This window comes from Liolophura sinensis, chromosome 7, assembly GCF_032854445.1.
Source record: "Liolophura sinensis isolate JHLJ2023 chromosome 7, CUHK_Ljap_v2, whole genome shotgun sequence".
NCBI lineage: Eukaryota > Metazoa > Mollusca > Polyplacophora > Chitonida > Chitonidae > Liolophura > Liolophura sinensis.
Window position 1 is genome coordinate 49,032,961 of NC_088301.1, and position 110,714 is coordinate 49,143,674.

The 110,714-nt window shown below is 36.5% G+C and overlaps 7 protein-coding genes across 12 annotated transcripts; 4 read left to right on the forward strand and 3 right to left on the reverse strand.

Annotated features, from left to right (window-relative positions):
- Positions 1-12,109: 12,109 nt before the first annotated feature.
- Positions 12,110-42,080, reverse strand: LOC135470402 (inositol-pentakisphosphate 2-kinase-like). 3 transcript variants are annotated; one of them, XM_064749323.1, is made up of 14 exons: positions 42,005-42,080; positions 35,199-35,276; positions 33,801-33,896; positions 32,118-32,184; positions 31,323-31,447; positions 28,024-28,119; positions 27,471-27,529; positions 27,176-27,248; positions 26,751-26,860; positions 25,944-26,101; positions 25,130-25,271; positions 24,736-24,835; positions 19,037-19,110; positions 12,110-13,360 (listed from the first exon to the last, which is right to left on the reverse strand). In XM_064749323.1, exons 1-14 carry the CDS (start codon positions 42,077-42,079, stop codon positions 13,150-13,152), a joined length of 1,464 nt encoding a protein of 487 aa, XP_064605393.1. In that variant the 5' UTR covers position 42,080; the 3' UTR covers positions 12,110-13,149. The 3 variants fall into 3 exon arrangements, with proteins under 3 accessions (XP_064605393.1, XP_064605392.1, XP_064605391.1); XM_064749322.1 differs by having other exon boundaries at positions 24,736-24,832; positions 25,944-26,104; XM_064749321.1 differs by having other exon boundaries at positions 25,944-26,104.
- A 6,853-nt stretch (positions 42,081-48,933) lies between these two features.
- On the forward strand, positions 48,934-53,016 carry LOC135471749 (uncharacterized). Of its 2 annotated transcripts, XM_064751076.1 has the most exons (3): positions 48,934-49,008; positions 49,754-49,847; positions 51,161-53,016. In XM_064751076.1, exons 2-3 carry the CDS (start codon positions 49,804-49,806, stop codon positions 52,791-52,793), a joined length of 1,677 nt encoding a protein of 558 aa, XP_064607146.1. In that variant the 5' UTR covers positions 48,934-49,008; positions 49,754-49,803; the 3' UTR covers positions 52,794-53,016. The 2 variants fall into 2 exon arrangements, with proteins under 2 accessions (XP_064607146.1, XP_064607147.1); XM_064751077.1 differs by lacking the exons at positions 48,934-49,008; positions 49,754-49,847 and adding an exon at positions 50,875-50,953.
- Positions 53,017-58,093: 5,077 nt separating this feature from the next.
- On the reverse strand, positions 58,094-60,704 carry LOC135471745 (piercer of microtubule wall 1 protein-like). 2 transcript variants are annotated; one of them, XM_064751071.1, is made up of 5 exons: positions 60,574-60,704; positions 59,680-59,716; positions 59,164-59,247; positions 58,772-58,905; positions 58,094-58,491 (listed from the first exon to the last, which is right to left on the reverse strand). In XM_064751071.1, the coding sequence occupies exons 1-5, from the start codon at positions 60,610-60,612 to the stop codon at positions 58,423-58,425; spliced, it is 363 nt and encodes a 120-aa protein (XP_064607141.1). In that variant the 5' UTR covers positions 60,613-60,704; the 3' UTR covers positions 58,094-58,422. The 2 variants fall into 2 exon arrangements, with proteins under 2 accessions (XP_064607141.1, XP_064607142.1); XM_064751072.1 differs by lacking the exon at positions 59,164-59,247 and having other exon boundaries at positions 59,620-59,716.
- Positions 60,705-61,021: 317 nt separating this feature from the next.
- LOC135470995 (transmembrane protein 116-like) lies at positions 61,022-74,440 on the forward strand. The gene is made up of 14 exons (XM_064750045.1): positions 61,022-61,092; positions 62,421-62,464; positions 66,730-66,793; positions 67,139-67,224; positions 67,262-67,292; positions 68,237-68,335; positions 69,176-69,219; positions 69,410-69,529; positions 70,328-70,367; positions 70,846-70,932; positions 71,782-71,833; positions 72,400-72,492; positions 73,009-73,088; positions 74,102-74,440. Exons 1-14 carry the CDS (start codon positions 61,054-61,056, stop codon positions 74,237-74,239), a joined length of 1,017 nt encoding a protein of 338 aa, XP_064606115.1. The 5' UTR covers positions 61,022-61,053; the 3' UTR covers positions 74,240-74,440.
- A 5,840-nt stretch (positions 74,441-80,280) lies between these two features.
- LOC135471687 (transforming growth factor-beta-induced protein ig-h3-like) lies at positions 80,281-85,784 on the forward strand. 2 transcript variants are annotated; one of them, XM_064751003.1, is made up of 7 exons: positions 80,281-80,368; positions 81,473-81,682; positions 82,240-82,451; positions 82,994-83,183; positions 83,851-83,952; positions 84,169-84,282; positions 85,191-85,784. In XM_064751003.1, the coding sequence occupies exons 1-7, from the start codon at positions 80,329-80,331 to the stop codon at positions 85,292-85,294; spliced, it is 972 nt and encodes a 323-aa protein (XP_064607073.1). In that variant the 5' UTR covers positions 80,281-80,328; the 3' UTR covers positions 85,295-85,784. The 2 variants fall into 2 exon arrangements, with proteins under 2 accessions (XP_064607073.1, XP_064607072.1); XM_064751002.1 differs by lacking the exon at positions 80,281-80,368 and having other exon boundaries at positions 81,406-81,682.
- Positions 85,785-87,677: 1,893 nt separating this feature from the next.
- LOC135470290 (nicolin-1-like) lies at positions 87,678-95,440 on the reverse strand. Its single transcript, XM_064749140.1, has 7 exons — positions 95,312-95,440; positions 94,222-94,306; positions 91,451-91,554; positions 90,827-90,940; positions 89,842-89,913; positions 89,419-89,523; positions 87,678-88,658 (listed from the first exon to the last, which is right to left on the reverse strand). Exons 1-7 carry the CDS (start codon positions 95,438-95,440, stop codon positions 88,617-88,619), a joined length of 651 nt encoding a protein of 216 aa, XP_064605210.1. The 3' UTR covers positions 87,678-88,616.
- A 1,205-nt stretch (positions 95,441-96,645) lies between these two features.
- Positions 96,646-107,229, forward strand: LOC135469699 (F-actin-capping protein subunit alpha-like). The gene is made up of 9 exons (XM_064748254.1): positions 96,646-96,720; positions 100,533-100,596; positions 101,366-101,417; positions 102,157-102,220; positions 102,888-102,958; positions 103,320-103,620; positions 104,088-104,159; positions 104,759-104,821; positions 105,071-107,229. The coding sequence occupies exons 1-9, from the start codon at positions 96,688-96,690 to the stop codon at positions 105,209-105,211; spliced, it is 861 nt and encodes a 286-aa protein (XP_064604324.1). The 5' UTR covers positions 96,646-96,687; the 3' UTR covers positions 105,212-107,229.
- The last annotated feature ends 3,485 nt before the right edge of the window (positions 107,230-110,714 follow it).

A 110,714-nucleotide genomic window follows, 5' to 3' on the forward strand; every position in this document is an offset into this window, starting at 1 on the left:
AACTTAAAGTCTTTGCAAAAGAGTTTGGGACTGACACAATACGAAACATGAACATCTTGGCCAAGGAGTTTGAGATTGTTTGTGTAAGGCATCCCACAACTACTGTGGCAGAAAAAAAAAACTTCACTTAATACTTAACTCGTTTGGGGAAAGAGGGTAATGGACATCCAGTTCTCAGTAAACGTGTACCGTGTAGTGAAATGGACATGCACTTTACCCTCACCGTCACAATGTCATCGGTGCTTCGCTTTAGTGAAGAGATGAAGGGATACGACCTCTGCATGTGTAACCAGAACATTTACACTACGAAGTGGGTACACTGATCTTATGGGCTGCTGATGAAACTATACATTTTAATGTCATAAAAGTTTAAGACTCGCTTGTTTGTACCTTGCGTTCATCTGCTTAACAAATTGATCATGCGTTCAACTGTATGAAAAATGTGTCCGCTACTGCATTGTGGAGTTATATTTTTATTTAAAGGCAGATATCTTTGAAGCGTTACTTCAGATCTGTGTCCATGTAGGCCTTATACATGGAGTAAATCGACCTAAATATCTAGGTCTACTACATAATGCAAAGCCTTGGCGCGTAAAAGCATGGTATGTAATCACGTTACCAAGGCTAGACAACCAATTACCAATCTGGCGAAGAGGGCCTACAGTTTAGTGACAGTATTGTGCAGGACGATTATGTCAGAGCATGTATGGAACTTGGTCGACGAATTCCATTTACAGGCCTACTCCCCATTTGCCGGTGACACAATGGTATTTGTGCAGGGTTTGAGAAACATGGGCGACAGGCGAAAATTAGAGAACAATACACGAAAATGCTATCTGCAACAAGCCACAACCTGACATGGATGAGTATAATGTAATCATGCTTGCGCTGGCCCATTGTGTTATGCCGTGTGCGTGCATGAAAACGTGCAGTATACAATGATCATACATGCACCTTGGCGTTTATTGTTTGTCATGGTGAACTGTAATTAGTAGATGTATAGGTCTATGTTTGTATACGTCTGACCATAAAATAGGCATGAACTGTGAAATATATGCATCTAGGCCTCGTGTAGAGTGGTAGGCTTCAATGTACAGAGCTGAGCTAAACATGTAAAAAGCATGCATGCTCGAAGTCACATATGTACTTGGGCTCCGTGAGTCTTTTCATATTTTATCTTAACCACATATACATGTATTCACCTTGATGTTTTTTTTGTTTGTTTTTTTTTTTTTAATTCAAGGCACCTGTTTGGTTGTGAACATCTTCACGGTTCATAGGAAAGGGGCATCTACAGTGGGCGCTAATGCAAGGTGGAGACATCTTGGCCAAACCTATATAGGCCTAGCCCCTAGCTGTTTTCTATATTTATTAGACAGTTTTCAGTAAAAAAAATGAAGATAGACTTATATATACTGGGGAATTATGTATGCCATTTATACATGACCGTACATAAATAACATATGGTCTGTATTCAGTTAATTTTTTGACATGCACCTCACCCGGGACAACTTGAATGAATAGGCCTATTCCGTACAGTTGAGTTATATTAGGCAGGCATTACATGTATATATACAATGAAATATCTAAGAAATTAAGCATATAATTAATCATTTAAAGATACTAAGACCAACTCTAGAAAATTTTGTCAAAAGCTTATGTTTCGTCAGCCGATAATACAGTTCGATGCACTGAAACGAATTGAAGCTTTCTCTATTGTCTGCTTTATTCCATATATTAAATATATTTGCCTTCTTGCCAGTAATACTTTTCTGTGCATGCATTGACTGAATCTATGAGTTCATTGCAGATATTCCGCTGACGAGAACTCGAGGTTGCGCGGAGTTTCGAAGTTTTACATTCATGTGATAGGGCCATTTAATTTAGTCCGCTGTATACATACGCACATCTTGGCTAAATTAACTATCAAGACGCCTGCATTTGTCCACTTTCACAAAAAGTCTTAATCAATTTCTCGTATAGCCTTATGGGGTGTTGACGTACAGGCAACATATGATTTCCGAAGGAAGTAGGCGTACAACAAAGTACATTTATAAAGTGTTGTGAATGTGGCCCCAGCTGATTCGGAAGCCAAAAAAAAAATGATTCGCAACCTGGGTAGCTATGATACTGGTCAGCTTTCATCTCCATTACATGTGCAAGAAGAAACTCGAAAATTTCTATTAATGTATAGGCCTACTGTCAGCCACAGAAATATTCACATTTACAGCAGAAGCAAAGAAGCAAGTGAAAATTTAAAACTTTCGGCGGCGTTGGGATGGGCCAGGGATCCCGGATAAGTTTCTGTCGCATCACACTACGTGTGTATGACGGATCACACGGAATTATGCAGTACCTGTATAGGGCCTCATACGTGTATTTAATTCCTCTGAACTGGGCTGATTGAAATAATAGCCTGTTTATGTAAATGAGGACTAATGTACAATCTTTCATATTATTTGTTAAATATGTGACAGTCTTCATCGAGGAAGCCTTAACCCATTCGGACCAAGAAAGAAATCACGAAACCACGAAGGCTTCTATAAAATACAGTTTACATGAAATTTTATGTTTGTCCAACCTAACGTGAAATTTGTCCATGCATTATAATTAAAGAAAAATTATATATATATATATATATATATATATATATATATATATATATATATACGCAAGGGTTATTTTCTCCTATTCATGGCATGAGTAGATTTATGAACACGTTTTAATTAGTGTACAGGCCTATTACGTGAAAGAAGAAGTATGCCCCACATGTAGGCCGATTCTCTTATAGGTAGGTAAACGTCATCTCTCGTTTAACGGCCCTTATACATTTTGTAGTTATAAGCCTATGAAACATACAGGACACGTACGGTTTCAGATAAACATATGCCCGTGTTTACACGGTACGTAGTGAAACGCGAATGCTTTGAAAATACTGAAAAAAATGAAAATACTTTTATTGGCTGGCATCTCGCTATGCAGAACCAGAAATTTTACCAACATATAGCCTATATGGCCCATGCATTTTCTGGAGGTTTCGGCTATCTGCGCATGATTTCTGGCCTGCATTTCCTGCTTTCTATACGTCACAGAGCACAATAGCCTGAGGGTATGAGGCCGCGCGCGTTCACCCGATTATAAAAAGTAGATCATGTATGTCGAACCGACCTGCTCTTCTCGGATGTTTACGTCAATGTGTAGAGGGGAATTCCTATATTCAGAAGTACTCTAAAAATAGATATGACGTCAACATGTACAGTGCAAGGCATAAATGACCCTATGCCCTGCCTGGTCGTATACACGAGATGGGGATTATACCAGAGCCGATTAAATGTGGATTTTTTTGTTGTTGTGCTTGACATTGTTCCACAAGAAAAGACTGACGATTAGATGTTTTTCACAGGTTAATCATCGGTCAAATCAATAAATTGACATTTATTAAAGGCCACAAGACGTACCGCAGGCTTATTGGCAATTGATTGCGCAGTAAACATATGTACAATTTGTATCCATGGATATATGATGTTAGTCTGATCAAAGCGTTTGAGAGGAGTTCAATATTCCCATAAGACAGTGCTCCAGAATGTGTGACACCATGCTGTGGGTAATACTCCTGGTGTGACACCATGCCGTGGGTATTACTCTTGATGTGACACCACGCTCTGGGTAATACTCCTGGTATCATACCACATATTATGCTGTGGGTACTCCTGGTATCACCCCATACTACTCTGCGTATTACTCCTGGTGTGACCCAATACCACTGTGGGTATTACTCCTGGTGTGACACCATGCTGTGGGTAATACTCCCGTTACCATCCCCCTTAACACTGTGCGTATTACTCCTGGTGTGACCCGATACCACTGTGAGTAGTACTCCTGGTGTGACACCATGCTGTGGGTAATACTTCTGGTATCACCCCTTACCACTGTGCGTATTACTCCAGGTTTGTCCCGATATCACTGTGGGTATTACTTCTAGTATCACCCTCATACCACTGTGGTTTTTACTCCTGGTATAACCCCATGGTGTGACACCATACTGTGGGTATTACTCTTGGTGTAACCACGTACTACTATTGTTCCTGGTATGACCCCATACATGTAGTGCACTGTGTAATGTGGCATTTATCCATGCATCGAACATTCTTGTACCAACTGTTAACCAAAATTGACATTCCAGGTAAATAATAGTAAGGAGTTACTCCTTGTCTGATGTTGTTACACAATGTTATTTGGGTGTTAGTATTTTTCAGATTCTTATGTTTGTGAGTGTTATTTCTGGCATGACCCCAGATCACTGTGGGTACTACTCCTGGTAAGCCTTAAGCCTTACTACTTTGGGTATTATTAAGATATAACCCCATGCTGCAGCTGGTGTCACTCCTGTTATATACTCTTACAGGTTTTACCTCAGGAAAATGATCAGTAGATACATATTTCTCTTCAGGTACACATATTCCTTACCAGTAGCTTTTCTCTGGAATGCACCAGCTGCATGTACATGTATGTATATTGTTACAACGCCAAGTTAGTCCATTGCCCTCATCTCAGTCGGTTAGCGCACTAGCGCAGCGTAATGACCCAGAAGCCTCTCACCAATGCGGTCCCTGTGAGTTCAAGTCCATCTCATGCTGGCTTCCTCTCTGGCCATAAGTGAGAACGTCTGCCAGCAACCTGTGGATGGTCGTGGGTTTCCCCCGGGCTCTGCCCGGTTTCCTCCCACCATAATGCTGACCGCCGTTGTATAAGTGAAATATTCTTGAGTACGGCGTAAAACACCAATCAAATAAAGAAAATAAACATTGCCCTCATTGGCCTGGGTTACTCAAGGCTCAGTCCCACAACCTAACAGTGGGTGTAACACAATAACTAACCATGGCCAAGGTGGTTGGCGCGTCAGCATGGTGTAATGACCCAGGAGCCTCTCATCAATGCAGTCCTTGCGAGTTCAAGTACAGCTCATGCTGGCTTCCTATCTGGCCGCATGCGGGAAGGTCTTCCAGCAACCTGCAGATGGTCACATGTTTCCCCTCTGCTTTGCCCAGTTTCCTCCCACCACCATGCAGGCCACTGTTGTATAAGTGAAATATTCTTGAGTATGCTATAGAACACCAATCAAATAAATCAATAACTAACCCTTGGCTGGATGTTAAAAAATGTTAACCAAGGAAAGATTTCACAGGCTCAATGCTGTAAAATAAGGCAAGGCGTTGAGAATAATGAAAACCCTCTTTATGAAACTTATGCATCATGCCTTATGTAGCCCAAAATATTATGTTCTGATATATAATATGTACATCTACATTATAGATGTAAATATTCTAAAAAATAGCAGATTTCAAAAATACCTTTCCTGTTACTGAAAATAGAAATAAAATAGCAAAAATAGATTTGTTTTTCAGAATGCTATTTTTTCACCAGTTTTGAACATTTTCAATATTTTTTTCTTCAAGTGCATAGTTAACTATTTAAACTACTAATTCTCCGACACATTTTTAATATCCATCTTACATGTTTCTGAGTGATAACTTAAAGCTAAAATTTTTTTGAAATTCTTTTACTAATATCTTTAAAGATATCAAATACTTGTGAGATCCTTTCTTAGCTTAAGTTTTCAGTTACATGTGTGACAAATTTCACAGCAATATGTTGAAAAATAAAAGTACTGCACAACACACAGCTGTATCAAAAACAGAAAGGGAGAAAATGACAAAATGTGGAGTCTCATATGTGACAAAAATTCATCATTAATCCATTTGCCAAATTAATTTTTATCAAGAATTGTTTCACCTTTAGTCATTGCTTTGGTTGGACATTAGTAGTACTCTTTGTCAAATTTAAGGTATTTAAAATTTAAATTTAGTTTGGGCTGTGATTTCATGAACATAAGATTGCACTGGAGTTTCTTCATGTTATTACTTGAGGCATTCATTACTTAGCTTCCATAGCTTATGAATTGAGAACTGCCATCAATCTATCCAGTCATATATCCTCATCCAATGCCTTCAAATTGGGACATTTCTTCGTTCTGCACTGCATTTCTGCATATTACGTAATTCTCATTCTCAGAGGAATGAGTATTCATAATGGCATTTCCATGGAAACACAGAATTAGTTTTTTTAAGGAAAAGGGAAAGGTAAGAAATTAAGAATCAAAATGTGTCCTCAAAACAAAACAAAACTGTAGGAGTATCCTGAAACATAAACCTCATTTTACTAGGGGCAATTACACTGGATTAGTCCAATGTCACTAAGTATAGTGTGAGATATCTCCATTCTAGTACCCTGATGATTATCCTATGGCAAGCTCATGCCAATATGGACTTATCATAGACCCTGTTCTGCAAAGAGCATTTCCTCTAAACCACAGTTTTGACTGTAGCCCTTTGAATGACCCCATTCTGCACAGTCCCTGAGTAATTTACCTTGCACAGACCACTGTAGGCGTTATTCAAGCACTGTTCCAGTATCACAGGTGTGAGTCAAGCACTTTTCCAGTATTTCAGGTGTTAGTCAAGCACTGTTCCAATATCACAGGTGTTACTCAGACACTGTACCAAATATTGCAGGTGTGTACCAAACACTGTTCCAACATCAAAGTTTTTACTCAAGCACAGCTTCCATAACCATATAGTTCTGGGTCTTTGACGTCTATTAATTGTGCAATCAACATCGCTTTTAGTATTTACACGTACCATTGAAATACCTTGAGCTAATTTGACAAGAGGTCGAATTTCACTGGTTACCTGTAACCATTTGACAGAAATCACAGTCATCATTGCTCTAATTGTCTACGAACTGCCTGACTGCAAATACCTGTACATACTAATAGAGTACAAGTCTTACAAAGATCCCACATGAGCTCATTGTGTCTAAAACACGTCATTCCCTTCTGTTGGTTCACCACAAGAGATATTGAGAGAAAAGTCTGTATTAACAGAGAACAAAATAATAACCCCAAGATGCAGTTATTAGAGTCTGAAAATATCTCGCAATAATAACCCAAGTTGTGGTGTAAAAAGTAGGTAAACTTTATTGGTAAGACGAGGAATGACCTCTACTGGCATGTGACACAGTTTATCTGGGCAAGGTGAAATTATAGCAATGATCTTGTCAATATACACAGATAGGACTAACATGACAACACTGGGTGAAACTGGTCACATAACACCATCTTGGCACTGACAAAGCACATCTGACTCATAACGCACACTCATACCTGTTGAAATAAACAAAACAATGAGATGTCATACCCCAACAAAAGTCTCTAATGACAGCAACTGGATGAAATGTGTAACAAACTAAAGAAAACAATCCGTTTTGCGATCAACAAAGGCCAACCTATAAACAAGTTGAAAGTGTGTGACTTAATGTCCACTTGGCCTTAAATAACTTCCTGTCTCAGTGAAAAAAACGGTATGACAAGTATCTGTTGATGTTCAGGTGATCGGTTTGGTTGTGCCATATGTTACAGGGAGCAGTCTTAAATAACATGGATCAGTATTGTAAAAGAATTCTTTTTTTTTTTTCCATAACCAATTTAAGTCGCTGACTACACACAGTACAAAAAACAAAGGTGACTTACATAAAAATCAAATGTAAATGACCTAAAATTTGCCCCCAATTTTTTTTTTTTTTTTTTAAGAGGCAAAATAAATGTCACCAAAGTAACTTCCAGTGCTGAAACTTCTATTTACTGAGTAGGGCAATGTTCTACCTTCCAAACAAATCTTAAATGACATTTTTAAGTCTAAGATCAGTAGGCTGAACATTCAGAATCAGGAAAAATGAGCCACTTTGGACAAAGGCAAAATTTTAGGTCATTAACAGTAAATTAAAAAACATACAATAAATAACCACAAATAACAAGTAAATGTAAAATGCGTACTAGTACACGAGTGGGAGCAAAAATACTTGCTACGTACACCTTTAGATATATATTCAGAACTAGAATTGTATTACTAGATCTAGTTATATGCATTGAAGTCAGATTCCAGCTGTTTCTTGTTTCTCTTTTAAATTTCATTGGATTCAAGTGTACCTACATAAGAAAAGATAGTCAGCAGTTAGTTTGCCAATGAGTGAGCATCTATCAGGCAAGTAGTGCAGACTGCCCCACATGAACTATCTTAATGATTTTGTAGGGCAGTAGGCAAACTAGTTCAGTGACAAGGATGTAATTTACATAAATATCCATTTGTACTTACCAATGTACATGACTTAGTCATTAACTCAAGAACCTAAATAAGATCTAACCAGCTATACACATTTGCATCACTGCATTGAGAAAATAGCCACTGTACGCATGAGGAAATAAAATGCAGCTAGGCATAAAAACTTGTAACCATCACAAATAACACAAAAGAAAGTTCATAACTCAGTTTACAATGACATAGGCAACATGTAATGTCAATTAAGTTACCCTCTAATAATGTAAAAATTCATGTGTGTAACGAGACAACTGTGGATGGCAATTCTTGTAGTATGGATGAGTAGAAAATTAATATTTCTCATACAAATATCACACTAACCAAGGATTTTTGATCAGTATACCACTAAGTTGGGGGTTAATAAAAAAAATAATTAACCCAAGACAATATTAAACAAAGTCTGTAAGTATTGTAACACCTAAGTCCACATTCGTGACACAACCAAATAGGTAAAAAGATATGTTTCTTACAAATACTGGTACAATGCAAACATAAAATGCTCATTAATAATTTCTGGTTAAATCTGTATTAAGAGAATGCAAAAACAGGGGTTACCCATGTACAACTAGCAACAATTTCCAGAGGAAAATATTCCAGCTTCACACAGCCACACAAAGTCCAAAAAAGCTGGGAAAAGAATGTCTTGTACAATTCCTGAATTTTCAACTTTATAGAATTAAGAGTGAAGTTTAACTGACAGAAAAATCTGCATCCATACTAAGATGGAAAGCAATAGATCACTCAAAATTTCTCAGATGGATTCAAATGATTTGATGAAACTACTGAACACTTATCACAGAAGTTTATATATTTCCTAGGTTAAATCTAGGTGGACCTTGCCATGTGGAACAGGTCATCATATGCCCTGAAAAGAAAGGGAAAAGTTAATCAACTGTGTTCATCTTTTGTCCTTTTCCTTTGGTGTCAAGTTTCATCTGGCTTATGAGAAATCAGAACTAAAAAACTAACAAAAAAAGTCACACAGGTAAAAATATTCTGATCAGCAGATAAATATGGCAGCAAGGTCAATAAAGATCATAAATGCACCTGTAAGATAACGACACGATGAATGAATATACATGTGTAAATATCTGCATTTTATCTACCTCTATGTTTCTTACAAAAATGCATTCGATCAGTCTTTTTTCTTGCACCCATATTCTTCTGTCCGCAAGTTTGTCCATATTCAGCTGAATTACATGAAGACATGGAGAAAAGTCAAATCTTTGTCATGTACATAGAACAATGTTGTAACAAACAGATCTGCATTTACATGTATTTCTTATGTCATATTTTCTATCTACTCCATAGTTCAGCTCTTACAGGATCAGATAAACTAAGACCAATGTTAATATATGGTAAGATTATTTAAGGTGGCTACATCAGACATTTAAGGTGGCTGCATTTAGTAGTCATGCAGTACATTGGTGACCACTAGTCTGACACACTCACAGACCTCAAGGATTTAATATAATGTACTAATATACATGAAAGTTGCTTGGCATTAATTCTCATGCTATAAACTTTATACTGGACTAGCAAGTTGGGGCAGGGATTGAGTTTTCCAACACATATTCGCAGATTAAGCAATTAAACCAAGCAGCCTCTCAGTAGAACATTATGCAGCACAACACAAAAAGGAATACATGATAAAACAAGTAAAAAAAAAAAAAAATGAAAGTGCAAGGAAATGCATAAAATCCTATTAGGCCACAGAGATCTTGTAGACCAACCATAATTAGCCTGCCTTTTTTCTTTCTTTCTCTTCTTTAGTGAATTTTGTGAAGTACACATAAAGTTCTGGTATTTAATATAATAATTATCTGGGGCCAGTTTCACAATTTTTTCATTTATTTCACTTGTTTTAGACCATACTGAAGAATATTTGAGTTATACCACAGCGACCAGTGTTGTGGTGGGATGAAACTCACAAGCATCCACAGTTTGCTGGCAGACCTTCTCACTACGATCGCAGAGTAAACCAGCATGAGCCAGCTTGAATTCACAATAATCAGAATGGTGAGAGGCTCCTGGGTCATTTTGCTGTGCTAGCATGTTGACCACTAGGTCCCCAGTTTACAAGCTGTCACAATGTTATGCCAAACACATTTACCAAGGAGAAGTATCTCTTCACTGTATGTTATGAAAGTTATGCCAGGCGCAATTTGTGACTGCTTCGTAATACAGACCATTGATGAGTGTTGAAACAACTAGTGCCTACTCCACATAACAAACACGTAAGTTACTATTGCCTGAAACTATATTTCAAAGTCATTTACTGCATTTAAAATATACACATACTGTACTACTGTACTTGTGCTTTTCAACCATTTCACAAAAAAAAAAGAAATATAGCTGAACTGGCATTTATGTATATACATGTGCACATACATGTCTTAAAGACAGCAATGTCAGTTGTTTTTTCATACAGTTAGCATCTTCCAGCTTGTGTGAATATTTCTATCACTGCTCTCTATTAAACTGGTGTAATAATTTGGAACCAGCTACTGGCATCCTTAAACAGTAAGCACACTTTTATGTATATTTCGAAACTGCTTCTTATTGATACTAGTAAAAATTCCCACAACATGATGTCATGACTCTCCTGCGGCAGCATCTTGTCTAACACCTTGTATCAATATCAACATGGTCTGGTACACGGGTACCAACATTACTCGAATATGGCTGCCTACCGAGTTGATGTTCCAGTTTAACAGCATATCCTAGGAATACAGATTGCAGAAATTAGTGTCACAAACATATGAATATTTACTTGTATGAAACAGGGATGTTCTTCTGGCCCACAGACCTAACAATGCCAAAATAAGATCTTCATAAACAGTCATGCACAAAGAAGTATTCAAATTTACTTACAAAAACTTTATACCTATATACCTATACATATTCATGTAAATAAACATATTAAATAGAAAACTATTAATCATTAACAGACATAAAAACCATATATGAGAGGTATATCAAATTAGTTTACAGAACTAAAACTGGAACTGCCCCTGTTCAGGGAATTAACAGGAAAAAACTATAACATGAAATCATTATTTCTGTATATTAAAGCCATTGTGGGTAGATGACAAGATGCTCACAGGTTATGTACAGGGCTTAACATATGCAAATTGTGATTAACCCATCATACATGTACATAGGGTAATAATTGCTTGAAGAGCTTGTTGTACATGTATGTAAACAAAATATTTTTGCCATTTCATGACCATATACTGTAAGTCATGATATCAATTTCTCATAAATATAAACAGCACTTCAAAAACTGTGATATTATCATGGGTAAAACTGTTTGACTTGGTTAACAATAAGGACTTACCCATGGTGAATGGTTAACCATAAGGACTTACAAACAGTTTCAAATTCAGTTATTTATCTTTGAGTTGGAGTATTCCTTTATCACAGCAATTATAGTTATGCTGGAAATGGAAAAAATATTCATTTTTGTCATAAACTGTATATACCAACAGGTTAAAATTACTTAAGAGCCTTTACAGTTACAAATCTGTCCAAAGGCGACTAAATTTCATACACAAATTGTCAATAGTAAAATGATTATTACTAAACAGACATTGTCTTAGCAGTGTTATTCTATACCCAATATACCTAGTAAAGGTTACAAGAGGATAACATATACATGTGTGTTTATCCTTAATATCCATGATGAATGCCTTATATTAAGCCCTGTAAATGGTCCTATGAACTATAATCAAATTAATTATTATTAATAACAAATTATTAAATGATGTCATACAATAAATAATACAAAATATAGCACAGACTGTGTACATTACATATGTACATACATACACACACACACACACACATATATATATATATACATACAAACACATACATACAGATCCAGTAGGGAGATGATATGCCATGGCTTATGCCAGGAAACAAGTTGTATTTCAACCCATACTAGAATCAATTTTTACTGCGATTTTTAAATCCAGTCTGAAGACTTGACATCTATGAAAGTTACATTGTAGATGACTATCTAGCTTGGGCTAAAATCTAACTGCCTATAGATCGATCTAGTGTGTGAATGAAGAGGGCATATGTACCCTGATCACTCATACTAGGTATCATGGTTAGTATCAACACACATTTCAATATTAGGTCACTTAACTGACCCAGATAGACACATTCACAGCATATGTTGACTTTCCTCCCCCCATACATACCACTACACACTAGCAAGTATTTTAATATGGTGTCAGTTCCAAGTTCATCCCCTATCTCATAATCACAGTGTCGTATGTTGCATCAGGCTACCAGCAAACTGCAGCATGTTTTATGTTCACTGCAAAGAATTCAGAGCATTGCTGGCCAGCCAATATGGAGTTGGACACATCAGCCTTAAGGTTCAGCCATGCAAACAACTTTATAAGTAAGTATAAAAGTCTCCAATCAAAATAAAGATCACAGATTCAACTTGACATGTAAACAATAACATATTACACAATCCAGTAATTTGATTTATACACTCAGCTGACTGTACTTGTTGTCTTGAACATTTAGCTGAAACCATCTCAATGCAAAAGATATCTTTTTTTTTTCAGTTTATGTTTAGATTCAAATCTGCCACAGATTTTTCCTTTTTCATTTTCCTTGTGTGTTTTCTATTCTAATTCATTTGGCATAGTTTTATCTACATGCAGACCAACAAATGACTTGTGGCGAGATCAGTATGCGAGTTATAAATATCTGCCAGAGTAACAGTTTCACCAACAATCTTGAAATTTGCTTCCAGGAAACACTCATTAAGCTCTCTGTAGGGGATTATAGGTTTCAATGGAAGCCCTTGGATCAAAACATTTTAATTCTTGTTTTCACAATAACGGCCATTCCCTTCTTGATCGTTGTCAGTGTTGAGAACCAAGAACTTGGGGACGTTTGCTGAACGCAATCAGCTCTGCTCAGACTGCTGCTCTCTTTCCATCATGAGGGCTTTCCTATAAGCCTCCATTATATCTAGGTCCTGCTGAAAGTACTTTGGGATTTTATCAAAAGGTTTGGGGTCTAAGTCTATGGTGCCCACAGAGAACTTGTACAGCTGTCCATCCAAGTCCACCAAGGTCTGATCAGGGTTGTTTGCCACGTACCAAGAGTCACATTCACTGGAATGATAACAAGGTAGAACATGTGTAAATACAATGTGAAGCTCCCAGTTTGATGAAAAAGATTATTCCTCCATATATACATATCCAAGTGTACAGAATTAACCTAATGACACATCTGTAATACATTTTACAAACCAGTATCTATTGTTAGGAATTACACACTCGGGTTTTAGCAAAGATTCTAGTTCTCAAAAGATGTCTTAAACTACTGAAAATCCACTTTCTAAATGCAGTATAACAAACTGACACATTTTACTATTAACAGTGCTTTAGACCAAAATTAAAAGAGCTACACAGTGTTTGTACAACACGTTCCACACAACATTTTTAGTGATTCCACTATTATATTTACAAGTCTATGTGGATAAACTAGTCTTTTTTAGGCAGCAACAAAAGGTTATTTTTCCCTTTTAATATCTAACTTCTGTTTTGAACTTTCCATGCTTTGAAATCTTTTATGAGTGTCCTAACAGTTCCCCTTAGTCCTTTAAAGGAAAAGCTATTTATATGTTTCTGTACCTGTAAGATTTTATAAGAAGGGTGTGGTGAGAAGTCCACATTTGGTGATTGGCGATATTATTTGGCATATGATATCAGAGGAACAACTTCATGCCTGGCTGCATGTCCTACAACTGAAGTTAACCAACTTGGGTTTGAATCATATAATGACCATGGTAACCAAATACTGTTCAATTATTAGGTTAACAGAAGGTGTATATTCCCTGACACACCAGGCCTCCTGCACTCCACAATACTGATACATACAGTAGGATACCGTTTTATTTCACAATCTCTGTTTCAGAGGTGAAATTAATTGCCGGTTCCCATGCAGTCAGTAAAAATTCATAGAGGACCTACATGTAGCGGATCACTTTACCAATAATGCGTGGCTCTGGGAAACTCTAGAAGAGGCCTACAGGCTTAATATGATGAAACAGCAGCTTGGACCAGAGTCCACTTATACCAGCATGTCATCATACACATGTACACTATTAACACAGCACAAAATGTGGGTACCCTATAATGCAGCCAATTACCTCGTAGACACGTAAAACATTGCGCCCTGACCTCCAAAACAGCAACTTTTATGGTCAAAATAAATATATCTATACATAATTGTTCAGTGAGGTCTAGTTACTTTTAGCAGAACACAATGAACACACTGGAAGGAATGATATATTCAACAATGTTTCTAGTCTGATGTTGTAATTTACTGACGAGAACATACACCTACATCTACAACATATACATATATTTCCAACACTTGTACATATCTGTCCTATCTACATGTAAACTTATCAAATAAATACATATTGTCCAACCTGTTTTTCTAGTCTTTTAATGTATGCATTGCGCTAATGGAAAAGGTGGAGATGGGAAACTGAAAAAGTCACACATAAGCACAAGTCAATTTCATACGTTCTGATCACAATGGAGATAAAGTAATGAATATAATTAAACTTGGATTAGTTTTTCAGAGCAAACAAAAATGTTACTGTTTGCATAACTGGAATATAAATGTACGCCCTAGTGAAACCAAGGAAATATTGTGTGGGAATGGATGTAAGCTTACATTATTTTGAAGGACACACTGAAATTCTACTTATACCTAATACAAACATATATGCCTGTGGCCAACCTGGAGTGATTTAAATTAAATCCAGACTAAGTGTACATGTGCAATGTACATGTAATACATTACAGCCCTTAGCACAACATTCCCCACATACACCCACAGCCTGTATACCCCTCTTCAAAAGAGCCACAATAGACAGAATTTACTTTTGTCAAACAGGCGGCACACCCTCTACATGCGGACTATATCAAATTAGGTCAGTCGTCAGCAGTTTTATTGGCAAACAGCCATCTTCATGACAAAGTCTATTGATTTTGCTGTACAGGAATCAAAGCCTGCTAGAACACCTGCTCTAGGCAAAAACGACTATGCAGCAAGTACACAAGCAGTGGAAAATATTGACTTCTTTCTATTCAACATGAATACCATTACCGTAAAGACACCTACAAAATATGACATAGATTTCACATGGATAACATGAATGTGAATGTTCCACCTGATATGTAATAGAACTCAACTGCAGATGATTTTGCTTAAGGTATGAACAAAGAGGAACACTGAGCATTTAAGGTGTAGGCAAGCGGATTAATATAAAGAAGTTAGAGCCAGGGAAGGCGAAAGATAAGCTACAAAAAATCTGATCAATAATCAAAAAAAAAAAAAAAAAATTTTACAAACAAATGTTTTATACAAAATAACTACATCTTTCATCCCATGAAACGAATATTCTTAAAAGTTAAACCTCCTGAAAATTTTCCTCCTAAAATAGATTTATTTTGGTAAGTCCTCTTTTTACACCAATAGAATGTTGCAAAACACTGCATTGTTGGCATTTTAAAGCACATAAGTGTTTAAATAGTGAAGATAGATATATTTACCAACACACAGAGATTTCAAATTAAAACCATATATTCTAAAGATCATGAACTTAATTAGTTATTATTATTAGCTGATTACGTAACAACCTCTTACACAGATATTAAACAGCAAATTAAAAATTGTCGCCAAGGTGTAGGGATGTTTATTCCATTTCAATACAAAGTAACATCTTTTGTATTAATATTAACACAAATAATTTGCCAGAGGTCTACTTTGGAATCAGTTTCATCATTGTTGGAAATAAAGCTGTTCTACCACAAAGGTTGCTGATGAAAGAGCCTAGCTGATACGATGATACCACACAGAAGCTTCTGGAACAGGACTATTCAATACCCAGCAATTACTGGCAACAACACCAGCCATAATTTCATCAGCCACCTTGAACACAAGGTTCAGTCGCATGTATTTGCCGTGTTCGAGTGACACAAGGTCCAGAGTCACACACTGTACACTTTTTAATGCAATAATACTACACATGTAAGATATAAGATTATATAAAGCAATGCCAACATATCCAACATAAACCAAACCCTCACAACCCTGGAAGTGTAAACTTTAATATTTTAATGTTGCACATCACTGAATCGCAAGAGTTACGAGCTAATAAGCTTTTCAAATACACTCACAGGAAAACTAAAATAACCCTCATGCATGTGAAAGTGTATATATAGTTAGTGAGAGCAAAACTTCGGAAAGGTTGGGAAACAGTAGGTACAATTATATTTATTCTATTATGTTTATTTATTCTAGTACATGTTTTCTGTTTTATACCCCCTGGCTCTTGCCCTCCACCACTGACACCTCTTTAACCCCCTCACCCATTTTACATGTAAGTCTAACCTGTATATATGAACAGTTACAACACATTAGTTCACTGTTTGTTTCTTGATGTTTGCATACTTTACCACAAAACTTGACCGCAATAATATATAAGTACTCTGGCACCCAGGATACGCCCCTCACCTCAACCCAATACCCCTCCCACTTAGATACCTTTCCCCAAAAGGGCCTTCACAGGTAAACTCATCCCAATGCAATCTAAACAGGATGTTCAACGTTCTTCACGTCACATCACGAAAGTACCCACTGTAAAACTGACCCAGTTTTAGAGGTTGTAGGGTAATAACATGACAGGTGTTTTGTCAGAGGCTAATGGCCCGAGATAAAATGTGTCACTCGCATGACCTTTGGAAAGCACAAGCAGAACTGTGAAATTCTGCTGACTGAAAACTCCAGCTGACAGGTACACTTAATCAGCTGACAGGTTACACAATAAACACTGTCAACTATCACTGTCGCCCATATATAACTATATGGGGGGAATGTATCAACAATTCCTACAAAATGTCAAACCACAGCCCCATTTTCCATGATCCTATCACAGTTGTCCTGATTAAAAAGAGTAAAACCCCAAAAACCAGAGATTTCTTCCAAAATCTAACACCATAAATTCAGGATAAAAAGATACAAAACTGACACTGTTTCTTTCAACTTCTAGTATGCATGAAAATTAATTTTAAAAATGTTAAAAACCATTTCCAATGTTAGTCTATATATTTAATTTTGATGTGTTACTTTTTTTTAACCAATCAGAGAATTTCCCCTGCTTTAAAGTTGAGGAGTGAAACTTGCTTTGAATGTAACATGCCAATTACCAATGGCACCAAATTCCTTACAACTTTCACACATAAAAGTGGCAAATATGTATGTAATTTATGACTACAAAATTAAATTCATACTGATTAAAATTGGCTAACTTCAGCATTCATATAAAAAAAAGACTGTCTACCTATAAAACTGTTTCCTTCAAAATATTTCCTTCCCATAGTAATCAGGCAAAATTAATCTTCAACCTTTTCAACCATTAGACTTTTTTCAGTGGAATTTATGCATACAATTATTATGAAAATGATGCTAAAATTTTGGTGTGTTGTTATAGCTGCAGGCTTCCAAAAACTGTGCATAATATTTCTCTACACCCCATAGTTCTCTCAGAATGTTTCAAAATATTGGTTGCAAAGGTGGTTCAAAAGGTTGAAGAATTAGGATATATGATGCAAGAACATTACATGGTAAATCCAATAACATTTAGTCGAAGGTCATGTACTGCCTTGCCACACTAAATTCCCTGTGTTGATCCTTGAAACAAATTATGCACTGATATGTAAGAGAAAAAGATTATAACCATTATCAGCATTCTTCTTTTTAGACTTTGATGTAGACAACAATACCACTTTCTTGTGCCATGTTCAAGTCTTTAATTCAAACTGCCTTAGGTCAGGTTTAAAGCAGAGGGTTATTTAACAAGCCTTCAATACAGGTAAGAATGCATCTGGACAAAGCAATCCTACCTGAGGCTAAAATTATTCCCCTGCTTTAATAATAGGTCCACAGCGACCGTAAGCTGTGTAAAACCTCTTATGATGACAATATATGTTGCTTATCTAGCAGTTACTATGCAACACTGGCACATATATAAAAATGATTAAAGCATGTTAAAAGGTTTAATTCTCAAATACATAGTAAATTCCTTTCAATTTACCTGCACATTATAAATATAACTGAAATCAAAATGTGGAATTTATTACTTATTCTGACAGTCGGTATTATAAAAATTTTGTAAGCATTGATATATCCTTAGTTTATATCAAATGAAAGCCCTCATTTGTTACATACAGTCAATCTGTCAGTTTCAACCAGGGATGTTTACAGAAATGCAACTAAACAGGAGAATGTTAATCTTCTAAATTATGTTTATGGGTGTGATTATTGCAAAAATAATGATATTCTGTTGGTAGTTTTATGTAAGCTTGACTACTGCCATGTTTAAAGTTAGGTAAAGTAGCCATATCAGTGCTCTAAAGGTGAGCTGTTTTGCACTGATACAACTCTATGTTGTCATAATGATGTATTATACAAATATATGACAGTTTCCAAAGTGGGGAAATTAATGGACTTGGCACTGGAGGTTAAGACATCTTGACAGAAATTTGGTTCCCTGTACCTGAACTCTTTCCTGGAAATGTGTCCGAGAAGTACCATAGGTACCAGTCTGAGAAAGTATGCTGCCAAAAATAAAAAACTTAATTCTTGAAATAAATACCAACAAAGTTACATGGATTGTTGTAACATTATGATCACAACAAAATCTATATTGCCCCTTAATAGTGTATTAGTTGTCATGAATTGAACTTTGAAAATCTCCCAACAATTCATACCTTGCATCAATAGGCTGTAATGATATCATTATGGAACAGTCTTGGACCGTCATTGACACCAGGAATTCTTTTATCTGTAACAAAAAAACAAAAAAAGGAGACAAAACCCACATCCTCACACACCCTTATGGCTTTTATAACATCACCATCACATTCTGATTTAATTTGTTGAGAAACATTAACACAGGTTTAGAAATAAAACGATTAACATTTAATCTTACACACAACTTAGAACCTGAATTGTTATATATAATTCATAACAGAACACTAGTGTTTCCTAGAGTGTAAACGATTTCTGTATGCCACACAAATTAATCTAATCTGGGATTAAGAGACTGAGGGATATGAAACTCTATTGCTCTCGCTCAGTCAGGTTTGAGAATCATACTTTTGCTTCGCTTGATCACGCGGCAATCTGAGACTTCATGAGATTAACTCACCAGCCACAAAACTTTTAAGAAGACATGGCTTAATCTTTCAAGAACGGTCAAAATACGCCTAAAGTCAAGATTCCGGAAAAGGTTACTGAGGTCAGTATAGTACATGTCTGCTTACGTATTAGTTCAACTATCATGAATTAAACGGAAAATTATTTCTGCATTTCGGCTGTTGTAAAGACTAGAGTTAAATTTATGTGTAATTTTTTAACATCAATCCATTCATGCTTCGCTGAATGAGGTTGGCCAAATATGGAGGAGGCCCTTTTCAGATGTAGTTCATGTAATAAATGCATGTGACACACAAACGTGCATTCAACCCTTACCATGTTTATCTGTATTAAAGGAATCTAAAAACCATGTTCTAGCACTTGAACTCTAGTGGAATAGTGGTATAAGCAACCAGCTACGGTCCCGACATGCTGCCTGATGGAAGCTCTACTCCAGAGCATTTCACAAGTTAAGTAAAGCCTTCCAAAAAAAGTACAAATCGCAAAGTGACTATAATGATAAATGTCCAATTTGCCCTTTTCTTTTTTTCGTATGCAAAATGAACACCTCCCCATTTAAGTTTAACCAATGAAAAATCCCTAAAAGCATGACACTGTGGGGGGGGAAATGGGGTCAGAATGCATGTGGCATTCAACATATAAATATAATTCTAGTTCTTATAACTCCCTTCATTTCTTGTGGTATGATCAAGATTGTTGTCAAAATGGTGTCTTCTCAAAAATCGGCATCATCTGGCCGAGGGGTCGTTTTTTCAGTTTTATTCAAAGAAACATTAGTCCACCCCAAGCCTGAACAATGTTCACTTTTAATCAACATGATTTAGAAAAAGTAATAGTAAATATTTGTTTGTGTTACGTAAATTTGCTGCAATTTTTCTGTTGTTGAAAACATCTAAAAATAGAATTTTCAAATTTTTCTTTGTGTTTTTAGTTTTCACCCTAGGGCTTTAAAGTTTACACAAGTGAAAAAAAACTGCTACGGAAATCAAACTTAAAAATTGCAATGCTGTCGGGTCTGTTCATCTAATCAACTGATCAAGACGACTTGTCCAAAATTCAGTCACCATGCTAAAATGAGTGACTAAAATCTCATACATTACAGATTGTAAGTGCCATGCAAACAATTTCACGTCTATGAGTCATGTTCTTTATCCTCAAAAAAAAAGGAAAACAAAGCACATTTTATTTACATTGAATTGTCATTTTTGGACATGTTTTTTTTTTCAATACTTCCTTTGTTATAATTTTTGTTTTCTGTTAAAATGTGAACAGCAGTAAGAAGTCTGCTGTTTTGTTATAATTTCTAATTCCAGAGTGCAGTCCTGCACAGGCAGATGTACAGTAATAGAACTATTTAAATTCTGGATATCTATTTCAGCCACCAGACACAATAAATATTGCTGGTGGTGTCTTCAATTTTTTTAGTGTTTATTGCATTTATTTACAACATTATGGCATATAAAATGAAAATCGACCAGTAAAGTTAAATTAAATTGCATAACATTGTGAAGTTCATAGCGCAGAAAATTTATTAACTGTCAGCAGGTGTATGGCTGGTGAAGCTTGGTTCCATCTGATGTTAATAGAATATTTAGATTTGGTAGGCTATACTTACGTATATATTTAAGGGAAGGGAATGAAAATGTGCCATTCAGCTCCAATTGAAGTACTGTTGATTTTCATGCGAGCTTATGCAGAATTTGTACACATTAGATTTGAGCCTAAATGCTGATTTAACATTTTAGCCCTCTCTGTTATTGTAAACTGTCTTTACAAAGCGTTTGTCTTCTTTTGTAGAGTTGAATACTTATGCCTCGAAAATCCAGAATTAAGAAGCCAATTGGCCATCATCAACCAGACAACTTGTACCCTGACCAAACTGAATTCAACTCAGATGTCAGATGTGTGTGGTATCAAGGGAGAGGCTTCTTGTTTAAAACAATGTCGAAGCCATTCTCTAATTTAGTGAAATGGCCATAACTCTTCAGACATCTAAATGGAATGAAGAACCCATTCTGAGTGACATGGACTTTTTAATGTGCTATCTTCTTTCTGCATGATCAGAACCGGATCTGACGCTCACTTTTAAAAACTGTGAAAAGAATCGTCGTAAGTAAAATATTCTTCCACGCAACAAAACATATCGTTCAAAAAACATGCAGATACCTGCAGCAAGGTTTTTATAATTATGAACACGAATCAAGACAGAAAAATACAATAACTGATAGCAAATAAGCAATGCAAGGACCAAAGGCCTTCGACCAGTACCAAACACGTAAACAGTTCTTAAAATTTATTTGATAGCTGTTTTATGCCGTACTCAAGAATATTGCATTTACATGCCAGCATTAAGGTGCATGAAAACAGGGTTTAAAATTTTATGACATAGTCTTTGTATGGAGTTCTTGAGATATATACATGTAATTAAAAATTAAGGTAGGTCTGGGAAGGTCTGGGAAGGTCTGGCGGCAACCTGTGGATGGTTGTGGGTCCCCCCACCCCGGGGGATACCTATGTTTATAAGTGACAGCAGGGGCAGCTGGGATACATTGAGAATGTCTTCCTCATGTTTGGCTTTTATGAAAAAAAGTGCCAGCGTCAAGGTCAAAAGATGATAATAAAACATGAAAGCCACATATAAAGTTTTGTAAGTGTCTTTTTAAGTATGACTTTTATAAGTATGCACAAGAAAATTCCATCATTACACTCCATGGTAAGCAGCCGTACACACAACTCATTTATGATGGGACATAACACCATTTATTTCTACTCCGTCAGGTCTCAGTAAGCCCCAGGTTGTACAAAAAACATCACCTGAATTCTGCAAAAACACAAAGACTATCTGGACAGCTGAAAATGTCACAAATGCAACAAATACACTATCACCGACACTGATTTAATAATAGGGATTTTCCCATATAACATTTTGAGGAACGAATTTCTACATCCACCCTGTTTGTAACCAAGGAAATCTTCCATGCATGTGAAGAAGCCAACAGTGGCAGGAGTTTTGAACATAACCTAGCGGGCATTATGGCAACTGGCGTGTTGACTATATCCTCTCGGTCTGTCGGATATGATATCGGATATGATAATGGCTCTGTCCACGTAGACATCAGCTCACTTTGACAGCCAACGATAGTTCCCGAAACAGTCTAGACATGTCAGGGATTGCCGTGTGCTACCCAGATTTTGTGTGCCACCAGTGAGTCTAACACCGTGATCTCTGACAGCAAAGTTCTATATTCCTCCGTCTCTTAATCCCAGATCTAATACATTACATGTATAAAATCTAAAAGCCAAGACCGTCAATGAAACTACTGAATCAAAATACTTCCTAAAACTTCAGACTTACCATGAACATACTCAATCTCTTTGAATTTTTTATGCTGTACAATGTGAAATGTGAAATCATCATTCTGTTTACAGTACTGCCTATCTCTATGCAGTCTACTTATGTAACACATCCCACTCTACTCTCTAATTACAGGACAATAAACATTTATTCTGTTATTTTTTTTTTTCACCTAGTGGCACCATCATGTCCTTATCAGTTTACACTTTTCAGTTTATGTTATCTGATACCACACTGTCTGTTTTAAAGTAAACAATAATACATTCTGACACATTTGATCGGTTTATTTACTGACACAACTAAAGTTCTGCAGCACACATTACATATATGGCACCAACCTAAGTTGTGCAGCAATAGGCTAAAGCTGGCTAAGTTGAGGGAATTAGCATGACACATGTAAAAGACATATGTTCACTGTTGCCCTAGTAGTTACAATCAACTACTGCCTACAATCTCTTCATTCTTACAAATCTTTAACAGTCAGATTTCTCACGATTTTTTTAAAAAAAAAAACATTGTCCAGGTTATAGCACAATAAGGCAGCAGAATTTATGACAAAATTACGAAAATATGCTTTAAAAGCGTTGAGAGAGTTGGAAAAAGGCCACATGTAATTACGACAAAAAGTTTTGATCTAGCACGAGCACACTTTACAACATGTAAAGAGTAATCTCCCTTGATTTTCTGACAGATTAGGTACAACTTGGCTTAAGATGGTCATCTATCTTGCACTGTAAACTGCGTGGCGTTGTTCCACAATACAGTGTATTGTGACATTATTCTAGACTTCATGTATAGCTAATTTTTTCGATAACCGTTTCTGAAGTTCTAACTGTATCGTGATGTAATGACTATACACCATATACAGTTTCTGAAATAAAGAGGCGACACATGACTGCAAAACTTCACCTCAATATATAAATGATATAAATCTTTACCTCAACATGTGTTCCATTATTAATGCATATGCAGTGCATCAACAATGAAATATCCCCCTCAAGTTATTGTCCTTTACAAGTATGCAAACGCTGAGCTCAATACATGTACACGAAGTACTTTTTTAAGACCATACCTAACATTTCCCTTAACATTGCTTTCACCGTTATTGGATGCCAAAACTTGAGGTTTGACATTATCTAAAAATGAGTGAGTCTGCAGATGAGTCATGGGTTTCCCCCGGGCTCTGTCGGGTTTCCTCACACTACAATGTTGGCCACCGTCATATAAGTGAAACATTCTTGAGTACGGCATAAATCACCAATCAAATAGATAAATCAATTAATCAATTTAACATCAGGCTCATTACCACTGAATATTTCATTTCTTCAGTGTCTTCAAATAACACCATCAGTGAATTATCAAAAATTTTTAAAAAAAAAACTCATGCATATTCATGTAAATTGTAAATATAATGTTACATACTGTAAATCTTTAACCTTTCAACAACTAAAGGACCATCTTCAGTGGAATTTGTGCACACAACTCTCATCAAAATGACACCAAAATGATTAGCTTGTGTCAATAATGATGCAAGCTTCATAAAACTGTTTGGATTATTCCTCTACGTCCCATAGTTCTCTCTCAAATGCTTCAAAATATTGGTTGCAGTGGTAGAAAACCTTGAAGAATTAGGGTGTACTATGTATCCTTAACAGAGGTGATATTTCATAGAATGAGACAAATAATTTATTTATTTATCTGATTAGTGTTTTACGCTGTACTCAAGAACATTTCACTTACATGACGGTGACCAGCCTTATTTTGGGAGGAAACCGGGCAGAGCCCAGGGGAAACCCACAACCATCCGCCGGTTGCTGCAGACCTTCCCACATACTCATGGAGAGTAAGGCAAATAATTACAAAAATCCCAAGCTGAGAGAAAGAAAAGATATTTACCTTTTGCACCATAAGCTCTACACTAGACATTGGTGAACAACTAGCTTTCTTAATCTTCCAGCTATCCTTGCGGTAGGGGCCATCCAGCTGCCATGTACTGCTAGGAGGAAAGACAAAAGTATCAACACAATGCAGGACATTTACAACACCAATCAAAGCACTGGTGACTTTGGTTCTCTTTACAGTGTTACACACACATAAAATCTGACAATTGTTCCATATTTCTATCCAAGCAGATGAGTCAATATAAACAGTAAAGTTTGAAATTTTACACATCAAATATATGATACTAATCTTGTAGGTTCTATCTCTTCAGATACTAAAAGTAGGTGAATAAACATATCTTTGTCACAAACACACAAGCTGTTTAACAAATAAAGGGTTCAAAACTTACCTGCTGCAGTCTTGATTGTCTTTAAAATGTTGTTTAAGACGTTTATATAATAAAATAATGCCTTCAATGTCTAAGTCATCAAGATGTTGGATGCGTAAAATGGTATCCAATATACAGCCTGAGGGGAGCCCAGTTGTTTCACCTGTAGAAATACAATAGACTTTTCATTAAATCTTAATGAAAAGAACATCATTCCATTGCTTACATGCATTTTACATCTATGCATCATATGTAACATAAAGAATCAACACAGCTGTGATTGACATGATCTTATACATTGTGAGGAGGTTGAGTGGTTAGCGGGCTAGTTCAAGTCAATGACACTGGAGCCTTTCAGTAAAGTAGTCAATGTGAGATCAAGTTCAGGTAATGCTTGCTTCTTCTCCCATCGCATGTGGGGAGGTCTGCCATCAAACTAGAGTTACTTTATTCTCTACTTCAATCCATTTTAGATCTAGAAACTGATATTAATTTGATGTACACATATTCAGGCTGATCAGGGTTAGTTTTAATAACCACTGTTCAAGATATAAAACAATTGGCTTCATGTACCATTTCCTTTGCTATGCCGACTTGGTTTCAAGCTAAATTGATCAATATAATGTAATAGTATGGGTCAAATGTCACCAACTTCCCCACAAAATGTCTTTGCAAAGGCAGGAATAAACAATAGTTTATAGACCAAACAGGGCAAAAAGGACCTTATTTCATTCCGATATTAAAAATGTTCATACAGGCAGAAGACAAAGGTCTGTGGGACAGATGTGTATAAGGGAAACCCTCAAAGATATTTGTAGAAGAATAGCTGGAATACCAGTGTTGAGAGCAGACCCCTGTCGATATATAGAGTTGGCACAATGCTGTACCGGCTGGGGGTCTTCTGATATTCTATAGTAACTTTTCTTCTCCCTTTCACTTGGCGGGCACCACAGCAAAGCCTGTACAACCAAGTCCAGGAACACACTGATGCACCTACTAATAGAACAAAAAATATTCATTTATCTGATCCCTGTCAAGGTTAAAACTGAAGAATTTATCAAGATTTGGTAGCAAGGCTGTTAAAGAGCTCGTCAGTGGGAGACAGGTGAATCCAAAGCTTCAGCTCAATACATAAAGCACTAATAAACATTTACCTTTACTTGGATTCTAATGCACACAAGACCAAACATCTTGTGAACATGACAGCCTAGGTACCTCTTTAATCAAAATTTATTGAGGTGTGGATTCGTTTTCCTGTGACAAGTTATCTCCCATTGACACAATGCATCTCCAAGTACAATTGACATCTATCTCAACACCCACAAATACTGTGAGTTTGATTCAATTCAAAAGCAAAACCAATATTTTCTGTTGGATGATGATAATTCAATAGAAGAGTTCCTACTGTTAAAAGTCTACATTTGAAAACAGAAATTTAGTCTTGTAATATAGCAATAAGAGTAAAATGCATGTCTATACAACTGTGTATATCAATGGCTTAAGTTTAACAGATTTATTTATGTGATTGGTGCCTTATTCCACACCTTAGAACTGAACACAAACCTAGTGCATTTGAAGGGCCACATTTGATGCATCCAGTACTTCTGGAAACAAAGTATTTAATTTTACTGTAGCACTTTACCTTTCTTGTCGGACTCCATTACGATCTACAAAACTCAATCCCGACAAGAAGTCGTGTAAGTGTTCTGATAAGTCTTCAAAGGCGAAATCTCCAAATATTTCTTGACCATTCTGTAATATTCCAACAAAAAGATACAGATTGGAATTTCAGTATTCATCATTTAAAAGTGTAAAACAGCATAAAACATCTACAGTTATCACATGCTGCCTAACCATATCCCAATCTACAGCTCTAGTTAAAACACATGCAACATGTACCTTTATGTAACTACATGTACACATATCACAAACAAACGCTTAATATCAACAGTAACACATTAAAACTTCCAAATGTTCAGTCTTCCTAATGCATATATTATGACAGGACCTTTCTGAAGAGCATAAAATACCGGTACACAATTAAAACAATCTGTTTGATTCACCTACCTTACATATTCTAAAATTGTTTCGTGGAGTTTCTAACAAACAGTAGAGAGCATGTTTCATCCGATGGACATTTCTGCAAAAAAGAAGCCTGTATTATTACGATGGATATAGTTTGCAAGATAGCAAGGAAAAGTTTAACATTTTACAATTCTGTTTCAATGAGAACTTTAAAAATCGAACAGGACAGAGAATTTCATCATTATACTTATGTCTACAATCTATTTGGCTAATGATAATTCTGTTGATGCCAAAAGATCTGATGGTAAAATGATTTAATACCAGAATCAAAACTCACCCTGAGAAGAGATCTATGGGACAATATTTACTTGTCTGTGTCCAAACACCACGTTTCAGCTGCAAGGAATACAATAAATTGATGACAATCTCAGACTGGATGTATTCATTCATATCCTAAATATTAGATCCACTCTTTTCATGTCATGGAGATATTCAATCTCAAGAATTATGAAGATTAAGGGACATAACAGATTGAAATATTGCTAGATGAATGCAACTGCATTACATCTGGTATTTTCAGCCAAAAGAAAAATTAAAGCTCAAACAAATGTATATAAGAGCATGTACTACATAAATGCCTATAAGCCAATATACATTTAACATTATTTAACACTTAAATATTCACATGAATAATTTACAAATCCTCTTTTTGAATTAAAACAAGGGCCAGCGAGAACTGATATTAAAATTTGCAGGCTGGTTTTTTCTTCTTCCTTCTTCCTTAGAAACAATGTAACTAAAATCTAGTTACATTGATATGTTTTATCAACAGATAGACACATTGGAAGGCTACATGTGCATTGTTATTTCCTTTATAACAACAACCTTACCTTTAAACTGGTGTGCAGGCAGTATTTACAAACTTCTAACTTTATCTGATTCTCTTTTGCTATATATGGTGAGGTAGGTATAAACCCTCGCTTGGGCTGAAAAAAAAAAAAACAACACATGCAATAGAAAATTCCAATGGCCACATCAACTTAACAAGAGTTCAGGTGAACACAACAAACGACCCAACAAATGCATTTGTTTCAAATGTATAAAAGAATACCAGCAGCATTGCGGTGAGTGTAACCCCTGAGAGGAATCTTCATGTGTCTTGATGATAGGTGTGTGGTTACTATGACAACCATACAAGTGGATAAATGTGTCCACCACAAATGAAAACTTTATGCGGAAAACAGAGTTATAACCCAGACACAAAATCATTTCTATTTATATAGTATATACATGTATAAGGAAAACAGCTACCCAGTTACCATGACAACCCCGAAAATGAACAAATGTAAGTCATGACACATCGCCCATCTGTGTATCTATGTATCCATCAAAAATTAAAACTCTGTGTGGAAAACAGTTGGGTTTGGACCTGGTTATCATGACAACCACGAAAATGGACAAATGTGAGTCGCAACAAATCATCATCTGCGTATCTACATGTATGTGTCCACCAAAATTAAAACTCTATGTGGAAAACTGTTGGAGTTATAGCCCGGACACCAAATCATATTGATTTTAAATAGTATACGCGGGAAAATGGCAATCTGGTAGCCATGACAACTGCGCAAATGGACAAATGTGAGTCGCAACACATTATCATCTGTTTATGTATGCACCCACCAAAAATTAAAACTCTACACAGAAAACAGTTGGAGTTACAGCCCGGACACGATATCATATCTATTTACATAGTATATATAATTAATATGGCTATCTGGTTACCATGACAACAGTGAAAATAGTGATGTTGCAACACATCACCATCTGTATATCTATGTATGCACCAATAATTAAAATTTTATGTGGAAAACTACTGGAGTTATATCTTGGACACAAAATCATAACCATCTTGGAAATGGACAAATGTGAGTTGCGACCCATCGACATCTGTGTATGTATGTATAAACCAAAAATGAAAACTGTACATAAAACACAGAGAAATAGCCTAAACATGAAATCATATCTATCTATATAGTATATACAGGGACACTGGCCATCTGGTTACCATGAGTCGCAACATATCGTCACCTGTGTGAGTATGTACCCACCAAAAATTAAAATTCTACATACAAAGCAGTTGAGGCCAATAGCTGGACACAAAATTATATCTATCTATATAGTATAAATACGGAAATTGGCAACAGTGAAGATGGACAAATGTGAGATGTGACACATCGTCATCTATGTATCCACAAAAAATTAAAACTCTATGCTGAAAGCTGTTGGAGTTATAACCCGGACATGAATACGGACGGACAGACAGACAAAATTGCTATAACATAAAATGCTCCGCCTACTGGTGTGAGTTTCACCAAGCGGGTATGCAGATGAAAAAAAAATAGCCATTGCTTCAATTGGATAGAGGAGTGGGGTGTGGGATCCCCCAACTAATTAAAGGTACATATAATTTAGACTTTTTGATTCATATAATATTCATAAGTATTTTTATTCTTGCCAGACAAGTTGGACATAAAGTACCATAATGTACAGTTTTCTATCTCAGCCAATGTAAGTTATTATGCACTGGACACATCAGCTGGGAGAACTTGGCTGCACTACAGGTTATTCGAGACAGGCAGATAAGCCTGATTCTCACTTCTAATGTCAGTGCAAACGGAGAGCTATCGTATGAACAATTGGCTATCTGCTACGTCATATAATTAGTTAATTGTGCATTATTCAGGGTTCAAAAATCACTTCAACTGCTAACTAAATGCCACTATGGTTAAACTCTGAAATCTATCCAATCGCTCTTTATTATTAATTCATTATATAATTCAACTAGTTGGTCCTTGACCAGCACATCATATAAGTTGTCAATGCCACCCTTGCTGTGGTGACAAGTGAGGCTGTCGTGACTTGATTAGACACAAACTTTCCGGTGGAGCATTTTCCTCAGAACCACGGCAAACAGTCAGATTTCGGGCACAAGAGGCATGAAAAATCAAACATGTTTGATATTTTCTTCACTGCATTTAGAGACAAAAATCACAGTAAATGTTAATTGCAAAGAAGTGATGGGACTTAGTGGGCAGCCATGTTTGCCTCATCTGCTCCCCTCCGCTGAGCTAAAGCATCTAAGCTATTGGCCTCAAATGACTTTTGACTAAGCAGTGAGTTGCTACATGATAACGTGGTCCATCATTTAACAATCATGGGACCATCACTCTTGTTTTTACTGGCCAGATGTATTGTTTTTCTGAGCTCCCGGCATTCAACAGCTTTGTATGTGTCATATACAGTAGTTGTAATTGGTTATCTTCAGTTGGTTGCTTTAGAAACCAGAATTCGATTTTTAAACCAGAATACTAAAAATTGAGTCCTTGTATTTATGTCACTGAAAATGGCTACTTACACTCCGTTTCCATGTAAACCAGAAATTTGATCAAAACAACCACAGTCTGAAAACAGAGCCCATAGCTCACTTCGATATAAACCCACATGCGAAACAAGAAATTGTTATCTGCAGTAGTTTGACTTTTATTATGATCACTTTGTCGGAACTTACCATTTCCAGTCATTGCCATGGAAACGTGAAACTTAATCAAAAGTGCCAATGATATGAAGGATACCCTATGGAACAGGCCTTACACCACGGTTCAAAAGGATCAGCAAAGAATAACACTACTAACATGTGAAAAAGTTGGAGCATGACCTTTTTTAATTGGTCTATTTAGGCCTATTATCGTTACCATGTCAGAATTTATCAATCTCTATTATGACCCTATAGATTCCTTGAGGAGCCTTTGCTTCCCTGATTCTGAAATAGTACAAATTATTTATTTATTTGATTGCTGTTGAATGCCACACTTAAGAAATTTTCACTTATACAATGGCTGTCAGTTTTATGAGTGGAGGGAACTAGAATGCCAGACATAAACCACCAACACTGGACAAGTTACTGATGAACCTTCCCACGACTGACACTCACACAATCACACCATGGATTGGTGTAAGACAACTGATCTTCATCGACCATTACACTGAGCAAAAGGTCATACAAGTGTCATTATCTGCTTACTGTTAATGAGACCCCAAGAACAGTGAGGGTGAGGGAATGTCCAGTTAGACAACATGATAAAGCTACTGTAAAAAATGTGTCGCTCTTCACAGTTGTCACAAAGTTTACCTTTATTTCTATGCTGACGGTGGGGGGCTGTGCCTTCAGAGGCAATGCATTAGGTACAAAGCATAGGTCAGGAAGAGCCAGTGCCGAGCGGGAGGCGGGATCCACTTCCTTGTTCTTACGATGTGCTGTGTGGGGCAGATACGGTCAGAATGTGTTACCATTCAATTCTCAGTGCTCAGGCCACATACATGTTCATGAGGAGGACAAACACAAGTAACAGGTGCTCTAAGAATCCAACAAGGTGAAAATGCCAGGGGTGGAGTGTGCAGTTTACAGTGCACGAGTGCAGTGCATGGTTAAATTCAGTGTTTTAGTAAAACTTAAGCTTAATGGTTGACTTGATCAAAACTGAAGAGCTAAATACACAATTACTATCACATCACCTACCCTGCTTATGATGGCGATAGAAAACACACAAAAATTTACATGAAAAAAGAATCTATATGACTTTGCCACCTTTTTCCATTTACCTTAATTCTCAAACCTTTTCTTGTAGATGAAAGAACAACTTTCAACACAATTTATGCACATTTTTCATTTGATTTGAGACAAAATTCCATTGGCTGGATTAGCCAATTGGAGGACTTCACATAAAGTATAATTTTACCAACATATAGCATTCCCTCCTAATACACAGTCAATCATCAGGCACACCATTATACCTCTGTCAAGTTAAACTAAAGATCTCATATACAATGCATATACAGGTATAAATAGTGTGCAGCAAGTGAGAGAGAATCTCTAAACCAGCATAAATGAGAACAGTATTTTAGTGCTACTTGTGCCACAACTTACCAGGTCTCATTGCTTCCACGCTCTTAGCCACCTCTGCCATGTGACTGCCAGCTATGTCTACTAAAACCTGAATTGAAAAAAATACAAAGAATTCTATTCCATGCTCAATATAAACTATATTTTTTTTTGTAAACAATACTGTATATTAACTTTTTAAACAAACATAGTTTTCCACATCAATTTGTCCGTCCATGCATGTTTACAAAATGTGTATATTTTAATTTATCAAAACATTGGAATGGATGTTTTAGAAGACAAAAGATATTATCTTTGTTACCATTTATCACCATTTGGGTCAGTGTGAGGTCTGAATCAGGTGTATATGGGATGTCTCATGTACACCTCAGTGTGAGGTATGGATGAGGTGTAAACCTCATCTATATTATCCCCAAGATGGCTAGCAACATGCATGTTTTACGCTGCGGGAAAAACAACCCAATTACGCATTGATCGATGTTTCCTGGGGCAGAACTTCTAACGTGTGCGCACATGAAAAGTTGTAATAGAATAGAAGTAGGGCTAAATTTTTGATCTAGCAACTTGAAAGCCTCATGTAAATGTATTTCACTGTTATTTTGTAACCCGGCTGAGATTTACACATACTGTAAACAAAGAATTGCACTTACAAACTTACAATCTGATCTATAATTTATATAGCAAATGTGTGTTTTGAGCTTGTTTTCTATTAAAATAAAAGTGAAAACAGTGTGTTAAATCTGAGTTACACTTATGTACATCCACCTTGCCTGTAAGTATATACCTCAGGTACGCCTCGATATAGGCATCATATTTTTTAATGTAGTCTTTACAAAGTGACCTCCACTGAGATGTACTTCTTGAGTACCTGAGGTCTTAATTCGAAAAATTGGCAGTACAGCAGATACACCCCCTGTACAACTAACAGATACCTCAAGTACACCTCAAATCAGACATGCTACACCTCAATGGTACACCTCAGATGTACCTTAAGTATGCCTCCAGTATACCTTATTAGGGTAAGAGATGTGCTTAGTTGCCACATGTTACGTATTAGCACACCTTAACAATTATTGATTCTAATTTATTGTAACACATGTTAAGTAAAAGTTGGCCTATATCTTTACTCAGAGTAAAACAGAACTGGAAAAAGAAGTTACCATACAATGGTGTCAGCAGATGTCAGTCATAGCTGTAGTCAGTTTCTTTCACTGGGTCCTGACTCCCCATCTTACCATACCAGGTCATTTCTATCTTGTTTAATATTTTTCAACTCAAATGACTAAAATTTCATTGTCTTCAGGACTACTGAACTAAATTTAGTTGAACAATTAATATATAATTTTATTGTACCATTGTTCCAAGATCTCAGACGTCCAATAAATTTAATTTATTTGAATTTTCAACCATCAGAGCTTTAGAAACTGGGTATAAGAAAATTTGACCAAACACTGACAAGTGTTAGGAATTACCTAGTTTCCTTGGTTACTCAGTTTTGCCATCTGAATAAGTTCTGTCATAAATTAATACATTTTAATTAGTTAGCCAATTATTACAGTTCAGCTGACAGCGCAACACCTTGAGGAACAAAAAATTTAGCACAAATGAAAAGCTAACAGCTGACCTTACTGTTTTGCAATACTTTAGTTCAGCTGATATTTCTCATTTATGATTCTTTGTTTCTCCTTTCATCTTTTCTGAACTTACTGGTGAAACAACAAATGCTGCTGGTATTATAGGTGACATGACATTGGATACATAGTCTGCAATGAGCTGTAGCTGATGTAACTCTCTTGACTGTACCTGAAAATTCAAAAGTATAAAATCATAGAATAAATTAGAAATCTTTTACAAAATAAAATCAACAAAAGCAAAAATTAAACTCTGATGTGCCTCCTCTATGAGTAAACAATTTGGGAATCATACATATATAAGAGACAACCAAACACCATAGTGAACTCAACTAAATGTATGTGATTGGAAATTTAGCCATGGACATCTTCACATGCCACAAAGAAAGTAACAGGAGAAAAGACAACAAAATGATGACAGCTGAAGTTTCTAATTACAATGACCCAACACAGACTGATGGCACTTCTCTCGGAACTTGTCAACATGTCACTGTTAATTCACCACAGGCCAGGTTATTATAACAGTTGAGTCACGCATGGTACATGTACCACTGCACATTGTCCAATGGTGTGCTGCATCCAACATCATTGGTCTGACAACTCTTATAACTACAAGTACAGTGATAGTATTACAGGCCATAAACGTGGCAGGTAAATATTAATGTACCTGGTGAAGACTAAAGGCACCATTCGGCAATGCACGTACATGTAGCACTTGTTATTCTAGATTTACGCCTAGGTGCCTACACTGATGTAGTCTACCCAACATACACTACACGTATCTGACCCAGAATGTCTGCAAACAGCTGCTCAACACATAAATGCAGGTTACTTATCCATTACAAAGCTTTCTGTGTTAATATGCAAAACAGACATATTGGATGTTACAGTCCTGTGCTTTGGGTACAGTAGTTTCTTGCATGTCAAAGTGCCATATACCTTCTGTGAGATATAGATGTGGCACTAACCTAAGAAGATCTATGCTTTTAACCACTGTATCAGAAGAGTCCATTAAGCTAATGACTTCTGGTTTACACTGACATAACATGTACATACACAGTAACCACTGTCATCCCATGATCAATAAACCCACATACAATTACATCTGGCTCATAACGCACAAGATCTTTTCCTTGGAAACCCTGCAATGTGGTGTATTATCTTCATGTGGGGATATCTTCACACAACAGTACTTACGAATGTTACATGTGCCTCTAATATTTTCATTTCCTCAATAAGTTAAGCTTCTCTAAAATTATGTTCATGTACCTTCGAGGGGGGGGGGGGGTGTCTCGCTAGCTGAGATGGTTATGTTGCATAAAATATATGTTCCTGCAAAAGGGGGTTATCAAAAATCAATCACCTGCCAATGCCTTTTCGGGAATTGCACAGATGACTTTAGTTCATGAGGGCATTTGCTTTGTTGATTGGCACTGGTGGACTTACATGTGAGCAGTGACATTTGAAGTCTTACCTGCATTCGCTCTTCATGAGTTAATGTGTGATTTACAGGACGGCACGGTCTCTTGATCATTCGATACACTCGTCTATTCTAAAAATTAAACAAAAAATATGCATATTTAACAACTACTTAGTCTAGGTGACAATCATACAAAAATGTAAGTTACTTATTTAAAACTCCATGCTTCATAACAAGATTTCAGGATGTCATGACACATTCGTCAGGATTCATATCCAATAGGCTTCTTGGTCTATTGTTGCTACATAAGCATGTCAACTTCAAAAGCTCTTTAAAATGACTCTTAAAAAGCTCTGAGATGCTGGATTCTGTGGATGATAGTGATTTCAAACATGAAAACCTATGTATCACATAAACAGACATCCATTTTCATTTTGACCTCACTTCCCTGGACTGAAACTTGACAGAGAAGATGACTGTTTCCTCCTTTGCTTCTGCCTTGCCAACAAAATAAAACCTACAGGTTACATTCTGTGCGACTGACTGCCTCTATGTATAGCAAAAAGTAACGCTTCACACCAAGAAAGGCTAGTCGATCTTTGATGTTAAGACAGTACAGGCCAGTTCTACAAATCATGAATCTTGCTCACGTCTATGAATACACCATCCACAGATATCACACGCCCCAAGGGCCAGATGTTTCACATTAGGACAAAAGGGTTCACATTTCTCTGGTACAATAACAAGGCCACCTTCAGAAAGTTAGTCTAAAATAATACTCAGATGCTCTTCAAACTTCTTTGAGTGAATGGTTACATGTCATTAAGATACATTTAGATAAGAATGCTGAATATAGAGCTCAAAACAGACATTTGCATGCCACCATGATGGGTATTCCAGATCAATAATCACAAATTGGTTTAGTTTCGCCGATTTTTATACACAGGATTTTTGTCAACAAAATTTTGTCTCTGATTCAATAATCCTATATACATGTACTTTAAAGTGCAGGTATACCAAAGTTTGTTGTGAGTGCTAAAAACACAGCAGTGCTGGACACTTCTCATGTTCAACTCTGCTAAAGACATTTTTAATCAATTACATAATGTAATGCACGTATGACATATGTCATATATGGAAATATCTTGAAGAGTAACATTTTCCATAGTTCTTCATACTGCATGCAGTCGTAACATGATCTCAGGTTACCAAAAATATCACATGCTAACTTCTATGTTAACTTTACATTGCACATTATTCTGTTGACCATACCAATAACTAGGTACTATTATATTTACAGTACCTCAGATTAATATCAAAGTGTATCAGTTGCACGTGACATGATCCATTTGTTACCTGTTTTTAAATTTTAAGCAATGGCTATAGTAAGACATGTATACACAGTTATACTAGCTGTAGTGTATACTAAATAACATCTATACAGTAACATATAATAGCCCTGGTATATTTTTTCTGAACCTAAGTTCGTAATGAAGGGCACAAGAAGACAATCCACTTTGACACTGGTAAATATCACAAAGATACAACAACACACCATCAATGTTAACTTGCTACTGTGGCAAGAAATAACATTATTACCTCACGATAACAATGTAATGCTACATGTACCTACAAGTAAGATTACTACAAAATACTTGACTAGAACTATCGGCAGATATTCTGATCAGCCTGCTGCCATGCTATGAACTTGATGAAAACAACTTCTGCTAGTACATGTAATAGATTTGCTCAACTCTGTTCCATTCTGTAACCAATAATTCTACTACATACCGGTAATACTCAATATTTTTTCATTTGGAACAAAATTTACTGGATTTTAAATATTTGAAATTTGAACTCCATTTGAAGACAAAAAAAATTAATTTGAAATCCTACAGAAGACTTTATAATGATTTTTCATCACAGTATAAGTAATGAAAAAGTGGTTAGAAAAACCTTTATACACCTAGTGTCAATTGCGAACATTTCACTATGTAACACATTATTCTCCAGGATAATGGTAAAAAGTATCTTAACACTGCCAGCACATTTGTTAACACGACAGCTTTGCCAAGGAAAAACACAACTCAACCCAGGTGAGATCATCAGTCAGTACCGTATCTTGGCCAAGAAGTAATTAACTGTTACTGCAAGAAACTATCAATTCCCTGTGTGGCTCTACTCGTAGATACTGCATGGTGCTGTGCCAACAGCCTTGAACAGTAGCAATACAGATCTTGGCACCCACGAAAACAGGGAACAAGTAGACCCAGGCAGGAACTTGTTCTCAATAATACATGCTTCCAACCACACCCTACAGGGATCTCGCTCTACCTGGCCTTATTAACATGATCCCATGGGAGTCCGTGAGTTGCAAACCAATTCATGACCCAGTTCATGCCATCTGGAAAGGGCTGATACATGTAATATCATTGTTTTAATAAATTCTGGGAGATATTTTTCAATTCATATTACTTTTTCAATGATAAAACCTACATAGAGTTTGACTATATACTGGACTATCATGTAATAAATCTGGAAACTGAATAACAAGATGTGGAAATGTGCTCACTTCTTTATCTTTTTCTGCACCTGGTACACAAGATGTGATGTAAGATGGCATGATGAAAATTCAAATGTAGTCAGAGAAAGGCGAAGGTTAAAAATTCCAAATTACCATCCCGTCACGAAAATCTATACGTGTACATTTTCAAGTGCGTTTATATCAATTTATATAGTCAGGCTTATAGTAACTTCTAAGCTTTGGTTTCAATTACCATTTTTCATGTTTATTATAGTTTTATGGTTACTTTTCTGCACTTGAAACAACTTACAATGTCAAAACAGAACAGCACCATCAGTTTCTTCTCTTCAGTCACAATATCGGAAATTGACAGTTTCAACTAGTAACATAACATTTGATTTCGATGATTACAGCTGACGTTTATACTGACTTTTATATGTAGAGTAAATCTAGACTGACAGAAAGATGGGACGGAATACACGGAAATCTTCATTCAATATCCTCAAAAATATAACTTGATTCAAACCATCTAATTTGTCGAAAATGTGGATTGTCTCAGCAATTTTTCTTGCTGAATACATATTTACTTCGCCGGAAAGCTTTTAAAAACAGGAAATTCATAAAGATCTCCAGATCAGACAAAATATAGGAATTTATTATCACCTCATTTGGTGACAAACTTGTAAACCATGTGTGTAAATGTAATTATACAGGTCTGTAATTTATCACGTGCAACCTGCCAGGGGATGATAACTACAAATAGTTTGGACACAATTTTGATTCTCAGATCTGTCGGTTTTATCATTTTTATACATGCAAATAACCCAATAAGATTATTATCTTTTCACTTTGCATCCCAAACTTCTGATCCCGAAACTCTTTTGATGGATAACTGCTCTGGTTCAGGCCCTGTTTCAAAGCCACAGACAGTCAGGCATCACAAGGCGTAATAATGTTCACAACTGCCAGCCGGCACTTGCACTGAGAGCCTGGTGTCTGTCAGACATGAAATCTTGATGTGCCCAGAAGTCCAAATTAAATTAAGATAGCTTTATTCTTAATTTGCTGAAGGGACAGTAGATTTACCACAGATCGTACTATTTGTCTACTTCTTATGACCACTGACTCTCGAAAGTGATCACACTGCCGCAAGTGATTGTAATTATAGTAAACACTGCTGAAAAGTGGAGCAAGCAGATGTTCACGACACTTTTAATCTTTTCTAGTAGCAAAGTGATCCAAACAACAGAAACAAGCCCAAGGTCAGTTAAGGAAAAATGAAAGCAGTCGTCAAACTTCAATGCTTGCAATGTCACAGTAAAAATACAACTTCAAAAACAACTACACCGTTGATTTACATGCTAGTCTGCAGTGTACAGTATGCAGTATTTTGCATCGTACATTTCTACTGCTGTACAGATTTTGTTCCAACTTTTCTTTTATCTTTCATGGCTTTGATGCTCTCGCAGAGCAGTGTTAGACGAGTAATTTTTGAAAAATTTCTTCCATGCAAGGGTCACCAAGATATGGCTGAAATACTGCCGATGTGACATAAAGCCATAATCATTCATTCAATGCCAGGCGGACACACACCCCTCTCCCACACCTCTCTCCCGGCTCGATTGCAACATTTGCTGTGCTCATTTCCACAACTGATGCCCACCACTCAACATTTTCTGGGCAGATAACTGTAAATTATATTATTCATCTGTAATAGTACACAGGGTAAGAAGAGGGCATGAACTCAGAAAGAGGCAACACTGTGTCAGTAGAGCAATCTCTCTGATAAGACAGTATGTGGTATCTGTGGGTTATCATAAACCCATGTGCCAGAGGTTACAGACCATTGTTAAGTGCAAACTATGGGGATGTACTAGCATATGCTGCTAACGGCTAGATCTAGATCCAATGTGGTAAGAGCAGGAACAAGTGTGTTTACCTATGGACCAAAATATACTGCACTATGGTATAAGAAGCCACCAGTCAACACCTGGTTTTCAAATGGGCTTAGCCATGATACTGTTATCAGGTGGGAATAAAATCTATGTGCCAGTACACACACAAGAGGGAGAAATGTGTACTTACATGATTGAACCAGTACACTGAAGTATCAACATATCATGTAACCAAAACTTCTCTTTGGTTTTCATAGAGCCAGAGCAGCTTTTCCAAGCAGAATTTATCACAACATACATAAGACTTGTAATACCTCTTATACCTGTCATTTCACATTTACAGAAATAGTAAGTCTACTTGGCCAAATTTACAAAAGTGCATTATAAGTATATCACAAAAGGACAATACTCAGCCCAGCTACTTAGCCTAAAGCACCACAACAACGTAAAGGAAAAATATGTTAACGGCTAACTACTGAATTAGGTGAGGGTTAAGCATGAAAGCTGACAAAGCACCTTTCACTACCTCAAGGTAACAAGTTACCTTTGAGCAAGGTAACAAAACAGCCAGGTTTCAAAATGATTCATCTCACTTTGTTGCCTCGCTACCTTGACCTTTGTAATACACGTTGAGGGAGCAAGGCAGAATCATAGCCAGATACCACGGTAACTTAGCCCTATGCATATTTTTCTTTAATGTTGTTCAGTAATAATGCTTCAGTTCAAACTCACCTTGCCCTTTTCTACTTCCAGCCAGGAAAAGGGTTACATCTCCCATAAATGATAATCACCTCTAAAGAATCCTTCAAGTTAATTTTGTTTGTTTAAACACGATCAAAACTGAATGGCACAAGAGCAAACCTTCTATGATTAGCTGACTATCCCATTTGTCTTGTTCTGTAAGTTTACCTTATACATGTATGTACTTCCAGTGTTGTCCTCAATATATTAATGCTGTGTGCCAAGTAATGAGTCTGTGCCTAATCCATCTCCATCCCTGTGTATGTACCATGTGCTTTTTTTGTTTTTATATGGTGTCCATCATTAGGAATACTATGCTTGAATACTATGTGAGTAAATACCGTGCCTTCTTGTGGTAGGGTAAGTCCACACTGCCAAAGTGCTGCTGTCACTGAAGTACTATGCCAAAGGCACTAAACATAACACCCCACTATGTCACATAACACAGACATGGGGACAACCAGTCCTGTTTCTCAAGCCTCTCATATCTGAGTGCTAAGTGAGGCCTCAATAAGTACCATTTTTAATTTTTTTGATATGATCTCACCTGGGTTTGATCCCAGGTTTCCTAACTTTAAGACAGATGCTGTAGCCATAACCATTAGGCCTCCAAAGCAGTCCCACTTGAATCAGAGTTACAGACTTGCAACTGATCGGATAGCATACAATCCATCACACAGTGGCATGGATCATCTGCAGAACTGGACACGGATTAGTGTCAAACAATATTATTTGGCAGAGAGCATTAGCATATATATGGAAGATAGCATGTGTTACAGATGTGTTAAAGGTAAGCTTACAGTAAAAGACAGGGCTGTGATAGTACATGTATATGTAATTATAGCACAATTCTAGTGCTAGCCTTAAAAGTCTAGTTCCAGAAACAGTCAAATTCTATCTAACCAACCATGCTCCTCTCGCACAAATGTCACCTGTACTCTAAATAAGATTATCACATGAGCTGTCACAATCGCAATTGTGTGGAAAATCATGATGGACACAATAGCAAGTTGTGCTGTATATTTGAAACATTTGCTACCGGAAGATCGAATTTGACATTTTCCTAGAGTGGAGGTAGAAATGTCAAAACAAGACCTAACAGTCGCAATTCTGAGGTTTATCAATGGGTTTCCATTGGTAAATGGTTTCCAATGGGTAGACCAATGAACAAATTATGATAGTTTTACTAGAATGCATGTAGAAACACTAAGGGCATAACTTTACTGGAGTGCTGTGAGCGTTTCAGTGCAACCTCACCTTATGCCTCCAGGTTAAAACATCTTATAAGTCATAGCTTCTTGAGTAAGATAAAAACAGCAAATAGATTTAATAGTGTTCTGGTGACACTTTATGAAACACTTTAATAATAATAATAATATATAGCGGGAATAAAGAATCTACTAAGGATGGCTCTGGTCCCCAAGTAAGATTTAATCACAACTTCTTTTGTACACAACACGACTTTAAAATTTCACTCCCAATTGTACATCAAGGGGTCATGCTCTTACAAGTTGGTACTTAGTAACGCAGGCAAATGGTTTTCTGAGTCAGCCCGCTAGTGCTAGTAACACACGAGCCGTTGACGGGAACGGATCTGTCAGGTCAAACCCCGATACTTACTCCACACACCCACATCTAAATGAGTTTGAAATGTACGAAATATCCTCAAATACCTATCTAATCACAGTAATTCAACGTACGTTCACGTCTGCAACCACGATGCTTCGATGTCCTTCACCTCTGTATTCCCATCTGCATATCGCTGAAACCGCCATGTCTTCCTGAACCAAGAGCAGACGTCGGGATTTTTTTACCTCCATCCCTGAAATTGAAGAGTTCCTATATACTGCCAGCCATGAATAGCATTTTATTTCCAGGAGTTTCATATCGCCTACGAATTCATGGTATTAACAACAGACTTACACTTGATAATAAGAATATTTGAAACAAAAATGTTAAAACAGTTGGGATTGAAAGCCTCTTTTATTAGCTATTACATATTCCCAGTCTAACATAGGCGTAGTTATTGGAATACATGTAGGCTTACGGTCACATGCGCGATATTTTACTTGTCTTCACTTGGTTGTTACTAGGGCCCACTTGAACTTCCTTAGGTATATCTGGGACTGTTATGTATATGTATATAATTGTCCCAGGGTCTATATAATGTGGGAGTATTAAGGGAACATTTTATAACAAATCTTAGGCTATATGCAGCGATATTATATTTCTTGCATAGCTCAGGCACGAGCAAAGCAGAAAATCTTTGAAATTATCATAAACATAATATAATATAACACAAATTGAAAATTTCAATATTTGTTGCAACATCCACACTGCTATCCCAGGAGAATAAAAGTGTGGCTGTTACATCTCATGTCATGTGTTCAGACGCTGGTATTCACACGCTGTTTTTCGGTCATAAGGGCGGCGTCTCTGTTCGATGTATAGCCTAGGATAGGCCTAAATTGCAAAGCAGAAAATACTGTTCAGTAGTTTGCTTGCACCACATAAACATTTTGGATTATCTTAGATGGTTGTTAAGTAAATCGTCATTACTAAACTTTGACGTTCGAATTTATATTTTACAGCACAAAATATTGCCGATTTTAGCGGCTGTATAGAAATATATTGCATGTGCGCATTCGAAGAGTGATCATTAGAAAGACAACAACCAGGTGTTTATGTGTGGTAGATCTAAAGTCAACGATAAAATTAGAAGGATCTCTGCGTCCGGACACAAGTAGAGTTTCATTGTTGAAATAGACATGCGATCTTTTCGACCATTCTTCAATTTGTTGTAAATCATGCTGAAGATTTAACTGCACATCTGATGTGATATCTCCTATAAAGACACGTGCCGTCTGCGTAGCCTACAGGCTTATGCTGGTGATAATTCCATGCCTTAAGCATGTCGTTAATATACCATAAAAATGCCACGGAACCAAGGACTGAACTTGTAGCATACCAGAATGCAACTCGCGCGACAAGTTTCTGTTGAACAAGTAATCTTCAAACCATTTAAAAAGATGACTAGCTATTCCAAAGAACCTAACGTAACCAATATTAAGGTTACGTGTAGGCCTATATGGGAACTAGAACAAATTAAAACACACGTACAAATAGAACAGTAAGTTAAAAAGGTATTTTCTCACATCTCAGAATATTTCTTGCCTGTTAATTATAGATACCATGCTATAAGCACCATTGTTGATGTAGACGATGACATTTGCTGCTTAGTCACATACTTTAAAATGTAACCACTTATAGTAGGAAATTACAGTGAGCAGAGTGAAACCGTGCATTCCTCAAAAAAAGGCTTAGTAAACATTGTACCAAACAAGTGCACATTTTACAGGGTCGTGGTGCAGCACCTTTCTAAAAAAGGATAGATGATGGGATATATTAGTCACACGTGTACTGTCGCAGCCTTGGCATATGGGTTAAATTAGCGTTATGGAAGATTGGCACCTGGTCGTTTGAACTGATGTTAATAACTCCTTATTCAAGAATTATTTACGTTAAAGAATTAAGGGAGCACCTTTACATAGCGTAGGCCTACACGCATCATCTGAAATGCTATTTCATGCAGATTCCAAATATGGTTTTCGTGACATTTTTTCCGTATTTTTTACACTGAAAAAAATGAATGAAAATACTTTCACATTAAATAAACAGATATAGATCTGTTGTACCATGTACATGTATACACTCATGCTGGCTACAAAAATATGTAGTAATCAGGGGATGTTTTGGCAGTAAAAAGATTCGGTGACGTCACTGTGCTTCGGCGTCTTTGATTTCAGTATATACAGTCCAAAACATACAACCTAGGTCTTGGGAACAAAATATAAAAGACCAATCAGCGCAAAATGGCTTTTATGCAGAGGCACCTTTGGTACATCGAGGATATCCAAGTTCCTTCTTTAAAAAAAAAAAATATGTGGTACCAGCGAGGGCTGGAATCGAGCCTATGACCTCGTTCGTCAGGGACGAATGAACTGCGTCGATAACTGTCTACGCTTTACAGCTGAATGCACCAGAGCGAGCCCTCGAAGACTGATAATAGCAACTGTACTCAAAAATGCTGGTAAGAAAGTTTATATGGTCATGAAATGACCCCTTATGAACATCAAATTTAGACCTGGATACCTGTATGTCACCCTGTGTTTCACGACAATACTTGTAGTAATTATACGAATTAATAACCAAGGAAGACTCATATACCACATCTATATAGAATATTCTGTGTTCATATTTTCGTTTCATTATATTACAGCTTTGCATATGTTATACAGATGTAGATTTCATGTCATTTCTTGTATAATTACTAAATTTAGGGGGAAAGAAACACATCTATCAATTTTTGATGACAACGTGTTTAAATATAAATGAATTAGTGCGCTCAATTTTTTTCCTTATATCTCCACGATATATGGCTGAAATGTATTTCCAAAGTGTCGTTAAATTCCATTCATTCACTCATTCCTCTAGTGGTATACTCACCTAACCCAGGTTGTATATATGGACTATACGTGCAGAGAAGCAGCGGTAGACCTACGTGTGTAGGCTATATCAGCTACAGGACAGCCTGTCGCTGGGCCTGTACTGGATATGTCGGAGTCATGAACAGCTTGAATATGGAGATGAAGATACGAGCGACTGACGTGGGCACACGTATACGTAGAGATAAAACAGAGCTAGAAAATGGACACGAATTGGCCTCTGGTGGAACACGCCAGATTTCGCAGCAGACAATAGTATAGTTACACTCCACTAAGTCTTTATACACGTCGCGGTGAGGTAGAATAATGAATGATGCCGGCAGTTCGTGAATAGAAAGGATTGGCTCAACAGACGCATTTTAAATTAATTTCACATTCCCACGTATGTGATGCTGGGTCTGCGTTACTTAACGGTGCACAGGGACGAGACAATAACCATGTGAACAAAGCCAGTATATGTCTGTGTCCCTCCATAACTGTCACGTTATTACCTACACACGCTGTACACAGACATCATTGTACTTTGTTGGCAAAGATTGTCCAGCGAAGTTCTCTATAGTTTGATAGGCAACACAAACAAAAATAGAGAAAGTTAACTTCGTCAGTGAATGAACAGACGTGTTTTGCTGCTGAATTCATCATTAACTTTTTTCTTCAAAGAAAAAGAGGAGGAAATAATCTACAATTATTGTGAAGCTTTATTTACATCAAACAGAAAACGAAACGAAATAATTGGATAGAAAATTGCTTGTTTCAGGTTTATTTGCATTCACATAAAGATATTACTGTTCATTTTTTTTTCTGCGTCATGCAACTTTGATAATTTCATTTTATTTTCACGAAAACGTGTGTCTGTCTCTCCGAAGAAATATTTTTATCATTTTATTTATACTGGTGAATTTGGCATAAACCACATATCCATGTAAGTGAAGTAAATTGAAATATAGATTTAGAATTCAACATGGGTGGGCTTGAAGGAAATGGCCAAAGGATATGTAATAGGGAAGAACATGAATAGTTTGGGGATAAAGCGTGGCAGATAAACACGATTTAAATTGCTTTGGAGTACATTAGAATTATCACCAAGACTGGGACAGATAGAACATGCTGTGAGGCAGCAAGCGTTCTGGTCGAACATTGTCAGCTCCACTGAGATACATATATTTTTATTATCGATAGCTTATATATACTACCATGGTAAATCATTCTGATATTGATTTCATTCATTCGCCTGGATCATTCCTTGCGTAATTTCATCATCATTGAAAATTATTGCATGATACACATCCTTATTTCGTACTTTATAGGCTATATACTTTCTTAGTTCTTCGAAAGAATTTGCCATGCTCCGTAATGGACTTCTTGGAAGATCCAAATCACTTAACGTCATATCACTTAATTTTCTTCGGTATCAGGAATTGTCTTTTCCAAACAAAGCTGAGTATAGGCCTGGTTCTCTCACCAAACTGTCACCAAGACTGAAACAGGCCGGCTATTTTACTCGGCACAATATTCGGGAAAAAAAAGGCAGCATGATAATTGGTAGTCGAACAATGAAAGTTGAATCAAGGAAAAGTATTTAAGACTCTTTAGGGGCTATTCAGACTAAAGGAAATGATAGTATATAACAACAACAACAACAGAGTTTTGTTTTCAGAAAGAAAAAAATATCAGTATTTATTATAGTTAAAAGAGATCACCTATGATTATTTGGAATAAAACACCTGACGTTGGACATGATGTCTGCGTGTTATGGCATACGGCGTAAGGCCATCTTCGTACTGTTGTATACCATCGTTCATATCGCCTTGCGATGCTAGCGTCTTGTCATGGCTTCGTGTCATCGCTTCGTACCATCGTGTTATCGCTTCGTGCCATCGTGTCATCGCTTCGTACCATCGTGCCTCGCCGGGCGATGGCACGAGGATGCAATGCTACAGCGATAGTCTTATTCAGCTACACGTATTCATATCTAATTCCATCAAATGTTCCATCAATGTGGGCGTTTTCAGATCAAACAGACAAGATGCTCCACTTATTCATTTTCCAGTGACCTTTTCACGTGATATATGATTTTAACGGCACATTCGAAATACTGAGAATGGAGAGCACTGGTCCTATACGGTATAACTAATTCATTTGAAGAATGTTTCACTAAATAAACGATGAAGGCCGATTACTGACGAAGTCTGTGTTGCAATATATACTGTATATAGACTCACTGATGAAGCGGGTGGTGTATGACCTGAATCTGAACTTCTGTTAGCATCTTTCATTTGGTTTGTCCTCGGAACTGTTCCGCAATCCAGTTGTGCCGAACCAATCAGCTTGTACATATGTGTCATTATGCAGTCACATGCTCACCGGACTCCACCCCGAACTCTTCCTAGTCATGGCTAAGTCCACGTGTCGAGGGGATTTAGACACCGCCCTCGAGGACAAGTCACGTTGATACAAACCTGTCCTCATCGCGAGGCTTTTGTATACCTTGCGGGCAACCATGAGATCATTAACTTCGTATCTTTGTATAAGAGTTGACCGTTGTCCGGAAGAGGTTAATGTTTTTCCCGAGTTGGGTGACACTTTGGCTTACCATTAACAAAAAGGTAGTAAATAGGGTCAGGTGTTAAAGATGCTGTTGTCCAGTTTGCCCCTCCCAGCAGGAAGATACATCTGCCTAGTCAGGCTTAATTATGGGCGGACATTTTAATGATGAATCATTGACCCAGAGCAACTTAGGAGGTCAGTAAATCTACACAGATATAGGTAGAATCTGACCATCATTAGCTTCGTACATGCTTCTAATGTATATTTTCCTTATTTGAAACTCTTACTGTGTGTGTTGTTTGTAGACTTAGTAAAGTTTAATTCAAATGTGGATAAACAATTGCGCATTACCTATGAGGTCCTCAATAGAGGCATGCATGCAAAGAGCAGAAAAGCGCACTTATTATGTATGTAACTTACATAAGAGAAATATATGTTGCCATATATAAAGGCCGAGGATGTTTGAATTGCCATTTTTACCAAACACTCAATAAAATTTTGCTCCCTTAAATAATTAAACCTTTTTTTTGAATTTTTGATTCTCCAGACATTTAAGTATAAAAGGACATATGCGCCCCGCAAAAGTGTGACAATTAAAAAATGGCTTAGTATACAACATTCTTATGTAAATACAATGCACATTAAATTGATAACTCTGCATGGTATTAAAGTGTGGACGAAACCATTTTTTAATGCTTTCGATGCGTTACACAGGCTTATTATGTCCCCCGACCTACGAGAACATAGCTTATGCTAATTAGTTCTTCTTAAAATTGTGAAATCATGTACATATGACTGGAAACCTAAGCATATGTATAGTTAAAATGAAGACGGAGAACCAGACGTTATATGTGATCTAGCTCTTATATGTGGTACCTGGTTACAAATTAAAACCGGTGTATAAGGTCATTATTGTATAGACTGCCTCCAGTCATCATGCATCATAGACGTCCATGTAATGGTGTTGAAAACCAATCAGGGGAAATAGTTTATGCTTACTACTGGATAGATCATTTGTAGGTATATATTGTGTGACCTTCAGCTGTGATATGTATGTAAGACTTCAAGGCTGAAGAAGCACGATATACCGACGTTACAGCGTGGGGCCACACTTGTTGGAACATGTTGCCCTTCTTAGATTTAACCGAAAACGTGTTTAACAAGCATTCATTAGGTCAACCAAAGTAGGCCTACCTGGTATCGAATCTGGCCCGAGTGAATACAAACTTCATCATTATAATACATACACCGACAAAATCACACTGCATATTTCCGCAATACATGGCTTCCAGTGTCATAATCAAGATTTAATAGTGCACATATCAGACTATAGCTACATAAATCACATAAATATCAATTCATGACAATGACCTATGGGCTACACGGAAGCTGTTACCAATAGTTATACATTCGGTATTAATGAGAATTATATGATTAACCTACATTGAAGGTATACGGAAGTTCTAGGAAAGAAGCAAGTCCATCATGCATTTTTTAATTCCACCCCAGGGAATAATAAAATCGCACGCATTATTTTATCCTGCACTTAGACGAGTTCGATCAAGCTCTGAGAGACACAAAAGTGCATGGAGTTGTACGTTCCTGGTTCTGGACTACGTAGATATTTTTGCTATTCTTGTGTCCTTGAACTGGTAAGAACTTTTGCTTACAGACTTCCGTGCACTATCTGTGCAAAAAGACATACAGCCATGTATGTTTTATTATGTGTGAAGCCCCAATTTTCATGAACATTTATGTTTTTAAAATTATAGCGTCATTCATTTTCATATATACATGCTATTAAGATTACCTAGCTTGCAACCTTGCTCGCATAAATTATATCCATTGATAGTGTAATATATCTATGATCATACTATTGCCAAATAATTTGTTCCAACGTCCTCTGTAAAACCTTTCCAAACAACATGCGCCTAATGCATAGAAGCTAAAACTAAAACAACATATCTTCAGTTATTTGTTGGGTTATATTTTAAAATATTCGAAATTTTACTTCAACTGCTTTAATTTGTTTAACCACATATAAATTCAACGGTAACATTCATAGATTACGTTGTCCTGAAACACAATAGTGACCTAATTCTATAAGTTAATGTTTACATTTTTTATTTCAATTTATGAAATAAAATTCATTCTTGAGTTTGGCTTTAGACTCCAATCAAATAAATAAATAAAGCTTGAATATCGGTTTATGAAAATTTAATTTTAGACATCCTTCGTAATTGGTGTATATATGCATGGATTTGATATAGTATATAGAATTGAAGCTCAAGTTTTTTTGTATATAACATTAACTTCTATTCAGTGCCACCAAATCATAAAACAAGAAATTATACAATGTTTCAAAATAAAGCTTACAAGGATATTTTATTTTATTAGAGTTATCTCTGAGTTTCTTTGTGGCCTGGCGATTCCGAGAATATCTGAACATGGACTGCTTTCTGGGCAACCTCCTTCTTCGCTTCAAAAAGAGGTTTGTGAAGTAAAGTCCGCTACTTAGCAGATGAAATGGAGAAAGGATCAGACAATCTCTCACATGTGCGCTTATAGTTTAACCTACATACACGATAACCTATATATATTCGAAATTAATTCGCACAAATTCAAATGTGTGTGTGGAGAATGAAACGATTTGCAGGTGAATAAGCAACAGTTACTGTAATCATACTTAGGCTTAAATTTTGTAATAGAATGTAACTGTGAAAGCAGTTAAGGGTTTTGGATTAGTTGCATTCTAGAATTTTACAATATTTTGAATCGTAATTTTTATAGGCCTAGACGGGTATAAATTTAATTTGGCAAGCATGCATTTTCGTACATGTCACACAAAGGGGATCCATATATAGGTCTGTTCAAAATTTGTATATATTTACATGGAGTAACATATGGCAATCTGAGATGTGTTTTTAGAACTGGTTTGACACTTAATTCGGTTTTCACGTGTCGAAATTGCTTCCCAGAAGCATTCTGTCTTCAAACGTATGAAATCCGTTTATAATTCAAACAAACGTCATCAAAAGTGTTAAGGAAAATCACAAATGCCTGCAAAGATCTATACGTATTTATTAGGGGTTCCAGCCATCGAGGCTTGAAACCCCTGTTACTTTTGTTGACTATTCCAAAAATTGGCCCAGCCAAACCTATTATATCCATGCTTTGAAATTTTATCATCTTATAGCAAACACTTCATTTGACTACCCTTATCAAAGTTATGGTCAACTAATGGCACATGATCTACATTTGGTTATATCCCATTTTCTCTGGAACTTTATCATAAAATTAACTAAATCGTATCAGATGTAACTTAGTGCACTGTATTCAAATATGGCAACATCTTTGTTTATGGAAAATTTCAAGTTTTTACGAGATGCAGGAAAAAATAATGAAAATGGTCAAAAAAACCCCACAAACAGAAAATAATTTACATGTTTACAAGTTCAATGGTGCATATTTCATATCTGTAAAATGCACAGTTTTTGTTCTAGTTCCGGACATTTTGATGAAATCACACTTTGCCCAGTAGCATGAAAATGATAAAGACTGATGGGATGTGCATCAAATTGCTCTTGTCTTTCACAGGTATGAAAACAGATTTGCGTCATAACCAACTGTTTCGTTTGTACAAAAATTTGAATGATGGAACCTTCAGTTTTGGGTATAATAGACGCACAAATGACATGCTGTATTTTCTTTATTTTTATAATCATTCATTCAGTCCATCCGTCTTTCATGGATATTACATAGTAACCTGTGAAGAATTATTAATAAGTGGTTCAATATTTACAGGAGCAGAAAGGAGCCCTATCAATGTCAAGAGAAAACAGAAGTACACAATACGTGGAAACACGGGGCCAGCACAAGGTTGAAAAAACTTATTGAATCTCAAGGCGAAAGACCTGGCCAAACAATGAAGGCAAGGATGATCATCGATGCAATGGACAAGTCTAGTTCAAAATGGTATGTTCAAGAAACATGGTCCATGCCTAGCGTGATTCCATCAGAGCCTTGCGACACGACGGTGTGGACAAATTCTAGCTTTCTTCGAATATCTGTTCGTTCTTCACGTCGATGGAGGAGCTCTGACGATATTCCATCATCGGTAAACTTATTTGTAGACAAAGAAGAGTTGGCATATACACCTTCGGTTGAAGAAGAACTAAGACAAAAGCAAATGCACGAGGCTGTACCCAGACAAGTTTCAAAGAAGAACAGTCAAATCATGGAAATTGAGAAGAAAGATCGTTCAAAGAGACGATTGCAAAATCCACCGCAAGAAGGTAGCGGGCTTCTGAGTGAGAATGCGATGGAAAATGAAGAATTTTTGGAAAGTCAAAAAATATCGACAAAGGGAAATGGATTAGGTCCAAATGACACAAGGGATTCAGATGAGATCTGGATGACTAACACTTTTTCAGAGACGTCAGGGAAGGATAATGTATCGAAGATATCAGCCACAGAGAAAGACATTTCTACAGAATCCCACAATAAAGAGCTGTCCGAAGATGTATACTGCAATACTCAACCTGGATTCAAAATAAATATGAAGACTTTGAAACCTATTAAAGACCTACCGAAAGTTCCCTGCCGTAAGGATCAGATAGTCCACTGTGACGACGAGCACATCTATTCGCAAATACCGTGCAGGCCGCAAATGGCGACTGAGCAAGAATTTTCCAAAGAATCCTCCGACGTAGCAGATGACTCACCGGACATGAGATCAAAATGTTATGGACCAAAACCAGTCGCTGAATATGACATCATGGATAAGATGAATGCGAGCATATGTCTGGAAGGACACATGGAAGCTACAAATCGCATGGAGCAATGGGCGAATCGTGACGAGCCAATTTATGCCCTTGTACCTCATCGATCGCCGCAAGGAAATTCCATAGAATCAGATAATAACCAGTCATCAAAAGCAACAGAAGGCAATACCTGTCTTGAATTCAAAGGCAAGATGAACGTGGACAAATTGCTAGACAACTTCCAGAAAGTTCAAAGCGGTGTGAAACAACCACCTCAAAGAGACGACGAGCCTGTTTATTCCCAGCTACCTGCGAGGCTAACCGTGAAAGTTCCAAATTGCACGGACAACTTGGTCAAGTGTAACGACGACACCATTTACGTCAAAGTGCCTGTGCCGTTTAATCCGCCATTATCGGTGGGCTTGCCAGACTTTCCTTCCAACCCACAGCCCATGACTTCCACTTCTTTCACATCCAATATCTTGGCAGATGGGCAAATCAGTCGTCGGCTAAAGAGGGGAGATATCGCTTTTAATCACGAGGAATTTGTTTTTCCTGGTAAGTCTCCAAGAGAGACAAAACCGACTTCCCAGTCGAAGGTAGTCCAAGATTCGACGGTCGTTGTGGATTCGGCTTATCAAAAGTATCTGCAAGACATGATGAATTCGTTGTAAAATCACATAACGAGCATTGTGGAATGTAGACATGCATGTAGGTAGGTATCATGTCTTATTTACCTGAACTATAGACGTGCAATATGTAAGCCAATGCATAGGCTAAAAATTTTCCAAGAGATATAAAATATGAGCATCATCTCACACTGCATCAAACGTTCCTCCAGTTGGGAACTGTCCAAGGCAAGGCAAGTGGAAAATGTATTTGACGTAAATGTTCTTTTCCCGGCTTACAGTTGAACGTGGTATATTGTAACATTATAAACGATGCTTAAATCCATTTTTTATGTAACAAGGGCTCAAGGTCCTGCTTCACACTAGCGCCACATCGTGGCACTAAAAATATGCTATCTTAGCATTAAAAATATGCCGGTTTCCCATTAGAACAGCTTTGCCATCGGTCTTTCATTGGGTATATTCCACTTTATTATTCCCCTATGAATGCTTGGAAGGTGATACGAGCTGAACTTTTCTGTTTCAATATCGCTCTACTCCATTACTGGAAAGTTTGTGTTACACGAGTCGCTCACTGGACTGCTTTCGACCTTGACCCACCATTTTAAAATGTCCTAAAGTCGTCGTTTTTTCTCTCCTTTGTTCATAACCCAATTAATAGAAAAAGTTACAGCCAATCCTTGTACTTAAATTACAAAAAAATGCAAACTATTTGCGAGGTAACATTATATACGATGATCCTAACTCCGAGCAACTCGAGCTGATACAAACTGACAGAACAACACGGCAATGAATAGTATATGTCTTGAAATCAGAATAAATTATCGACCGTGATACTAATGTGTTGATAGCAACATATTTTAGCGTACTCCTCGCCAAACAGCATCAACAGAGATCTCGTGGAACTGACAGACTGGGATACCGACAGTCAGACAGATTTCAGAAATATGAGAGAACCTATGTACAGTGATAGTTGACAGACAACTTAGTAAGAATGTTTGAACTGTATATGCGCAACGATCATACCCAAAAGAAACAGTTCGTCCAGTGGGGGGGGGGGGGGGGGGGGCTACAGGGGAAGTCTGTCACATATAGACAAACTGACAGTTACGGATTTCAGTGAGACCATAATCAATCGTCACACCATCAATGTCAGCTCAGAAATCGGTTGGTGAGAATGAGTCAGGTTATAATTACCGCGTTTAATTCAAACTGAATGATACATTCACCGTGGTTATGCACGACGCTATTTAAGTCATAAATAACAGGGAGCGGGGGATGCAGGCTATAAGGGGGGTTCCAGTGTCCGCCCGGACCCAGGAAGCTCTTTCGTATAGCAGGATACGCGTTTTAGGTGATTTTCCTAACTAAAATCATTGTAGGAACTTGGCGAGAAATAAACAGGCAGCCGGTCATAATATAGTTTTGGGATCTTGAGGCTGGGAAACTATAATCCCAGAGGGTTAAGGGCCGTTTATAAGCCTCGGAAGTTTTGGTCCTCCAGACAGCCGGAGGAGCGTCTTTAGACTCTTATTGGTAATTCAAATCATTGTAGAAAGGCAGCATAAACAGGCCTTTTTGTGGCTCGCGATGTAGCTGGAGGCGCCTTTGTAATTATGTGAAACCCCGTGGTCTAGTTTTAGTGTCTTCGGGCAGCTAAACTATCCTCCCAGTTAAATAGGCCAGGGTCGCCTTTAGGCCCCGGAAGTTCTGACATTTCAGATGGGCTTTGCGACGATTTAATTTACCCATAGCACAAACTCAGGCTAACCAATCGTCCAGTAGGTGAAAAGTAAGTATGTTAACAACTAGTGGTTACAAATGGCTAAGAGTGAATTAAAGGTTCCGTTTATTAGGCAACAGCACCCAAATCATCATGATAACAGAAACAGACTCGGGGAAACATATATGTATATTCAAACATTCTCGGTACCCATACCCAGTGCAGTCGCTCTGAGTTCAAGTCCAGCTCATGTTGGCTTCCTCTCCGGCTGTAAGCGGGAAGGTCTTCCAGGAACATGCGGATGGTCGTGGGTTTCCTCCGGGCTCTGCCCGGTTTCCTCCAACCATAATGTTGGTCCCCGTCGTATAAGTGAAATATTCTTGAGAAGGGCGTAAAACACCAATCAAATAAATAAATAAACACCCACACCCATATAAGAATCCACATGCATCAACGTCGTAAGTCAATTTGAATTCCCACACCTGAGGGGTTTAGTTTATCATATCGATAGAGTTAGGAAAATTGGAGCCCACATTTCCATTCTATTGGTGGATAACTTTAAGCACTGCCGGTGAGTAGTTCATGGGGTATACTCACCGGGTAATTAAGCATTTTCAGTGTTCTTCCGAAGCATCATATCCCGGTCTAGTACAAGATCGGGTAACAAGCGGACTAGAGGTCTGGCCAGCATACACTGATCACCAAGATTACATTTACACAGGAACTGCACACCTACTGCCATACATTGACATAGTACACGAGTACTCCACCCCATGATATTTCTCAGGGTAAACTGCTCTGCAACTCGGGGTACATAAAATTTCACAGTTACCTCCCCTTACTGTATCCAGCTGAAAGATGTATAGGAGGTGATTTTAACTGTGGGTGAGTCATATGGTTTTATGTCATGTCACAAGGCCGACTTTCCTAAATGGGAATTGCAAGTGGCCCGAGATAAAAGCGGGAAGATAATCTAATTTTGAACAAATCGATTTTAATTCCATTCAAATTTTAATGGTTTGTAACTTGGATACAGAATAAATGTGTTCATTTACTTTTCAAATACCGCATTTGTTACTTAAATACTAATTAAAGGATTAGTGTCCAGATTCGTTATTTATTCATAATTTGTACCACTGTATATATTGTTATAATGAGTGTAGAAAATATCGAAAAAAGTACATTAAATCTGAGTAATATGGCATTAAAATCACTAGATAATGAGGCTGGGTTTACGCATTTTTTCCGCCAGCACTCGGTAGCCTCGGAGTCGGCTGTCAGAGCTTCGCCAATTAGTTCGGTGTTAAAAAGGCACAAAAGTGACAACAAGCAAATCGCATTTCTCCACGAAATGCTTTGCTGTTCTGCATGTGGTTGTAAAAACAAGTCGTCGAAGAACCCTGGAGTCAGTTTTTACAAGTTTCAAAATATGTAAGGGCATCAAAATAGTACATGTTGTCGGGTTTAGTCAGATACTTCCTTAACAATTGCTTTTATTCAAATGATTATTCCTGCCCAAATCAGCTGTGTTGACACAAAACCTGACTCGGTTTGTTTTGAAATGAATCATGAAAACAGACTGGCGGTTGATTTATTGATTGATTGATTGTCATCTGCTTAACGTGTACCGGTAACGTTCACCTGCATAGCACGGAGGTCTTGTAGTTTTTGTTTGGAGGAAACCCCACCCATGGTACTGCGGAGGTTTGGCGAGTGACGTAAAGACGTGTGATATTTGTGATAAAATGATATTTATTGTGAGGCGTACAGAAGCAAAGAATAGTGAGCATCAAATCTGATATACATGTACATCCGAAATGTAGACCTAAAATCTAACACAGGATAAAGCTATAGCTCACCAGTATAGCTTGCCACTGCGATTGGAAATGCCTGCATCAGGATCAGATTCAAAGTCTGAAAACTCAGAATGTGAAGTTTGGCCCGGAACTTCAACGTCGTCCACTATGGGTTCAAACTGACACGGCAATTTATTTGTATAGCTAGAATCCATCTCGAAAATGACATCGTTTTGATACGAATTTCCAGGTTACATAGGCCAGCTAGATTTGGGTTGGCCATGTATCAGGTCACCCGTTGAGTTTTACCGGGCGAGGGTAGTGAATCTATAGTTTTTGGTGGATTTGAAGTCATAATTACGTTTCTCAGAGGCCCTCCTGATAACGTTATGTTTAACAGGTTGTAATCTTTATGATAAGGACAATTAGCTAAATTTGGACACTAATCCTTTAAGTCAACATGTGTATTTAAGGTTGAGAGCCGCTAGTGTCATTATATAAGAGTGGCATTTTAAAGGTTTCCCCCAACGGAGAAAGGCGAAATAATTCAATGAAATCGCCATCCTGACCGATCGTGTACTTCAATATTGAGATATATATTCCAGAAACTCGGTTGAAACAATATATACCACACGGTACAGATTTAGCCATTGTAAAACAACACTGTATAATATTCATGAAAGTTGTTTCATCTTCCACAGATGCATGCTGAGGTAAGACAGATATCTAGTCTAAAGTCTTGCATTCTGAACCTCTGTCACAACTTCAGCTTCCGTATCTGGTTAGTGGTGGATGGTAAGAACTACATGTAGGACTGCTACATTATAATTGGCTAGCAAAATCATGCACATTTAAGGACATCAAAATAGTACATGTAGTCGGGTTTAGTCAGATACTTCCTTAACACTTGCTTTTATTCAGATGATTATCCCTGCCCAAATCAGCTGTGTTGACACAAAACCTGACTCGATTTGTTTTGAAATGAATCATGAAAACAGACTGGCGGTTGATTTATTGATTGATTGTCATCTGCTTAACGTGTAACGCTCACCTGCATAGCACGGAGGTCTTGTAGTTTTTGTTTGGAGGAAACCCCACCCATGGTACTGCGGAGGTTTGGCAAGTGACGTAAAGACGTGTGAACGCTACATTGGTGGAGGACAACTTGGTCTTAGGCGAGCGTAACACCGCACAAAACAGCCCTACACAGACAGTGAGAGTGTGGAAATTTACAAATTTTCTTTCCAAGGCCAGGACTGAAGTACGTGGCTTCCTTCATAAGGGTAAATTTTGGGGAATGTATCTGTATGGAAAAAGTTGTAACTCAGTATGATCTCCTTAGGCCTTGGTAAAACCTGATGCAATGTTGTCCGCAGTCATCCAAGTCTACTATGATTAGTGCATTTGATGCAATAAAGTATTTTTCTTTTTAACTTCGTACAACTAAGCAAAAGAGAATGTGAGGTCCTCTATCGTGGGATGGGGTTCCCAGCATTAGGACAACTTGTTGGTAATCTTGATCCTGATGCACAGTGTTTTTCAAGAACGTCCTTCAAACTATTCATCTCCTTGATCACAGTACAACACTGTAATGGCTGGAGAATTGCTCACTTATTTCCAGGTTAAACTGATGTACAGAGGTTCTTATAATAAGTAACTGACCATCTTCTTGGTGTAGAGCACTGGTCTAACCAAGCCTCAGAGACTGATTCGCTTGGCCTCAGCGATCATGCAAGGCCTGTAAACTAAACTTAATAAATTTTCCTGGAACAAGCAAATTAAACAGTACAACAAACATGATGTATACTATTTTCCATAAAGCTCTTTCTGATTTATTGATTTTTTTATTATTTCCATCATCAGTACAGGTACACAACTTTTCTTGCAATTAAATAATATTATGAGTATGCCTATATACACGCTTATGTAGAAATATGCGTGTTAAACACATCAACGTGCCTTCATAATAAGCTTAAATAAGTTTTAGACAGCTTCATGAATTTTTTTGCAAGATTATAAACATGATTGTGGCATATCTGCGTACATTTCTGGCTTAAAAAAAAACAACGCGTAGAGCATTAGAAAACAGAATATTGGATGTAGTCTTAAAAGTCAAATGGTAATAATTTATATTAGTCCCACAATTCCCTGTCCTTTAAACCCGACTTTGGTCCATTCCTGTGTTCAGTGAGTGGTTTCTGTACATTCCACATGTTCCTAAATGCTGCAATTAAGAAAAAAGGAAATATTTCAACATCAACATTATTATTAAATGTTCAACAGTTTCAGAAATGCATTTCAAATTGAGTATCCTTAGAACGGATGACAGCAAATTTGAAAGAAAAACATGGAAAGAAATTTGATTAACATTATGTTCCAGATATTAAAAAGGAAAGAAAAATGTCCATCCGTAAAACCATAGTAATTTTACCATGGTTATGACAGTGTAGCAGTACATGTTTTACTGATAATGAAAAAATAAATCTTTTAAATCTGTCGCGTACCTTTGAGAATTTCTGAGATTTAGCATGGAAGCTTGTAGGCATGGTGTGTACAGTGGGTGGTCTGTTTCCATAGGAGTTATTTGTAGTCCGGTATAAGGGGTTCTGAGGAATGGTGTTATAACCCTCAAACCATTCTGTGGAGAAGTAAAAAATAAAGTATAATTACAAAAAAAAAACACATTTTAAAATAAATGTTACTCAATACAATCCAATTATCACACTTTACAGTATGTTATTACACGTAGTTATATAATTCATTAGATTTTTGTTTCCAAATACTGACCACGGTACATCAGAACAGGTTTCAACATCCATCACATTTAATCAGAATACTGACAACATCTTTCATCAAAAGAATAAGATTTAAATTTAAGAGCTACAGCATTACAAACCATCTGGTCTTGGTTGTCGTGCGTCAGGTGTTTCTATTTTAGATGCGCATGTGAAAATGGGATTCCCAGCTAATGAACATACACCTACAATAAGACAGTTTTCATGGTAACTTCATTGATGTTGTGAAGCAGGAAAGTTAAAAACAGCACCTTTCATTATTCATGTGCAAATAATTGTAGTAAAGAAAACAAAATACTATGGACAAAAAGTCACAAAGAACCACATTTTTAAGTATTAACTTGAAGTATCCAAATATTGTAACAGTTATATTACTGGTAAACGAATCTGGCAGGCAGGTAAAGTTCTCTCTTATGGAAACATGTTTGTTTCTTTTTTTGCTTTCTTTTAAACTATCAAATGTAATCTGCAACATCATTAAGGCTACAAAATATGCCCACAGATCACAAAAGGTGCTGTTTTAACTGTTCCCCATAAAAGAGAATATACCACCATACCAGGGTTATCAAATCGATCAGGAATGCTAAATGTTCTGTAATAATCAGAAGTTTTTGCACCTTTTGGTACTCCACCTGGTCCATAAACCTGGGTATCCTGTGAATGGAAAAAATATTGATTTTGTTACCGTACACACTGGCTCATATACTGGCAGGAACTTCATGTTTTAATAAGCATATCATTTTAGTCCTCTTTCCATTTTACAAATTATTTACACGTACAAAAAATTAGGCTCAAAATGTATTCTTGTCCCTCACATTACAACTGTCAGTCAGCAACAATCAATCTAGTTTGATCCCATTATCATCTGTAAGTATATGTTTTTAATTGTTTTCACACAAATACCAAGCCACTTCAGAGGAACTAAAGTTCTGCTCCAGATAAATGTACATGTAAAAATAGATACCGATATGCAAAAGAATTGAAACCATCTAATGACTGCTATCACATTAATACAGATTGATGTAGGGTTGAACCCTTGGATTGAATTACATAACTTGCATTAATCATCACATACACTGGTGTAGATCTGTGTGTGTAGTTTACCAGCTTGGCCAAAAAACATATGGTCTAGCATGTATAGAGATTCTAGCGCTACAAAATCTAGAATTGTACACGCAAAATGCACTAACGAATTCTAAATACCGGTATTGGATAAATTTGAAGGGGTGCTGGGCACTCAATATAATTTAAATACAATGACACAGGCCTACATATATGGCATATTTTAACGCCCTTTTCTTGTATTTAATAACCCAACTACAATTTGTTACATTACGTTGATTCATTACTCTATGCGAATTGTTACTTCCGGACCAACGCCATGCCTTTCACACACGTGTAAGCTTGTTTTCAATAAAAAAAATGGTATCGGTAATGAAAACACTCAATCCATAGGTTAGGTGTGCGATCTAGTTCAGTCTTTTGGCTTCGTCGTTTCTGAGCTTACTCACCTCTGGTTGGGTTGTTTGTTGTGTTCCTGTTTCTGCCATTTCGATGTCTTTTGCTGTGGATCTTGTGATACTGCAAGTGGAACCGAATGCAGTCTTTATATCCCCCTAGTTCATTCACTGCCTCTTTCGCGTTACTAAGCAGGTTGCCACAACACAAAACTGACTAGTAGGAACGAGCACAAGATATAGTCGCTATCTGATTGGTGGATATAAATATCCTTCGGGAACCCTTTCGTATGTAACTATTTTATGTTGTGCTTGTTGTTTCCGAAAATATTCTCCAATATTCGAACTTACAGTACACACACATCGTGGAGACCACTTATTTTGCTTCCGGTGAATGAGCACTCGAAATTACTCTTACCTGTATGTTTTTGTAATTTTCTTGACAGCCAGGGTGTGTCAGTCATGTGCACATTGACAACCGTTACTTCTTGCTGCAGATAACCAGGAAGATGATTTTATATTTTTACTGACAGCATGAGTTCAGAGAACTGCACAATGTTAACCGAAGAGCAGGTGAGTCAATCCATCCAGGCAAGCACCGACTGTTTTGACGCTTTGACAAATAAAACTTTGCCATGCACACTCTTCAGAAAGCCTAGAAGTCGGTCGTGCAAGAGATACAAATTGAAAATTTGGAGATGGAGATGGAGTTGGAGAACGCAGAGATGCGCTGATTTGTTTGAAAGTCGGCGATGGACTCAGTGTTGCGATGAATGTCAAGATTTTAAAATAGTCCATCTAGATGGATTGACCTGGCCCAGTAGGCCTACCACGATGCGCTCGACGTTACAAGCTCGCAACTACCGTGACAACGGAATGGCTACAGTGCTGGTTGCCGTGGTACCGGTAGTTAAGTAAAAGTAACATTAAGAGTACTTTGTGAAACTTGTCATGTATTGCAACCCTAATTGTCAGATATAAAGCATCAGCATTTAACTTATTGTAAGTTTAGTACAGGTAAGGTAGAAAGAAACTCCCCTCTAGTGTAGGACAACAATCTTCAAGTGATGTATTCTACAGCAATGTTTTCATCTGCTTGTACTCCTTCAGCTCATACTATAGTATAGTATATAGTATGTGTTAACGGACCAAATTGGAGCGTAGGATGTGTTCACATGTTTTAATTGAATTAAATTAGTCCAAGATTGCTCTGTCTTTAGTTGGGCAAAACTTTGTCTGGCCAATGATGGTCCCAAACCAATGTCAGCGTGCTTCATTTAAAGGTCTGATGCAATTGCTGTGGCAGTTTGGGATGGCATTTGAGACAAACTTACCCATCAAATACATCTCCATAGCTTGAAGTTTGCAGACACTTATGTTCTTTATGTTTTTGTCTCATTGATTTATCGCAAGCACAAGGTTGATCGGTTACTTCTTAGGCAGTGTGGGACCATCCTTGGTCTAGTAAAAATGTAAGACAGTACAGTGGATGACGGCCACATCAGTGTGACCATCAGTTATGAGATTGTGAAATATCTCCATAACTAACATGAAATATCATTTTTATTGTTAAGGTAATATTTGCACACCAATGCTTAGAGAATTTACCTGAGAAAAATACCATGTAACTTCCATATGGATACGTGCAGTGCTTAAATTAGGTCATATTTAACAATCCAGAGGGAATCAGAGCAGTGAGCAGACTTCTCCAAATATAGATTTATTAAAATGGCCATGTGATCATTCCACCAGGTTAATGTTTCACTGCATTTATGGTGTATCTTCAATGATCTAGATTTTGTGTATTACGCCATCATGGCACTGACATATAGGCATGTATCAGATCTAGTAAATCCTAATGCGTATTTTTTAAATTGTATTAATTATTTCTTGATTTACAGATGCTAACAATCAGTGTGATTGAAGTTGTCACAGCTTGTCTCAGGTAGGCATATATGCATTAATGGTGTGGTCTGTGAGTTTTATGTAAATTTGAATACTTAACCTGAACCCTAGACTAAAGTTTTGTATATGACTAAATGGCTGTTTCTGATAGTTTTGTTGCTTTTAGAAATATTTTGGTTAGTTTGAAAGGTAGAATGATATCCTACTGGAAAAATGTAAATCTCAGCAGCAAAAGTAATATTTTATGGAATTTATTTCCCTGTAAAAATGTACTTCTTGGTGATAGTAGTTTTATGTATATGTAAGTTTAATTTGAACCATAAAGCTTAGTGGTAGATTTGGTGATGGACAGTGTTTAAAACATTGTGATCATCCATTGTTGATGGCACATCTCATTATAAGTGGGGTGTGGCCACAGTTAAATTACTGATTGTCCTTGGCTATTTTTCTGCACGCTATATTTAGAATGATTGCACATGTGACCCATCACATGAGCCCTAAGTTACGTGTCACTGTGGTAATTATATTGCTAACTGTGTCACATGTCACATGGGTTTTATATAGATTTTTCTGAATTGGGATTAGCTGTTACATAAGAATGCCCTGTTCAAGGAGATATGCAGAGTAGTCATTATGAAAAGGTTTATTTGACTATCATTCTTGGATGACTTTGTCTTCTGTGTTCTTTCATGCACTTAGTTTGTGGATTTGAAATGATATTCTCTGAAAATTGTCTGACAAAAACCTTTACATTATGTATATACCGTATCTTAAACACCAGATAGTGTAATTTGTTCATGAGCATTTTGCACTGTAGATGGACATACAGCACGTTGTAGTGGACAGAATTGAAAGGTGCAGATTAACATTTCATCCCTGTAAGCAGCACAGATTGTTGATATCCTGCTTATTACACTAATCTAAATGTTTTTAGGTAAAACATGGTAATATAACTTCTAGCAGGTAGATTCTTTTTAGCTGGCCTGTGTAAAATACAGGCATAACTTATGTCATATCCTGAGCGTCAGCGTCCAGTAACAGGGAAAGCAATGTTAGAGGATTAGTGTCCAGATTTAGCTAGTCGTCATAATTATAAAGATTATAATCTGTTTATACAGTATAATAGTGGGAGAGCTTCAGAGAAAGCTACTAATGATTTTAATCAACCAAAAACAATGGATTGACTGCCGTAGCTGATCTCCAGATGGCCGCCTGGTACGGCTGAGCAGGTAAATGCAGGATATTCAACGTTCCTATCGATCTACAGCTCATAATGTTTGATAAAATGGTTTGGGGATGTGAAAATATTGATATTATAGAAACCATGCAGATAAATTTTTTACGTGAAGTATTAATTATTAACAAGAGTACTCCAGATTATGTGATGTATGGAGAACTTGTGAGGTTCCCTTTGAGTGTTGCTATTAAGAAGAGAATGGTTGCTTTTCGGGCAGTTATTACTATGTGAATATAAGGATATACATAAGCTCAGGTGCTTATTTTATAAAATTATGATACCTGGTGCTATCTCAGGGTTTTATGAATGCTGATGGATAGTTCATATCCAAGATATTTTCTAAAATTTAGGCATGAATGATGTTTGCTTTCAACAGAACTTTAAAAATTTTCGTAATATTAAATATGCAGAAACACAAAGATTATAATTGATCAATACCTTTAAACCTGGAATGCTCAGATAACTGCATCCCCTGAAGAAGTCAGTTACTCTCTGTATAAAAATAATCATCAGTGAGAGAAATAGCTCATTTTTTTTCCCCTGAAAATGCCTACGAAATTTAGAACTTCAAATCATCACTGACCCATTCAGACAGGTAGATGGAGAAATATAATAAAAGTAAACAGGATTTGTACCTTATGTAATATAAATCTGATAGGTGATGAATTCCATTATTTATTGGCATGTCCTTTTTTTCCCGAAAGAAGCCAGTATATTCCTGCTTATTATTGACAAATGACAACATTGAAAAAATTTTATGATATGACGAAAAGATCAAATACAGCAGAAAATACTAGGGTGTGCAAATTTATCGCAATTGTCTTGAGCTATTTCACTACTCCTGTGTAAATCCTTGTACTACCATCTCATACATGTGTTTATTTTGTTTGCTTCATATATCGCTAATTGTCTATCTGAGCGGGATAACATTTCAAGTTTTTTCTTAAGACGTCGAGCTGGCCGAAATAAGCTGGGAATTCCTATCAAAATGATGTCATTTTCGATATGTGTTCTGACTACTCAAAAGCAAATATTGAAGTTCCAATTTATGACACTGGCATCTCTGGGCAGACTTCATATTCTGAATTTTCAGACATTGAATTTGATCTTTGTAAAGGCATTCCAACTGCAATGGCAATACGTACTGGTACGCTGCAGCTTACACTGGACATTTCATGTGTCTATCTTCGAATGTAATATTTACTGTTCTTTCCCGCTGTGCACTTCAAAATAAAATATCTTTTACAAAGACAACTGCATGTTATTGTCAGCATTCAAAAAAGCCTTCATGTAAATTTACATGTATATGGTCATGTACAATAGAAAATGTGGACGTTAGTGTACAGATAGTGCTATCTATCAGTTTTAAGTTCATATATGTGGCTATCTTTTGGGGGTACAAAATGATTCAGTCTTGTTCTGTAAATCCATGTCTTCCTGAGGGTCAAATTGCCCGAAAATTTGAAAAAAAATAACTCAAATGTTCTTTGATGACCTATTTTCACAACTGCATGCAAAGCAGCAAACAATTTCTGAAGAAATGTGATGTGCTTGTTGTTTATCTTGGAGGTTTTTAACAAAGAACTAAATAACGAAGCACTGACAGCTGACAATTGTGTGACGTAATCCTTCAGAGACTACCGACTTTTGGCAAAAAAATGCATAAAACCAGCCTCCTTATCGAGTAATTTTAAATGTCATATTACTCCCTTTTTTAATGTACCCTTTTTTAATAATTTTTTAAACCGAATGTAACAATGTATGCAGGGGGTAGCTAATTATGAGAAAATGAGAAATCTGGACACTAATCTTTGAAACAAAATGTTAGTGGTGGTATCTTAGAAAGTACTTGAGGTATTAAGATCAGGGTTTGCACACATGTAGAGTACAATAACATAATGGGGATATCCCATCATTGATTCTATATGTACATAATATGTAATTTGGTCATTTACAGTATATAATCATATATCAAATACCGTAAATTACCAAATTCCTGACTTAGTGTATTGTATATTAAAATCAGTGCTGAACAAAGTGTTAGGGTGTCTCAAAAAGAACTACATTTATTGACCTGAAGTTTTACAAACGTATAAAGCACAATGTGACAAGGAGGATGTTCCCTCACTGATGCTCTGTGTTGCCAAATTACCAAATTCACGATTCCAGTACTTATCTTTTTATGCCTTGCTACCAAATTTAAGTGTGTATAACAGTGTGATACGTAAGTGCTGGAGGGAATTTACCTTTAGTGTAGTGGTAGAAGTGTGGACTCCAAACCAAGAGGTCTCTGGTTTAATTCACCAGCTGGTAAGCCCCGTTTAAGTTGACAGGGAGTTACCTAGTCAAATGATGTTTTTTTTCAGTCAAATGATGTTTTTTTCAGACAAAAGAAAAATACAGAGTATTCCATAGTGTATGATATGTCACTTTCATTTTTTGAGGAAGACCATCATTAGGACAACAATATAAGACATGCTTTATGCTTTAGTAAGAAGTATTAATGCTATAAAGAGGCATCCTTGTATTCTGTAAGTATTAAAGGCTATGGTATTAAAAGGGTATGTAGGCGTAGTCATCCTTACATATTGAGGCTTTATTCTATGTAGTGTGTATATATGTATGTTGAAATGAGACATCTATATATCCTACAGTGAGATGTGTCATACCATCATAGATCCATATATCATCATACATGCAAAATGCCTAATTAATGTTGACTGTTACATAATTCTCAAAAGAGTTAATTATGTAAAATCACTTGTTGAAGATTTTCTCTGTAGGCTCCTGATACTATTGTGCTATGATATTAGGTACTGTACTGAAGCTTTGAGATAATATCCTCAGTGAGGCTGTGATTACCATGTTAAGGATTAAAACTAGAAGTAAACCTGTCAGCTGGATTGTTTTGATTTAAGTTTGAGGGGCTCTTTATTTTTATTTAATTCTGCATAACAAAGAAATTGATGCAAAAAATTCTTGGATGAAAAATATGTGTGTATGCATTGAAAGAACTACTGGCATGTATATTCATGGTTTGGTGCTAACTACCACTGTTTTTGTTTCAGTTTGATAGGTGCCTTTTCCATTTTGTGCTTCAGCCTAGGAAGGAGAAAAGCATGTCTGCCAGAGGTCAGTGTACATGTAGCACTAATTTAATAATTAAACTGAGAAAGTGCATTGTTATTTGCTTGACACAGAGAACTACAACCAACAGAATACAGGACTATAGTACAGTCCAAAATTTCATGGCTTTTTACCGCTTTCGTACATGTGTAAATGTTTTCTGCATAGAGAATGCATATAAACTTGCACTGTTATACTCGCTTTTAGAAAAGAAAACTCCTAAAACACATTATTCTAATTAAATAGTAAGTTTGGTTAATATCTGTGAGGTACTAAAAAAAAAATACATGGGGTATTCTTTATCATCTTATCATTCATCAGTTAGTTAACAGGAAGGTTTTCTTGGTCCAGGTGTTCCCGATTTTTCAACTGTCTGGTGCAGACGTGCTGGCATCAGTCTTCATGATAGTTGGGGCTGTACTCTACCTGTCAAACAGGTATAAAACCCTTAGATTTGGATAATGCCCACAACAGAACATGTGATATCATTACTGCCCTAACAAAGGTAAGTTTAGAATCTGACACATACCATCATATTCAAAATGTTTTGGGGGGCCTACGTGGCTCAGTTGGTTAGCGCGCTAGCGCAGCATAATGACCCAGGAGCCTCTCACCAATGCAGTCGCTGTGAGTTCAAGTCCAGCTCATGCTGGCTTCCTCTCCGGCTGTTCGTGGGAAGGTCTGCCAGCAACCTGCGGATGGTCGTGGGTTTCTTCCGGGCTCTGCCCGCTTTCCTCCCACCATAATAAGTGAAATATTCTTGAGTACGGCGTAAAACACCTATCAAATAAATAAATAAATTAAAATGTTTCATGATCTTGGTCATCTGCTTCCATGTAGAGGGGAGGGACTAAGGGAGACAACCCTATATAAGGTTACATGTATATATAAAAGTCATGGTTTTGTATGTAAAATTTCATATGTATGCATTAATACTGTCCAGTAATATGAAGTGTGGTCACTGGAGACCAAAAACTGTTGAAGAATTAACTGTGTGGCCAAACTTCAGATCCAGGGGCCACTTTCACAAAACTTCAAAAGTCACATTTCTCGTAACTTCTTTCGCAAAAGACGTTGTCTGGATTATCATTATTTATGAGAAAAGTTACAAAAAATTGATCACAATGTTTTGTGAAAGAGGCCCTAGGCCTGTTGTCAAGGTGTTTGTAGGTTGATTAATCTTGTTGTTAGTGAGGTCAAAAGCAATCATTTGACATGCTTACGACAATTTATTTTCTTATTAAGTCTGTATGTATACATTCAGTGTGAAACAATGTCTGATTTGAGTTGCTGGTTTCTTTGTATATCATTTACTTGAATATACATGTAAGCACTGGGCATTTTCACCCAGTGCAAACAGAAAGTGATATCGAACAGCAAGAAAGTGTTTGGTTTGATGATAAGAGAGTAAATGCTTTATGACATGTTTTTGATTTTTCTTGTGTGCAGAGTTTCTACATTAGCACATTTCTCCTCACAATGACTTATGCAGTTGAAGCACTTATGAGGATGAGAGATAGGCTGCACCGATCTTCAGCAATTTCTATGGTAAATGTAATCAGTAAGCTATACATCTGTTATTTATTAAAGGTAATACATGCTGTTGTGATGATAGTGTTTTTTTTTTTTTTTGAAATATAAAGATCTTTAATATAATTATTTGTGTAATTATCAAATGTGTATGTGTATTGTTGGTATATTGTTATATTTGTGTCTGTGTGAATATTGGTTTCAAGGAAAAAACTTCTAAAAATCAAAGTAGGCATCACTAAATATACCACTTAAAACTATGTTTAAATATACCTTCATTTATTTTTTTACATTTTTGTGAAATGAGATAAAGGCATTGAAATACTTGAATTCTACAGTGGGCTTTAGGGACCATGCTATTAGAGTTTAGGAAGTCTGACATCACAGCAAGTTTTTCCAACTCTAATCTCGTCACTCAGTGTTGGAATATCTCTTTTTACCCATGAGTAAAAGATTATTGAAATAATGTTCCCAAAAATTCCTTCTTTCTGGTGAACATCAGAACAAAAGCTGATGTGATGTCAGAGTTCCCAGTTACCGTCAGTATGGTTCATAAAGCCCATCATAGTATTCAAACATTTGATTGCATTTCAACAGTATAAAAAATCAGAAAAAATAAATAAAATTATTTGTGCGCATAATTTTCAGTTGTTTGTATGATGTACATCATATTTTAGCTTTCTTTTACTTTAAGCAGTATTTTATTTTCATGCAGAAAAAAGGGTTGGTGAACTATATTAACACCTTTCCCAACTACATATAATTATGCAGAAACTGTGAACACTGTGTGAATATTAAGGATGGTGTGAAAGTTGGTGGTGTTCAGTATTTTCATGTGAATTTTCTTTTATTTTGCAGAGTAGGGGAACACCATTGAAATATATTATGTATGCTGTATCATGGTGAGTGTTGATTTAAAACCAGGGAAGTAAATATTGTCTAAGTATCTTACAACGTGGGTCATTTATTTTTCAGTAAAAGGCTTTTAACCATGCTGTAGTGTGCATATAGCCCATACATGTCACATGTATTCACATGTAATTTTTCTAAATTGTGCTAATTTTAAAATCCATGTTTTTTTTTTGTTTGCAGGGCTTTTCCAGTTGTAGTTACCATACTACTACAGGCTTTCTCACAAATAAGCCAGAATGATTTTAACACTATTGGGACTAACACAACAGTTTCAGACATCATTGGCTTCAGCTGCTCATTGTAAGTATAGATGTTGTGTCGTCAGCACAGGCCTACAACATTATGCTTTAAGAAAACAAGTTTGTGGATGCCTTCAAGTGCCTTCATTGTTTAAGTATAAAACTGATTGATGGCAGGCAATCACTGAGAAGACCAAGCTGTGTTTTGAATGAATGGTATTTATGACTAAGTTTGACCATGTTGTTGATGGTAAAGTATTGTTTTATCCTACTTGCATATGTGCAAAACTTCAAGAAATTGAAATTTATTCTTCATTATGCTTTTGTATTCATTTCGTAATGAATACATCACAGTTGTTAATCATTGAGAGGGGATATTTTCCAACACAGTAGCAGTTGTAAGTAGGTTACAGCTACATCATGAGTGCATATCACCTTAAGTTAGGTATGTAAAAAAATCCCTTTCAGAAGAGCATAAAGACATTAAAATGATACTTTTGATACCAACAGCTAAGTTATTCAGATAAGAAATTAATCAAAGTTAATTTATGAAATCTCTCAAGGTGCCCCCTGAGATGACTGAATCAATCAGGATCAAGCAAAAATATGCCCCTTTAAAAACACTTTCACTTTTTTCAAAATTGTCAGTTTGAAAAAAAAAATCAACATGAATTTATACCATGGTGGTTGCGCACAGTGCAGTTATTTTCATCTAAGCAATGACATACCAGTAGTAATTTTGTTATTACATGTACTATTCTGGAGAAATAGCAAAATATGTGAGTAATGGTTAGTTGTTAATACATTCATTATGTTCTTTCTCTTTTGTAATAATTTAGTATGTTGGTCTGTGTTTCAGATGTTTGCCAGTGTTTCATTATAATGAGGACATGTGTTGGGTAAGGTTTCAGTTCCTTTTCGTTTGAGAATGTATCCCAGCAAATTCATGTCCAAATTTTTTTCTCTTCGAGAGATTGTAATACATATGTGAAGTGCACAAAATTTATACTGTTTAACTTGGAGGTTTATGATGTTTTTGAAGGTTGTTCAGTAGCTTTGGATTATAATGTGATGTAATCTGATTTTTGATGTTTTGAAGGTCGGTGTGTAATACTGGAGTATAGTGTAGTGCGACCTAATTTTTGATGTTTTGAAGGTCGGTGTGTAATACTGGAGTATAGTGTAGTGCGACCTAATTTTTGATGTTTTGAAGGTCGTTGTGCAATACTGGATTATAATGTGGTGCGACCTAATTTTTGATGTTTTGAAGGTCATTTTGTATTACTGGATTATAATGTAGTGTGATCTAATTTTTCATGTTTTGAAGGTTGTTGTGTAATACTGGATTTTAATGTAGTGTGATCTAATTTTCCTCAGGAGAACCGTGAGAATGGTATGGAATGGCACAATGCATACCGACTGCTCTTTCTGGTGCCACTCTTCCTAGTCATGGTGGTTAATGTGGTAAGATACAAGTCACACCATGCACAGATTATGTCAGTGGAGTACAGGGTTAGACTATCAGTCACTGTCAGTCATATCATACACAGTGACTTGACCACATGATTATAGTATTGTTTGCCCGCCTGAATAATAGTTACCTGAATATACATGTACTATTAACTGGTCACATCCTTTGTGACTGTCGTGAAGTACCTTAATTCTTCAACTTTTTCAACCTCCTCTGCAACCAATATTTTGAAACATTCTGAGAGAACTATGGGGTGTAGAGAAATAATTTGCATAGGTTATGAAGCTTGCATCTTTAGTGACATGGAACAGATTTTTAGTGTAATTTTCATGATAATTGTATGCGTAAATTCCACTGAAAAAAGTGCTTTAGTGGTTGAAAAGGTTGAAGTAGGCATCTATGTGTGTGTACATGTAAGTACTCCTGTCTTAGCAGTCCAAGTCCATGTACAATATAAGTGATCTCAGTACTGTATTAATCCTGTTAGATCACTGTTAATTACATGAATGTATGTTTCACAAGCACATGGTGTTTATCACTAGAATATAGCATGATTCACATGTAATAAAAAATAAAGAGCAACATTGCATTGTTAATGATTTATGTACATTTTAAGTGATCTGTGGACATTGTTATTCAAAACTACTGCTGCACTATATTACACATCACATGAAATTATTAGCTCTCAAGTTTATGAATTAAAACAAATGAAAAGCAAGTCACTTAAACAAATTCACTGGTCATATTATTAGTTCGGATGTTTTTGAGTATCAAAAAATCTTCTTGTACACTTTGTAGTACTGAAGAGCTTGATGTTTAGCAAATTTTGTATTTGTTTTCAGATATTATATATTTTCACATACAGAACTTTCAGGAAATCTTTAGTTTCAAGAGGTTAGTACAATAATTTCATTTTTGATAGTAGCTGTATTTATATGTTTATACCATTTGCATTTATATGTACCCTAATTCCTGAACATTTTCACATATAAAAACAATTTTTAGTGCTATTTATGAACGTTTTTGATTTAATTTTCGAGACAAACTACATTGGTTGGAAGTACTAATTTCAGGGCGTCACAAGAAGTATAATTTTATCCATTTACAGAGAATGATGCCTTTAGAATATGCTTGCATAAACACATTGCAAACATGCCAAAAGGTTGAAGAATTACAGTATTTATAAACATTTATATAACCCCTAGACAAAGTTAGAGGGATATACTGGAATCTCCCAGTCAGTCTGTCTGTCTGTAGACATGATTTTGTCTGTTCATCTCCTCCTAAACTACTGCGCCAAGTTTGATGAAACTTACCATACATCTTGCCAATCATTTGAACTTTTGCATGCTTATGTTTAATGGCAATCAGTTAATTAGTTTCCCCATTTAGGGCTTTGCGCAATAGTGCTAGAATAAATTCAGATTACAGCCCACATTTTGTATGAATTTTTCACTCAGGTCTTCTGGGTTACCACCAAAGAAGGGAGGAGTCTCACATCAGAAATCAGGCTATCATGTACTTAACAGTTTTCTGGATTTGTTGGTTGCCATGTAAGTTTTAAACGGTTATTCCCCTTTAAATTTAACTTCATGTTTGAAGCTGTTAGGCGGCTACGTGGTGGAAAAAAGAATTTATCTTATTTGTCAAAAGTTGTATTAAATGCTAATTTGGCTCTACTTAAGCGTGTACGCATTGCAGATGACATTGATAGCCTGACCTAGCATATTGTATCTTAGTTTTATCACTTGACATGGTGGTAAAACACGGACACAGTAGCCAGGTTTAGCTTACATTACAATTCTGAAGAAGCCCCACCATAATGTCGGCCGCCATCGTATCAGTGAAATATTCTTGAGTGCTGTGTAAAACACCAGTCAAATAAATAAATAAATAAATTCTGAAGAAGCAAGTTTTTTAAAGTATGATCTTCATTGTACAGTATCTTTTTATCTTAGTTATTGGTGCAGTAAATAGTAAATGTGTGCTTAATAATTAATAATATACTTATGATAATTATATTTGCTTAACATTGTATTAAAATTTAATGTTTATTCTTATCTTGTCAGCATTTGTTCTTGGAATTATTTCCCTAGTGATGGGACAAAGCTTTGAGATGCAGACATACTATTGGCTGTACATTTGCCAGGTAGGTGTACAGGTGTTCATTGCAATCTGCCGTTCAATAACTGTCATTGATTTTAATGTGTACATGTATGTGATGCTAGAAAATTGTGTATAGGCTTTTCAATGCAAATGTTTCATGTGTGTGTACATATTTGGGAATCTGTACCTGTGTCACTTGATTCTTTGATTTGTTTAGCTCTGCACTGAAAAAATTAACACTGGAACCAGCGTCCTTCGCGAAATACCTATCAAAATTCTTGACTTTAGGCTGTGGCCAGACCAGTGAGAGTTGGATTTGAACTTGTCATCTTCTTGGTCAGGGTCTGATCAGCTATGGTGACAATGACACTTGTTTATAAGTGAAATGAGCCATTGATAGTCTTAATTATATTAAAAACATGGGTTATAACATCTTGATGTCATTTGCTAATAAGTCTGCGGACTGTTTAGATGTTCACAACTTTTGAACAGGGTACAGGTACAGTTGATGTTTCTTCTAAACAGAACGTAAATGTAGATCGTCAGTACAGCAATCAAGCTGTTAAAATGTCGGCTATATGTATGTAGTATTACATCATTGTGATACATACATGCAAGTTGTATTTTTACACATTATATGTATGTATGCTTGGGTTTTATTCTTGTACTTATATGACAATGAGGAGTCATTAGGTGTGTGTGCATACACTGTGCCTTCCTGTGGTGGGGAGAGTCCATGCCGCCAAAGTGCTGCCGCCACTGAGGTATCATGCTGAAGACACCAGTCGTGACACCCCACCTAATCACATTATACTTACACCGGGCCAACCAGTCCTTTTTCGTTCTGCTAACCTGTCAGTGTTGCAGCAGCAAGTAGAATTTTTGAAGTCTTTGATATGACCCGACTCCGGTTTGATCCCAGGTCTCCCGAATTTAATTTACACATCATAAGGATAAATAATGGGGGTCATATTTCTCCTTTGCATTCATTCTGCCTTTAGGTCATGTTAAGTTTCTCAGTTGTGCACATTTCATCTCTCAAGTCTTTCTTTGCAGGCTGTTCTTGCTCCACTTCATGGCTTCTGCAACTGTATCATCTATGGGTGGAAGCGAAATGGCTTCAAACAGGCCCTGTCAGAAAGAAGCACCTTAGCCTCCACTAATGCAGGATCTTACCTCTCAGTCAGCCTATAGCAGTAGAGCATACAGTATCTAAAACAAATTCCTCTCTTACCTCCGTAAGATGTACATGTGTACATTGTACAAGTACATTTACAGGCATGCATTTATAACAATATATACTTTATAGGTAGAATTATTTACCTGTATCTCTTGTGGAATAGTGTTATGCATATTTACAGAATGGTAAATGTTTTACCGCTGTAATTGTTGTATCAGAACTTTTTATCTTGGGATGTGGGTGGTGGGGGTGGGGAGGGAGGGGAAGGTGTATAACTTTTAATATTTATCAAGGTCATCACTATGGTCAGATAGAGGATTTGTACATCTGCAATATGAACCATTACTAACCCTAAGTCTCCAACATGGCAGAACCCAGGTAATGATGTCTAATTCATAGTCATATTTACACTTGTATGACAACAAAATTGGCCATTTCTGCATAGATTCCATTTTGTGGAGATCTTTTTAAAGGCCACAATACATGTAAATCTCTTCTACATGTACCTGTGCCCTTTAGTTATTTCAAGTTTGTTTATTTTATTTATGTTATTTTGTACTGTTTTATAGTCAATCATACCTGTTCATAGAAGGTGGCATGTGTAATAGCATTATCAGATTACCACCATATTGTTCTCATATACCACTTTACGTATATTTCGTCATCAAATATATATACGCATGGTTTGTATAATAACTGTACAGGTATGTACGTATAGAAGTATAAAAGGACAGGGACTACTTTTACAGAACTTAAAAAATCTAACTTTTTTTGGTGTAGCATTGTCTTGTAGGTTATATTGTTGCTATACTTCTTTTTGTAATTAGTGAAATGTGTATGAAGAAATATATTTATAGTCCAGAAAATGAAAATAATAGATCTGTTGGTATTATTTTAAAGGTTGAGGATGATGACTGAGTTTATAGAAGGAAAAGATAAAGTATTTACAGATTACTTTTTAAAGCATCTTTATTTACATGTGTATTTATTCTCATAATATTGGTGTAATAAAACATGTTACAGGTTTTGGTTATAGCTCAGAGGAATTATTTATATATAGATTTTTTGAATTCAAGAAATATTGGCAAGGTAAAATTTATTGGTAAGTATGGCGTATGTCATTAAAAATATTCTTAGTTCTTTCTTTAATCCTTTCTCTTGGCTAAATGTTATGCTGAATAAGCTAATTTAAAAAAAAATTTTAGAAGCTTTTTTGTGGGCCAGTTTTTATATGCATACTTGTATACTTTCCCTTCCACTTTTTTTTGTTGTGGTTTTGTTTTTCTTTGTTTTAATATGTTCCTTATTTCTTTTAACTCCTTCACATCACTTTATACATGCTTATTGTTCCTTGGTTCTGTGAATTCTACATGTTATATTTCTGTTTTATGACATCTACTTCCCTGTGTTTTTCCATAATTTTGTCTTTTTGCTTAGATGGTATTTCCATGACATTATTGTAACAGATTCCCATGATTTTCAGTCAGTGAGCTAAGGGGTGAAAGGTTGTTTGTTATTGTTCTGCACCACAGGTAAGGTCTTTCTTGCATGTTAATCACTGTGACTGAGAAACATTCTTGTAGATGTTTATTTACTGGCCATCACTGATATACTTTTGTATATACGAAGTTATGTCCTTTTTTTTAATCAATATATGTCAAAGTAATTATTGTACTGTAATGACAGTTTTGTAGGATTTTTTTTTGACTTGTATTGGCCACAGATGTCTTGTCATTATCTTCCACCCATCATTCATTAACCTGACTTGTTGTTCATGATGAATATTTATGACTTCATTGTAAGATACTAATCAACTAAATCAGCAAGCAGATAACTATAAAATTGTCATAGTAAATGTCATTTTTCAAACTCATTGTGGTATCTGTTTACATGAGGAACATTTGTGTACAAAACACAAACTCCAAATATACCATTGTCCCGTATTTTATAAAACTTAAAATATTTTATGTAAAGCTGTCTGTTGCAGGCATTTTCAAATCACAAGTGCATATTATACTTTGTGAAGGAACTGTTACATATTTATTGATATTTACCCACCGCAGAAACAGAGTGCATAAGTTTTCAAGTGTATAGTACAGCTGTTGTATGTATTCTTGACATGTTTTATATTCTTGTATGAGTGTCTTTTCATTTTTACGCATATATAATCTTTAAATTTCATAAAAATATGTTTTACTACCTACATAAAATGTGCTAATGTCTTCTCTTGCATCAGATATTTCTTTGCTATATTTTTGTATGGTTGTAAATTGTTGCCTATAATCAAAACATAATTTTTTGTCAATGCGTAAGAAAAAGTTCTTTCTTAGGTTGGAAGAGTAAACCATTTACTGAAGAATTCTTTCTTTTGATTGTGTGTCCTTGTTGATCACTTTTTGTAACCGTTTATGCTTGGCATGTGTTTTTTTCATGAGCTGTTCAAGTCCTGTTTTGGTTTGAAACTTGGTTCCGGTAATAAATCCAACTAGTGAAAGATTTTTCATTGTGATCTCATCTTAGTGTGATGGTGGCAGTCTAGATTTGTATTTCCACAGGATTTAATCACTTTATGGATCAACAGATTTTACAGGAATTTGATCAGTGTAGTCCTAGATCAGTGTAAATATCCTCAATTTTTAATCTAACTGTTAATCTAACTACAAGTACTTATATCAGCGAGTAATAACCACATGTAGCTCTGGTCAATGGAAATTTGAAACTGAAAACCTGTTTTTTTTTTTGGAAATAAAAAAAATAAAGGGAAAGGATTGTATGAATCTAACTATACATCATGTAGTTTCTTTCCACAGTAAACAGCCACTCTTTGTATTTTAAGGAAACATCATGAATTTCATACTACGTATAGAAAGATGATAATGTATATGTATATGCATGAATATGAATCTGGAAAGTGTACAGATGTACAATGTATATGAATCAGAAGAGGTGTATCTATATAAGTTTTATGTTGTCCTCAATTATGTTAATACAAAGCAAGATATCTTAAGAACTACAAACATGGTTTATTGTACTGGCTTGTTACATTTATATTTTTGCATAATGAATCTTACTTGGTGTTGCGTATTTGGATGTATAATTAAGCTTATCTTGCGTAAATTGTGATGATTTTATAATCTACGTCACAAGTTGTTAGTTCAAAAACTAGTTTGTCAAGGATACTCCATCAAACGCCATCATTCTAAGTCTCTCAAATTTTACAATGAGTATGACACTCTCGTTGGCAGGTATGGACAGAGCGTTCAGAATCTCTGTCGATCTGCATTGTGATCAACCACATAGACGGCGCTGTTACCCTTATGTACATATCTATCGCGTACATGGTATTTAACAACATAGATGGCGCTGGTTGCCGAGTGTAACTGTCTATCTTGTAGGCAGCTTTTATACAGACCAGCATGTTATGTGTGACATCATAGATGGCGCCTCTTGTAGCATGAGATCCTTTCATATTAATGGGAAAGACGTAATCACCCGTTACTTTTGAATCACAATCTGTTCAGTTAAGGTCATTTTCGAACTGTATCTAATACCGCTTAACCTGAGGCTAGGGGCCGTAAAGGCAGTCATGCTCATTTCTTTTGCATGATGCCTCTATGAACAGTTGCGATCAAAGCACGACTGAGATACCTTGTTCAATTGTTATTTGACCTGGAACTCATTCATGGACTACGAATTTGAACTTTGATATGGAATTCATGCCCAGAATATCCACTGTCTGCCCGGCATCATTGAAAACTGATGATCGTCTATCTCTTGTGTGTCACCAGCTTTTTTTCCTATTTGTATAATTTCTTACATAGCCTACCTTTGTCTTTGGGAGCTAGTGTTAAACTTTGTTTTGACAATGGATCTTGCGATTATCGACTTAGAACGCCCTTTACAGACTACGAATGGTATATGAATGTCAGACATGACGCTTATATTTAAGTAATATGCAATAATTTAGTAATACCCACAGGTTTTACATAATTGATGTAAATAAACAATGATACACTTTTATACCTGTTTTCTTTTTGTGTCTACCAATGTAGATGGACATTGTGTTCTTTTTTATCATGACATACATTTGCTCAAACCTGTACCATTCGGGTTTGACAGATATGAACTGATGTATGCATCTGTGCAATAAGACATTTACCTTCTCATACCATAAATATCTCATTTTAAATCATATCATGTCCCTAAAGTATGCTTTGAAATTCAATAATTTTTTCAATGTGGCTTTGTTGTGGTGACTTAAAATGCTTGTCTTACCCATCGGTGCCACACAGAACTAAGCCTTGGACAGGGAATATAACAGTTTATAGGACCTTGATTACAGTATGCAGTTCTTGTTATGCCTGCTTCTTTTTGTGCTAACGTTTGATTAAAGAGATACAGAATAGATTCTGATTGGCTGATTTGAGAGATAGGCAAGTCCAGGATAAGCCTTGCCTACCCTAATTCTTCTAATTTTTAAGAATCTTACATTTCTGTTCCAGCCTTTTGGAAAAGTAAAGATGTGAGTACGTTGTTCGTTAGGTGGGCTAACCATATGAGGAAAAAAAGACACTCAATATTCCTGCTAGAACTACGTATATGTTGGCTAAAATGAGCAGACTAGGCGTCGCAAGAGTTAGAAGAAATAGCTGAATTTTAGATGTATCCACTGTCAGCCAATCAACTTAATGTACCTCTTTCGTCGGCTTAATTGCCACTCCAGATGATGACTGAACCATCTCAATTCATTCAGCACCGAACACAGCGAAACCAGACAGACAAATTATTGCCGAATTCACAGTGACGACTGTGTCCACAGGCGAGCAATTCTGTGATATCCAGAGAGCACTTTTGACAACTATACTCTCTGATAAACACTCAGTTGTTCCCTCCTATTGTCTTTTTTATTGAAACGTACCTCCATGCACTCAATTTGTTACCTCAAACTGGGATTAAGATAGACGTCTATCGTAATCTCAGCCTTAATTAACCACTCATTTTATTGATGGTCTTCTTAGATAAACACTTAATTGTCATCAACTGCACCAACTCGACTTTTCGGTTACCTACTCAACACCCCAAGGGCTGAATCACTCACTAATGGACACCTCACATAATGAGTCATTTAGTCAATAGACACCTCAGATAATAAGCCATTTAGTCAATAGACACCTCACATAATAAGCCATTTAGTCAATAGACACCTCACATAAGCCATTTAGTCAATAGACACCTCACATAATAAGTCATTTAGTCGACAGGCACCTCAGATAATAAGTTATTTAGTCAATAGACACCTCAGATAATAAGCCATTTAGTCAATACACACCTCAGATAATAAGCCATTTAGTCAATAGACACCTCACATAATAAGTCATTTAGTCGAAAGGCACCTCAGATAATAAGTCATTTAGTCAATAGACACCTCAGATAATAAGTCATTTAGTCAATAGACACCTCAGATAATAAGCCATTTAGTCAATAGACACCTCAGATAATAAGTCATTTAGTCAATAGACACCTCACATAATAAGTCATTTAGTCGACAGGCACCTCAGATAATAAGTCATTTAGTCAATAGACACCTCAGATAATAAGCCATTTAGTCAATACACACCTCAGATAATAAGCCATTTAGTCAATAGACACCTCAGAAAACCAATGTGTTCCCAGAGCATGTATTGAACCTTGTATATTATGAGAATGTTATGAGTGTTGTATTTAGACAACTCTGTATACATGTATTACAACTCTTGCGATAGAAAAATTGGATGGAATCGACCGAAATGAGCCTGTATTAACATGCACACATATCCACGTCACTGAGTCGCTTCATTGACGATGCATTAATTTAAAACCATGTACCTTGTTGCTAAGTACGGTGGTAATCTATACCCACTGGACGATCTGCACGTATGTGACTGCTCAGTCCGAAATTTTGTACAATGTATACCTTGATATCATTATGTACATAATGTGAAATTATAATTTATCACAAAAATAAACTTACGGATATATCTGCATAGTATATATGGTCTTTACACCTGCAGGTATATATACCAGTGCTCTCATCCTCGTTACCTGAAGGAATGAGAAGTTACATATGGTACCAATAATCAATGGCTTAGTTATATACTTTACAGGTAAGTAACCTTTGTCTTGACTTGTGAGGTGCATGCTTATTTTATTTCTCTGTGTTTCAGTATAAAAGGTTTCAGCTTAAAGGTACATGGCTTAAATAAGGCTAACTATTTAAGTCCACGGCACGTTGTGAACACCACCTTTTGATACGAGGTTACTATATGTAGTTATTGTTCATCACGTGCTGTTTGCCCCTTGAACCTTTGGTTCTTCACGAGGCGCAACTGTCTTCGCATCAAGAGGTCTGTGATTTTGACGTTTTAAATATAGTGACCGACAAGCACTTACATATGGCTTGTTAAGATCTTGATTGGTCATTTGCGAACATTTGTGCAAGGTTATATACTGTCTGTGTAGATGTATATCCCACGGACATGCACTAAAATGCAAAACATATCGACGATATAGAGGTCAAGGTCTGGTCAGGACCATTGTAAGTTACATTAAAATGATGAAAACTACAGAGTGGCAAAATGAAATGTATGGATGATAGCAGAAGGTTTCTGATAAAACGAAATGATTCGAACTACATGTATGTCAAGGATGACGGTAATATCTTTGTGTAATCGACAGTTTTCTTCTGTGACCTTGACAAAGAATTGGTCTTAAACAAGACATTTCTTCAATACTTTAAGATGTTTACAAGGTACCTGACAAACCTGAGTTGTTCACCCCGGTTTTCTTTACTCATAAATCTGACCACCGTTATTTTAGTGAAAAATTCTTGAGAACTAGGTTAAACAACAGTCAATCAATCAGTCAATCAATTATCCATTACTTGTAATCAACGCCATTACGTATGGTAATGTATGTACTAATTTCATCGATATCAAATCCTTGCCTCACGATGAACCAGGATTCAGAACGCCTACATGGTTTCTCAGCCATTTACATGGGCGTGTCATGGAATAGGCGGCGAGCACGACTTGGGAAACTTTGTGTCACGCTTTTACGTATCATATGACTCCTTGGGGCTATATAAATTCGAAATGAGCATCACTATCTATCTTTTCATTTAGCGACCAACGTATATACATAGTGCATAATGGCGTACAAACTTGTGTTGGCTCTTCTGGCCTTTGGTGTATCGTCTTCCTTTACTGCAGACGCCGCCACATTTCAGAGCAAATATGACGCATCTGCTAAGCTCAAGTCAACCAAGCTTGCCGTGACCAGATTCAAATCTACCAGCTGGGCGTTTATGGATGCCATCCCTCTGTGGCTCGATATGGCCACCATCTTGAGGTTTCTGGGAGATTACAGATTTGTAGGTTTGCTGAAAGATGCTGATGTGTACACGAATTTGAGCATGGCAGGTAAAGATAATACTTTTCTTTATTCATAATTTGCTCTCTTCATAATTAGCTAAATTGCGATTTAGAATTAATCTTAGCATTTTGAAAAAAAAATGTCTGAATTATTGAATTATTATTTATTATTGTGTCTCACTAGTGAAGTTTTATGGAATTGTCAAAACTCCAGTAACATGTATTTAAGTTATCATTTTAGAATAACTATTCTGATTATAACTGAGACTGTATACAGGAAAGCTCAAAATCTCGCTGATCCTGGGAGGATTCCATCTCACCTCACGTACGCACCAATTATGTCCCATGACATCTTGTAAATCTCTATATCTATTAAATTGTTGAAATACTTTACTGGTCGTATGCCAAAATGTTACTTCCGTTTTAATCTGGTGGTTGTAGATTGCATATTGGAAACTATGGAATAACAGGTGGCATACCATAAATATAGTAGGTTTAATTTTTAATGGATTACGCTTGAATTATTTCCTTATTAGGCCTAGAAACGGATCGTTCGTTCATTGCCAATTACTTGATTAAAGTATAATCTTTGATATTTCACACAGGTCCGTTTAGTGTCTTTGCGCCAAACAACATGGCCTTCATCCTGTTGCCACTACCTGAACAGAAGCTGTTGTACAATAAGACGTACGCTGAAATGCTGGGGAAATACCACGTGGTTGATGGTCTCTACCGTTACGTGTCTTTCGGAAACGATCTGCTGGTGCCTACAGTCCTCGGACCTAACCTTAGGTTCAATATCTACAGATCAGGATCTGTAAGCTCTAAGAAGAAACTATTCCATAAAAATGATTTATTTGATTTATTTTATTGGAGATTTGCGCCATCATCAAGAATATTTCACTTATACGGCGGTAACCAACATCATGGTGGGAGAGTTTTGGTGAAACACACCCACCCTCATCCTACTTACGATCCACATAAATTAAGATAGCCTTGACTATCACGTAAACCTACAACCAATATCTACCTGGATAGTACATAAATGTGAACATATATGTATTGACTTACAGTTACATGTATGTATTTGAATATTTAGATAATCGTAAATACGGCTTAAATTTTTCATAGAATCTGCCTCTGAAACCATGTGTATATTTCCACTTTGATTTCATTTATCGTGTCGTTTATTGGAGAGATGCCGTGCTGTATCATGTTAGTGAAGTGGTCATTATGTAAATGACATTATCTTCGCCACATAGATGTCACTCGCGACATTGAAGATTGATACCTGAATCTTCAGAAATACTAAAACACTGGTATGATCAATTTTTTTCTGTTTATATGCTAACCTTATAGTTACGTACAGTGAACGGGAAACCCTTGGTATATGGAGAGTTCGAAGCTAACAATGGCATCGTGCACCAGATGAACGACATATTGATGGATATACCCACCAGAACCATCAAGGAGATCGTTGGCAACAGTTCCACTTTGACCATGCTCTACCAGGCACTAAATAACTCAGATATGCTGAAACTCTTAGACGGTGAGTGTAATCGCCAGTTCTTAATGTGTGTGCACATGTTTATCTCTAGGCTTCTTTCGTCCTGTTGATTCTCCAGTAAAAGTTGGTCAAACGTGCATCAGTGTGGACCTTTGTTGGCAGATAGTTTTGGGTATCACCAGAAGATGACTACATAGCTCTTGGAAATGTTTTGAGTGCGAGACTGACTTCTGTTCGAATCTAGTTTTTGCCGGATCGGCTGAGGAATGACATCAGAAGACATCATTATTTGTCCACAAGGCTCATATCGACCCGCCACCCTTCTATGCTACGCCCGTTTGTTCAAGATATGATTAACTATGAGAGTTCGCGGATTATTGCCTGGTGTTGTGTATATATATTTATAAGCATCAATCAAATAAATTCAGCACTCATAGCCAGTAACAGTATTATGACGTGTGCATTTGTTGTTGTTGTTTGTTTTTGCTTTTTTTATCCAATTCGAGGCCAAAACGAATTCAGGCGGGGTAACTCCGCTGAAATCTACGTTTTACTGTAAATTTTATATTAAGGCTTTGCCTTGCAGAAACCATAGGTCACCGTTTTCCAAATGCTGGTGAACATCCCGCCATCTCCCTATCCAGCTCTCTTAAATGCAGTGTTTGGTAGTTTTCAATATCAAATCCACCAACTGTTATATATTACACAGGCCCTGGTCCTTTCACCTTGTTTGCACCAACGGATGCCGCCTTCGCCAAACTGCCACCCGGATCTGTAGACAGCCTGCTTCTCAACACCACCGCGCTCACAGGTAAACCACTTACAAGTACACAGAACGGTCAAACACCTGTTTTCAGTAATTTAAGTTATAATAAGGAACAAAACTGTTTTTTTGATTTTTTATTTAGAAGGATTAACAAAATAAAAAGAGCTATATTGTTTCCAGTAAAATCGTTACTTTCTTAACAGAAATCGCTTCAATATATGGATAATACATGCATTTAGTCCCTGCTTTATTATATTTCAGACTTTGTTCAGTATCACATTGTCTCCAGCACTTACTTCCACATTGGCCTGGAAGCCGGTAAACTGACAGCTCTGAACGGAGGTTATATCGAAGTGGAGGAGAACGTCCTCACAGGTATGACAATTTAATTCTCTGATAGACAAGTGTGCTATTTACTTTATGTAAGCCTGCAGGTATGCATAGCGATTAATCTTAATATGATAGACAAGTGCTCTTCCTGAACTCAGAAAAGAGGTTTACTTGACTGGTAACCCATTATGATCTTGATTTCCATGACCGACCTGTGTGCCTATATGCACGATTTACCTCGCGAATTATTTCAACTCAAACCTTCAGTATGAATATCCTGCGGTGAAATAGTATAGTAAAACATGATGTCGCTGTTTCATGGATGTAAAAAAAGATGAGTCATAACATGTACAAAGTCTTGAAATGTCCTTTTGTTAAGATATCCTATGAAAGATAAGAAATGAATTGAGGTCCATTAGATCAACATCTGAAATCCTACTACTTTCCTTTATTTTTTATACATTTTTTTAAAGAGTTGAATGCATGGAAAGTTTCGGTATTTTGAGGCCTTTCCCGCTCTAATCACAACATTCATTATTGGAATTCCGTCCGAGTAAAATAATGATCACAAAAAAATTCGCCTCTAGGTGCATTAAAAAAAAAAGGGGCATGGTATGACGTTACACTGGCAGTATACATTGTTCATAAAGCTTACCTTATAGTATACAATTACCAGAAAACATTTCAGTGCATTTAGTTCATTGAAAAAATAATCTAAAAAAGAACAAACTAAGTCTTTTAAGAGACTTTCTCTCCATTTTATTTTTCTCATTTTCTCATTTTTACGTGGTCTTATTCTGTAAGAGAAAATGGTTTTCCCAGTTCAGGTTCCGGTATGTTTTGGGCTCGCTGTTTGATTATGACAGAGTCGATTACTTTCTAGCAAAATATACACGCAGCAAAAGGAAGTAAGGTAAGAGTTACTTTAATTTCTTTATGTTTGCGTTATTTAGGTCTAACCATCAACGGGGCGAACATAACAAGCGCTGATGTCCTAGCTACCAATGGTGTCATCCAAGAGCTGGACGGCGTTTTGGACCCAGCTTCATCGCCTTGAAATTGCTAACCATATTCAAAATCGCAGTGTTTAGAGTATAGCCTTAACAACGTTTCTAAAAAAAAATAGGGTACCGACACAGTAACCATCTTCTTCCGTGCATATACGGGAGCTGAACCAATCTGTTTGCTGCTATAATGAAGCTTTTGTCACCAATAAAGCGCTTGTAAACCATGAAACGTATGTGGGGTCCATTTTTTTACAAATTCAAGGTAATAATTGTTGGACATGTTACGTTCAGGTGTGTGTGGAAGTTTTATGTTTTGCTTTTCACAACTTTTTAAACTTACTTACATAGCGGTTAAAATGAGAGTCATTTTGCTCTCAGCTCTCCCTGACCGTGGAGACTTCGTGCCGACTTCGTGCCAAACAGCTGTCGACAGTGCTCGGAGGGACCTTTGCACATCGAGCCTGAAACTTGGAACTTGACAATGAACCGTTTAAAAAAAATAAGTCTGAAAGTTCACAACAATATTGTAGAAGTTTGGAAAACCATTCTGTTAGACTCTTGGATTGGTAGAATGAAGGGCAGCGGTGTAAACACATAGCCTAACACCCTAATGTCCCATTCACCCAAACATCGACCAGACAAACAGAGGAATTTATTTATTTTCATGGTGAATGATGCTGAACCTAAACTCATTCCACTTATTCAATGACAGTCAAGTTCCAGGAGGTAACGGAGCATTTCCCACATAAAGCCTCTGCATCTTGCCAGGTACATGACAAACAAGCCATCTTATATTGGTCTTTCGTATATATTAAGGTAGATACCAGTGACAAGGCCAGGAGGAGAAGAAGTGTTAAACACAATCAGTATCAATAGTAGAGGGCAACTGGTAGAGTATGTTCCAATGTCTGATAGCTTTATACACTTAAAATAAAAATTTTTTGAAGGGATACAGACATGATCCGGGCTGGCCGATAGTGAAGAAATATACACAAAGAAAAAAATTAAGCACCACATGGAAAGTCTGAACGGACACATTAAATCATTGCTGTTGGGAGATTACTGGCAAACTGATATCGCAGCAACGGTTGTGGTCAAAAAGTGTAACATTCTGTCAATAAGAAAACACAGTTACAATTTATTCAGGATATCGTTAGCCAAATCAAAAGTGTATTTTTCACAAAATAAAAGAACTTTGTAAGTATTGAACTTCAGAGTTCATCTGGCGTCAATAAGCGTACATGTTTAAGTAAAAAGGTCACTTTGCTTCATAGGGCGTAAAAGGATATGTAAAAATGTCACTTTAAGTGTGAAGAACACATCCCTAGAACCAAAGGTTAATTGTGCGTATAGCCCCAAGTCAAGATGACGGCTTCTGATCTGCGCCTCATCCCTCCAGTGAGACGTCGGATCTGAGGTGTAACTGTAACGTATAGTGACCAAGTCCAGTTTGCAGTCGTGCGAAATGCACCCCCAAACCATTACAGAACCCCGTCCATAGGGAACATATGGGTGGATGTTCGTGGTGTATAAACTGTGTTTTTGTTCCTCCAAACCCCCATTCGTCCATCTGTAACGTTGAGCAAGAACCGACTTTGTCCGATCAATGGATTCTACCCCAAGTCCTCAAACTGCAACCTCGTCGTGCCAAACACCATACCAGACGTATCCGTTGATGACGATCTGAGAACAGGGGGCGTTTGATGACTCAGTCTTGACCTCAGCCTTACGGCTTTCAAGCGGTTTCTCACGGTTCTTGTGGACAGACGTCTGTTGGGTAGCCACTGTCGCTTCAAAGACGGACTTAATGCCAATGGCTGAAGTCGCTATAATGTTACAGGTGGTCGGCCGAAGCGTGGTCGGTCTTTCACAGCATTAGTTTCACCTGTTTTCTCACCGATCGGCTTATCACTGTATAATGGCAGCCCAATTGACGCCCGACAGCTTTGAACAACCCTGCGGAGCGCATACCGATAATTTGCCATCTTTGCTCCTTTGATATACGCCTTCGTTCCATGTTCACGAAAGATTAGTCCACATTGTACAACATCGACCTTAAGTACAAAAATTTGAAGGGCAAGCATACTAAATTTTGCATAATTGCTCGAAAAAATTTTTTTTGTTGCAGAACATGCGACTTACGTTACTGTCAAACATGAGGACATCATTCTTGTCATCATCACAACTGGCATTACAGTTAATAATGGGGATTTCTTTTAATTGAGCTTAGTTGGCGGGGGGGGGGGGGGGGCTTAACGTTTTTCCTTGTGTATAATTTTCTGGGCTAAAGCCGGCTGCCTTGCTTACACTTAAATAAACATGCCATACCCGTACCTAAAATTCAGCTTAAGCTAAGCATAGCCTATCTCTCTCATCAGCCAATTACCAAGGATTCTGTATCGCTTCAACATGTGTGTTGTGATATCTTATAAATATCAATGGAGCAGCCCATGGACACTTGAGAGAAGAAATGAATAAAGCCTCTGTACATGTTTTACTGACATCATTATTTCAATAAATAAACATCAGAGAGTAGATGTGGATGTAAAACCATCCTAACAATACATCTGGGGATATTTACAACAGTTAAAAGTGCATGATTACACTTGGATGGACTTTTCATGCTTGTAATAAATACAAAAACTTCTCCAAAAGGAATAATTACATTTCTATGTTTACTGAACATCACAGTGAATATGAGATGATGCCTCACTTGAGCATTTTTCATCATTTATTTATTTCACTTGGGTTTAACTAAGAATATTTCTAATATATGATGGGCAAAACTTAGAGGAAATCAGTACTCTCATCCAAGTACCATTACATCTGCTTCAAGTTGGATTCAAGCATGCAACCTCATTGGACAAGAATTGACGCAATATAGGGTGATGCTCTGTTTTGACCAATGAGCATCATCCTAACTTACAAACCTTATTTACAGCTCCTGATGTATTGCCCACAGAAGGTTCTATCCTGTTTATAAATTATGTGACGGTCTATTGTTTGATAATATGACACAATTGATGAATTATAAATGGTATAGTCTTGGGGCAGCAGTGCAAGTGGAGCATCCATTTAATTACTAAAGGATCTGGTATCTTTTATCTGTTTAATCGGTGTTTTATGCAGTTCTCAAAAATGATATGGTATCTCCATGATATTAGCAGGATACTGAATTTGCAAGGTGGTAAATACCTTGAAAATAATCACTAAGTTCATTTTAAATTATCCTTACTTTGTGGTAAAAATAAATTTGTCAAGTGCACATGATTTTCTTTATAACTCATAAAAGTTCATATGAGCGCTTAGTACGATCAGTTGTAGCACACATACAACAATGACTCGTAAAAGTGGCAAGCTGATGTAGTGCTGTCACGTGTAAGATAAAAGGTTAATCTCGTAGCAGCCATCCACCTACAATGACAAAGATTCAACAAATTCATTTTTAATTATCTAATCAAACATGCACTTTCCATCTAAATTGGAAATAGAAAGAGATCACATTCAATATGAATTTTTCAACTATAACTGAGCAGCTACATGTACATCTATCTGAGTAAGAATAAACAATACAGGACCTGATATGTGTGCATATAAAATATATTTGTCTTGAAGTATGGTCATTAAACTAAAATTTTCTCCCCAAAAGACCATTTTTACAGGTAAATATGTGACATAAAATATTACTTTTGCAGCTGAAACAAAACAACTATCAAAAGAACTTTCAGAATCAGGTAAAATGTGCAAGTTTTAGGTCATTTTACGCACAGCACATGTTGTTCTTTACATAACATGCTGTACTTGGTTCCAAGGCACTTGCACTAAAAGCAATATTTGTGTTACATGTTGTGCCAGCCTAACACTTATCTCATGTTGAACTTGTATAGACATGGCATTGTACTGCACGTCCATTGCAGTGTGTATTTTTGTCACTCTGTTTTACTTCACATAAGTGGGCTTAAGCTGGTGTGTCATGCGGCTTTTGTTTTACATATTGCCTTCTTATTACACACTGTACCGACACTACTATATGTATTACATACTTGATTACATATATTACATAATGTTTTGTATCTACTGGCCTGTCATGTTGTATTGATGTTACATTTTGTACTGGTGTTACATACTGTACCCATGTTACAAGTTATGTTACATATCTTGTTATATCACTCACATCATATCTACCGAGTGCAGCTGTTGTTTGCTGAGAAGCAGCCTGCTCTGACAAACTCCACAGCTCTTGAAGACAGGAGGAAAGCTCTGAAATATTTGGAACTCTCTGGAAAAGGATACGTGAACACTCAGTTATGGTCACACTTGCACACGTTTACATACTCTAAATCTTGCTGTTAAGTCCAGGAAAATAGTTTTTCTTTTTCAAAGATCTTGAAGTTATCCAATTCAGTCTTTGGAGTACAAAATCAACTTTAGGTACATTTCTTACATTGAAAATGTTACATAATTATGATAGTTTTTAAACAAAATATTATAAAGGTCAAATACTGAAGGTTTAGAAATGACAAATACTGCTTGGTTGCATTAAATAGTATTCATATGGTTATCCTAATATACATGTCTAGCCAAAAAAAACAAATACCTCCACTGCCTTTTCTTTTTTATTCAGTTCATTATCGGTGAGCCAAGCTGGTAGAGGTGCTGATTTGCTGTCCTGCAGATTTGTGAAAAGAACATTTCAAAAGAGAAGCTCTTGGTCATGAACTACACTCTTTGCTTACCATTCTGTATTCTGCATTTCCGTAATTTTCATAATACGTAGCTTACTTCCCTTGGGGGTAGGTATCAGTTCAACTATTCAATGATTTTAGCATTTGATGTAATTTAAGCCACCACAGTGATTAACTTAACTAATCAGCCTGTGAAATTTCTTGTAAGGTTAACTATTTCTGCATTATTGCAATTGTTTTTTATGCATTACAAAACGGCAATATTTTTCACAGGCCAATACGCTTTAGTATTGCAATATATATATATATATATATATATATATATATATATATATATATAGATATATATATACACACACACACACACACACACACACACACACACACACACTTGCTATCAAGGGAGGTAAATCATTGAAAGGGAAGTAACCCATGTATTATGCAAAAACAGAATATAAAAGAGAGAATTTGTGTATAAAAGAAAAAGCATTACGGGAGAGTTAAAGGTATTGTAATTTACCACTAAACATACATTTACATGACTTTACAAAACGTTTTACATGTGTCCTTATATTGTCCTTTACCAGATTTTTCTATCAATGGGATACAGAATTGCTGACTGGTTAAATTAGGTATGGATATGATTCCACTTCAAACATGGTTAAAAAATGTTATAACAACAAAGCTTTCTGTACAGGTGTCCCAAAAACATTTTCTGGGTTAGTGTATACACTACTGCAGTATCACAATGTGGTATTGAGAATATGAATAATAATTTTGTATTCCTTTTTAAGTCTGACAAAATCAGTACAATAACTTGTTCAAGGAAACCGTGATTTGTACCTAGATATAAGGTTGAGAATGACTCATTGCCCAGAAATATGTAGTCAGTCTTACGTCTTTAGATGTTTTGTAAATCTTCAGTTCCTCAATGCGGAAATCCTTCCAGACAGGGGATGGTTGTTGTAGGATAAGCCGGATTGCAGCAACATTCACCAGGTCAAAGGGGAACTTCACAGGAGTTTCATGATTGTAGAAATACACACATTGTTGTTACAGCATTACTATAGTATACAAATCTGTCCTCTATTTTATCATACATGTACATTTCCAGTTAACTGGCTCACAGTGAGACCATTACTGAGTGAATTGGCTTTCAACACAAAAAGTAACAAGTGTTGCTCAACAGTCTAACAATTCGGTCACTGTGAATTTAAGTCTAGCTCATATTCGCTTCCTTCTTCAGCTGTAATGGGAAGGTCTTCCAGCAACCTGCGGGTGGTCATGGACTAAGGGTTTCCTCCCGCATAATGCTGGCCGCTGTCATGTAAGTGAAATTTGAGTACTGCATAAAACCCCAATAAAACAAATAAATAAATGTATAACAACTGTAGATAGTTTAAAACATATCTAAAGAGTCATACATTTATTTAAATGAACTATGACATAGAATCAAATGAGGACCTAATGAATCTGAAGCACAGTGCTGGAAGCAAGTCTTGATCTGATGCTAGTGATTACCTGTTTTCTACTGATGACAAAGTAATCCTGTGATCCAGTCTCACAGTGGGGATCCGGCATTAGCTTCATCCTATCTATACATTTCTGCCACTTCATGTCTCCAACTAAAGAAATATATCAAGACCGTATTACAACAGCCTTTACAAAATGGTACTGATTAATTCTGGTGTACATGTATTTAATTTTATCACACTGTACATTTTTCTTGATAGATACCACTAATATTGTGTAAAATATTTTTGAAAGAAACTGAATGTCTGTAATTGTAGTTTTACAATCATATTTACACTGATGAATTTGGATGTGTTTAATGTTTTGTTTCTTTTCTTGGCAGCAACCACTTATATGTATAATAGTAAATACTTCTGGAATTAGCTCAGTGACTATACTATAATATGCATACGGCTTACAGTACGGGGACTGTTTCTAAAAGTGGGGGTCATAAAAGCTTCTCTGCTTGACATGGTAGATAGTTACTTGTGTATAATGCTATAGGATACTTTGTGGTCTTATAACAGATACAAAAATTGAAGACCAACTGGTATACAATAGTATTTTCTCTAACTTTAGCACATCTGGATCCAATCCTTTCAACATTTTGTTTTCCTCATGCAACTGATCCATGCACATTCCACTTTTCATTTTCTCTGATACCTGACGAGGCAGCTAATGCTAGCCACTGTGTAACATAGACCAATATATGATACATTTATCATACACTTCCACAGAGAAATTAAATGTAAATAGTTTAACAGATGGGCGCCAATGTAATATCTTTGTATGTTTCGTCAAAAATCATTACCCTGCCTCAGCCCTGCTGAAGCCTCAAGATTAAGAAGTTAAAAAAGAAGAAAAAAGATATTGCGCTAAAATTAGTTTAGGAAATGCCACAAGGCAAAAAAAATTCAGTACACCATTAACAAAAGGCTCTCCAGGGAAACATACCAATAATTCTTACACTAAAAGTTGGCATTTCTGTTCTATACATTATGATGAGCAAAAGTATCATATGGTACCTTTTTTTCTGAAAGAACTAGAAGCAACAGAAATAATGCAGCAATATTTTTTTGTAAAAAGCATATTAATTATATACCACAGTTTGGCAAAATATAGATTCTATAAAACATCTTCCTGGGAAAACTACATGTATCTAACTCACATGTCACTGAAACAATTAAAACAATTCACAAAATCAGGTAAAAAGAATGTGAGATTGCATACGCAAGTTCCCTTGGCCAAGACCACCTGGTCTACCATAGCAATATATCTTCATACAAGCTACAGTGATGGAGATACTTGTACAATTACCACAGGACACATATTTTGCGCAAATGTCAATGTTAAGTGCAGTGTTACATATAAAAGCAAACAAAGTGAATGTGCATCATTAAATACACACATATATCAGGCAGGTTGTGAGACAATACAATCATGATTAACCTGTTATGGGAGAGTTTCAGAAAGGACAGAAATTGTATTTACTAAATCTAACCAATCATCATACTCTAGGATATTTCACTGAGTAGTAAGAGTCACTGATGGAGGGAATCAAGGTGCAAAGGCCACTGTCCACTTAATGTCCCTTATGTCTCAATAAAAGTCCAGACACAGGAATCTCCAAACTTCCCTGTCCTAGGCGGAACAACCATCACTAGGACCGCTAACTGCATTGCCGCTTAAGAGGTAATCAGGGGAAATAACTCTCTCCAAGTCTCCTATTAAAAGACAAACATCTCAACCAAAAGCCACCATCTGCACCTTCTGGTGTTGGAGGACCAGCTATCCCTCTTCTGACAACTCTGAGACTCTCCCATTACATCATAAAAAAAAAGAATTAAGTAAATCACCAGCACATATGATAGGAAGAGTAAATTACCAAAACACAACACTTAATAATGCACATCAGGTACCACACGGCATAGTATTAACACAGAATACTGGGTTGAAAACTGTGTATAGAACACCATTACTTACCACACTCAACACCTTCACTGGTCTCTCTCACTGAGCAAAACATTATAAATAACACTCAAGCTCTATGTGATCACATGCATGTTAATAACTAAATCACAAAGTCTTAGTACAGGTTACACCCATAATCCACCTACACTGGAATCTAGTCATTATAGAGCTGCAGATTCAGATTTTCATGAATCATATACTACTGTCGTAGGAACATCATTTAACAAGACATTAAGCTGAAAAAAATTCAAGACCAAGATGTAATTTAATGCCCTTTTAAAAATTGTGGCACTTAATTATTAGCACTGTGAAGTTGAGGACTAAAAATGCCATGAGATAAGCATGGAAATTAGATCTGTTCTATGCATAAGATCTTAATTACAGCAGGTAACATTGAAATTTGGTCAGTTGATATTGTATGTTTGCCTATCTAAATATACTGTGCTGATAAATCTATGTACAGTACAGCCACAATACTTTCAGTCCACTTTAAAAACCTACTCATAACCATATAAAAGACAAGAAGTCAAACTGACGTCTCATTTAACCATATCAAAACATGTGGCAGACTACTGGAGAAATTTCCTGTGAATTAACATCTGAAGATCAGCCATTACCTGTAAATTTACTGCTATCTCTGTATGCAAGAAGTTCCTGCAGTAGTCCGAGCAAGTTTGCTTCAATTCCTTTGGCTACTGAGAAGCCAGTTTTGAGAGACTTTTTAATGCTAGTTACACAAATGAAGTGACTAAATTCATGCTTCTGATACAGGTTGTACACCTTACAATCACAAAAGCAAAAGAACCTACCTTCAGAACCATGTTCTTTACTTCTAAACTTGACCCTTACAGTCAGCAGAGCAGTATAGAAGTTCTTAAAATGTATTTCCCCAACCTAGATGTATAACCAAAAAATAGAAATGAGAAGACATATAGACTGTACCATATAATATGGATACACACTGCAAAAGTAGGCAACAATTTGCAATAATTACCAATCCTGGATAACCAACAGACATTACACTGACAAGTACTCTCAACAATCACTGTCAACTTCACACTAAAAGAAATATCATTTATTTGCATATACTTTACAATGTGTATGTCTTTGCCCAAAGGACACTATTTTTTTTACGCCATCTCATTACTGTATTATTTATCCCTACTCGTTTGCCAGATTCTTCAAATTTTCTCCTAACCATACATAAGATGACTTTATGGTTAATGTGGGTTTTCACTTCAAGTGAAAACTTGATTCCATGATTATATGTGTGCTATTTAATGTCTGAAAAACCAATGGCTTGCTTTTACAGGTGAGAGTAAAATAACTGTTGCCAGCAGCTCTAATGAACTCAGATGATAAATATACATACATACACCCAGTTTTATTTAAATGTCATAAACGTTTTTCTGTAGCCTAATGAATTGGATGTTGTCTGCTAACATAGACCTAATTCATATATTAGGAGGTACTATTTTCTCTACATGCATTTTCTCTTATATACTGAATGTTGCTGTTTACAAGCACATATGGCTATATTTACGCATATTACCATTTGAAGCAAATCACACTCAGCACCAAGGTGGTAGTACTGAACAAACACACATTATACCAGGTATCCATATCACCACCACTATCAGTGTTAATATCATTATCTGGATCTTGAAGTCCTTTAGACTTGAATGGAACCTTTGAGCAACATAACTGAACAATTATTTGCCATACCATTATTGTACATAACTAACACATCTTGATGATTAACAGTGCTGCATCTAGCTATTATTAGCACTGTTGACCAGCATGCCAGCCAGTATGTAGTTGTTGTTGTCTGAGCTACATGCAGCCGTTCGTAATGTAGTCATTTCCTGTATTAAAGTATTGGCAACAGCTACTAATTACCTCAGGATGCAGAATGTTAGGAAATGAACAGTCTATAATTTTACATCCTGAATGAAAATCAGCCTTGTGCTCCCCAACCCGTAAGGAGACGGGGTTTCGGATGTTGCAGTTAAGTGGTCTGGCTGCCATGGAAATCCACAGACTGAAGCCAGGGAAGGGAGATAACTTTTTACGTTGAAAGCAATCTTGGTTATTCGTCGATTTCTGCCAAATTTTCTTTTCGTTTGTAAATACGTTTTCGAATTCTGTTGCTCTGTTTGCCTTGCGGTAATCCTGTGATAAGTAATAAAGGTGATAATAAGGTATTTTTGCTAAATCGGACACTCGTTCCGGGCTCGTACCTTGTGATAACCGCTCGCACACGTTTTTTTAGTCTCACAAACCAGGTTTTTATTCTCTATGCTTGGACGCAACAGTCTGGAGTCGAATGTATGCATGCTTTATGTGCTATGCGATATTTATTTTCATGAATTTATGCATACATTCAAAATATATCTTAAATACACTTAATTGTGACTTATGAATCCAACTAAGCATGGGCTGATTTTCTGCCTAAAATTTAAAAAGAGGCCCCGCTTTTTTTTGTTGTTTTTTTTATTTTAGATTTTTGATTCTCTGTGTTGGCAGCCAGTGAAATGATCTGAAAAGATACTGGGGCCGATCCTACAAAGCAATTTCTGAATTCAGTCAAAATTTTGGGTTCTGTATTTTAAAATTTTAATAAACATATCTTAAGAAGACATTTATAAGGTGGTCAAAATGATAAATTTCTTGGCCCGCAAAATAGCTCTGAAAAAGCATTTCAAATTTAGAACGAAGTTAGAAATGGCTTTGAGGAATCGGAATAAATTATCTTATTTCCAGTTATCTGGAAAACGTTGTAAGATATCTCAAAAGAATATTAAAAGCTCGAAACGCTTTTTCATGTTGAGCACCATACTTCATAATTTCTGTGAATTTTATGTTTTGGAGTGATTGTTTGACGATGTGGAGTTTGACACACTGGTGAACTAAGACATCCATATATCATTTTTAGACGTGTAGGCCTTCATGTATATCTGAAGAGTAAAACTCACTCCTTTTAATAATCCAAGTAGCTAGGGCACTTATTATGATCTATGACGTGCAATTATATAAATAAAGGTCAAAGTTCAATATGACTAGGAATGATCTACGCCGATGTTGGAAGATGCCTATGAAATGACATAAGCGTAAGGAGTTGGGTCCGTAACTGTTGAGGATTAGCCACACAAAAAAATAAATAATAGATGCTGGTTAACGCGAGGCTACGTACTTCCTGTTGCAGAAATGTACGAGTTATGCCAGACGGCTAACATCCCATGATTCATAGACGAAAGGCGTGACCAACAGATAAAATGGACGACGAACCGATAAATGACCAGGAAAAGGTTGGTTTTGAGTATTTTGAGTAGCATTTTAGCCAAGGTAACTGGCACAAGTTTGATATCCATGCATAGGTAAACTCTTGCAACTGCAAGGATAACGCACAGTTCGCTAATGAGGTGAGCTGGACGAAGTTTCGGTCTATCTTTCATATCTTTCCCGGCTTCTCGTAACAGAGCACCGCATGTGCCGGTTAGTGGTCGTCAGATGTGTGACTTTTTATTGCAAAATTATTCCTTGATGGTGTTTTGTGTGGTAGCGTGATGTAAAATCTTATTCTGGTGACCGATTTTGGTGAAAAGTGACTGTTTCCATTTTCATTGGGGGCTTTAGACAAACTGTGCGGACTGTCAAATACAAAGCGGAAGTGACACTTAAGACAAATGCTTTGCCCAGTGTTTACCCTTGTTAACTTTACATGCCACGGATCTGGGATGTTGGTCCAGTTACTAATATAGAAGTCACACTGGCTAATTATTTGGAAAATTCTTAGTTATGTTGTAGGGACACTTCATTTTACATTGTACACGGAAATATTTTTTAAACTATATTTCATTAAAATTAGGCCTATAGAGTAAGTCTCATATTTGGTGTTCATTTTCGTCAAGGATCTTTAAATTGAAAACAGTCATCATCCCATACATTTTTGTGTAAATTGCATAGCCTTATGTTACTTTAACAAATCATTTATGAGAAAATTGTTGTATAGAATGAAAAGAAAACTCCGTTTGATGAAACCTTGTGGTTTACTTGGGACGCGCTGATTAAGTTGCTAAGGCAGTAGACATCCTAGTCAAAGAATTCTTAAACTTACAAAGCTCACCAGGGCTCTAAATTACCATTCACATAACCAGCAAAAATCAGGTCCGTCCGACCAAAAAGGTAGACCACAGACTTTTGTTCTGATGACTTTCTGGTATTGGAAATAAACCAAAAAGTGTTTTATTCATGTAAAATAGTACCATAAACGATCTTAATAGTAATAAGCCTCTGAACAGCCTGACCAAACAGCTGAAAAAAATGACAGAATCAGACCTTCAAAATGTTAATTTTGATGTGGACATGCTTCGAACGATGCAAATGACAAGCATCATGCTTTATTAAGTATATAACTAAAGCAATAAGAAATGAAATGGCAGCAAATATGGAAGAAGCCCGTTCTTTAGTGTCATTATTGATGAATCCACTGATACAGGCACAACTGACCAGGAAGTGTGAAAACCATATGAAAACATTTTGCTCAGAGACTCATTCCATAGCCTTTCATAGTGTTGTGCATCTAAAAGAGGCACTAACTCGATATATGACAGAGGACTGTGAGTTCCCCAACTGGATGGAGTCACTTGTTGTGGGTACAGCGCATGGAGCTGCTGTTAATTTTGGAGTGAACAATGGTGGTATTGCCAAGTTTGATATCAGACAAACCATATATCCTCAGTGTTCACTCTACTGCACACAGATTGGAGCATTACCATTCAGTCCAGCCTTAAAACTCCTAATATGCAGACAGTTGAGAAATTTCTTGAACAACTGTGGAAATTTTACAAATATTCACCCCAAAACTGGACAGACTTTATACAGGCTTGATCTGCCAATTCTGTGCATGTAAAAAAACCTGTCAAGGAGTGTGGCACCAGATGAACATAACACGGAACATGCCTTAGGGGGTAGTAAATCACAGCTGGCCAGTGTTGGCTGAACATTTGTTAGAGATAAAACAAACTGAAAAATCTGAAAGAGCTAATAAGGCTGCTGGAACTTTATAGCAGACTAGATTATGACACAGCCGGAGAAAATACTTTCTCTGGCTCAGCAGTTTTGACCTTGGTTACAATCATGCTTACAATACCAGTAGCATCTGCTGAACCGAAGAAAGGGTTTTCTCACATGGGTACAATAAAAACTGATTGGCGAGCAAGATTAAACAACAACAGTCTGAATGCCCTCATAGCAATAAAGATGATCTTCACCAAATTACTGGACACAGCTCTTTGCAAGGCTATTTTTGGTGTATTATGATTTAATGACACACACAGAGGCAGAAAGTTAACTGATAGACATTCTCACTAAAAATTAAATGCCAGGAAGACTTCAAGTGCAGATTCCTGTTCTGACAATTTTGATAGTGCTTAAAGTATCGATTGTGATTAAAGTTACAATGCTTGTAACAGTCGAAACAGCATTTCTCCTTAAGCCCAAGAAACTATATTTTATATTTTGGTCTGAGTGTCATTTCAATGTCTTTGGGAAGAACATAAACAAGTCTGAAAAAGTATTTGGTATTGTAGTTGATTGTGTTCATTTAAAAACAGCTCTAACCTATATGAAGTCTAACCTAAAACTTCTATAAATTTTCCGTTAACTTGGTTGGTATGCTACTACCTCTGTGCCCTGGCACTTGTTTATTATACATGTATGTCTGTTTTCAGCCCTGGTTGTAATATTTAAAAGAAATGTCATTCTGAAAATGATTTCATTTTATGGAAAATTTATAGAGGTGTTGTTGTGGGTTTTAAGATTAGACTTTATATTTTTATAATTATGTTCACGTTACATTTGCTATATTTTTGTCCTGTAAATTGTGATAATGCCCAGCAACTTTTATAGTCAGCAGGACATTTGTCCTACCAACTTTTTTCTTAAATTTTATGTCTACTCACACATGCAGTTATATAAGATATTTCTTCATAGTTAATTATAAATTGGGGAATATTGTATTTAGGCATTTTCAAACGCAACCAAATTATTTATTATTAGTAGAGATTGCTATGCAAACTGTAGCAGTAAATTATGTGATTATTTGTACCATCTGCATATAGAAGAACTAAGAGCATTCTCAGTTTTACACTTCTAGAATTGACATGGAGGTGAGATCTATATTTAAATTAATAATGCAAATATTGTTTAAGACCAAATTATGAAGTAGCCTACATTCTACAGTGTGATGAGGGGACAGCCTTTAACACTCCTTACGGGACTGGCGCACCTAAACTCATCCCTCACTTCAAACACTATTATGTACCATTGTTACTGCCTTGCAGGAAGCTGTTATAATGTAAATGATTTATAAGATTGTTAATATCGACCCATGTTCTCCATGACACATTTTGTGTGTTCATCTTTACTCTACGTGCATTCTAAACCTATGCCTGATGGAAATATATTAGTGTCTGTCAGATTTATGCAGTAAGCACTTGTAAGGTACTACATAAAATGTCTTCTGCACTGAACACCATGAAGAAAACTGACTACTGGTATGCTTCAGGCAGGTAACCATAATTGTATGTCAGGAGTCTATGGCATTAAGCAGCAATCAAATAAAAAATGACCGGCCCGGATAGCACAGTTGGTAGAGCGTCCGCTTCGGGACCGGTAGATCCAGGATCGATCCTTGATCGAGTCACACCTAAGACTTTAAAAGAGGAAGTTGTAACTTCCTCGCTTGGCGTTCAGCATGAAGGGGATAGTGCAACGACTGGTTGACCCGTATCAGTATAATGGCTCAGGCGGCGCGGCTTACTTGCCTTCGGTAAGTCGTCTCAGTGAAGCAGCACTAAATAAAAAAGAGCGGTGGAAATCCGTCCTGCAACAAGGAGGCACATTATACGTACATGCACCCTAATGATTCCTTCGTCGTCATATGACTGAAAAATTGTTGAGTACGACGTTAAACCCCAAGCACTCAAGCACTCAAATAAAAAATGAAATCAATCTGTTTTGGTAGGTTTACTATTTGTATGTTCTTCTGATGTTACAAATTTTAAACAACATGTGATTGCTTGCCTGTGACTAAATTTAACGTCTATCTGTTTTTCAGGTTAGGATAGTGTCTAATTTTATAAGACACGCCCCACCTGGAGAGTTCAATGAAGTATTTAATGGTAAGTTGTGAAAATAAACTGCTTAATACATTTGATTTGCTTTTACCTTTTATCTTTAGAAGTCACCTTTTATGTGGGGTGGTGGTTTATAGACATGGATATGGTTGATGTACACTTCCTTATAAATCTGTCATCATTTAAGTCAGTTAACTTCAGTACGGTGAATTCCCTTTGGTTTCACCCTTACATTTAATAAGTGTATCCCCTGATTCCTTGTGTCTCTTGTGGTTCGTACTGACAGGTCATTGTGGGAAAGCTATGAGGTGGTCAGAGAATCATGTGATCAGTGGATATATCCAGTAAACAAGATTCACTGAGCAGTCAGTCAGTTTAAGTCTATGCTCATGTTTTCGGCCATGTTGATAATTATGAACTTGGTGGATCTACTTCACAACCACCAAACACCATTTATAAAAACAGGAAATAAAATTGTCTGGAGATTGTGTTTGTTTACGTTTACACATATGGAGTGAGATTTCAAGCATCTATTTTAACTGCAAAGCACTCAAAAGTAGAAAAACAACCCAATTTTTTTATGAAAAACATTTTTTTGCTATAATCACAACCAAAACCATTACTTGATGCACGCGTTAGTGTGTGTGTGTGGAGATTGAATTTTTATTAATGTATAAATCATGGTACTTTGTGGACATGATCAGGGAAGATTAAAATAGGAATTTTTTTATGATTCTTTGGTCAGTCTATTGAATATAGAACACATATTCAGTTGGAGAGTTTTTTACAACTGAGTGTTTTGTGTTTGTTTCAGATGTACGTATTTTGTTGAATGACGACGTGTTGTTAAAAGAGGGAGCTTCTGGGTAAGTGGAAATATGTTTATGTGTGTCACTGGAATGTGGATGTGATCGGGGAAGATTAAAATAGGAATTTTATGATTCTATTGCTTTATGTTTTTTAAATCACAAGGCACAATGTATTATGGGCATACACTTACAAATACATTTAAAAGTGAATATAAATGCATGTCTAGGGCTTTATTTTAGTCATTTCTTTTACCAGAATTTAAATTGTTTTAAATTTGCTATGTGGAAATCCTCAAGAATGTAGCCAAGATCTACTAGAACAAACCAGTTGCTGTAAGAGAAGGTTTTGATGCATGTTCAGCAGAAAACAGATGTTGGTGATTCCATGCGGAATGCCCATATTTTGGTTTGTGAAAGTCAGGACAACAGTCCAATTCCTGGATCCTTGTCAAAGACCAGGTTTGAACCTGCACCTAATGAGGCTAGCACCTAACCAGTAGGCCAACAGTTTGTTGACGTACCAAAGCTGTTAATGTTAAATCAAAGTGCATCATCATGTTAATAGATTGGCAATAGCTTGTCCATTTTATCTGTTTCATGGTGTTCTGTGCATGATGTGTCAATGTCATAGAGCTCACTGAATGTTATTACTGTGCTGGTGTAAGAGGAGACACCGCATGTATCTTCATCTGACTAGTACGGGGTCTGCTTAAACCCCAAGCATACATACATATGGCAAGAAATGAAAGAAATCTTTCATATTATGTCTCATCCCTTGTTTTTTTTCTGTTGGCAGGTCATTTGCCCAATACAATCGGGAACAGTTTACCCCCTGTAAGCTAGATGGTTCTGATGAACAGGTGAGAAGAATGCCTTTTTTTTGGGTTTATTTTCTTATATCACGGAAGCAATGAGAAACATTAAGTAAATATGAATGAGTCTATCCAGAGGCTGGTTTTATTTCTCTCTCATTGACATAAGAGTGAAGAGTCAAATACTATTTCATTGTGGCCATGTTCTTGGCGCAAGTGTTTGAGTTTTATTTCTGAACGCTTCATATGTACACAGATGAAAGTTGCTCCTGGACATCATCATGAACCACACTTATACATCTAGTTTACATGAGGAGATATACAGAAGTTCTACATGTATGAATTGTGAAGAATGTTTTTTTTTTTTTTTTTCTATCAGAAAATAATGATATTGGTGGGTATACATTGAAAAATTGGATTTATTTATCTGTATTACCATAATTCATTGGTTATTTTATTTATGAATGTGTGTCTCTTTGAATTTTTCTGTGTGTATGGTATGGCTATTCTCTGGGAAATGACTGAGAAAGAAAAAGGAGATTTTGCATTTTTGTACCTGGTGACACACATTTTTTTGTTCTGTCTTGTTTGTGAGGTAGATCCTGTTCTTTTTTTTTTTTTTTTTTTTTTTATTAATACCGCACAGCTTATTGTCATTGTTTAGGTTCAGTAGTGTTCAAAGACATACAATGTTTTCAATTTCTTTCGTTTTCAGACTTTGATTACAGAACATGCTGATGTAGGAGGAGGGAGATATTTAGACCCCAGAACAAAACAGACATTCAAGTAAGCCCTCATTAAGAAGTTTCTGCGCATACAAGTATTCCCTTAATTTAGCCACATTGTGAATGTCATTATACTTTGTTTGAAATAGCTTCGATAAAATACATCAATTTTTTTATAAATACATTTACATTCTCTACGAAGAACTGAAATTGATTGAAATTAATTGTGTTTTCTTTCTTGTAAATTGTGATTCCTGATTCATGAAACATTTTACATAATTATGAAGAAAAAGCTTTGAAATGGAATCCAAATATTTAGTAATGTCTTTGTACAGCATGGTCTGTATGAACAGTAAAGGTGAAACGTTAGATGTGAATGCTACACTTCAAGTGGTTTGATAGTTGTTTCTTTTTCCTGACAGATATGAACACTTGAGAAAGGAGGCCACTGATTACCGACCAGCTGACATTGATAATGTTGCGGAGAGGTGGCGGAAGCCCATTGAAACAGCAATTACTGCGTACACACATTCTTTTTACAAATATGGCGTTACATCTGTATATGCCACTTCCGCAGGAGGAAACGTTACCATCATAGCCTGTATAGAGAGCCACCAATTCCAGCCGAAAAACTTCTGGAATGGCCGCTGGCGATCACAGTGGTCAGTAACTTTCCCAGAGACGGGAGGAAAAGCTGAGCTCACAGGAGTCCTAAAAGTCCAGGTATGTAATTTTAATAAAATGGCTGCATTTTTCTGTCTGACGATTTCGCAGGATAGGATTGTAAATTAAATCAATTTTTGAATATATTGAAAAAAGTGCTTGTGATCACAGTTTGCTACCTAGTAAATGCACAATTCTCCGGACATTTGCATAACTCCTGTCAATCATTCAGTACCATTATGGCAGTTCTATTAGAGACATTACACTTTGAAAGGATAATATGATTTTTATATAAATAGATGTGCTGTTTTAATAGTAGTCAGGGACCACTTTTACCAAGCGGCGTATGACATTTATTTATTGTGCATTTGTCTTATGATATTTTGTACATCACTATTAACGTACCATTGTCCTATATATGTGATATCGTACAAGTACGTCATCTTTGTGAAACTGGCCTCTGTTTATTGTTTCCTTGTTATCTGTTGTGCAGAATTTGTTAATTCTGACTATTGTTCTTGCATTAGGTCCATTATTATGAAGATGGAAATGTTCAGTTAGTCAGCAACAAAGAAGTGAAAGTGCCAATTGACATGAGTGTAAGTATTGCTTTGAAATTTTTCCCATGCTTCAGCAGTTCATCAACATGGTTCTCTTCAGTATTAAATGTGGATTATTGCTAAGGCATTTTCCTTGGTAAAGGATAGAACTCATTATTCCTGTGAAGTTTTTAAATCACCTGTATTTTTTTTTGGTTGATAATAAAAGATAGGAAATGGTTATATTAAAGAAAACCCTTCCAATAAACAAAAGATGAAAAACAAGGCACCTTCAAGTGAGGTAAAACAATGTACCAGGGAGATATTTGGTTGTTGGTTAAGGAAGGAAGACTATACCATAATTCTTCTAAAATTTGGGACAGATATTAGTAGTGTTCAAAGTAGAATATTACATTTCTTTAACAGGCTTTTGGAAAGGTAAAGACATGAGTATGTTGTTCACTAAATGGTCTAACCATATGAGAAAAAAAGAAACTCGATATTCCCGTTAGAATTACATATATATTGGCTAAAATGAGCTGACCAGGTGTCCCAAATTTTAGAATAAATAGGGTACTGCATAGTAATTGATTTAGCCTTAAATGTACCTAGCATATCATGTTAGAATACCAGTCTTTATTGACTAATTTTCTTTGCAGAATGAGCAGCAGGCGGCAAATGAATTTGTTAGTCTTGTATCAGAGTCTGAGGGAGAATACCAGGTAAGATACTTCTTGCCCACATGGGGACAACACCTGTATTCATTTGTAATCCTGGGTGATTCTTTGCTGGTTGAAAGAAAATGATCTTCTGATTGGTGTTTATTTAGATATTTACCATCAAAATTATCACTTGATTGTAGTAAAATGTCATGTTGTTCTCATAAAGGGTGGTTTTGGGTAACATTTGGTCAGCCTTGTTATGTAACTGCAGAGCAGGATTTAAGTTGCATTTGTGTTTTGTGTTTTCAGAAAGCTATATCAGAAAACTACCAGACAATGTCTGACACTACATTCAAGGCTTTGAGACGACAGCTACCTGTTACACGTACCAAGATTGACTGGAACAAAATTATTGGTTACAAGATAGGCAGTGAACTCAAGAATGCTTAACCAGGGGTTCTCATTTAGTAACAGGTTAAAACAGTGACGGGAGAGCGTGCAAGGGACAGCCAATCAGCGGCAAGACTAGGCTCAAACTAAAGACTTATTCTCAATAACAAAGCCATATAATGTAATGTCTGTTTGCGATAATTGACAAAACAACAGAAGGATTTTATGATGTAATTCTAGTGTTTCAAGTAAAAGAGGAGGACGCTAGTGGATAAGAAAGCTTGTATCTTTTATTACTGTATCGAAATATTGCAATATATCAAAACACAAAAAAAAAAATGTTAAATTTTTCTATTTTGTATCAGATTTGATACATTGTAACCGATGTGCTTATTTATCCTTTTAAGCTACGGCTGTCCCTGGCTAGATCTTTTTGTATATATTTGTCTCCAGCTGGCCTTGAATGGCCCACCTCTTGAAGGATATGAACTATGCAGGCTGTAGGTTTGGATGACCCCTTCATTTGGCTATCTGAATTAGGTTCTGTTCAACAAAGGCCTATGTTAATGATATATCCCAACCATTACGCCTCTGTTTTCAACAAAATGAACAAAGGCTGGTTAAATTGAGTAGATTTTTAGAGTGAAATCTGCATAAATTAGAAGAAATAATGGATATGAATGAAATTACCAAATTTGAAAATGTTTGGTTTCTTTTTGAGATGGATTAAATCACTAAATAAAGACATGATAATTTAATTCTGGAGCTTTGGTCCAGCCAAAATGTAACTGTATACCGTTCATCTAAAGAAGAATGCATTACTTATTTCATTGGTAATTATATTTGTTTCTCTATTTCTGAGTGAGGGTTCCAAAGATCTTGCTACAATATTATGCGTCTTTACTGGTAAATTTAATAAAACATTCACCTTTGCATTCATACACCTCATCACGTGTTAAATCCCTGCTGGATACTGGAACACCTGTTGATCCGTACCATAAATTCAGGGGAGGCAACCTGATACCCCGTCGTCATTGTTGACCCGTAGGAAATTCTGTTGACGAGTGAAGGCCATCAGCCAGGCTTGTAAGACTTGTAGAAAGCCCTGATTTTTGTTTGCTGAAAGACAGCTATCTGTGAACAGTGCTTGGAAATTGTGAGGAGTAACTTTTCACTCTTACTGTAAGGACTTTTTTTTTTCTCTTGCTGAAAGCCAGCTAACAGTGTACAGAACCCAAATCCAAGCTGCACTGAGACGTTATCTGTATACTGCTAATCCTATGCACGAGTACCACAACATTCTGAGAGATGCTCCCCTAGCCAGAACGGTATTATGCCTGAGTGAAAGGTGGTATTATTCTGAAATAATAAATGTAACCTGAAGAATTTTATCTGTGAAACTAAATTTTATTTGTTTATTGTTTCAAACCACGGAAAAGTGAAGCAAAAGTAAAATAATGTATCCGGTGAGGTGTATGAGTGTCTTTGTGTCCTCAAACCAACAGTTCTATGTCCGCTGTCTGTAAGCAAGCCCGTGAGTCCTTTCGCTTGGTCAGAAAGATTGAGTTGAGTGGTCTTATCTTTGTAATGTCACCAAAAAAAATCAGGAATCGTGAGACTGCTAACAACCTGTGTAGCGTATTTCTGGTGAGCAACCCCAGTTACAATCACAATTACGATCATGTTGTGATGTTGCCGTACCTAGTAATGTTGTCTGCCCTAGTAATGTTGTCAACCCTGGATGCATGCGGTGTTTATACAGTGGTCTGATGCGTTTTTTCTTTCTTTCTTTTTTTGCTATTAGTAGTTCTTGATTTTCAGCTGTCAGTATCTTCTCGTGTATCCTGGGTGATTCGTTGGGTCTTTCGTTTACGATTATTGAAGCAAGAAGCATTGCTCACGCTATGTAACATCGTTTCAAGTACAGCATAGGGTTCCTCTGGCTCAGTTATTCTAACTTCTGAATGAAGATTTGATTTCATGAATATTTTGTAATGTGTAAAGTTATGTCTTATGTTACTTTGGGAGTAGTCGTATGCTGGATTTCAAGTTAGCTGCTTCGGCATTTTTTTTTTTTTTTTTTTTTTTTTGGTAGCGTTAAATGTCTGAAGAATGACACTTAGGACACTTGAAATTATATACTCTGCTTCAGGCATACTGTACACGCTACTTATTCGATTGTGCCAGATGGGGGATACTCTTTGCTGTATTATGTGTGCTTTTTTTTAAGAAAAAATAATTCCAGTAATTTTGTGATGGATTGGTTTTCAGGTCTTGCTTTCCACAGAAAAATGCGTTTGTCTGTTGTATTTGTAAAGAATCAGATCAAGTTTGTACCTATCCTGTAATGTTTTCGTTTTCATCAATGTTTTCTGCCGTGTACGTGATTAGCTTCATATCCAATATGGACTCGTCCTCTGTCAAGTTTTACATGTTTGTGAACAGGTGCTCGGTGCTGTTGTATGTACTTCGTCAGCATTGCTCACCGACTATATACTGCTCCGAAACCATCTCGTCAGACTTGTAGACCTCGGGAGTGTACCAAACCCGGCACTAAACTCCTTGGTTGCCAGTCTGTAAGATGTAACGTATATATCTGGGTGCTAAGCCAAACAACTTTTTCGAAGGTTACCAGACAGTGAAAAATTTGCCAGACGGCAGTTCCAGTGTGGGCCAAGAAGCTTGCTCTGTAAGGGGCAGCCATATTTTTTTTTTCTTTTACGGTTTTGTTTTAACATTAACAAAACTTGCCGCAAAACAATCTTGTTGTGTTTTCCCTTTACGTTGGTACAAAATATTGTATATTTGTCGAAGAATGTGGATTTTTTTTTATAACTGAATCGAATTGGTAAAGTTTGTAAGCAAAGAGGTTGGACTGTAATCGCGAGGAATATAGACCAAACTTTAAAAGTAACTGAATAAATATTCAGGTGTACAATGTATTAGCGTTTCTTGTGTTGTGTAATATCTCTGATAAACTAATTGGTTTATGCATTGTGATTTATGTTGAAATGTAAAGGCTGAGGTGAATGTAAATGTAAATAGATTGTCCTATTGGGTACTGCTGTTTGATAGTCGGAAAATCAGATGAATGTACGTCTAAGAGAGAAAAGGTGAAATTTTTCTCCTATATACATATAGTTTGCGTCTGTAGAGAATCAACACTTCTGGAGTTGTCATACGCAGGAGAAGTCGGATCCATAGGCCGTAACATGGATGTGCGTACTTACAGAAAGGGACAGACAGAAAAGATACAGATCGTCAGTAGCTCACTAATTGAAAGACGTACATTGTATAGTATGGTTTTTGTTTGACGAAAGACAAATGAAAGTAAATAGACTTTTGACTTTGAAGGCCGATGTCATGGTGAATTTGTGAAGGCTAAAGTGCAGGCGGGATCGGCTGTTTTGCTCAAGCAGCTGGTCAGTCAGTCAAGCTTATTTGATTATATATGAAATGGCGTTTTTATGCTGATAAGCTGTTAAAGATGTGAATTCATAACCCTGTATGATTTTCAAGATGCCCCGTGAGTTGGAAGGACCTCTAGCAACATGCGAATGGTCGTGGGTTTCCCCCGGCTTTTCCCGGTTTCCTCACACAATATAAGTGAAATATTCTTTAGTAAGGCGTACAACAACAATCAAGTAAATAAATAAATTTTCAAGATGTCCATGGCTCCACAGTTTTTGGATCAATTAAAATCAATTGCGAAAAGATGGTATGTGTGTTGAAATTGAGTGCGTCATGTGTGGAATATTTTGTCAGTTACTTGCAGAAAGTCGGTTGTTTATGTTGGAAACTTTGATTAGATAGCACAACAGTTCACCGAACAGTGGATTGTCTAAGTTTGGTTATCGCGTCCATGAACATTTTAAATATACCGTATATTCAGACAACCTGGCTCCCGAATGACGACGCTTCTGTTGAGCTATGTAGTTATCTCCCCTGATTACTCCCAAATGCACAGCCAAGATTTAGGTAGATATCTCTCTTTATCGCAAAACAAATGTGCACGAGTACTCTTTACTCTTCTAGTCTTTAATATTCACTGCTTTTTTGTTTCTCCCTATTGAATACTGTGGATATTTTTTGTTGTTATATCAGCACCGTGTGTAACTGTGGATATGGGATGAATTGATCGAAATTAGATTAAGGCATATATATGTATGCTAACGTCCGTTGTATAAGCGGGATTTCCGCTGTTTATTCCCAAGTGTAGTCACATCAAAGACCTTAAACAATAGTGATAATTCCAGGGCGCCAATCTCTCCACAGGGGAATCGGCTCCTCTCTTACAACGCAAATATTAAAATCCCAAGATTTTAGTGCCGGTATTAAGATGATAATGTTAATATCTCTAAAATACAATTAAGTGCCAACATCCTAAAATTCACCGCGTGATTGTTATTAGCAGATGGCAATATAATGTTAGATTATAAGACTTTTAACAATAATATCGAGGATCTAAAAGTGTTGATTTGACTAAATTTGGCGTGTTTGTTGTTGGCATTGTCCAATATTTAGTCATGAAGAACATTGTCTATTACGAATATACTTCTGCGTTTATAGTGTAAAGGCAAAACTGATTTTCTAAAATTTAGATGTACTTGTACACGTTCCTCGTATCTCCTGCGTGTATATACTGTTTCAATGAAACGGCAGTACAACTAGGTTGCTATGTTGGGACTGGCATGCCGCAAGGCGAAGTAATCGCACAGAGATCCAAATAATGTCGAAAGTGACGTAAAGCGACAATCAATGCCAGTTTTGGGGTAGAAGTCATTGCACCAAGCATTTAGCTGTAAGAATTAATAATTAAATCGTTGGCCGGATGTATTCTCGATTTTGTATTCATGCAGCTAAATGTACACGCATGTACATGGTGGAATCCTTGGATAAAAAATGAAGGATTTCATTCGGCAACAAGGCTACCAAATGGCTCGCCTATACGAGACACATGAATATAAAATCTCAACTCAGTACATAAGTATTTTATAATTTGCCGTACGGAAATAAAAATTCAGCAAAGAATCAACAATGGAATGTGTCTCTTGTGTGATTGTGCTTTTCATGTATGCAAAATCCTAAGCTCAATAAATGCAGTACGTTTGGAGATATTCCAGTGTCTAGATCTGTGTGTCAAAAGTAGGGTTAAATGATAACAATCGAGCTTGCTTTCCTAAATTGTACAAAAAATTGCATTGTATTAAAACCGCTGTTGTTATTACTTTTGGAGGATAATATGGAAACAAAAGTTTTCTGTCGTTTCCAATGTTGCCTGGTGTGCCGTCATATATGAACAACTGGCGTCACCAATCGCTGACGTGTATCCACAAATGATGTCGTACTTTCAAACGTGCATGATGTCATTCCAGCATGACTACCGTATTCTGTCTGATTCACGTACCGGTAATGAACGTTATCACGTCACATCAGGAAATAGGGGGTAAATAGTGTAATTAATCGTAAATCTTTTCAAACCGCGATGTTAGCTTTGTTCCCCAAGGTATCTTTCGTATCGTTTTAGTATTTTCGCTTTTTCTGTAAATTGATTTAGCACTTT

What these genes read in the sequence shown, in the direction of transcription:
- LOC135470402 (XM_064749321.1), bottom strand. Translation starts at nt 42,079, where the DNA reads ATGGCGGTTTCAGCGATATGCAGATGGGAATACAGAGGTGAAGGACAT. An exon ending in CAGCATTTGTTGTTTCACCA is followed by an intron (nt 32,185 to 33,800) that starts GTAAGTTCAGAA and finishes TTTTCAATTCAG; the next exon opens with GTTTTAGTAGACATAGCTGG. An exon ending in CCGTCAGCATAGAAATAAAG is followed by an intron (nt 28,120 to 31,322) that starts GTAAACTTTGTG and finishes TTTTTTTTTCAG; the next exon opens with CCCAAGCGAGGGTTTATACC.
- LOC135471749 (XM_064751076.1), top strand. Translation starts at nt 49,804, where the DNA reads ATGGACTGCTTTCTGGGCAACCTCCTTCTTCGCTTCAAAAAGAG. An exon ending in CTTCTTCGCTTCAAAAAGAG is followed by an intron (nt 49,848 to 51,160) that starts GTTTGTGAAGTA and finishes CAATATTTACAG; the next exon opens with GAGCAGAAAGGAGCCCTATC.
- LOC135471745 (XM_064751071.1), bottom strand. Translation starts at nt 60,612, where the DNA reads ATGGCAGAAACAGGAACACAACAAACAACCCAACCAGAG. An exon ending in ACCAGGTGGAGTACCAAAAG is followed by an intron (nt 59,248 to 59,679) that starts GTGCAAAAACTT and finishes GTCTTATTGTAG; the next exon opens with GTGTATGTTCATTAGCTGGG. An exon ending in AATCTCAGAAATTCTCAAAG is followed by an intron (nt 58,492 to 58,771) that starts GTACGCGACAGA and finishes TCTTAATTGCAG; the next exon opens with CATTTAGGAACATGTGGAAT.
- LOC135470995 (XM_064750045.1), top strand. Translation starts at nt 61,054, where the DNA reads ATGAGTTCAGAGAACTGCACAATGTTAACCGAAGAGCAG. An exon ending in ATTATGTATGCTGTATCATG is followed by an intron (nt 69,220 to 69,409) that starts GTGAGTGTTGAT and finishes TTTTGTTTGCAG; the next exon opens with GGCTTTTCCAGTTGTAGTTA. An exon ending in GAAATCTTTAGTTTCAAGAG is followed by an intron (nt 71,834 to 72,399) that starts GTTAGTACAATA and finishes TTTTTCACTCAG; the next exon opens with GTCTTCTGGGTTACCACCAA.
- LOC135471687 (XM_064751002.1), top strand. Translation starts at nt 81,412, where the DNA reads ATGGCGTACAAACTTGTGTTGGCTCTTCTGGCCTTTGGTGTATCGTCT. An exon ending in TATGCTGAAACTCTTAGACG is followed by an intron (nt 83,184 to 83,850) that starts GTGAGTGTAATC and finishes TATATTACACAG; the next exon opens with GCCCTGGTCCTTTCACCTTG. An exon ending in GGAGGAGAACGTCCTCACAG is followed by an intron (nt 84,283 to 85,190) that starts GTATGACAATTT and finishes TGCGTTATTTAG; the next exon opens with GTCTAACCATCAACGGGGCG.
- LOC135470290 (XM_064749140.1), bottom strand. Translation starts at nt 95,440, where the DNA reads ATGGCAGCCAGACCACTTAACTGCAACATCCGAAACCCCGTCTCCTTA. An exon ending in TTTACAAAACATCTAAAGAC is followed by an intron (nt 89,914 to 90,826) that starts GTAAGACTGACT and finishes ACAAATCTGCAG; the next exon opens with GACAGCAAATCAGCACCTCT. An exon ending in CTGCACTCGGTAGATATGAT is followed by an intron (nt 88,659 to 89,418) that starts GTGAGTGATATA and finishes TTGTCATTGTAG; the next exon opens with GTGGATGGCTGCTACGAGAT.
- LOC135469699 (XM_064748254.1), top strand. Translation starts at nt 96,688, where the DNA reads ATGGACGACGAACCGATAAATGACCAGGAAAAG. An exon ending in TTAAAAGAGGGAGCTTCTGG is followed by an intron (nt 101,418 to 102,156) that starts GTAAGTGGAAAT and finishes TTCTGTTGGCAG; the next exon opens with GTCATTTGCCCAATACAATC. An exon ending in AAGTGCCAATTGACATGAGT is followed by an intron (nt 104,160 to 104,758) that starts GTAAGTATTGCT and finishes TTTTCTTTGCAG; the next exon opens with AATGAGCAGCAGGCGGCAAA.